Source organism: Oncorhynchus mykiss, chromosome 12 (assembly GCF_013265735.2).
Source record: "Oncorhynchus mykiss isolate Arlee chromosome 12, USDA_OmykA_1.1, whole genome shotgun sequence".
Classification (NCBI taxonomy): Eukaryota; Metazoa; Chordata; class Actinopteri; order Salmoniformes; family Salmonidae; genus Oncorhynchus; species Oncorhynchus mykiss.
The window spans coordinates 97,740,383-97,879,577 of NC_048576.1; the positions used below are offsets into that span (position 1 = coordinate 97,740,383).

Genomic DNA, 139,195 nt, shown 5'->3' on the forward strand with positions numbered 1-139,195 from the left:
GAGTGCAACCCCTCTATTGTTTTGTTGCGAGCCGGTGTAGCTAGCTACCTAGCTAGGCTGTATAACCAACCCAAATAAAATTGAATGAACCAACCACGTGGGTTAGATCACAGACTGAAATCCTAATGAAAGTTACAGCGCCATTAGCTCTTGTCCAAAGCACTAGCGCAGGTCTAGAGCTAAGCGTGGATCAGACTGGATAAAAACATGTCTGGCTGGGCGGGTGTGTGTGACGCACCTGATGCTGTCGTTATCTCGGACTACGTAGACGCTCTCTGTGTGCGGCAGGTAGCAGTCTTCAATGAACAGACTCAAAATGCTCCTGCGACTGAAGTCGAATTTTTCCCTGATCACGCTGGCTATGTCTGCTACCACCCGGCATTTGTTCAGATCCACGAGTACCCAGCACATGCGACAGTCGGATACCGAGGGCGGCGGGTAATCAAAATACAATCGCACCCGTATCACATTGGTATTGGAGGCTGCCATTGTTGCTGTGTGGAAGGAAATCTATCTCACACGCCGTTCAGAAAACTAGTTGCCTGCCTTTTGAAGAGTTGACTCGTTCAGTTACTGCCACCTGTTGGCACGGAAGGGAATTAAGCCAGCTAAATATTTCATTCAACTCTCCCTCATACCGGAAGCGCTAGCCGGTTCCCACTAGATAACACAGCCACAAAGTCAATTATACTCTAAAATCGTTGGTAGGGGTAGTTGAAAACATAAACAAACACAAGTCCGGTAAAGAGGCAGTCTTTATCAAACCGTAAAACCCTTAACAAAAGAACAATTACATGTTTTATTAACAAATAGCCTAACAATTTAATGAGCAGAACCTGGTAGTAGGCAACAGTAGGAGCCATTTTGGTCAACAACAAAACATTCTCATTATGGACAGATCTACATACTTTTAAAACGTCACACATAGCTGATGAGGTAGTGCATGTCAGTGTCGTGTGTAAGTTGACTATAGAATGTGAGACTAATGCTTCGAATAAAAAACTAAATCATGATGTAATGACAGGCAGCCTAGGATAAACATATCGCTTGAAAAACTCAGTAGCAACTCCTCCAACACCTGATTTTATCCCTTCACGTTTTTCCACATTGAGGAACCATCTCCATTCAACTCCAAAATTATATTAAACTTTTCTAGACTCTCTTCAGCGGACAGAGACCGCAAAGAAACCTGTAAATTGTAGTGAAGATACATGTTTCACGAACTGTGGTCCTTCCATAATTGTGCAACGCCATGCTTGTTGTTGTGATACACCAGAGTTTTTTTGGTGCTTTCAAGACAACTGGGAACCCAACACACACACACACACACACACACACACACACAAAATAGGACAAATAATGTCTGTGATCTTCAGGTCGGAAAGTCAGAGCTCTAGCAAGATGCCTGAGTTTCCGACTTTGAATTCGGAGTTGGATGACCTTTCAAAACTATTTTCCCCAGTCGGAGCTCGTTCTCCCCCCCCTTTTCCCCGAGTTGTCTTGAATGCACCGAAGTCTGAGATTTCTGAGTTCCCAGTTGTTTTGAATGCAGCATTTCTACCATCGTTCTTATTGTGCGCTAGCTCCCTACGTCATCACTACAAGCACCATTTGATTCACCAGATACTCTACATGCCCACGTGCTGATACACCAAGCACAGAGAGGGTCTGCTCGAAAAGCCAATGGAAAGCTAAGTGCCCACCCAGCCGAGCTCAGCGAGGAGAACGAGAGAGAGCAGGGTTGTACACCAAAGTTACATAGCCGAATTCAACACGTACATTCCAAAATGCTGACAAATATTGACATATAAATCGATTACAAATTACATGACCCTCCCCTGGACTAAATACAAGAAAATACTACACCCCCCCGCCTGACTGAAACTGAAAAAGCATGACCCTCCCCCATTTTCCTCCAGGTAACAATTGCTTAAATTTCGACCGCTACCTAACTAGTTGCTTAGCTGGCTAGTTGCATTCTTATAGATTTGTTTTTAAAAAATCTGGTTATTCGACCAACTGTAATGTGAAGCTGCTGTTTTCCTTCCTCCTATTGGATTGTTACAAAACTTGACTTCCCCATTTCAAAACAAACGCTCTGACTGGACGCACTGAGGAGTCGAATGTTTCACACGGCTTAAAATATGAGATTCCCTTTCTTGCCAATAGGCGACAGCAGAGTATACTACATCTTTGGTAGTAGTAGTTGTAAACACCAAGTGGCAGTATTTTCAACCAAGCATTTTCATAATGTACATCAGTGGTTCCCAACCTTTTGGTTAATGTACCACCAAGTCCATTTGACTCTGCCCAGAGTACCCCCTCATGCCCATTACTAGTAAGCCTATGGCCTCAGTCTTCTCAGGTACCCCCTGTGGATATGCCCATTACCCCCCGGGGGTTCTGGTACCGCTGGTTAAGATACACGGATATACATAAGACATGGAAACCTTCACAGAAGATGTATCAAACCATGGAAACCTTCACAGAAGATGTATCAAACCATGGAAACCTTCACAGAAGATGTATCAAACCATGGAAACCTCCACAGAAGATGTATCAAACCATGGAAACCTAACAGAGTAGACAACAAAGTAGAAGCAATTTTGGTCAACTAAAAATTCCTCCTTAAAATATACCAACAATTATAAACTGGGTGGTTCCAGCCCTGAATGCTGATTGGCTGACAGCCGTGGTACATGAGACCGTATACCACAGGTATGACAAAACATGTGTTATTACTGCTCTAATTACTTTAGTAACCAGTTTATAATAGCAATAAGGCCCGAGCGCCTGTGGTATATGGTCAATATACCACGGCTAAGGTCTGTGTCCAGGCACTCCGCGCTGCACCGCGTGAAAGAACAGCCCTTAGCCGTGGTATATTAGCCATATACCACAACCCCTCTGGTCTTATTGCTTCAACGTAGTATTGTATATATATATATATATCAGAGCTACATAAAGAAACTACCTAGTATGTAAATATGTAGGATTGCTTCAAGTTATATTTAGTTGATTGCCAACATGAACTGAGCATCAACAACATTCCAAAGTAATCTAATAAGTTTGTGGATAACCTTTGCGCCCCACTCCTGTTGTTCAGACAGGAGTGTATTGATCAGTGTACACTGAGCAAAACATTTTGCAATGAAAACAAGTAAGTCCCACCCGTTTCGTATTCTTCTGTTACGCTACCTGCCGCCCCTCTAACCACTAGGCTACCTGCCGCCCCTCTAACCACTAGGCTACCTGCCGCCCCTCTAACCACTAGGCTACCTGCCGCCCCTCTAACCACTAGGCTACCTGCCGCCCCTCTAACCACTAGACTACCTGCCGCCCCTCTAACCACTAGACTACCTGCCCTAACCACTAGGCTACCTGCCCTAACCACTAGGCTACCTGCCCTAACCACTAGGCTACCTGCCGCCCCTCTAACCACTAGGCTACCTGCCGCCCCTCTAACCACTAGGCTACCTGCCGCCCCTCTAACCACTAGACTACCTGCGGCCCCTCTAACCACTAGACTACCTGCCCTAACCACTAGGCTACCTGCTCTAACCACTAGGCTACCTGCCGCCCCTCTAACCACTAGGCTACCTGCCGCCCCTCTAACCACTAGACTACCTGCCGCCCCTCTAACCACTAGGCTACCTGCCGCCCCTCTAACCACTAGGCTACAGTGCCTTGCGAAAGTATTCGGCCCCCTTGAACTTTGCGACCTTTTGCCACATTTCAGGCTTCAAACATAAAGATATAAAACTGTATTTTTTTGTGAAGAATCAACAACAAGTGGGACACAATCATGAAGTGGAACGACATTTATTGGATATTTCAAACTTTTTTAACAAATCAAAAACTGAAAAATTGGGCGTGCAAAATTATTCAGCCCCTTTACTTTCAGTGCAGCAAACTCTCTCCAGAAGTTCAGTGAGGATCTCTGAATGATCCAATGTTGACCTAAATGACTAATGATGATAAATACAATCCACCTGTGTGTAATCAAGTCTCCGTATAAATGCACCTGCACTGTGATAGTCTCAGAGGTCCGTTAAAAGCGCAGAGAGCATCATGAAGAACAAGGAACACACCAGGCAGGTCCGAGATACTGTTGTGAAGAAGTTTAAAGCCGGATTTGGATACAAAAAGATTTCCCAAGCTTTAAACATCCCAAGGAGCACTGTGCAAGCGATAATATTGAAATGGAAGGAGTATCAGACCACTGCAAATCTACCAAGACCTGGCCGTCCCTCTAAACTTTCAGCTCATACAAGGAGAAGACTGATCAGAGATGCAGCCAAGAGGCCCATGATCACTCTGGATGAACTGCAGAGATCTACAGCTGAGGTGGGAGACTCTGTCCATAGGACAACAATCAGTCGTATATTGCACAAATCTGGCCTTTATGGAAGAGTGGCAAGAAGAAAGCCATTTCTTAAAGATATCCATAAAAAGTGTTGTTTAACGTTTGCCACAAGCCACCTGGGAGACACACCAAACATGTGGAAGAAGGTGCTCTGGTCAGATGAAACCAAAATTTAACTTTTTGGCAACAATGCAAAACGTTATGTTTGGCGTAAAAGCAACACCCTGAACACACCATCCCCACTGTCAAACATGGTGGTGGCAGCATCATGGTTTGGGCCTGCTTTTCTTCAGCAGGGACAGGGAAGATGGTTAAAATGGATGGGAAGATGGATGGAGCCAAATACAGGACCATTCTGGAAGAAAACCTGATGGAGTCTGCAAAAGACCTGAGACTGGGACGGAGATTTGTCTTCCAACAAGACAATGATCCAAAACATAAAGCAAAATCTACAATGGAATGGTTCAAAAATAAACATATCCAGGTGTTAGAATGGCCAAGTCAAAGTCCAGACCTGAATCCAATCGAGAATCTGTGGAAAGAACTGAAAACTGCTGTTCACAAATGCTCTCCATCCAACCTCACTGAGCTCAAGCTGTTTTGCAAGGAGGAATGGGAAAAAATTTCAGTCTCTCGATGTGCAAAACTGATAGAGACATACCCCAAGCGACTTATAGCTGTAATCGCAGCAAAAGGTGGCGCTACAAAGTATTAACTTAAGGGGGCTGAATAATTTTGCAAGCCCAATTTTTCAGTTTTTGATTTGTTAAAAAAGTTTGAAATATCCAATAAATGTCGTTCCACTTCATGATTGTGTCCCACTTGTTGTTGATTCTTCACAAAAAAATACAGTTTTATATCTTTATGTTTGAAGCCTGAAATGTGGCAAAAGGTCGCAAAGTTCAAGGGGGCCGAATACTTTCGCAAGGCACTGTACCTGCCGCCCCTCTAACCACTAGGCTACCTGCCGCCCCAAAGTAACTTACTTAATAATTACGTAGCCTTATTATGTCAACTAAGTCAGTAACAGTTTTCTCCCTGTCTCCAGAGCCAGGCCCAGCACACTGAACAGCAGATAATAGTTGAGTTTGAGAAGCTTTATCAGTTCCTGAGAGAGGATTGAGGCAGTCAGGATCGCTGCCTTGAAGAACGAGGTCGAGTAGAAGATGAAGCGGATTCAAGAGAATATGGGACATTTTTAGGGTAAGACGCTAGAGGCAGGTTGATTTGTTGCTAAATGACGTTGTGATCTCATTGAGTGATAGCGTAAAACTGCGTCTTTACGTAGAATACACAACAACGTTACTCAAATTGACTGGCCATCTCAGCGAAAAATATGATTTGACATCTGTTCAGGTTCAGACTCCCACTCTCTTTTCTGTTCTTCTGGCTGTACAATTTTGATTGATGTTGTAAGTTCTGTTCAAGATCAAACATTCGTGACCAACTATATTCATTGGGTTTGGTTTGTTAAACCCGTGCCGCTGCAGTCGTCCAACAATGATTTGCAATTTGTTGAAATTGCCGCTGCCTGTGCACGAGCTGAGCGCCTGCTGCTGACGTCACTCACAATGCACTTTTGCGGCCAGGCACGTGTGTTGACAGAGAAAAACGTTTTTGTGTCATTTAGTTTTAAAGTAGCTAAATTTGTTGCTAGGTGCTGTTTGAAAAAAAAACTTTCCAGAGTAGTCACATGATTTGGAGGTTTGATTGATTGAGATTGATTGATTCATTTGATTAGCTCCTTTGCCCTCCGGCAGAAGTATAAAACCATGATTGCGTTCTTATGACTTGATAAATAAATGTATTTTTCTTGGTCAATCTCCTGTTTATACATCGCCTGTGTTCCGTGGCTTTTAATATGGAAAATTCACAGGACATTTTCCCCGGGACTTTTATTTTGACACAATTCAAGGCGGAGGGTAGAGGCGTGGCTAGCTTCACAATGCTCATTGATTGGCTCTAAATATCCTGATGGTCTCTCCCCATTTTCCATATTCTGGTCAGCTGAGGATTCGGTCAGTCATGTGACTGACATCTGACATGACACAATAGTGTAATGAAAAGTGTTGTCATTGTGAAGTTCTTGTGAACAAGTCGGGATGATGGGGTTGACGAAAACAAGCGCTTGCAGCGTTGTGTTGCTACTTGTCGTGGCAATTGATACAGGTAAGTAGTTAGCTCTGTCGAGTAATTGTGTCCGATATATCGGTGTTTCAAATGGTTCAATTCCAGTTTGAATACTAACTGCGCCGTTATCCAAACATGCTTGAAATCACGACGGTGACTCCACAGAGTTTAGTCCGCTAAGTACGGTGACTCAGGCTCCAGCGATCAAATCCATTAATGTGCTTTACTTGTTCGGGTTTCATGTCAGCGTTAAATGTGAAAGCAAAAGTTGTCTAGCTACTATGTTAACGTTTTCCTGATCAGAAACCCCCCACTGCGCTGTTCCACGACGTCTGCTGCAGCAATCAGGGCTGGGGATTTTGCCATTAGACTGCATTTTTAAGGCCAACCTTAGCATTTTTAATAACATCACTTCAATGTCTCCAAATCTCCAACTCTTGTATGCAGGGTTCTCGAATCCCCTAAAATCTAAAGAATCCTGGGGATATGTTGACGTACGCGAGGGGGCACATATGTTCTGGTGGCTTTACTATGCTGACAGCCCGTCCGCCAGCTACTCCCAGCTGCCTCTCGTGATGTGGCTGCAGGTGAGTAACTTTACACTACACTAGTCTACACTATACTACTATCTTACCTATCTAGAAGTGAAGTGGGTAACCTTACACTACACGACTCTTACCTAGCTACAAGTGGGTAACCTTACACTACAGGTGGTTGGGAGGGCAGGCTCATGATAATGACTGGTGCGGAACTGTAAGAGATACATCCTCTACCATCCCTCCCTCTGTAAGAGATACATCCTCTACCATCCCTCCCTCTGTATCTCTTACAGGGAGAGGGAGGGAGGGAGGGAGGGTAGAGGATGTATCTCTAATAGTGGTACATGTCTCCATTCCAGGGAGGCCCGGGAGGATCAGGCTGTGGCTTCGGGAACTTTGAAGAGATCGGACCCCTGGACAGAGACCTTGAGCCTAGGAAAAACTCCTGGGTAAACCTCACACACACACACACGGCTCATCAATGGAAAGTGGATGTCAGTGTTTAAGGTGTGTGTGTGTGTTTTGCCACTGCAGGTTCAGTACTCCAGTGTATTGTTCGTAGATAACCCGGTAGGAACAGGCTTCAGCTACACGGACTCAGACGAGGCCTTCGCTACTGACGTGGCTACGGTCGCCTCCGACATGCTGGTGCTGCTCAAACAGTTCTTCAACAAGGAGGAACAGTTCCAGGTGGGTTCAGCTTCACACGGGTCGGCTCACCAGGGGTGAGTTCAGAACGGTGGTCGGCTCACCAGGGGTGAGTTTCAGAACGGTGTTCAGCTTCTCACGGGTCGGATCACCAGGGGTGAGTTTCAGAACGGTGTTCAGCCTCACACGGGTCGGATCACCAGGGGTGAGTTTCAGAACGGTGTTCAGCTTCACACGGGTCGGATCACCAGGGGTGAGTTTCAGAATGGTGTTCAGCTTCACACCGGTCGGATCACCAGGGGTGAGTTTCAGAACGGTGTTCAGCTTCACACCGGTCGGATCACCAGGGGTGAGTTTCAGAACGATGTTCAGCTTCTAATTCAGTGGAAACTGTGCCGGGAGGACCAGTTGGAGAACGGTGTGATTATGGAGGCACAGAGGGAGATTGTGTATGGCAGGGTCACTGTAACTTATTTCCGTCATGTGGATGACGCAGGAGGTTTGAGTAAGAACAAAACAATATCTTTTTTAGGGGGGGGGGGGTTATTATTTGGGGAGAAGAAGAGAACCTCCAGGCCACACTGGAACATCTAAAACAACAGAAAGAATGGAGAAATGATGATGGACTTATATATTTTCAAATAACTGCTATTTTTCTGTCCCGCAAATTTGATTTTGACTAATAAATCGGTCATAAAATAAATAATCTTTGCGGCCCCCTGAATTTCGAAATCCCGATGTGACCCTTGAGCTGAGATCGACTTAAAGAGCAACTGCCCCTAAAAAACGACTTGTCATTTAGAAAACCGGTCTGTGGCATCGATATAAGTCAAACATTTATTCTACTGTCACAATGTACTACGAAGTGTGTATAGGATAACTTGTCGAAGCCGATCTCGTCCAAAATAGTTTTGTGAGACTTGTTGGTCGTGACTGCATCACAACGGAAATTAATGTTGGATTTGTTTCAATCCTGCCCACCGCTGGCAGCACACAAGTCATCATCAATTCAGAGGGCAGCTGCATGCAACCCAATTGTAATGACAGTGGTAAATGTGGGTTTACCTTGGATATTCCTATGGGGCTAGTTGGGCACTATCGGTAAATTACACAATGTACATGGGACAATATGTTTAACATTTCCAATAGCTCCAAATTACAATTATTTAAACCTCAAACTATCTATAAATTGTAGAAATTCATATACAAATATTGAAAGCATTTAATGAGAACTAAAATATGTGAAAATATTGTCTCATTTACATCAGGGAATTTAACGGCCCCTTAACCAGCCCCGGAAATGGGCTATCCAAAGTCAAACCAATTTTGCCACGGTCGCACACCCACCGGTTCAAGCTAATTGGCTAAATAATTTGGGTAACTCTTCCCACCTGCGAACACACACACACACACACACACGACAACCAGGTCAAACCATACCCTGTAACCAACTCGTGTTTGAATTCAGTCATGGGCTGCTAGCATTTCTTAATGAACCAAATCCAAATCAGGAAGTGCAGTCCCCCTTTTAAGTTTCAGTCCTGGGATTTTGTTGTTGCTTAAACTCGTGTGTGTGTGTGTGTGCGCGCTGCACAAGTTTTGCGATTTTCAAATGGTCACACCCATATTGATCAGACCACACCAAACAGGAGAAAACATACATCAAAGGCTCAGTTTCTGAGGAAACGTTTCATTCAGTACAAACAGTCACGCAAATGTTGAACCGAACTGAACGCACCCCAGGAGTCTCCTCTAGGGAGGGAGGGATGTATTTCAAAGTATTGGAACAGGGCTGTAGTATTGGCTCAAACTACTCAATGCATTTACATTATTATTATTTTTAACCTATTGTTATTTTTTTTGTCTTCTCTAGAGCGTGCCCTTCTACATATTCTCAGAGTCCTATGGAGGGAAGATGGCTGCCGCAATCTCACTGGAACTCACTAAGGTAGGCACAAATTATGTCCCCAATGGCATCCTATTCCCTGTACAGTGTATATGGGCTGTGGTCGAAAGCAGTGCACTGCAAAGGGAGAAGGGGAGCCATTTGGGATGAGAACCTACTGTCTGCTGTGGGGGAACCCTTTTCCAGTTCTAACACTTGGTATGTAAGTGAATAGGAACCACGCATGGAGAAACTGGTAGCTCAGTTGTACCTGACTCGATAATGGAACAGGGTTTTCAAACTAAAGACTGATATTCCCTGTCATGTGTTGAGCCATGCATGACACAGAGAGGAACTAATGACTGGTGCTAAGTTGGGGCCTACTTCCTCAAACCTCTACCCACACTGGTCAGCACAGTACCTTGGGTTCCTGTCTGTCTCGGTCTTTCTGGCTGTCTCGGTCTCTCTCTCAATTCAATATACTTTAATGACATGGGAGGAGTTGTGCCTCTTGTCTATAGATATTCAAGATAATAATTGACTGATTTAATTCCTGGAATAATTCATTGATCTGATTTGATTACTGTATTATTGGCTGTATGTTTGTTTTACTCCATGTGTAACTCTGTGTCGTTGTATGTGTCGAACTGCTTTGCTTTATCTTGGCCAGGTCGCAATTGTAAATGAGAACTTGTTCTCAACTTGCCTACCTGGTTAAATAAAGGTGTTCTCAACTAGCCTCCCTGGTTAAATAAAGGTGAAATAAATAAAATGTGGTTATCCTATCCAAATGAATCTGAGGGTCACCATTTAAGGGTTGGGTTGGAGACCTTTTGAATAAACTTTATCAGTAGTTATCACTAGCCGTTATACCATTTAATCCTATATCAACATAGTTATCACTAGCCGTTATACCACTTAATCCTATATCAACATAGTTATCACTAGCCGTTATACCATTTAATCCTATATCAACATAGTTATCACTAGCCGTTATACCATTTAATCCTACATCAACATAGTTATCACTAGCCGTTATACCATTTAATCCTATATCAACATAGTTATCACTAGCCGTTATACCACTTAATCCTATATCAACATAGTTATCACTAGCCGTTATACCATTTAATCCTATATCAACATAGTTATCACTAGCCGTTATACCATTTAATCCTATATCAACATAGTTATCACTAGCCGTTATACCACTTAATCCTATATCAACATAGTTATCACTAGCCGTTATACCACTTAATCCTATATCATCATAGTTATCACTAGCCGTTATACCATTTAATCCTACATCAACATAGTTATCACTAGCCGTTATACCATTTAATCCTATATCAACATAGTTATCACTAGCCGTTATACCACTTAATCCTATATCATCATAGTTATCACTAGCCGTTATACCATTTAATCCTACATCAACATAGTTATCACTAGCCGTTATACCATTTAATCCTACATCAACATAGTTATCACTAGCCGTTATACCATTTAATCCTATATCAACATAGTTATCACTAGCCGTTATACCACTTAATCCTATATCATCATAGTTATCACTAGCCGTTATACCATTTAATCCTACATCAACATAGTTATCACTAGCCGTTATACCACTTAATCCTATATCAACAATAGTCTTAATGAACAGTCAATTACTCCATTATCATTCTGAAGTCGTCAAGCTCTGAAACGTCAAGAACCCCAATCGCTCACAAATTAACTCGACGCCAAAAAGAAATCAGTTTGAAGGTTTTATTTACTAGACTAAATGAGGTAGTTAATGGAATATCATAAACAGGGTAAAACGGAATACAACTCAGTCATTGAGGTGAGAATCTCCACAGGTCAATATCAATGAATTCCGTACTCAATAGTACATTCACCAGACTTGTAATCAGCTGATGCTGCCACACTCTGGTTTCCCTTCTGAGCTGGGTACGATTAATGTCTCAGTCCAGGAAATGTAAAGTCTATTAGAGTTGTCTTGGTTATTTCTCTGATTTCCCCCGACATGTCTGGTGAACTCAGTCTATTGGTCTTGAACGAGCAACAGTGGGAACGAGCAACAGTGGGTTCCATCATTGTCCTCTGGGGGGGGTGATTTGCTTCTCTCTGCGTAGGAAAAATTCTCGTCGATCGGTTTTTGGTTTCCAAGGAGATGGGCTCATTCGTTCAAAGGGTGTGGCCTCGAAGAAACTTGATCTGATGTCTGTTACCAGATCCTGTCATTTTATAGGGATAATCAAGAGGGCGGGCTCTAGTAGCCTTGACAACGTGGCACGGGAACGTCCCCTGTTGATTCGGAGAAACCCCCGCACATTTTCAAAGTTCATATGAGGATAAGTGTCCACGACATCGTTTTCTTGTACAGAAGTTCTGCAGTCTCTGCCCTGAAATGCGTAGCCGGTCGGTACCCAGCACTGGTTGTGTAAATGTGTGTGCATTCATGCAAAATACCCGTTATGTTGCTTTTCTGACGTTGGAGGATCAGAAGGGAAATATCACATTGCTGCGAGTTATATCAACATGTCCTGAGTCTTGTCAGTTTTAAAAAAATAATTTGTTCTTAACTGACTTGCCTAGTTAAATAAAGGTTCAAATAAAATAGTAGTGTTTAAGAAAACGTGTTTACTTTGTCATTTTGCGCTATTGGCTCCATTTTCTCTTTGTCACAAAAAAATGGGACGAAAAAGTCTGACTCTTTCTCTCTTTCAATACACGTCTCTTTCAATACACGTCTCTCTTGGTACACGTCTCTCTTGGTACACGTCTCTCTTGGTACACGTCTCTCTTGGTACACGTCTCTCTTGGTACACGTCTCTCTTGGTACACGTCTCTCTTGGTACACGTCTCTCTTGGTACACGTCTCTCTTGGTACACGTCTCTCTTGGTACACGTCTCTCTCGGTACACGTCTCTCTTGGTACACGTCTCTCTTGGTACACGTCTCTCTTGGTACACGTCTCTCTTGGTACACGTCTCTCTTGGTACACGTCTCTCTTGGTACACGTCTCTCTTGGTACACGTCTCTCTTGGTACACGTCTCTCTCGGTACACGTCTCTCTTGGTACACGTCTCTCTTGGTACACGTCTCTCTTGGTACACGTCTCTCTTGGTACACGTCTCTCTTGGTACACGTCTCTCTTGGTACACGTCTCTCTTGGTACACGTCTCTCTTGGTACACGTCTCTCTTGGTACACGTCTCTCTTGGTACACGTCTCTCTTGGTACACGTCTCTCTCGGTACACGTCTCTCTCGGTACACGTCTCTCTCGGTACACTTCTCTCTTGGCTCTCAAGCCTGGCTGGTGGTAAACCCATGCCGATCACAAGGTGTACTGCTGACAGACTGTCTTCTGACCTCCTCAGGCCATTCAGTCGTAAAGGTAGAGCAGTTTATTCGTCTTGTGATGGCTTGAAATACAGAACTGTAAATCTGGGATGTAGCACTCGGTTCTCCATCAACCCCAACTGAGGGGGACTTCACTTCATCGGCTCTCCGCACCACAAAAGTAAAAACTTTCCATTGTCAAAGTCAACGTGTAACAACGATGGGCAACTAAGACTTGGAATATACTGGGCTGTTAGTGATGACACAATAATAATTATGTTTGTGGTGGTAATAATATTAACAGCAATTACAATACATAATGATAATTTTCTGGTACCCGTTGTAAAATGACTGTTAGTAATGGCATGTTAGACAAGTAATTGTGTGTTTGTCTCTCTCACTCACCAATTTGTCTGTTGTTCTAACACATCTGTCTCTGTCTCTCTGTCTCTCTGTCTCTCTCTGTCTCTCTCTGTCTCTCTCTGTCTCTCTCTGTCTCTCTCTGTCTCTCTCTGTCTCTCTCTGTCTCTCTCTGTCTCTCTCTGTCTCTCTAGGCTGTAGAAAAAGGAACCCTGAAGTGTAACTTTGCCGGAGTGGCTCTGGGAGACTCTTGGATCTCTCCACTGGGTCAGTATTTACCTCCGAGCACGGAACATCTGGACGCCCACTTAGAGCATCCGGACGCCCACTTAGAGCATCCGGACGCCCACTTAGAGCATCCGGACGCCCACTTAGAGCATCCGGACGCCCACTTAGAGCATCCGGACGCCCACTTAGAGCATCCGGACGCCCACTTAGAGCATCCGGACGCCCACTTAGAGCATCCGGACGCCCACTTAGAGCATCCGGACGCCCACTTAGAGCATCCGGACGCCCACTTAGAGCATCAGGACGCCCACTTAGAGCATCAGGACGCCCACTTAGAGCATCCGGACGCCCACTCAGAGAACACCAGAACGCCCACTCAGAGAACACCAGAACACCCACTTAGAGCATCAGAACATGACTTTTCCCTTGTGAATATCAGATAATGTCTGATAGAACCTTCATCAGACAGCTGTTTTAAAAGTCAGACCACTCTGTACAACACTGTATTGGCTAGAAAGGTTTACTCTAACCCTGAAACGCCTGAGATTTACCACTAGTGTCCAGTTCAGGCTCACTAACCACACGTGAATACGCTGTGTACCAAATGCCACATTATTCCCTATATAGTGTACTACTTACGTCAAGAGCCCTGTGGGCCCTGGTCAACCGTAGTGGCCTAACAGGAAATAAGGTGTAATTTGGTACTCCGCTGTTGTTCCCTGTGTGGTCATGTGACTGACTGAACAAACTGTTAATCTACTGCTGCAGGTTTCTCCTCTTGTAAAAACCCTGGTCTGGATGGCTCAGTCTGGATGGCTCAGTACAGCTTCATGCATGAGGGGGTTGTTGTACTGTTCAGGTCAAAGTCACCAGGGGTGTGTTCATAAGTGCACGCCCGTAGCAAACTGTTTTTGCAACGTGAACACGCATTTCTTATTGGAATAGTTCGGGTAGGTCCTCTTTCGGTTTCAGCCCTCGTTCTGCGTTGTTCCACCCCCCCCTGGCTAGCTAACCAGTGTGTTCCCTACTGACGGTATAACCCTGGGTAGTGTTCAGTATGGCACCACTGTATTGGACGAGTCCAGGTAGTCCCCTTCCGTTTCCCATTTTGTTATTGTCCCATTCGGTGCCTAATGAACTGCACAGCAAAGCAAACTTTCTTCTCCTCTTCATTTGCAGACTCTGTTATGACCTGGGGTCCTTATCTGTACACCACAGTGAGTCTCTCTTACACACACACTCACACTCACACACACACACACACTCACACTCACACTCACACACACACACACTCACACACACCCTAGTAAAATGCGTTTTCCATGTTTTGTTTTTTACAGGCACATTTAGCTTTTTGATGTGTTTTACATTCTGTAGTTCTTTCTGCAGACTGGGTTGTTTAAAGTCTGGAGAATACTAAATGCAGCTTGTTTTGGTACCTGGGTATTGTAGTTTTTCTCTTCGACTGTCTCCCCATTGTCCTCCAGTCCCTGCTAGATGACTACGGCCTGCGGGAGGTGAACAGTGATGCATGTTGGGTAATGTAGTTATCTGACCCGTCTCCCCGTTGTCCTCCAGTCCCTGCTAGATGACTACGGCCTGCGGGAGGTGAGCAGTGCAGCAGAGGCGGTGAAGCAGGCGGTGGATCAGGGGCAGTACCTGAAGGCCACAGAGCTCTGGTCTGTCACTGAGAGTGTCGTGGAACAGGTCAGTTATCTGAAGGCCACAGAGCTCTGGTCTGTCACTGAGAGTGTCGTGGAACAGGTCAGTGGTGTGTGTTGGTGTGAATCACTGAGAGTGTCGTGGAACAGGTCAGTGGTGTGTGTTGGTGTGAATCACTGAGAGTGTTGTGGAACAGGTCAGTGGTGTGTGTTGGTGTGAAGATGTCCTCCGTGGCTGGAGAAGGATTCCTCTGTAAGATGCCTTTTCAGTTCCGTCTTAAACAAGAGAATAATAACAAACAAACAAAAACAGGTTTATTTGAACATCCTGGTACATATATGCAGAAACATACATAAAATATACATACAATATTTTAAAACACAAGTAAAAACCGTTTTGTTACAAATGATACAGTCTGTGAAAAGATGGTCCTTTACTAGATTACACCGTCACTTCCTGTTTATTAAGTTGGTCTACTTTCCGTGGTCCCTCCCACAGCCCTGCTGATGAGGCATCACATTAGCCCCCTCCACCGCCAATCACTGAGCCAGTTGATGAACGGGCCAATCAGGAAGAAGCTGGGAATCATCCCTCAGAACGTCACCTGGGGAGGTAAGACACTGCTACTGGGTCAAAAATTGGATTCATTTTAAAAAGTGCTTCTTTTGTTTTAAAGCTGCCATTATTGAACTTTTTTGGCAACCCGACCAAATTCACATAGACGTATGTTTTATAAATCTCTCATTCTACTTGAAAGGAAGTCTAGGGAGCGGTAGATCTATTCTATGTGTGCTATTTCCATGCGTCACATTCTTAAGTTACATTTTTTGCGTCTTGGACACCAGCTTCAAACAGCTCAAATACAATATTTTTGGTTATGGAAAGCTGTTGCACCGCGCTTTAGATGGTACAATGATTCTCTACACAATGACTGTTTTGTCACAAACTGAAATTAGGCGAACTATTTAAAAAAAAAAAAAAAATTGTAACCAGGAAATGGTTGTATATTGTACCTTTCTTTAGAAATAAATGTGCCCTCCTCTCTGATCTCTCTCTCTCATATCTCCCGCTCCACTTCTCAATCTCTCACCCTTCTCTCTCACCACCTCCTCCTCCCCCCCCCCCCCTTTCCCCCTCTAGGTCAGGCTGAGGCAGTGTTCAGCAGCATGTCAGGTGACTTCATGAAGCCAGTGGTGGACGTGGTGGATCAGCTGTTGGATGCCGGGGTCAACGTCACCGTCTACAACGGACAGCTGGACCTCATAGTGGACACCATGGGTCAGTAATTCCCCTAGCTAGAGTTGTTTACAGGCGGAGGGGCACAGAATCATCATGCAACACTTACATTTTGTAGGGAAATTCGTTGAAGCATAAACAGTGGAGACCGGGGAGGTGTCGTCAGGGCCGGGGAGGTGTCGTCAGGGCCGGGGAGGTGTCGTCAGGGCTGGGTAGGTTACTTTCTGAATGGAATCAGTTAGTAGCAGCTTGACAGGGTGATGTGGTGGTGGATCTGGACATATTATTTTTCATCAGCAGGAATCCGATTGTGGTCTTCTTAATTGAAGTGGTATTGACAGGATTGACTGGAGCACATTATTACCGAGGAGGAGGAGTTTAGAACGCAGGAACTCAGGCTGTTATTCCACAGGCTGGGATCCGCCACAGGCTGTTATTCCACAGGCTGGGACCCGCCACAGACTGTTATTCCACAGGCTGGGACCCGCCACAGACTGTTATTCCACAGGCTGGGACCCGCCACAGACTGTTATTCCACAGGCTGGGACCCGCCACAGGCTGTTATTCCACAGGCTGGGACCCGCCACAGGCTGTTATTCCACAGGCTGGGACCCGCCACAGGCTGTTATTCCACAGGCTGGGACCCGCCACAGGCTGTTATTCCACAGGCTGGGACCCGCCACAGGCTGTTATTCCACAGGCTGGGACCCGCCACAGGCTGTTATTCCACAGGCTGGGACCCGCCACAGGCTGTTATTCCACAGGCTGGGACCCGCCACAGGCTGTTATTCCACAGGCTGGGACCCGCCACAGGCTGGGACCCGCCACAGACTGTTATTCCACAGGCTGGGATCCGCCTCAGGCTGTTATTCCACAGGCTGGGATCCGCCTCAGGCTGTTATTCCACAGGCTGCTATCGGCCACAGGCTGTTATTCCACAGGCTGGAATCGGCCACAGGCTGTTATTCCACAGGCTGGGATCCACACTATGCATCTGTTGCAAGATCACATTTTGTTTACTGGCTGTCCACTGGTCTCAAACAATGATTGATGGGCAGTTTAAACATCTTCAATTCAACCATTATTGGGTTACAATACACATTTGTGAACAGCAATCCACAACAACCACTATCCTTATGGCGCAAATAGCTAAATGAGAGAGCAGCCGTGTGATTCACATCAATGCGCTATGAAGATCTCATAAGTGATATCCGTGTTGCCGTAGACAACACCACTGCTGTCCTCCTGACCTCCAAGTGTTTATTCAGGTTGGGTAACCTTTGGATGCCGACAGCAGTCGCACCATTGGAAGACATAGCTTGGACTGTAGTTTACAAAAGCCCATTCCTGCTCTTTTCTCGCAAATCCATCAAACCCATTTGGTTTGTCATCACAGTGGTTTCTGATTGGTGGGCATCATCTGGCGTGTCATAGTGGGTTCTGATTGGGGGTCATCATAGTGGTTTCTGATTAGCGGTCATCATAGTGGTTTCTGATTGGCGGTCATCATAGTGGTTTCTGATTGGCGGTCATCATAGTGGTTTCTGATTGGCGGTCATCATAGCGGTTTCTGATTGGCGGTCATCATAGTGGTTTCTGATTGGCGGTCATCATAGTGGTTTCTGATTGGCGGTCATCATAGTGGTTTCTGATTGGTGGTCATCATAGCGGTTTCTGATTGGCGGTCATCATTAGGTGTGTCATCATAGCGGTCTCTGATTGGTGGTCATCATTAGGTGTGTCATCATAGTGGTCTCTGATTGGTGGTCATCATAGTGGTCTCTGATTGGTGGTCATCATTTGGTGTGTCATCATAGTGGTTTCTGATTGGTGGTCAGACTGTCTCAGGTGGAACAAAGTTAAACTTACACCTTTTTTCAATGTGTCAGATTTTTAAGCAAACATTATTTCTGAATTTAAAAGTAATCTGTGATCTAGTTTTTCAAAAGTATCTGTAGTCATCTGATTATATTTTAGCTGGTAACGGATTAGTTTATATTTTTTATAATCTGTTACTCCCCAACCCTGGCTATAGTGAGGTCAACCATTAATCAATATTACCATTAATACATTGACTATTGGTCCCTGATACAGTGCCTTGCGAAAGTATTCGGCCCCCTTGAACTTTGCGACCTTTTGCCACATTTCAGGCTTCAAACATAAAGATATAAAACTGTATTTTTTTGTGAAGAATCAACAACAAGTGGGACACAATCATGAAGTGGAACGACATTTATTGGATATTTCAAACTTTTTTAACAAATCAAAAACTGAGAAATTGGGCGTGCAAAATTATTCAGCCCCTTTACTTTCAGTGCAGCAAACTCTCTCCAGAAGTTCAGTGAGGATCTCTGAATGATCCAATGTTGACCTAAATGACTAATGATGATAAATACAATCCACCTGTGTGTAATCAAGTCTCCGTATAAATGCACCTGCACTGTGATAGTCTCAGAGGTCCGTTAAAAGCGCAGAGAGCATCATGAAGAACAAGGAACACACCAGGCAGGTCCGAGATACTGTTGTGAAGAAGTTTAAAGCCGGATTTGGATACAAAAAGATTTCCCAAGCTTTAAACATCCCAAGGAGCACTGTGCAAGCGATAATATTGAAATGGAAGGAGTATCAGACCACTGCAAATCTACCAAGACCTGGCCGTCCCTCTAAACTTTCAACTCATACAAGGAGAATACTGATCAGAGATGCAGCCAAGAGGCCCATGATCACTCTGGATGAACTGCAGAGATCTACAGCTGAGGTGGGAGACTCTGTCCATAGGACAACAATCAGTCGTATATTGCACAAATCTGGCCTTTATGGAAGAGTGGCAAGAAGAAAGCCATTTCTTAAAGATATCCATAAAAAGTGTCGTTTAAAGTTTGCCACAAGCCACCTGGGAGACACACCAAACATGTTGAAGAAGGTGCTCTGGTCAGATGAAACCAAAAATTGAACTTTTTGGCAACAATGCAAAATGTAATGTTTGGCGTAAAAGCAACACAGCTGAACACACCATCCCCACTGTCAAACATGGTGGTGGCAGCATCATGGTTTGGGCCTGCTTTTCTTCAGCAGGGACAGGGAAGATGGTTAAAATTGATGGGAAGATGGATGGAGCCAAATACAGGACCATTCTGGAAGAAAACCTGATGGAGTCTGCAAAAGACCTGAGACTGGGACGGAGATTTGTCTTCCAACAAAACAATGATCCAAAATATAAAGCAAAATCTACAATGGAATGGTTCAAAAATAAACATATCCAGGTGTTAGAATGGCCAAGTCAAAGTCCAGACCTGAATCCAATCGAGAATCTGTGGAAAGAACTGAAAACTGCTGTTCACAAATGCTCTCCATCCAACCTCACTGAGCTCGAGCTGTTTTGCAAGGAGGAATGGGAAAAAATGTCAGTCTCTCGATGTGCAAAACTGATAGAGACATACCCCAAGCGACTTACAGCTGTAATCGCAGCAAAAGGTGGCGCTACAAAGTGATTGTGTCCCACTTGTTGTTGATTCTTCACAAAAAAATACAGTTTTATATCTTTATGTTTGAAGCCTGAAATGTGGCAAAAGGTTGCAAAGTTCAAGGGGGCCGAATACTTTCGCAAGGCACTGTACTTTCATGCATGAGGATTGTTGATTGGATACAGATGATCAATTGATCACTGATTTGATTTTTGTCCAATCACAGGTCAGGAGCAATGGGTGAAGCAGCTGAAGTGGGTGGGGCTCCAGAGTTTCAGCCAAATGAAATGGACTGCCCTCGATGACCCCGCCTTCCCGGGTGTGACCGGCGCCTTCTACAAGACCTACAAGAACTTCTCCTTCTACTGGATCCTCAAGGCTGGTCACATGGTGAGGAAACAGAAACATATGTCCTAAAATCTCTTTTCTTTTCAACATTATATTTATTAGCTTTTCAAACGGGGTCAATCATCAGAGTTGGAACAGTAATATTGATCTCTCCTTTTCTCACAAAGTGCAACATTGTTTTACTTCCCTTTTATGGGTTTTGAAACAAAATGACTGGTATATGGAAACATCCTCTATAGCCCATGCCTACATCAATCCATTGTTTTTACAATGGGGGAGAGTAGTGAATGAGTGTACACTTCAGGAGGGAGAGATTATTGGGACGTGAACCCTAGTGTCGGAGTAGGAAGGTGATATGCGGAAGATTGAACCCCAGTATTCAGTCATTATAGCCTTTCATTGGGAATATCTCAATTGCGTCCTCTCTCCTTCTCAAAGCCTGTTGGAGGAGAAGATGAGAGGGGGGGGGCCTCTGGCTTTCTCATCCAATGGGTTTTTTGAGAAGGAGACAAGGAGAAATATTATGTAATTGAGATCTTCCCCTAGTATCCTTTTTGTCTTGCACTCCCATGATTCATTGCTCTCTCTCTCTCAGTTACCATATCCCCTGTAATTGAGATCTTCCCCTAGTATCCCTTTGTCTTGCACTCCCATGATTCATTGCTCTCTCTCTCTCTCTGTTACCAGATCCCCTGTAATTGAGATCTTCCCCTAGTATCCCTTTTTTGTCTTGCACTCCCATGATTCATTGCTCTCTCTGTTACCAGATCCCCTCGGACCAGGGACCCATGGCACTGCAGATGCTGAAGATGATCACACAGCAGGACTGACACACACACACTCTCACTTAATAACACACACGCACACATATCGCACACACTAGAGCTGGACGATATGGAGACAAAACAAATCCATATTGTGATATATTTCCTTTTTTATTTTTATTTGTTGCAATATTGTTAAATCAGTTATTTTGGGGGGAGGTGTGCTAAAGCCAAAAGCTAAAAGTCCTAATGTGATGAATGGAACTATAGTGTTTTTAATGGTTAGTTACTTTACACTAGCGAAGAGCTAATAAGAGCATCTTCTGTAAGATGAGGGAATGAGAGCGTCTGCTAAATGACACTTTTTTAAATGTAAATTAGTGGCAGGGCTCTAGACGGTGTGTTTCCAGGGCCAGGTAAGACAACTGAGATGGTAGACTACGATTCAAAAAGTAAGATATTCCCATGCCACATATCCAGGGAAGGAGTGGTTGATATGCAACCTGTCAAAAGGATCCACAATGGTCACATTTTATTTTGGCCTCTTCAGAGAATTGGCTGACATCTTTGTGCCTATTGGCCTGTAGGCGATATGATTCACCACCTGAGGAAGGGCGACATCAAAACACTAAGATTACTAACCGTAGACGTGATATTGTTGCTAGGTAACCATGTAGGCTGATGTCCTACAGGAACTTCCCAGCTCTAGGCCTAGGCTACTTGATGTAGGTCTTATTCACTGCGAATGGCGCGCTCCATGAGAAGGGTGTAATTGCGGCTCGCAATTCTGGGCGTTACTGCAATATGGTCATTCCTTCATCTGCAGGAACCCCTCTTTTTTATAGTTCTATTGGTCCATTATTAAGTTAGGACTGTGATCGAGAGGCGGGGGTGAGCCAGTTCAGTAGGGGGGGCGGTAAATGAACCATAACGTTGGATGCCAACTGCCGATAAACCCCACCTTCGCCCTGTCGGATATTGCTTTCCTGCAGTTCTGTTAACGACGTCGATGGCAGGTGTTTGGCAGGCTGAAGAGAAGGACACTGTGCTAGCAAGGACTCTGGTACACAAGGCGGGAGGCAGCAGTAACTGGTTGGTTGCTAGCTAGCTAGGACTCCGTTACACAAGGCGGGAGGCAGCGGTAACTGGTTGTTTGCTAGCTAGCTAGGACTCCGTTACACAGAAGGCGGGAAGCAGCGGTAACTGGTTGATAGCTAGCTAGGACTCCGTTACACAGAAGGCGGGAGGCAGCGGTAACTGGTTGGTAGCTAGCTAGGACTCCGTTACACAAGGCGGGAGGCAGCGGTAACTGGTTGGTAGCTAGCTAGGACTCCGTTACACAATGCGGGAGGCAGCGGTAACTGGTTGGTTGGTAGCTAGCTAGGACTCCGTTACACAAGGCGGGAGGCAGCGGTAACTGGTTGGTTGGTAGCTAGCTAGGACTCCGTTACACAAGGCGGGAGGCAGCAGTAACTGGTTGGTTGCTAGCTAGCTAGGACACAGAGTTTAGTTCGCCCCTCATCAATTTTATTTCCCTTTTGACCAACATTTTAAATCTTCTAGAATATCAAGTGACCCTCAAGCATGAAGATTAAGACTAACCTACTTCATGGTGATTTGTTTGACAATCAGATGAAAACCAGTCATGATGTTGTGTTCATGCCACATTAAAAGGTCATACATTTTCACAGTTAAATGACATGTCTTTACACACAGGAAGTCCCGTGAAGAAAACATATGTGTCTCCTTATGGAAATCAAATGCCAGTTTGACTGATTCATCCTGGTGCCAGCCCTGAGGGACAGGCTGAGACTTTTCATAGCAGGAAACAACAACAATGCATAGACTATTACTGTTGACCAGGTAATGGTTCTAGAACAAGCCACAGGAACGTTGTGTAGCAAAATTCCCCCCAAAGAATGATTCTAGAACAATCCACAGGAACGTTGTGTAGCAAAATTCCCCCCAAAGAATGGTTCTAGAACAATCCACAGGAACGTTGTGTAGCAAAATAACCCAAAATGTATGCAAAACAATTTGGTATGAGGAAGATGGTGTCTGTAATTTTTGGTTTATCGTCCCAGCTCTAGTACGTGCACGCACACACACACACACACTCTCTGATGCCAGCTGGAATGGCTCTCCGTCAGATATAAGGCAATCAGGAAGAATCACCAAATATAACCGACTGCTCAGTCCAGCATCATAGATAGATTGATCTCTATCTCGTACCATTACTGACGACCAACTGCTCAGTCCCACATCATCCATACTGTACCATTATCCACCACAAAATCTGCTTCCAGACTGGTGCACTATATAGGGAATAGGGTGCCATTTCAGATTGTGCACTATATAGGGAATAGGGGGCCATGTCAGATTGTGCACTATATAGGGAATAGGGTGCCATTTCAGATTGAACACTGATATAGTGCACAGCTCGTCTCTTGCAGCAGTAGCTCTGGTCCAGGGTGTTTTTTCCCCGGCTTCGCTCTTCACTATTGGAAGACTGGTGAGAGAGCAGCTGAAAGACACCCTGCACCAGAGCTACTACAGGGGATACGGACTGGTACTCAAGATCTGTTGATTTAACTGATTGATTTTCTTTTGTAAATTTGAGCGTGAGAACAATAAATAAAAGCTTTTTTTTTTTCTAAATAGTGTGCCTGTTTGAATGCTTTGGTGGAGATTTGTTGACTAAAATATGAAACTAAGTCTTTAATTCTGTCAGACATTTCTAAACTGTCCTCCATGTTGTTTTGTCAAACATTCAGTAACCAGCATGGAACGCTGTAGTGGAAATGTTATGACTCAAACAAAATTCAGAATGTTTTTTAAATAGTATCTTTATTGATGCTTCAATTCATTTAGCATGTGGTGTATAATATTTTTCTAGATAAAAGGATGCGTAGCGTGTAGTTTAAACGCGTGCTTGCTTTTCTCCTTAGAAAAAATAAAAGGGTGTGTGTCACTTCCTGTCACATCCTCTGGAAATCCGTAATGGGAGGGGCCACAGCCTCCTTCGTTCTCCGATTAACGTATTGACACGCTCCTTGACCATTTGGTTTCTGGGTCGCAGAGGGGAAGGTCTTTTGCCCAATTGGGGAGTCTCTCTCTATGTATCGGGGAATCTCTATGTTCTGCTTGAAGTATCCTTCCCTTGCTCTGCACAGGAAGGGCTGCAGATGTCGGCTCAATCAGGAAGTACCTACAGCGCGCTTCATGTTGAATTCTGGCCTTGAGTTCCCCTAATTGTTCTGGGAAGATAATTATATATATATTTTTTTTTTAATACTTTCTTGACTAGAAAAAAAATGGTTAACTCTATAGGTGACTAGGAGATCACATCACTACAAACTAGCTTACTGACTGGCCAGGAAGTAGAGTAGTAGTACATCCCAAATGGCACCCTATTCCCTATATAGTGCACTACATTGGCCAGAGCCCTATGGGTCCATGTAGTGCACTATATAGGGAATAGGGTTCAATTTGGGACAGCCAGTACATTGCTACCCTTTCAGTGTCTTATGATTGGTCCGTCCTCTCCTCAGTATAACTGAGACTCCTCCTCCCCCATTGGGACTCAGGAACACGGAAGCCCTCCCGGGACACGGGTTCCACCACCAGTTCTAGAAGACCTGGAGGTTCTGGAACCGTCAGCTCGGTCACCCGGAATAAGGGGCAGTAGGCTCGGCCAATCAGGGCCAGCTTGCCAGATGGGATCCGGGGGTCTGGACCCCTCAGCCGGCGCCAGTACACCAGGAAGTGGCGTACGAGTTGGGCAGGGTAACGCCAGCGCAGGGTGGCGTTGAGATTAAGTTTATTGGCGCCCCTCAGCCACACCACGTCATAGAGACACACACTCTGCACTGGGAGGGGAGGAACGGAGAGGGACTCAGCATCCAGGATCTGGGGGGGAGGGAGACAGACATCTTATAATCACTTTTATAAATGATTGAAATGAACAAACAGTTACAACATATACTGAACAAAAATATAAATGTAACAATTAAAGATTTTACTGAGTTGAAATAAATCAATTCATTAGACCCTAATCTATGGATTTCACATGACTGAGAATACAGATATGCATTTGTTGGTCACATATATACACTATATATACAAAAGTATTTTGGACACCCCTTAAAACTAGTGGATTCAGCTATTTCAGCCACACCAGCTGCTGACAGGTGTATAAAATGTAGCACACAGCCAAGCAATCTCCATAGACAAACATTGGCAGTAGAATGGCCCGTACTGAAGAGCTCAGTGACTTTCAACGTGGCACCGTCATAGGATGCCACCTTTCCAACAAGTCAATTTGTCAAATTTCTGCCCTGCTAGAGCTGCCCCGGTCAACTGTGAGTGCTGTTACTGTGAAGTGGAAACCTCTAGGAGCAACAACGGCTCAGCCGCAAAGTGGTAGGCCACACAAGCTCACAGAACGGGACCGCAGAGTGCCGAAACACGTAGCACATAAAAATCTTATCCTCGGTTGCAACACTCACTACCGAGTTCCAAACTGCCTCTGGAAGCAACGTCGTCGGGAGCTTCTTGCAATGGGTTTCCATGGGAAATACGACTGGTTCATTCTGCTGTATGTGGTGGCCAGGTGGGAAATACGACTGGTTCATTCTGCTGTATGTGGTGGCCAGGTGGGAAATACGACTGGTTCATTCTGCTGTATGTGGTGGCCAGGTGGGAAATACGACTGGTTCATTCTGCTGTATGTGGTGGCCAGGTGGGAAATACGACTGGTTCATTCTGCTGTATGTGGTGGCCAGGTGGGAAATACGACTGGTTCATTCTGCTGTATGTGGTGGCCAGGTGGGAAATACGACTGGTTCATTCTGCTGTATGTGGTGGCCAGGTGGGAAATACGACTGGTTCATTCTGCTGTATGTGGTGGCCAGGTGGGAAATACGACTGGTTCATTCTGCTGTATGTGGTGGCCAGGTGGGAAATACGACTGGTTCATTCTGCTGTATGTGGTGGCCAGGTGGGAAGAAGGACTGGTTCATTCTGCAGAACAACAGGTGTCGGCCTACTACGTCTACAGGAGAGAGCTGTTGAGGAGAGTGTCGCCCAGCTACTCATTTGAAGTATATTTGCCATTTGCTAAAGCAACTTGAGTTGTCCTCATGGTCCTGTCTTTGTAGCTATGTTGTCATTTGTACAGGTCAAACCGCAACGGAGCGAGTCCTATCAAACATTGTGGTTGTACTCGACCTCTGACACGAGGCACCGTTGTGTTATTCCCCACAGGCTTTAAAGGGATGATTTTGACCATACGGGTGTTTTGAAATGCAAATAGCCAAGGTCAATGCAAATAGCCAAGGTCATGCACGAGCACTGAGGCAGAGAACAATGGGTATTTATCAACGGTTATATCCTACCGGTGTGCCTATAATGCTCTTAGGATTGTTCTAGAAATCTCACTTTTTTTTTCTCTATGCGTTACGAACATTCTAAATTCCGTATTTTAAAACAGTTTCTAAACAATATTGATAAGTGAGGCCCCAGGCCTAAGAGTCGGGGACAGATATGATTCTGGTGATGGGTAATTCTGTGGTGAGGTCTCTCTCTCTCTCTCACCATAATCTCTCCGACCCGGCATTTGAAAGGTGTGTCCTTATCTCCTCCATCACGCTGCACGCTGACACACACATCCCTCAGAGCACAGCCCTGCAGCTCCAACTGGGAACACCTGGCACACACACACACACACACACGTTATTACAAACAGTATTACTAGCCTATATCACACACACACGTTATTACAAACAGTATTACTAGCCTATATCACACACACACGTTATTACAAACAGTATTACTAGCCTATATCACACACACACACACACACACACACGTTATTACAAACAGTATTACTAGCCTATATCACACACATCTCTCAGAGCACAGCCCTGCAGCTCCAACACACACACACACACACACACACACACACACACACACACACACACACACACACACACACGAGCACAGCCCTGCAGCTCCAACACACACACACACACACACACACACACACATCTCTCAGAGCACAGCCCTGCAGCTCCAACACACACACAGAGGTCTTCTTACCTGACAGTCCATCCGTCTGGGTTCCACTGTCCACAGCTCTGAGAGAACTGTCTCATCAACTGGTGGTCCTCTGTTAAAGCAACAGGCTCAATACTGCTGGCTACACACACACACACACACACACACACACACACACACACATCAATAATAATACAACACTTTACAACTCAGGTATATCCTGGACTGTGTGTGATATGACTCACTAGGTATATCTTGAACTGTGTGTGATATGACTCACTGGGTATATCCTGAACATCTCTGTGTGATATGACTCACTAGGTATATCCTGAATATCTCTGTGTGATATGACTCACTAGGTATATACTGAACTGTGTGAGATATGACTCACTAGGTATATCCTGAAAACCTCTGTGTGATATGACTCACTAGGTATATCCTGAACACCTCTGTGTGATATGACTCACTAGGTATATCCTGAACTGTGTGAGATATGACTCACTAGGTATATCCTGAACTGTGTGAGATATGACTCACTAGGTATATCCTGAACTGTGTGTGATATGACTCACTAGGTATATCCTGAACTGTGTGTGATATGACTCACTAGGTATATCCTGAACACCTCTGTGTGATATGACTCACTAGGTATATCCTGAACTGTGTGAGATATGACTCACTAGGTATATCCTGAACTGTGTGTGTAATGACTCACTAGGTATATCCTGAACTGTGTGTGATATGACTGACTAGGTATATCCTGAACTGTGTGTGATATGACTCACTGGGTATATCCTGAACTGTGTGTGATATGACTCACTAGGTATATCCTGAACTGTGTGAGATATGACTCACTAGGTATATCCTGAACTGTGTGTGATATGACTCACTAGGTATATCCTGAACTGTGTGTGATATGACTGACTCACTAGGTATATCCTGAACTGTGTGTGATATGACTGACTCACTAGGTATATCCTGAACTGTGTGTGATATGACTGACTCACTAGGTATATCCTGAACTGTGTGTGATATGACTGACTCACTAGGTATATCCTGAACTGTGTGTGATATGACTGACTCACTAGGTATATCCTGAACACCTCTGTGTGATATGACTGACTCACTAGGTATATCCTGAACACCTCTGTGTGATATGACTGACTCACTAGGTATATCCTGAACTGTTTGTGAGACATGACTCACTAGGTATATCCTGAACACCTCTGTGATATGACTCACTAGGTATATCCTGAACTGTGTGTGATATGACTCACTAGGTATATCCTGAACTGTGTGAGACATGCCTCACTAGGTATATCCTGAGCACCTCTGTGATATGAATCACTAGGTATATCCTGAATACGTGTGTGATATGACTCTCTAGGTATATCCTGAACTGTGTGTGTAATGACTCACTAGGTATATCCTGAACTGTGTGTGATATGACTCACTAGGTATATCCTGAACTGTGTGTGATATGACTCACTAGGTATATCCTGAACTGTTTGTGAGACATGACTCACTAGGTATATCCTGAACACCTCTGTGATATGACTCACTAGGTATATCCTGAATACGTGGGTGATATGACTCACTAGGTATATCCTGAACTGTGTGCGATATGACTCACTAGGTATATCCTGAACACCTGTGTGTGATATGACTCACTAGGTATATCCTGAACATCTCTGTGTGATATGACTCACTAGGTATATCCTGAACTGTGTGAGATATGACTCACTAAGTATATCCTGAACTGTGTGTGATATGACTCACTAGGTATATCCTAAACTGTGTGTGATATGACTCACTAGGTATATCCTGAACTGTGTGTGATATGACTCACTAGGTATATCCTGAACTGTTTGTGAGACATGACTCACTAGGTATATCCTGAACACCTCTGTGATATGACTCACTAGGTATATCCTGAACATCTCTGTGTGATATGACTCACTAGGTATATCCTGAACTGTGTGTGATATGACTCACTAGGTATATCCTGAACTGTGTGAGACATGACTCACTAGGTATATCCTGAGCACCTCTGTGATATGAATCACTAGGTATATCCTGAATACGTGTGTGATATGACTCTCTAGGTATATCCTGAACTGTGTGTGTAATGACTCACTAGGTATATCCTGAACTGTGTGTGATATGACTCACTAGGTATATCCTGAACTGTGTGTGATATGACTCACTAGGTATATCCTGAACTGTTTGTGAGACATGACTCACTAGGTATATCCTGAACACCTCTGTGATATGACTCACTAGGTATATCCTGAATACGTGGGTGATATGACTCACTAGGTATATCCTGAACTGTGTGCGATATGACTCACTAGGTATATCCTGAACACCTGTGTGTGATATGACTCACTAGGTATATCCTGAACATCTCTGTGTGATATGACTCACTAGGTATATCCTGAACTGTGTGAGATATGACTCACTAAGTATATCCTGAACTGTGTGTGATATGACTCACTAGGTATATCCTAAACTGTGTGTGATATGACTCACTAGGTATATCCTGAACTGTGTGTGATATGACTCACTAGGTATATCCTGAACTGTTTGTGAGACATGACTCACTAGGTATATCCTGAACACCTCTGTGATATGACTCACTAGGTATATCCTGAACATCTCTGTGTGATATGACTCACTAGGTATATCCTGAACTGTGTGAGACATGACTCACTAGGTATATCCTGAACACCTCTGTGATATGACTCACTAGGTATATCCTGAATACGTGTGTGATATGACTCTCTAGGTATATCCTGAACTGTGTGTGTAATGACTCACTGGGTATATCCTGAACTGTGTGAGACATGACTCACTAGGTATATCCTGAACACCTCTGTGATATGACTCACTAGGTATATCCTGAATACATGTGTGATATGACTCTCTAGGTATATCCTGAACTGTGTGTGATATGACTGACTAGGTATATCCTGAACTGTGTGTGATATGACTGACTAGGTATATCCTGAACTGTGTGTGATGTGACTCACTAGGTATATCCTGAACTGTGTGTGATATGACTCACTAGGTATATCCTGAACTGTGTGTGATATGACTCACTGGGTATATCCTGAACACCTCTGTGTGATATGACTCACTAGGTATATCCTGAACACCTCTGTGTGTGCAGAGTGTAGCATCAGCAGTCTTTAACTCCAGAGAGACAGTGACCCCAGGAGACGGCTTATAGATCAGAGACACAAAGACCCTGGAGGATAGAGGCACCTGGAGAGAAAAGATCCTGGGAGGGGAGAGAGGGAGAAGAGAGGGAGAAGAGAGGGAGAAGAGAGGGAGAAGAGAGGGAGAAGAGAGGGAGCGATGGGAAGGGGGAGAGAGGGAGAAGAGAGGGAGCGAGGGGAAGGGGAAGAGAGGGAGAAGAGAGGGAGTGAAGGGAAGGGGAAGAGAGGGAGCGATGAGAAGGGGAAGAGAGGGAGCGATGGGAAGGGGAAGAGAGGGAGCGATGGGAAGGGGAAGAGAGAGGGAGCGATGGGAAGGGGAAGAGAGGGAGAAGAGAGGGAGTGAAGGGAAGGGGAAGAGAGGGAGAAGAGAGGGAGTGAAGGGAAGGGGAAGAGAGGGAGCGAAGAGAAGGGGAAGAGAGGGAGCGATGGGAAGGGGAAGAGGGAGCGATGGGAAGGGGAAGAGAGGGAGCGAAGAGAAGGGGAAGAGAGGGAGCGATGGGAAGGGGAAGAGAGGGAGCGATGGGAAGGGGAAGAGAGGGAGCGAAGAGAAGGGGAGGAGAGGGAGCGATGGGAAGGGGAAGAGAGGGAGCGAAGAGAAGGGGAAGAGAGGGAGCGAAGAGAAGGGGAAGAGAGGGAGCGAAGAGAAGGGGAAGAGAGGGAGCGAAGAGAAGGGGAAGAGAGGGAGCGAAGAGAAGGGGAAGAGAGGGAGCGATGGGAAGGGGAAGAGAGGGAGCGATGGGAAGGGGAAGAGAGGGAGCGATGGGAAGGGGAAGAGAGGGAGCGAAGAGAAGGGGAGGAGAGGGAGCGATGGGAAGGGGAAGAGAGGGAGCGATGGGAAGGGGAGGAGAGGGAGAAGAGAGGGAGCGATGGGAAGGGGAGGAGAGGGAGCGATGGGAAGGGGAAGAGAGGGAGCGAGGGGAAGGGGAAGAGAGGGAGCGATGGGAAGGGGAGGAAAGGGAGCGATGGGAAGGGGAAGAGAGGGAGCGAAGAGAAGGGGAAGAGAGGGAGCGATGGGAAGGGGAAGAGAGGGAGCGAAGAGAAGGGGAAGAGAGGGAGCGAAGAGAAGGGGAAGAGAGGGAGCGAAGAGAAGGGGAAGAGAGGGAGCGATGGGAAGGGGAAGAGAGGGAGCGATGGGAAGGGGAAGAGAGAGAGGCCATAGCATTTGAATCCTTAAAGCTGTAAGAGGAATATACAAGCCCTCATGAACACACACTCCCCCACACACTCCCCCACCTGGCGCAGACTTTAGACAGCATGGAGGGTAGGACACCCTCTACGAGCAGAGAGCTGCCCCCGCTCCAGGCATCTTCAGGGCAGCCCTGGGTCCTCAGCCAGCCCTCCCCCTCGAGGGTCTCTCTGTAGTATAGGGGTTGCAGCTCCTGGGCATCTAGGTTGAACCAGCTACGATCCACCTCACGCTACACAACCCAGCAGACAGACACACACAGGACAGGTCAGAGGGTAACTACAGGACACGAATAGGACAGAATCCCATCCAATGATACATATTGCAGTACAATGCATTCCAAAGAAGACCCAGATCCTTGTTGTTATGAGTCGTGTGACAGTCATGGAATTTTGGACACCGATAATTGGGCAGCCAAACGACCGCAGTCTCCGTAATAACCGCTGAGCACATTTTCTCCGTTCCTCCTCTCCTAACTGCATGTGCTGCCATAGAAATAAAATGAATAGAACAGGCGTCCCCATTCAAGTCAATTATGGCATAATGGGTGGACTGGCAGCCATTGCGAGTGTACCCCATAGGAGCAAAGCAGGAAGTGTACCCATAGGAGCAAAGCAGGAAGTGTACCCCATAAGAGCAAAGCAGGAAGTGTACCCATAGGAGCAAAGCAGGAAGTGTACCCATAGGAGCAAAGCAGGAAGTGTACCCATAGGAGCAAAGCAGGAAGTGTACCCCATAAGAGCAAAGCAGGAAGTGTACCCATCAATATGTGCTGTGATTTGTTGATACAACTCAACTGACAAATACATTGTACTGCATGAGCCACATCAGTTAACATCATTTGAATTGCATCACAATACCCAGGCAGCCATGGTGGGGGCAATTTTATGAATATTCTAGACATAGAACCCGTCCTCTGATTGGTTGACTCACTCACCTGTCCCCTCCAGTAGAGGCTGGTCCCAGCACCCTGGCAGAAGGAGGAGACGAAAGGGAGGGGCGACGAGGGCCGGTGGACATACAGGAAGTCAGACAGAAGAGACCAGAACCTGCACACAGGAAACAGGATGTGACATTGTAGGATACGACATAGGAGGCTCACTTTCGACTGTGGCTATGCTACGTGTGGTATGAGTGAGCGCTTTTATAAGAGAGAAAATATAGTCTATTTTATTAGTTTATTCAACAGGGTCCAGGGACCCTGTTAACAAACATGGCATCAGATGTTAGCGTCAGATGTTAGCGCCAGATGTTAGCGCCAGATGTTAGCGCCAGATGTTAGCGCCAGATGTTAGCGCCAGATGTTAGCGCCAGATGTTAGCGCCAGATGTTAGCGCCAGATGTTAGCCCCACATGTTAGCTACATGCCTTGTACTCATCTACAGTTCTTAGATAGACAGCATCACTTCATATTTCCCAGAGGCATTTAAGGTGTGGGATATAACATCACACTACATCAGACAAAATCCCCAAAACAACCACAGCGCTACATTAGACAGTAAAAGCAGCAGAAGTTCATCTCACTTGTCCTGCTCCTTCCTGAAGTCAGTCTTGTCTGGGATGGACTCGTACACCCAGCCTGGAGCAAAGATGGCCGTGGAGAAGTCATGTTTACGAATCATCTCCAGAGCCTGGGGAGGGAGGGAGGGACTGGTGTTTATATGTTGTTACGAGCACACACCACTTTATGATCACACACACACACACACACACACACAATAAATTCCACTTCTTTAAGAAGACACACGCACGTACCTGTGACTAAGCACTGACACCCCCACCCTTCCCCCACCATCTCCCTCCCCCTCCCCCCTTCCTCCCCTTCCGACCCTCCCCCTCCTACCCTCCTACCCACACACCCCACCCTTCTCCCACCATCCCCCTCCCCCCCCTCCGACCCTCCCCCTCCGACCCTCCCCCTCCTCCCCCTCCCAGTTCTAACCTTATTAGTCTCCAGCTTCCCCCCCACCACCTCTCCCCTGGCGAACACGTCCACCCCAACAAAGATGTCCGCCAGCCGGCCCTGAGCAGCTGAGTAGGCCTTCATTCCCTCCAGGTTCTGCTCTGTCCAGTTATAGTTGGTGAAGATACCATCACACGCTGAGAAAAACACTCTGAGAGAAGGGGGGAGTGGAGAGAGATAGAGAGGTGGGGAGTGGAGAGAGAGAGGTGAAGGGGGGAGTGGAGAGAGAGAGAGAGGTGGGGAGTGGAGAGAGGTGAAGGGGGGAGTGGAGAGAGAGAGAGAGAGGTGGGGAGTGGAGAGAGAGAGGTGAAGGGGGGAGTGGAGAGAGAGAGGTGAAGGGGGGAGTGGAGAGAGAGAAAGAGAGAGAGAGAGGTGGGAAGTGGAGAGAGAAAGGTGAAGAGGGGAGTGGAGAGAGATAGAGAGGTGAAGGGGGAAGTGGAGAGAGAGAGAGGTGGGGAGTGGAGAGAGAGAGAGAGGTAAAGGGGGAAGTGGAGAGAGAGAGGTGAAGGGGGGAGTGGAGAGAGAGAGAGAGGTGAAGTGGGGAGTGGAGAGAGAGAGAGAGGTGAAGGGGGAAGTGGAGAGAGAGAGAGGTGAAGGGGGAAGTGGAGAGAGAGAGAGAGAGAGAGAGAGGTGAAGGGGGGAGTGGAGAGAGAGAGAGAGATGTGAAGGGGGGAGTGGAGAGAGAGAGAGAGGTGTAAAAGATCTCCTTATCTTCCCTATCCACATTTTCCACTCCCTCCCCCCTCCCTCACCTCCTCTCCCCCCTCCCTCACCTCCTCTCCCCCCTCCCTCACCTCCTCTCCCCCGTCCACCTACCTGTTGGATGGGTTGAGTTCATTCTGCCATTTGAGCTGTCCGTTCTCCAGAACAGAGTCATACCACAACACCATACTACCAGGGACTCTCTCGTGCATCTGGTCCGTCAGATAACGTAGAAACAGAGGAGTGTTCTTCACAGCCGTCTCCTAATTACACGAGAGGAGGAGACGGAGGGCAGGGAACATACACGTTATCAATCATCGACGTGTTTCCCAAATGGCCCCCTCTGTCTCCTAGTCCACTACTTTAGACCACGACCCATTAAGGCTGCACTGTTGTCATATTGTACGTGGCAGCGCAGTAATATAGGTCAGTAAGTATACTGTAGGACAGCAGATAGCAGGGAGGCTGTCGACCTAAAGGAGACTTGTCATTGTTGACGTTCTGGGTTCAGCACAGTAATATAGGTCAGTATACTGTAGGACAGCAGATAACAGGGAGGCTGTCGACCTAAAGGAGACTTGTCATTGTTGACGTTCTGGGTTTAGCACAGTAATATAGGTCAGTATACTGTAGGACAGCATATAACAGGGAGGCTGTCGACCCAAAGGAGACTTGTCATTGTTGACGTTCTGGGTTCAGCACAGTAATATAGGTCAGTATACTGTAGGACAGCATATAACAGGGAGGCTGTCGACCCAAAGGAGACTTGTCATTGTTGACGTTCTGGGTTTAGCACAGTAATATAGGTCAGTATACTGTAGGACAGCATATAACAGGGAGGCTGTCGACCCAAAGGAGACTTGTCATTGTTGACGTTCTGGGTTTAGCACAGTGTGCAGACAACTGATGAGGTCATTATTGCTGTTTCTACCATACTGCTTTAGCCAGTACAACCTGTATGTAGTGCACTAGTTATAGGGAATAGAGGGGGAATATAGTGCACTACTTATAGGGAATAGAGGGGGAATGTAGTGCACTAGTTATAGGGAATAGAGGGGGAATATAGTGCACTAGTTATAGGGAATAGAGGGGGAATATAGTGCACTAGTTATAGGGAATAGAGGGGGAATATAGCACAGTACTGTTTCTACCATACTGCTTTAGCCAGTACAACCTGTATGTAGTGCACTAGTTATAGGGAATAGAGGGGGAATATAGTGCACTACTTATAGGGAATAGAGGGGGAATATAGTGCACTAGTTATAGGGAATAGAGGGGGAATATAGTGCACTACTTATAGGGAATAGAGGGGGAATATAGTGCACTAGTTATAGGGAATAGAGGGGGAATATAGTGCCTTTTTTCAACACACCCACAACATAATGAAAACCAACGTCTCTATAGCACAGCAATAGACAAAGAGTTTAGTATAGAATAACAAATTGTTTAAAGTTATAAAACTCACACCGAGAGGGTTCTCGATGTTTATCAGCCAACCATCGAAGCCGTAACAGTGGGCTATCTGAACCAGCCTATCAGCTACGGCCCTGTAAGACTCCTCCTCTTTCAGGAAGACCTCGCACATCTTCCCCCCGTCCGTCCACTCAGTGATGAAGGTGCCTGGAGAACAAGCCAATCACAGCCGTCGATCAGTCACTGTGGAACTCAAACAGACCAATCAGCAGTGTGACTTTGAGGCGGTCAGATCGGCACCTATATTCTCAACGTGAGCCCTATCAGTACTGTAGAAGGCAAACGTTCCAACCGTTTCAGATATGAATCCAACACCTAGAATATAATCTGTTTGATATAGAAGGCTTGTGTTCTCTCTCATGTACACTGTGTAAACTATTAGAATTTCATCTGTTAGGTTCAACCCCTTATTCTGTACATCTCACTGTATATGACCTGAGTGAGACAGTCACTCTGACACACACACACACACACACACACACACACACACACACACACACACAGTGAGACAGTCACTCCGACACACATACACAGTGAGAGTCACTCCGACACACACACACACACACACACACACACACACACACACACACACACAGTGAGACATGTGAAAACCACAGACTAAAGCCTGAAGGTCACAAACAATAGAGGTTTTAAAAGTGAAACAAAACCTCTCGACTGGCTGATAAAGTAGAGCAGCGTCTCTCCAACACAGTAGGAGTGTAGACAACACTTCCTCTGAGTGGTAGACAACACTTCCTCTGAGTGGTAGACAACACTTCCTCTGAGTGTAGACAACACTTCCTATGAGTGGTAGACAACACTTCCTATGAGTGGTAGACAACACTTCCTTTGAGTGTAGACAACACTTCCTCTGAGTGGTAGACAACACTTCCTCTGAGTTGTAGACAACACTTCCTCTGAGTGTAGACAACACTTCCTCTGAGTGGTAGACAACACTTCCTCTGAGTGGTAGACAACACTTCCTCTGAGTGGTAGACAACACTTCCTCTGAGTGAAGACAACACTTCCTCTGAGTGTAGACAACACTTCCTCTGAGTGTAGACAACACTTCCTCTGAGTGGTAGACAACACTTCCTATGAGTGGTAGACAACACTTCCTCTGAGTGGTAGACAACACTTCCTCTGAGTGGTAGACAACACTTCCTCTGAGTGGTAGACAAGACTTCCTCTGAGTGGTAGACAACACTTCCTCTGAGTGTAGACAACACTTCCTCTGAGTGTAGACAACACTTCCTCTGAGTGTAGACAACACTTCCTCTGAGTGGTAGACAACACTTCCTCTGAGTGGTAGACAACACTTCCTCTGAGTGGTAGACAACACTTCCTCTGAGTGGTAGACAACACTTCCTCTGAGTGGTAGACAACACTTCCTCTGAGTGGTAGACAACACTTCCTCTGAGTGGTAGACAACACTTCCTCTGAGTGTAGACAACACTTCCTCTGAGTGTAGACAACACTTCCTCTGAGTGTAGACAACACTTCCTCTGAGTGTAGACACCACTTCCTCTGAGTGAAGACACCACTTCCTCTGAGTGAAGACACCACTTCCTCTGAGTGAAGACACCACTTCCTCTGAGTGGTAGACAACACTTCCTCTGAGTGGTAGACAACACTTCCTCTGAGTGGTAGACAACACTTCCTCTGCGTGGTAGACAACACTTCCTCTGAGTGGTAGACAACACTTCCTCTGAGTGGTAGACAACACTTCCTCTGAGTGGTAGACAACACTTCCTCTGAGTGGTAGACAACACTTCCTCTGAGTGGTAGACAACACTTCCTCTGAGTGAAGGCAGAGAACAGACTGGTGGAAACAGTAGTGTACAATAATGTACTACATACTGTAATACTGTACCACTTTCACACTGCTGGGCCGGCCAGAATGAACCTAACCGTGATGACTTTAATATTTTGACATTTCAGCATGCTTCACGACACATTACCAGGCCCACTTAGACCCTACAGCTGGGGTTTGGCTCGGTTCGGTAGTGTGAAAAGATATATAACTACAAGGGTATTATTGAATCCCAATAATCTCTGCTTTCTCCCAAAGTGTGCACTGGTTCACTTCCCTTCATGGATTTGACAGGAAATGACTGTTATAAAAAAACTTCCTCTCTACCCCCAATCTCTATACCAATCCAATGTTTTCCCATTCGTGAGGAGTAGTGAACAAGCACACACTTGTTCAGGAGGAAAGAGAGGTTATTGGGACGTGGCCCCGTTGAGTCTCACCCAGGACGATGACTCCGTGTCTGTGAGCGGCGTTGGTCCAGACGGACGGGGGGATGGTCACCGTGTTGTGGCTGAAGTAGTTAAACACGTCGATGTACTGCCAGTGGTAGAACACATAGGGAGCATCCGACTCTGCTCCCTGCAGAAACCTGAGGGGGAGAGGTCAGGGGGTCAAAGGTGAGAGGGAATTTAGTCGTACCACTTAGCAAAACACTTTTAATCCAAAAAAGGGACTTCCAACACAATGAGTACGTTGTTATGTGAGAATTTAGTAATAGCCTATTGTAGAAGAGTCATGAGTGTGCAAACAAAGTCTACTTGTGGCAGTTCACAGGTGAGAGTTCAGAGGTGAGGAGGTCAACCTACCTGTCATCCAGGTATCCGCCCATCATGTCGTGACTCACCAGAGTCCGGTGCGGCGTGCTGGTCAGAGAAGGCTCCCGATTGGCCAGGGGCACCGTCGCCACGTTGAAGGGGTTGGCCTCGCTGCGTTTCCACGACAACAGCTCCTCCAGGGACTGAAGGCCGGAGCTGATTGGCTCGGTGGTGTCCGGGTCATAGTGCTTAGCTGTAAAGGGAAAGGCACAGATCGGTTCGTTCTTTGTGCTTGAGGTAACCTTTGCGTTTTCACTGAATACGGTTGGTTACTGTGTCTTCAGGTCGGCCTGGCGACCAAACAACTGGGTGAGCAGAACGAACAGGGACAGCATCACTATAACCTGAGTGTTAGAGCTATTTCATCATTCCACTGTCCTGTCATTTCCTAAGGATGAAAACCCTTCTGAAACTCAGAGGCTCTGTACTGTTAGACAGTCTATATTATGTACTGTTAAACAGTCTATACTCTGTCTGTACTGTTAGACAGTCTATACTCTGTACTGTTATACAGTCTATACTCTGTATACAGTCTATACTCTGTACTGTTATACAGTCTATACTCTGTATACAGTCTATACTCTGTATACAGTCTATATTATGTACTGTTATACAGTCAATACTCTGTACTGTTATTCAGTCTGTACTCTGTATACAGTCTATACTCTGTATAGTCTATACTCTGTACTGTTATACAGTCTATATTCTGTATATAGTCTATACTCTGTACTGTTATACAGTCTATACGCTGTACTGTTATACAGTCTATATTCTGTATACAGTCTATACTCTGTACTGTTATACAGTCTATATTCTGTATATAGTCTATACTCTGTACTGTTATACAGTCTATACTCTGTACTGTTATACAGTCTATACGCTGTACTGTTATACAGTCTATATTCTGTATACAGTCTATACTCTGTACTGTTATACAGTCTATATTCTGTATACAGTCTATACTCTGTACTGTTATACAGTCTATACTCTGTACTGTTATACAGTCTATACTCTGTATAGTCTATACTCTGTACTGTTATACAGTCTATATTATGTACTGTTATACAGTCTATATTCTGTATACAGTCTATACTCTGTACTGTTATACAGTCTATACTCTGTATAGTCTATACTCTGTACTGTTATACAGTCTATATTCTGTATACAGTCTATACTCTGTACTGTTATACAGTCTATACTCTGTACTGTTATACAGTCTATACTCTGTACTGTTATACAGTCTATACTCTGTATACAGTCTATACTCTGTACTGTTATACAGTCTATATTCTGTATACAGTCTATACAGTCTATACTCTGTATACAGTCTATATTATGTACTGTTATACAGTCTATATTATGTACTGTTATACAGTCTATACTCTGTACTGTTAGACAGTCTATATTCTGTATACAGTCTATACTCTGTATACAGTCTATACTCTGTACTGTTATACAGTCTATACTCTGAATACAGTCTATATTCTGTACTAGTATACAGTCTATACTCTGTACTGTTATACAGTCTATACTCTGTACTGTTATACAGTCTATACTCTGAATACAGTCTATATTCTGTACTAGTATACAGTCTATACTCTGTACTGTTATACAGTCTATACAGTCTATACTCTGTACTGTTATACAGTCTATACTCTGAATACAGTCTATATTCTGTACTAGTATACAGTCTATACTCTGTACTGTTATACAGTCTGTACTCTGTATACAGTCTATATTCTGTATACAGTCTATACAGTCTATACTCTGTACTGTTATACAGTCTATACTCTGTATACAGTCTATACTCTGTATACAGTCTATACTCTGTACTGTTATACAGTCTATACTCTGTATACAGTCTATACAGTCTATACTCTGTACTGTTATACAGTCTATACTCTGAATACAGTCTATATTCTGTACTAGTATACAGTCTATACTCTGTACTGTTATACAGTCTGTACCCTGTATAGTCTATATTCTGTATACAGTCTATACAGTCTATATTCTGTATACAGTCTATACAGTCTATACTCTGTACTGTTATACAGTCTATACTCTGTATACAGTCTATACTCTGTATACAGTCTATACTCTGTATACAGTCTATACTCTGTACTGTTATACAGTCTATACTCTGTATACAGTCTATACAGTCTATACTCTGTATACAGTCTATACAGTCTATACTCTGAATACAGTCTATATTCTGTACTAGTATACAGTCTATACTCTGTACTGTTATACAGTCTGTACCCTGTATAGTCTATATTCTGTATACAGTCTATACAGTCTATACTCTGTACTGTTATACAGTCTATACTCTGTATACAGTCTATACTCTGTATACAGTCTATACTCTGTATACAGTCTATACTCTGTACTGTTATACAGTCTATACTCTGTATACAGTCTATACAGTCTATACTCTGTATACAGTCTATACAGTCTATACTCTGAATACAGTCTATATTCTGTACTAGTATACAGTCTATACTCTGTACTGTTATACAGTCTGTACCCTGTATAGTCTATATTCTGTATACAGTCTATACAGTCTATACTCTGTACTGTTATACAGTCTATACTCTGTATACAGTCTATACTCTGTATACAGTCTATACTCTGTATACAGTCTATACTCTGTACTGTTATACAGTCTATACTCTGTATACAGTCTATACTCTGTATACAGTCTATACAGTCTATACTCTGTACTGTTATACAGTCTATACTCTGTATACAGTCTATACAGTCTATACTCTGTATACAGTCTAAACTCTGTATACAGTCTATACAGTCTATACAGTCTATACTCTGTATACAGTCTATACTCTGTACCAACCTGGCAGAGACGAGGCTCCATACTTGATGACTTCATGAACACTTCTCAACTCAACTGGCTCATCCAAGCAAGACTCCAAACTGGTGAAATATGAATGACAATACATTTAGAATGTACAGTACAGTACCATACAGTACCATAGATTACAGTACAGTACAGTACCATACAGTACAGTACCATAGATTACAGTACAGTGCCATACAGTACCATAGATTACAGTACAGTACCATAGAGTACAGTACAGTACCATAGAGTACAGTACAATACCATAGAGTACAGTACAGTACCATAGAGTACAGTACCATAGAGTACAGTACCATAGAGTACAGTCCATAGAGTACAGTACAGTACCATAGAGTACAGTACCATAGAGTACAGTACAGTACCATAGAGTACAGTACCATAGAGTACAGCACCATAGAGTACAGTACAGTACCATAGAGTACAGTACAATACCATAGAGTACAGTACAGTACCATAGAGTACAGTACAGTACCATAGAGTACAGTACAGTACCATAGAGTACAGTACCATAGAGTACAGTACAGTACCATAGAGTACAGTACCATAGAGTACAGTACCATAGAGTACAGCACCATAGAGTACAGTACAGTACCATAGAGTACAGTACAATACCATAGAGTACAGTACAATACCATAGAGTACAGTACAATACCATAGAGTACAGTACAGTACCATAGAGTACAGTACAGTCCATAGAGTACAGTACTATAGAGTACAGTACAGTCCATAGAGTACAGTACAGTACAGTACCATAGAGTACAGTACCATAGAGTACAGTACCATAGAGTACAGTACAGTACAGTACCATAGAGTACAGTACAGTACAGTACCATAGAGTACAGTACAGTACAGTACCATAGAGTACAGTACAGTACAGTACCATAGAGTACAGTACAGTACCATAGAGTACAGTACCATAGAGTACAGTACCAAACAGAGACCATGTGTGACGCCAAGCATGGATTTGAAATTCAGTAGTGTATTCCTTTCAACCATTTTATTTATCATTGCATGTGATTGATTACATCATTATGTTTATTCTAGCTGCTGTAAAATGTGGGCTGTGTGCTCTGTGAACTTAAACAACTCTACTTATCAGCGGCCCAGAGGGAGGCCGACACAAACTACGAAGTGGCAGCTGTCAAAAAAAAAGTTACCCGGTGGTTTCCGTTTTTGACAACTTGCTCCCGATCTGATCCTCTCCTTCGTCTTCGGTCTTTCTCCTCCGCAAAGACCCATCCTCCTGATGCTCAGTAGTCAATGCACCGTCCATGGTGAGAAATACGAGTTAGAAGTCTATGACTGAACGGAAGACATAAACATGCATCAACGGGCAGAATGTTGCATTGCTCATGTTCGGGACAGAGCGCGAAAGAAACATTTCCTTGTTTCCTGCGATTGGCTGCAGTTGTGACGTTGTTCAAAAGCGTGTGCTTCGGCCAACGAATGACAGCTGAGATAAGGTGATCACGTGGAAGGTGTTTTTTTGACAGCGACTGCCGTTAGTCGTGCTGTTGGACAGAAAACCCGGCATGGTCTTTTGGCTCTGGTGGACTTTTGACCTCATACCGGCCACTAGATGGCAATATAAACCCCTTGTCATTCTGACATGCCAGTCATTCAAAAGGTCACGTAAACACAGCGTATAAAACATTAAGAACACCTTCCTAATAATATTTTTTTTATTTAACTTGGGAAGTCAGTTAAGAACAAATTCTTATTTACAATGACAGCCTAGGAACAGTGGGTTAACTGCCTTGTTCAGTGCCAGAACAACAGATTTTTACCTTGTCGGCTCGGGGATTCAATCTAGCAACCTTTCGGTTACTGGCCCAACGCTAACCACTAGGCTACCTGCCGCCCCAGATGCTCCAATCAGATTAGATTAGAGAGTTTATCAGTCACATGTACAGGGTTGACCATGTAATCAGACACATGTACAGGGTTGACCATGTAATCAGTCACATGTACAGGGTTGACCATGTAATTACAGGGTACAGGGTTGACCATGTAATTAGTCACATGTACAGGGTTGACCATGTAATCAGTCACATGTACAGGGTTGACCATGTAATCAGTCACATGTACAGGGTTGACCATGTAATCAGACACATGTACAGGGTTGACCATGTAATCAGACACATGTACAGGGTTGACCATGTAATCAGTCACGTGTACAGGGTTGACCATGTAATCAGTCACATGTACAGGGTTGACCATGTAATCAGACACATGTACAGGGTTGACCATGTAATCAGACACATGTACAGGGTTGACCATGTAATCAGACACATGTACAGGGTTGACCATGTAATCAGACACATGTACAGGGTTGACCATGTAATCAGTCACATGTACAGGGTTGACCATGTAATCAGTCACATGTACAGGGTTGACCATGTAATCAGTCACATGTACAGGGTTGACCATGTAATCAGACACATGTACAGGGTTGACCATGTAATCAGACACATGTACAGGGTTGACCATGTAATTAGTCACATGTACAGGGTTGACCATGTAATCAGTCACATGTACAGGGTTGACCATGTAATTAGTCACATGTACAGGGTTGACCATGTAATCAGACACATGTACAGGGTTGACCATGTAATCAGTCACATGTACAGGGTTGACCATGTAATTAGTCACATGTACAGGGTTGACCATGTAATCAGACACATGTACAGGGTTGACCATGTCATTACAGGGTACAGTGACAACCGTAAGCTCTGAGGTCCAACAATACAGGGCTAAGTGAAATAAAAGTGACATCGAGAGCCACGTACAGTTTGTGTATTCAACGTAAAATAGAGGGCCCTACATGGTCTAAAGGGCCCTACATGGTCTAAAGGGCCCTACATGGTCTAAAGGGCCCTCCCTACATGGTCTAAAGGGCCCTCCCTACATGGTCTAAAGGTCCCTCCCTACATGGTCTAAAGGTCCCTCCCTACATGGTCTAAAGGGCCCTACGTGGTCTAAAGGGCCCTCCCTACATGGTCTAAAGGTCCCTACATGGTCTAAAGGGCCCTCCCTACATGGTCTAAAGGGCCCTACATGGTCTAAAGGGCCCTACATTGTCTAAAGGGCCCTCCCTACATGGTCTAAAGGGCCCTCCCTACATGGTCTGAAGGGCCCTACATGGTCTGAAGGGCCCTACATGGTCTAAAGGGCCCTACATGGTCTAAAGGGCCCTACATGGTCTAAAGGGCCCTACATGGTCTAAAGGGCCCTACATGGTCTAAAGGGCCCTCCCTACATGGTCTAAAGGGCCCTCCCTACATGGTCTAAAGGGCCCTACATGGTCTAAAGGGCCCTCCCTACATGATCTAAAGGGCCCTACATGGTCTAAAGGGCCCTATATGGTCTAAAGGGCCCTACATGGTCTAAAGGGCCCTCCCTACATGGTCTAAAGGGCCCTACATGGTCTAAAGGGCCCTACATGGTCTAAAGGGCCCTACATGGTCTAAAGGGCCCTACATGGTCTAAAGGGCCCTCCCTACATGGTCTAAAGGGCCCTCCCTACATGGTCTAAAGGGCCCTCCCTACATGGTCTAAAGGGCCCTCCCTACATGGTCTAAAGGGCCCTCCCTACATGGTCTAAAGGGCCCTCCCTACATGGTCTAAAGGGCCCTCCCTACATGGTCTAAAGGGCCCTACATGGTCTAAAGGGCCCTCCCTACATGGTCTAAAGGGCCCTCCCTACATGGTCTAAAGGGCCCTACATGGTCTAAAGTGCCCTACATGGTCTAAAGGGCCCTACATGGTCTAAAGGGCCCTACATGGTCTAAAGGGCCCTACATGGTCTAAAGGGCCCTCCATGGTCTAAAGGGCCCTCCCTACATGGTCTAAAGGGCCCTCCCTACATGGTCTAAAGAGCCCTATATGGTCTGAAGGGCCCTACATGGTCCAAACGGCCCAAAAAAAGAGGGCAATCTGTTCGGCTTTAGTTTTAAGTCTGTGGGGAGATGTACATTTGAATAGTCTGTGTCCAAAATGGCACACTATTCCCTACATAGTGCACTACTTTTGAGAGAGAGAGAGAGAGAGAGAGAGAGAGAGAGAGAGAACTGTGTAACCACTGTCTCCTTGTACAGTGTGAGTTGGATATGTTGTTATCTGATCTCCTCTGCAACTACCTGCAGCAACAGGGTTTAAATGTTTGCTTGACTGGTGGTAAAGCTATTAGCTGGCCAAAATGAGGCTACATGAAAAGCACAATACTGTTAATATAACCGGTTTTATAACAGGTTTTCAGTGAATTCATGTCAATCATGAAGCTCATCTGCATGTCCTGCGGTGCAGAAAAATTCTCATCAACAAAAGAGTGATGAAATTAAGATCCTACATTTCTACCTGGCAGTGTGTTTGGTTCTGCCAGTACTTTGAGAGGTTTTACAAGGGAGTGGGTATTGTTTTGGTTTACAAGGGAGTGGGTATTGTTTTGGTTTACAAGGGAGTGGGTATTGTTTTGGTTTACAAGGGAGTGGGTATTGTTTTGGTTTACAAGGGAGTGGGTATTGTTTTGGTTTACAAGGGAGTGGGTATTGTTTTGGTTTACAAGGGAGTGGGTATTGTTTTGGTTTACAAGGGAGTGGGTATTGTTTTGGTTTACAAGGGAGTGCGTATTGTTTTGGTTTACAAGGGAGTGGGTATTGTTTTGGTTTACAAGGGAGTGCGTATTGTTTTGGTACAGTGCGCTAATAGACTTCCAGCACATTGGATTCAACAGTGACTGAGGAGTACTTTCATTATGTAATGTCTCTGTGTCAAGCCAAGCCGAGGAGCCATGTGACAGTCTTGTATTGCGATAGAAGGCTATGTCCGTGAGATACCCGTGGAATTAGAATACTTACAGCAGAGGCCTCAGGCATTGGTTACCTTATAGCCAATCAGCATGTACGATCAGAGAGTATCAGTGCTGTGTGGTGGAACCAAGGTGATCGAATTTCTTGCTGACCCCCTTCTTGAAACACACCATCCAGGGCCAGGAACAATGGCCAATATGCACGCACACACACACACACACACACACACACACACACACACAGTGTCCAAGGCCCATCTGTATATGTAATGTCAACAGTACTGTAGTTGGTGTTGACTTGTCCATTCACCCTGAAGCTCTAAAACAACCTGTAGGTTGACACGACATTTACAAACCTCCACATTTTAGAGTTAGTTTTTGCATGAACAGGGTGTGTGAAGTAAGCACAACTAAGATGATCTAGGTTTTTAGGACAAACAAGTCAATTGAATGGACATTGCTAAGATTGGAGGAAAAAGAAAGGAACAGATAGAGTAGCTTTAAATTCATGCCTTTTGGGCAGGAATGACATATCATCTCGTTCAATGTCGTCATGTCCCATACTGCAACGTGTCTTAGTTCCTCGACAGCTTGTAAAACCTTGCAGAAGGCAGCATGTTTCAATGTGCAAATCAGAACACTTACCTTACAAAACAATGTCTTCTTCTAAATGTGTGGCTCAGAGAGCAGAGGACAAAAGGAGAGGTCTGAATCCACAGAGCAGGAAACTGAGTCGACACACTGGGGGACCAGTTTAGCATATTCATTTAGTTCAGTCATTACTTTATTACTCTTTAGGCCATCCAGTAGAATCCAAATTAATTAGTCCAACGGTAACTATGGTGATTATTTTATTAAGTGTTTCTTCCTTCAGACAAAAAAAACCATACTTCTGGATTAAATCGTTATTACAACGAATCCCAACTAAATTAATCCATATTGCTTTGTTCTCTAAATGCAGTAGACAATACAGTGGGGCAAAAAAAGTATTTAGTCAGCCACCAATTGTGCAAGTTCTCCCACTTAAAAAGATGAGAGAGGCCTGTCATTTTCATCATAGGTACACTTCAACTATGACAGACAAAATGAGAAAAAATCCAGAAAATCACATTGTAGGATTTTTAATGAATTTATTTGCAAATTATGGTGGAAAATAAGTATTTGGTCACCTACAAACAAGAAAGATTTCTAGCTCTCACAGACCTGTAACTTTTTCTTTAAGAGGCTCCTCTGTCCTCCACTCATTCATTACCTGTATTAATGGCACCTGTTTGAACTTGTTATCAGTATAAAAGACACCTGTCCACAACCTCAAACAGTCACACTCCAGCCATGTGGTCTATGTAACCACCTTCTATATCAACTCTGATTGGTCTGTGAATACAGGAAATAATCATGATGTAACCACTTTCTATATCAACTCTGATTGGTCTGTGAATATGAAGTGGGGATAATTTTTGTGACATCACTACTGTGAATGGACTATAAGAAAATCCTCTAAAACAATGTGTCCAGCCTTCTGCTCCGTGTGTGTGAGTGTGTGTGTGTGTGTGTGTGTGTGTGTGTTCACAATTCATGTGCACACTTTCATTTTAATTAGGGCATTTTAATTTAATCATGGTGGTAATATCAAAGCTCTGTACTAAACCCATTGTGTGTGTTGGCAGAGCCAGATTAAACAGACAGCAGCTGTACTCTCTGGGGATTATATCCTACTTTGTCCCAAATTGCATCCTATTCCCTGTATAGTGCACTACTTATGACCAGGGCCCATAGGGGCCTCTGGGCTCAGGGTCAAATTTAGTGCACTATACAGGGAATAGGGTGCCATTTGGGACACAGACATATATCTGCTGGAGCAGAATGGATCCGGATGATCACTGTAAATTCACTTAGAGGGAAGGGAAAGCCGGGCCGGGAAGCACAGAGGAAACACAGTATCACATGCTGCCAGCCGTGGGTAATATAACTGTTATTCCTATTGAAGTCCCCTGGCAGCCGTGGGTAATAGAACTGGAAGTCATTCTTATTGAAGTCATTCCTATTGAAGTCCCCTGACAGCCGTGGGTAATAGAACTGGAAGTCATTCCTATTGAAGTCATTCCTATTGAAGTCCCCTGACAGCCGTGGGTAATAGAACTGGAAGTCATTCCTATTGAAGTCATTCCTATTGAAGTCATTCCTATTGAAGTCCCCTGACAGCCGTGGGTAATAGAACTGGAAGTCATTCCTATTGAAGTCATTCCTATTGAAGTCATTCCTATTGAAGTCATTCCCATTGAAGTCCCTGACTGCCGTGGGTAATAGAACTGGAAGTCATTCCTATTGAAGTCCCCTGACAGCCGTGGGTAATAGAAGTGGAAGTCATTCCTATTGAAGTCATTCCTATTGAAGTTATTCCTATTGAAGTCATTCCTATTGAAGTCATTCCTATTGAAGTCCCCTGACAGCCATGGGTAATAGAACTGGAAGTCATTCCTATTGAAGTCCCCTGACAGCCGTGGGTAATAGAACTGGAAGTCATTCTTATTGAAGTCATTCCTATTGAAGTCCCCTGACAGCCGTGGGTAATAGAACTGGAAGTCATTCCTATTGAAGTCATTCCTATTGAAGTTATTCCTATTGAAGTCATTCCTATTGAAGTCATTCCTATTGAAGTCCCCTGACAGCCATGGGTAATAGAACTGGAAGTCATTCCTATTGAAGTCCCCTGACAGCCGTGGGTAATAGAACTGGAAGTCATTCTTATTGAAGTCATTCCTATTGAAGTCCCCTGACAGCCGTGGGTAATAGAACTGGAAGTCATTCCTATTGAAGTCATTCCTATTGAAGTCCCCTGACAGCCGTGGGTAATAGAACTGGAAGTCATTCCTATTGAAGTCATTCCTATTGAAGTCATTCCTATTGAAGTCCCCTGACAGACGTGGGTAATAGAACTGGAAGTTATTCCTATTGAAGTCATTCCTATTGAAGTCATTCCTATTGAAGTCATTCCTATTGAAGTCCCCTGACAGACGTGGGTAATAGAACTGGAAGTTATTCCTATTGAAGTTATTCCTATTGAAGTCATTCCTATTGAAGTCCCCTGGCAGGCTTCAATCAGACGACAGGCAGGCAACACACACACTTTCACACGTGGTACGTTGATCAGCTAAGGTGTGGTAGGTAGATCAGCTAAGGTGTGGTAGGTAGATCAGCTAAGGTGTGGTACGTTGATCAGCTAAGGTGTGGTAGGTAGATCAGCTAAGGTGTGGTACGTTGATCAGCTAAGGTGTAGTAGGTAGATCAGCTAAGGTGTGGTACGTTGATCAGCTAAGGTGTGGTAGGTAGATCAGCTAAGGTGTGGTAGGTAGATCAGCTAAGGTGTGGTAGGTAGATCAGCTAAGGTGTGGTAAGTAGATCAGCTAAGGTGTGGTAGGTATCTGAAGGGTTTCACAGACAATGTGCCACATATAGATGTCATGTTAACCCAGGTTTTACGTAACAGGCCAAGTCAACCAGTTTGAATACTGATAACACATCCTTTCCTTGAAGCGATCTCTGATCTGACATGGATGGATGGACGCAAGGTACGTATGTTGACAAACCTCTCTCCCAGAACCACAGGAGAGAACCACAGGAGAGAACCACAGGAGAGAACCACTGGAGAGAACCATTGGAGAGAACCACAGGAGAGAACCACTGGAGAGAACCACAGGAGAGAACCACAGGAGATCAACCACAGGAGAGAACCACTGGAGAGAACCACAGGAGAGAACCACAAGAGAGAACCACAGGAGAGAACCACAGGAGAGAACCACTGGAGAGAACCACAGGAGAGAACCACAGGAGATCAACCACAGGAGAGAACCACTGGAGAGAACCACTGGAGATCAACCACAGGAGAGAACCACTGGAGAGAACCACTGGAGAGACCCACAGGAGAGAACCACGGGAGAGAACCACAGGAGAGAACCACAGGAGAGAACCACGGGAGAGAATCACTGGAGAGAACCACAGGAGAGAACCACTGGAGAGACCCACAGGAGAGAATCACTGGAGAGAACCACAGGAGAGAACCACTGGAGAGAACCACAGGAGAGAACCACAGGAGAGAATCACTGGTGAGAACCACCTGTTTTCTCCCCCCTGATTTGCTTTGGGGTCTGTGTTATTAAAGAATAACATCAACTGTCAACACCAGGATGACTCATAACAGCCCAGTCCTCATGCCTGGCTGGTTGTGTGAAGCCTCGCTCGCTCACTGACTGAGGCATTTGAATCTCCTCAGTTACATCTGGCCCAAATGACACCCTAAGCCCCAATCCCTATACACTACCCGTATGGGCTCTGGTCAAAACCAGTGTACTGCATATAGAATTGGGTGCCATTTGGGACTCTGACAGTTTGATTGAGCGGGTTGATTTACCCAGCATGCCCTGGTCTTTTAAAGTGTTGGAGCCTGGAGGGGCGAGCTGAGTCATTGCTCCGGCGACGTCACGGCTACGTCATGACAACATGTCCTGACAGATACTTCCTACACCAGACGGACTGACAGATTCAAGTCTTATCGCAGTACGGATGGATGACTGTGAACTGTTACTTGAATAAAAGAGACGTCATGATAGGACAGTAGTAGGGGAGATAAGTGGGGGTTGTTTTCGGACACTCCCATACCTCCTCCTCCTTTCCTCATTCCTTTTTACACCTCTCGATGGCCATTCCTAGAAGCCATGATTGTAAAAAGTCAATCATTGGACAACTGGAGTGATAAGTGGAGTTTGTGCCTCTTGGTTTCCACCCGGTTATGTCAGAACTAACAGAGAGCATTGATCATGTGTGTAATGAGAGGTCCCATGGGGGGGGGGGGGTTCTCTGGTACTAACTGAGCGGCTGTGAAATGAGACTATTAACTTGTTGGTTGTATTCCTGAGCAGGCAAAGCAGGGTGGAGAAGTATATTGACAGAGAGGGCTGAGTGATGTTACTAAGAACTAGGAGCAGCAGGGAAACTTCTGTGTAAATATTTAGTATAGTTTGTACTTTTCCGTTGGTGGGGTGAGGGCAGATGAGGGCATATAAAATAGAATAAAAATGTTATTTGTCAAATGCTTAATAAACAACAGGTGTAGACTAACAGTGAAATGTTTCCTATCGGGTCCTTCTCAACAACGCAGAGAGACAAATAGAGAATTAACAACACAAGGAATTAATACACAATGAGTAATGATAACTTGGCTATATACACGGGGTAGATATGTACATATAGGTAGGGATAAAGTGACTAGACAACAGGATAGAACCACCAGATAGTCTGGGTAGCTATTAGTTAACCATTTAACAAACTATTTAGCAAGTCTTATGACTTGGGTGTAGAAGCTGTTCAGGGTCCTGTTGGTTCTAGACTTGGTGCATCGGTACCGCTTGCCGTGGGGTAGCAGAGAGAACCGTCTATGACTTGGGGGTAGAAGCTGTTCAGGGTCCTGTTGGTTCTAGACTTGGTGCATCGGTACCGCTTGCCGTGGGGTAGCAGAGAGAACCCTCTTCAACAACAACCGTGTATGTAGACTGGTAGATATGATATCTATGTGTACCAGGGTCGTCACTATCAGACAATTGGAGAATGGTGTTTGGTATTTTATTAGGATCCCCATTAGCTGTTGCGAAAGCAGAAGCTCCTCTTCCTGGTGTCCACACAAAACATGACATAATACAGAACATTAATAGACAAGAACAGCTCAAGGAGAGAACTACATGAAAAAAATAGAAATGCACACGTAGCTTAAATGACAGTGGGTGTTGGTTCACTCTGAGAACAATTTGTGTTTCCTTTGTAATTTTTTTTTGTGTGTGTTTCTTATTTTGTAACACTTCTCTTGAACCAGGAAGTGTTGCTGTGTGGAACAGGCTGACAGGATGTTGTTATTCAAGTGATGCTGTAGTGTTTTTTATGCCTTTCCTGTTTTAACCAGATACACAGGCTGGGTTTTACACACAGGGTGTGCATCCCAAATGGCACCACATTCCATATAGTACATTACTTTTGACCTAAAGTAGTGCACTATTTAGACTACGATAGGGTTCCATTGGGGTTACACAAACAGGGAATCCGGTTTCACCTGGTTTTACAGGCCATCTCTCCGTTTCCTTGTCATCCCATGCCTAAAGACACACCCGGACTCCCCGATTGATCAACATGTCCTTTTTAATGTTTACAAAGAGGTTGAGATTGAGATTTTTATGTTTTAAATTATATATTTGTCTTATTTCTTATGTAGGCCTACTATTACACAATGTTGATTAATTAAATACATACAAAAATAACTGTAGATTGATGTGTGTCTCAATATACTATGCAATAATTTCATCTCAACATAAAAGCTTGTTGTAGAGGTTATTAAAAACGAGAAAAACACACTGTGAACAGGACAGTTAGATAATACTCATGCTAGCTTTTACGTGTCATGCTGGACAAAGGAAATTGATTCAACCCTGGCTTTGTTGTTATTGTGTCAAGGCAAGCCCTTCCCAGCCCCAGCGCCCCTCCCCCATGCCAGATATTTTGCCATGGCCAGCCGTTGCTAAGGGAAGTGACGACACCGACGTACAACAGATTGCTGAACGACGAGAAGTCGCATATTAACTATGTGGAAAAAGCCAGACGCAGAGACAGTGGTAAAAGAACATAGCAAAAAAATACAAGGGCAACGTCTTCAAAATCCATCTTCATCTTCGGGAAAAGCAATTCGGGATGATATTGAAAATAGCAAGAGCATAAACTACACACGTTAACCTTCAAAACAAACCCAGTATTATGATTTTATGACATTAGGATTGTTTTAAAAAGAGAGGTGAAAGATAGTTTGTTGGATTGTAGCTAGGGACAGTGTTACTATATCCGGATAGATAGACTACGGGAAGCAGAAAGAAGAGAGAGAAAAATAAACCGTTTCTGGAAATAATTTTGCCTTTAAAAAATATATTTGGACTAAAACTTTTTGGGACTTTTGCCTCCAACATTTTTTTTGTGGATTTTGAGCTAGCTTGCTAGCTGTAAATTGTCAATCATGGAATTGAGAGTGGGAAACCGATACAGACTGGGCAGAAAAATTGGAAGTGGTTCGTTTGGAGATATTTATTTGGGTAAGTTTCTAATATAAAACAGTTAATAGTATTTATTTTCCTCATCTATTATTTTAGCTTTTTAAAAAAAACAAAAAAAAACATTGTTTATAGCAAGCTTACATGGCATTTGCTAGCTGGCTAATAACTCCCAACGGTAGACTCGATCCAACGTCAGCTGTTCCGTTTTCGCCAGCTGATTCTAGCAAACGTTGGAACAAATTGTCCCGTTTGAATGTAACTTATCAATGCGCAGATATATTTTTTTTATCAGAGTATATCTGTGAGATACTACACACGTCAATTGTTCTTGTTGGTGATATAAACCACCCTCATTTGGGTGATCAGAACCACTAGCTAAGCCAGCTGGAAAGGTTTTGAGTCCAATGCTGTCGACCTTTTGTCAAGCTACAGAGACATAACGTTTGGTTGTGCAGAAGTCAACCAGGAAGCGGTCTGTCTGTAACAATAAGCTAAGGACCAAAGCTGAATATAGTGTCTATAAATGTCCAATTTGACTGATAACTCACGATCTGCCAGAGGCAATGGCTGACTTGACATATATTGTATTGACTGATCTCTCAACATGTTCACCACCGTTATCAGTCCCTCTTGAAAACGTTAACGCGATGGAACTGCGCGGAACACTATTTTCACTGGAGTGTTGTTGTACCAGCTATCTACTCCAATCCCTATTGACTGTCGTCGCTACTAGTTGTCAGATTGGACATGTTCTGACATGTTCTGGTGGTTTGTATGTAGTCTATGGATGAAAGTGCTTGCTGCTCATCCCTTTCGACTCTCAGCTGAGATCAAACTGTCCCTCAGGTCCAGGTGGATAAGGGGCCTAACAAGTTGATAAGACATTATCAAATAAAATGCATGGACATTACAAACTGTCCGTGGCCTAACCTAGATAACATGATGGATGGCATTTTGTCTGTTTTTCATTGATTATTTTCATTCAGCTTCAGCTGATTCATTGGGGGTGAGAGAGAGCAAGGTCATGTTTGTGACACAGAAACTGATGCAGGCCTGTGTGTGTGTGTGTGTGTCCAACTTCCATCAGGGTAGGTTATGATGAGGGCTCATACCCTCACTTACCTCATATTTTTGTTTTACTTGCAAACAACAACTGGGCTAGACCTAGTTGGATCACTTGTTACTCTGGTTTTAACAACACCGCAAACCAAACTAGATTAAAAAGGACAACATTATTGTCAAATAATATACATTTTCTTTTGCAAAGCGTTTTGTTACGGTGTGCACTACTGATTATGCCTCCTAGCCACGTCTTATTGCGCTGAAAGGACTGGATAATTAGCTATATATTAAGGACTCCACCACCTTGCCCACTGGCAGGCTTCAGGGCCTATCCAATTCTTTCTGCCCCAGGCTACGTGAAGCACTAATGTGTAGGAGTCTAGGGGTTGATTTGGAATCAGCCAGCAGTGTAGGAGTCTAGGGGTTGATTTGGAATCAGCCAGCAGTGTAGGAATCTAGGGGTCAGCCGGCAGTGTAGGAGTCTAGGGGTTGATTTGGAATCAGCCAGCAGTGTAGGAATCTAGGGGTCAGCCAGCAGTGTAGGAGTCTAGGGGTTGATTTGGAATCAGCCAGCAGTGTAGGAGTCTAGGGGTCAGCCGGCAGTGTAGGAATCTAGGGGTCAGCCGGCAGTGTAGGAGTCTAGGGGTCAGCCGGCAGTGTAGGAGGCTAGGGGTCAGCCGGCAGTGTAGGAGGCTAGGGGTCAGCCGGCAGTGTAGGAGGCTAGGGGTCAGCCGGCAGTGTAGGAGGCTAGGGGTCAGCCGGCAGTGTAGGAGGCAAGGGGTCGAAATCTGTCTGTAGTTTGTCATGATTGACCGCCGACCTTGCCCCTTATTGTCCTGGAACCAGTGTTGAGGAGCAGGGGCTGTTTTGTCCTGGAACCAGTGTTGAGGAGCAGGGGCTGTATTGTCCTGGAACCAGGGTTGAGGAGCAGGGGCTGTATTGTCCTGGAACCAGGGTTGAGGAGCAGGGGCTGTATTGTCCTGGAACCAGGGTTGGAGGAGCATGGGCTCTATTGTCCTGGAACTAGGGTTGGAGGAGCAGGGGCTCTATTGTCCTGGAACCAGGGTTGGAGGAGCAGGGGCTCTATTGTCCTGGAACTAGGGTTGGAGGAGCAGGGGCTCTATTCTCCTGGAGCCAGGGTTGGAGGAGCATGGGCTCTATTGTCCTGGAACTAGGGTTGGAGGAGCAGGGGCTCTATTGTCCTGGAACCAGGGTTGGAGGAGCAGGGGCTCTATTGTCCTGGAACCAGGGTTGGAGGAGCAGGGGCTCTATTCTCCTGGAACCAGGGTTGGAGGAGCAGGGGCTCTATTGTCCTGGAACCAGGGTTGAGGAGCAGGGGCTTTATTGTCCTGGAACCAGGGTTGGAGGAGCAGGGGCTCTATTGTCCTGGAACCAGGGTTGGAGGAGCAGGGGCTCTATTGTCCTGGGACCAGGGTTGGAGGAGCAGGGGCTCTATTGTCCTGGAACCAGGGTTGGAGGAGCAGGGGCTCTATTGTCCTGGAACCAGGGTTGGAGGAGCAGGAGCTCTATTGTCCTGGAAACAGTGTTGGAGGAGCAGGGGCTGTATTGTCCTGGTGTTGTCCTAGACTAGTGCACTGGTGGTCTTTGTCTGGTGTGGTACTCTCAGTCTCTGGTGGGGTGTTGGGCTGGGTGTGAATATATACAGACCAACACTGTCTTTGAGACAAACTAGACTTGCTGCGGTATGAGTTGTCTACTAATGCTTTCCCTCTGTGTTCAGGTTGGAGTCGGAACAGAACAGTGTCTGGTCTCCCGAGTGGTGCGGTGGTCTAAGGCATTGCATCGCTGTGCTAGCTGTGCCGCTAGAGATTCTGGGTTCGAGTCCAGGGTCTGTCGCAGTCGGCCGCAACCGGGAGACCCATGGGGCGGCGCACAATTGGCCCAGCGTCGTCCGGGTTTGGGGAGGGTTTGGCCGGCAGGGATGTCCTTGTCGCATCGCGCTCTAGCGACTCCTGTGGCGGGCAGGGAGCATGACAGCTGACACGGTCGCCAGGTGTACGGTGTTTCCTCCGACACTTTGGTGCGGCTGGCTTCCGGGTTAAGTGGGCATTCTGTCAAGAAGCAGTGCGGCTTGGTTGGGTTGTGTTTCGGAGGATGCATGGCTCTCGACCTTCACCTCTCCCGAGTCCGTACGGGAGTTGCAGCGAGGGGGCAAGACTGTAACTACCAATTGGATACAAGGAAATTGGTGGAGAAAAAGGGGTAAAAAAGAACAGTGGCTGCCCTCTGTGTTCAGGTTTGGGGTTGTGTTCGTTCGGGCACAAAGCAAGCGTTTGTTATTGGACAGCTACAGATAGAACCTCCTAGTTTCGCCTAATTTTCTAACGCTTCGTCCTTCGTGCCAACTGAACAAGACCCAGGTTGTGTTGTTCTGCTGGAGACTCTGACTGTTGTCTCCAGTGTGTCTGTCAGGACTGCTGATGTCTTGTGTAGGTCACCACCATTACCTAGTTATGTAATATGACCGTAATGTGTCTCTGTTGCAGAGCAACGCAGAACAATGATAACACTGGTGTGTTGGTGTCAGTGACTGTGTCCTGACACAGGGTGCTTCCCAAATCCACATTTCACACTATTCCCTATATTGTCCACTACTTTTGACCACAGCTCTGTTCAAAAGTAGTGCACTATATAGGGAATATAGTTAAATTTGGGACGTGACCTGTCTCACATTGATGAGAGGAAGCCATTCTAGACTATAGAGAAACACCCCTGGTCTTTAATAAGGGCGTAGGCAGCCTGGCAGCTCACACACACAGAAGTGATGTACAACCTGTGGCGACGTGAGCGATCTCTTTATTGCATGTTTGTACAGTACATCCCCGTTGGTAGATTAGCTGCTCTCACAGCAACAGCTGTACCTGTGGAGAAGCCAGCCTACATGCTGCTTACAATGTGTTGCTGTCAGATGTGTTTTCTTGGTGGAGGTCTGAATTTCACTCCCTCTTGTGTAGCGTTGTAAAATTCAGGTAATTTCCCCTAAATTGCCTTATTTCATCATCGGCTTCCAGGAATCTTCCAACTAGATTCAGAACGCTTCACCTGAGTTCTGATGTTCTCAGCCTTCACCCGAGCTCTGGCGTTCTCAGCCTTCACCCGAGCTCTGACGCTCTCAGCCTTCACCCGAGCTCTGGCGTTCTCAGCCTTCACCCGAGCTCTGGCGTTCTCAGCCTTCACCCGAGTTCTGACGTTCTCAGCCTTCACCGAAGCTCCGACGTTTTCAGCCTTCACCCGAGTTCTGACGTTCTCAGCCTTCACCGGAGCTCTGACGTTCTCATCCTTCACCCGAGCTCTGACGTTCTCATCCTTCACCCGAGCTCTGACGTTCTCATCCTTCACCCGAGCTCTGACGTTCTCAGCCTTCACCCGAGCTCTGACGTTCTCATCCTTCACCCGAGCTCTGACGTTCTCATCCTTCACCCGAGCTCTGACGTTCTCATCCTTCACCCGAGCTCTGACGTTCTCATCCTTCACCCGAGCTCTGACGTTCTCATCCTTCACCCGAGCTCTGACGTTCTCAGCCTTCACCCGAGCTCTGACGCTCTCATCCTTCACCCGAGCTCTGACGTTCTCAGCCTTCACCCGAGCTCTGACGCTCTCATCCTTCACCCGAGCTCTGACGCTCTCAATTCTGAAAGAAATAAATCAAATAGTTTACTCTTCCTTAACAAGTTGACCCTTTAGTTGGGGTTAGAATGGAAGACCCACTGGCCCTTACCTCATTCACACACAACATTCCTTTTCCCTGTGAGAACTGTGTGTGTGTGTGTGTGTGCGTGTGAACTGTGTGTGCGTCTCTTTGTGTCTTGCACGTTGTAACAGACCACTCCACCAAAGCCCCTGTTGTGAGATGTATGTGATGTAATGATGTCGCAGGGTGCGTACCAAACGGGCCCCCTATTCCCTATGTAGTGCACTACTATTGACCAGGGCCTACATAGGGAATAGGGTGCCCTTTGCAGACACAGAGAAGGGCAGAACAGAGATGTCCTTGGAGCCAGAGAGTTATTGTTACAGCCAGCTGCTCTTAATGCCCTGTTCAGACACAACTACCTGATCCATCGCCGTTTTTGAGTCCCAAATGGCCCCCTGTATGGTCATAAGCAGTGCACTATTTAGAGGAAAGGGTGCCATTTGGCACTAAGCTAATAAGTATCCTGTTCCATGCTTGTTTTCTCTCCTACAAACCCCTGTAGCTGTTTGCTTTCATGTGTAGATAGAAGATGGTTGGAAGGCCGCTCACTCTGGTTCACTTCATACAATGGTGTAATCATGTTCTATCCCCTGTGTGTGTGTGTGTGTGTGTGTTGAGGTAATCATGGTTTTGAGTACAGCTGGAATCTCTTAAGGGTCTCGGTAGCGTGCTGTGTTCTGTTCTGTGTTCCTGGTCCTGTAAAGACCCGGTGTGTGTGTGTGTTGTCATAGGCAACGAGACGTGAGGATGAGGTCAGTGTTTGGCCTGTGATTGGAGAACTGGGATGTAGTTCAACAGGGTGACACTTTCTCAATGTGCATCCCAAAGGACACCCTATTCCCTACATAGTGCACTACTTTTGACCAGAGTTCGATGGGCCCTGGCACCCTATTTCCTATTTAGTGCACTATTTTTAATGGCCCTGGTCAAAAGTAGTGCACTATATAGGGAATAGGGTGCCATAGGGCCCTGTTCAAAGGAGTGCACTATATAGGGAATAGGGTGCCATAGGGCCCTGTTCAAAGGAGTGCACTATATAGGGAATAGGGTGCCATAGGGCCCTGATCAAAGGAGTGCACTATATAGGGAATAGGGTGCACCCAACATTGCAGCTGTGCAGAAACGTACTATACTAGTCAACCCCCCCCCCCTCCCCCAAAAAATGCATTTGATATTATTTTGAGTCCTCTCTGTATGTGTTGTGGGAAGCTGTCCAGGAAGTGTAGTAAGACAAGCTAGAACGTATGTTCTCCGTGAGGATCCCATTGGCTTACACTAGGTGGAGGCTGTATCACTGAACCAGGTTGTAACTGGATTAGATGAGGGCTGGCTAAAACCAGCCAGTGAATTAGAGCCAACTAGGCTGCTTATTGACAAGCAGTTTGTGTTATTTGGTTTGGGCTGGCTGGCCTTTTGGTATAGCCTCCCGAGTGGCGCAGTGGACTAACACACTGCATCTCAGTACCAAGAGTACCTGGTTCAAATCCAGGCTGCACCACATCCGGCTGTGATTGGGAGTCCCATAGGGTGCAGCACAATTGACCCAGTGTCGTCCGGGTTTGGCCGCCATTGTAAAATAATAATTTGTTCTTAACTGACTTGCCTAGTTAAATAAAGGTTAAATAAAATAAAGGCATTGATCATCTATCTGTTTTAGGTTATGTCAAATGTATTATAAAAAAATTATGTATATCACCTTTCTCCTGAAAAACAAGAATAAGTGTTCTGGGTCATGAATAAGTTGTTGGTTTTGTGACAGGTTTACTTGAAAATAGCTGATGTAATGTTTGTCTATGTCAGGATGTTGTCCCAGCCCTAGTGTTGGCTGTAGAGCCCAGTCTATCTGCATGTGTTTGGCTTTGGCTAGTGGCAACCAATCAACTCAGCTGGGACACCAACCAACCAATAGAAAGCAGAGAACTCAGCTGGAACACCAACCAACCAATAGAGAGCAGAGAACTCGGCTGGAACACCAACCAACCAATAGAGAGCAGAGAACTCGGCTGGAACACCAACCAACCAATAGAGAGCAGAGAACTCAGCTGGAACACCAACCAACCAATAGAGAGCAGAGAACAGCTGGAACACCAGTGTTTACAAACTCCTGACAGAAATTCTAACAGTCATCCATCTCTCTCTCCCCCCAGTCCCTCCACTACTAACATAATGTGTTGTTAAGCGATCTTTAAAACACTGTTGCAACATTACCTGGCATCGCTCCAATTCCTAGTCTGTAAATCAGTGACTAAACTGTGTTACACAAACTCACACGGTGTGTTCATCTACTTAAAGGACTTGTATAAAGTTGTCCGAGCTCTTCACACCCGGGGAAGCTGACCTGTTGTGCCCCTACTTTTGAGAGTTGGGAATGTGTTTGTGTGCAAGCATTGAGGCTGATGGGTGTTTTGCACTCGAGTTCTGGTCTCTGAGGTTTTACACCAGGTCTGGGATCTGTGTTGGTACATAGCTATGGTGTGTTTCAGCAGGTGTACTGTACATGCCAGTGTTATGCTCTGGGGCTTGGGCTGATCAATACCACATGCTTGTCCCCAGCCCCCCACCTCCAAGTTCTGTGCAGTGGAAGAACACGGCCCTGCTCTGTAAAACCTGCCAAGAAAGAGATGAGCTCACAGTCTCTGTTTTCCTGACCAGACCAGAGGTCTATAATCACCACCAGGTGGTTTATCTTCTCCTGACCAGACCAGAGGTCTATAATCACCACCAGGTGGTTTATCTCCTGACCAGACCAGAGGTCTATAATCACCACCAGGTGGTATATCTCCTCCTGACCAGAGGTCTATAATCACCACCAGGTGGTTTATCTTCTCCTGACCAGACCAGAGGTCTATAATCACCACCAGGTGGTTTATCTCCTCCTGACTAGACCAGAGGTCTATAATCACCACCAGGTGGTTTATCTTCTCCTGACCAGACCAGAGGTCTATAATCACCACCAGGTGGTTTATCTCCTCCAGACCAGAGGTCTATAATCACCACCAGGTGGTTTATCTCCTCCTGACCAGACCAGAGGTCTATAATCACCACCAGGTGGTTTATCTCCTCCAGACCAGAGGTCTATAATCACCACCAGGTGGTTTATCTCCTCCAGACCAGACCAGAGGTCTATAATCACCACCAGGTGGTTTATCTCCTCCTGACCAGACCAGAGGTCTATAATCACCACCAGGTGGTATATCTCCTCCAGACCAGAGGTCTATAATCACCACCAGGTGGTTTATCTCCTCCAGACCAGAGGTCTATAATCACCACCAGGTGGTTTATCTCCTCCAGACCAGAGGTCTATAATCACCACCAGGTGGTTTATCTCCTCCTGACCAGAGGTCTATAATCACCACCAGGTGGTTTATCTCCTCCTGACCAGACCAGAGGTCTATAATCACCACCAGGTGGTATATCTCCTCCTGACCAGACCAGAGGTCTATAATCACCACCAGGTGGTATATCTCCTCCAGACCAGAGGTCTATAATCACCACCAGGTGGTTTATCTCCTCCAGACCAGACCAGAGGTCTATAATCACCACCAGATGGTTTATCTCCTCCTGACCAGACCAGAGGTCTATAATCACCACCAGGTGGTTTATCTCCTCCTGACCAGACCAGAGGTCTATAATCACCACCAGGGGGTTGAGACCTCTCCCCCTATAGGTCTGTTCTCCTGACCAGACAGGAACGTGTTTCATCCTCTTTCTGTTGTTGTTGTTGTGCCGTTAGAGGGAGGACAACGTTCTTGTAAACTGAAGGTTTTACTTGTCTTCATGTTGTACATGTTTCAGCTGCATCTGAATATGGACTTCTCTCTCATTGTATTCATATTATCCAATTGAAGAAGTTTAGCAAAGTTAACAATCTATCATGCTAATCTTTGACAATTACCTAGTTATTAAGTAGTTTTTTTTTACTTTGAGAAGTGGCCAACATTTACAAAACATCGATGCAGTTTTAGTGTGTTCAATGTTTGGACACGTGGTGTTTTTACTAGACTGACGTTGGGAGTTCCCCCTCCCTCTCCTCACTCTGATAGCATAACATGACATGCTATGGGCTCTGATTACCACCCAGCCCTGTGGATCTCTGTGTTCCTCTACGCATGGATGACATGATTGCAGATAGTCTATCCAGCCAACAGCCCCCCAGCCCTCACCCCTACTGAGTCCCAGAACAGGGAGAGATAAGCAGGGACAGGGAAGAGACTAGGGGGGGTTGGGGGATAAATAAGGGCCAGCTGCCTCCAGGCTATGAAGAGAGAGGAAAGGAAGGAAGGGAGAGAGGAGTAGAGAGACTGTTGATCTGGCTGGCTGAATAAAGCTCTACTTTCTACCCTTCTTGAAATAAGCAGCTCAGTGTTGAGAAATAAGAGGGGTTTTGTTAGCCAGTCAATTGGTGTAACACTCCTGTCCATTTCACACAGTGAAACAAATGTCAAACTGTCATACCAGCTTCAGTTACCCTCAACACACTCCATCTCCTCCTCTGTCCTTCTCTCCCCTCTCTGTCCTGTCTTTCTAGCTCTCCTCTTCCCTCCTCTCCATTATATTACACCACCACCCCCACAAGCAGGAACCCATTATATTACACCACCACCACCACAGCAGGAACCCATTATATTACACACCACCACCACAGCAGGAACCCATTATATTACACCACCACCCCCACAGCAGGAACCCATTATATTACACCACCACCCCCACAGCAGGAACCCATTATATTACACCACCACCACCACAGCAGGAACCCATTATATTACACACCACCATCACAGCAGGAACCCATTATATTACACACCACCACCACAGCAGGAACCCATTATATTACACCACCACCACAGCAGGAACCCATTATATTACACACCACCACCACAGCAGGAACCCATTATATTACACACCACCACCACAGCAGGAACCCATTATATTACACACCACCACCACAGCAGGAACCCATTATATTACACACCACCACCACAGCAGGAACCCATTATATTACACACCACCACCACCACAGCAGGAACCCATTATATTACACCACCCCCACCACAGCAGGAACCCATTATATTACACACCACCACCACAGCAGGAACCCATTATATTACACACCACCACCACAGCAGGAACCCATTATATTACACACCACCACCACAGCAGGAACCCATTATATTACACCACCACCACCACCACAGCAGGAACCCATTATATTACACCACCACCACCACAGCAGGAACCCATTATATTACACCACCACCACCACAGCAGGAACCCATTATATTACACACCACCATCACAGCAGGAACCCATTATATTACACACCACCACCACAGCAGGAACCCATTTTATTACACCACCACCCCCACAGCAGGAACCCATTATATTACACCACCACCACAGCAGGAACCCATTATATTACACCACCACCACCACAGCAGGAACCCATTATATTACACCACCACCACCACCACAGCAGGAACCCATTATATTACACCACCACCCCCACAGCAGGAACCCATTATATTACACCACCACCACAGCAGGAACCCATTATATTACACCACCACAGCAGGAACCCATTATATTACACCACCACCACCACAGCAGGAACCCATTATATTACACCACCACCACCACAGCGGGAACCCATTATATTTGTACTGTTAATTCTGTTGGTAACCAGTTTATAATAGCAGTAAAGCGCCTCGGGGGGGGGGGGGGGTTGTGGTATATAGCCGTGTCGAGCCTGAGAATAGCCCTTAGCCGTGGTATCTTGGCCACATACCACATCTCCCCGGGCCTTATTGCTTCAATAGGTCAGGTTGTAGCTAGTTCCTAGTTTGATTCCTTAAGGGATGTCTGAGCATGTCTACACACACACTCCTGCAGTATGGGCAGGAGTAGGAGTGGAGCGTTCCCTGCTCAATCTGTCAAGACGTATCACATTCCTGTTAAGATAACCCACACCCTGACCGGCTCCCCTAAAACGTTGTCTCATGTTCACTTCATGCCTACAGAATCCCTAGCCAAGATAACCCACACCCTGACCGGCTCCCCTAAAACGTTGGCTCACGTTCACTTCATGCCTACAGAATCCCTAGCCAAGATAACCCACACCCTGACCGGCTCCCCTAAAACGGAGTCTCACGTTCACTTCATGCCTACAGAATCCCTAGCCAAGATAACCCACCCCCTGACCGGCTCCCCTAAAACGTTGTCTCATGTTCACTTCATGCCTACAGAATCCCTAGCCAAGATAACCCACACCGGCTCCCTTAAAACGGAGTCTCACGTTCACTTCATGCCTACAGAATCCCTAGCCAAGATAATCCACACCGGCTCCCCTAAAACGTTGTCTCATGTTCACTTCATGCCTACGGAATCCCTAGCCAAGATAACCCACACCCTGACCGGCTCCCCTAAAACGGAGTCTCACGTTCACTTCATGCCTACAGAATCCCTAGCCAAGATAACCCACACCCTGACCGGCTCCCCTAAAACGGAGTCTTACGTTCACTTCATGCCTACAGAATCCCTAGCCAAGATAAACCACACCCTGACCGGCTCCCCTAAAACGGTGTCTCACGTTCACTTCATGCCTACAGAATCCCTAGCCAAGATAACCCACACCCTGACCGGCTCCCCTAAAACGTTGTCTCATGTTCACTTCATGCCTACAGAATCCCTAGCCAAGATAACCCACACCCTGACTGTTTTGTGTTTATAGAGCGAGAGCATCTAACCTCCTAGCCGTTCTTCTTTATGAGTTGGAGCTGAAGGAGAGGTGTTCTTGTTCTGTTGTTGCATGTTTCTGTGTTTCACAAGCGTGGTTGGCCACAGGCAAGGCCTGTTTGTGTAGACAGAGTGAAATCTGTGTAGTTTATTTTCAGGCGTTGTGTTTATAGAGAGAGAGAGAGACCTTCTAGTCTTTCCTTGTTGATGAGTTGGAGCCTTGAATCCCAGAAAGATGTCTGCAGAATCCCTAGCCAAGATAACCCACACCGGCTCCCTTAAAACGGAGTCTCACGTTCACTTCATGCCTACAGAATCCCTAGCCAAGATAATCCACACCGGCTCCCCTAAAACGTTGTCTCATGTTCACTTCATGCCTACGGAATCCCTAGCCAAGATAACCCACACCCTGACCGGCTCCCCTAAAACGGAGTCTCACGTTCACTTCATGCCTACAGAATCCCTAGCCAAGATAAACCACACCCTGACCGGCTCCCCTAAAACGGTGTCTCACGTTCACTTCATGCCTACAGAATCCCTAGCCAAGATAACCCACACCCTGACCGGCTCCCCTAAAACGTTGTCTCATGTTCACTTCATGCCTACAGAATCCCTAGCCAAGATAACCCACACCCTGACTGTTTTGTGTTTATAGAGCGAGAGCATCTAACCTCCTAGCCGTTCTTCTTTATGAGTTGGAGCTGAAGGAGAGGTGTTCTTGTTCTGTTGTTGCATGTTTCTGTGTTTCACAAGCGTGGTTGGCCACAGGCAAGGCCTGTTTGTGTAGACAGAGTGAAATCTGTGTAGTTTATTTTCAGGCGTTGTGTTTATAGAGAGAGAGAGAGACCTTCTAGTCTTTCCTTGTTGATGAGTTGGAGCCTTGAAGCAGAACAACACGTTTGTTTGGTTGGTGTTCTGTGCTGTTGCACGTTTCTGTGTTTCCCAAACCTCAACTTGCTAGTTGGCCTGTTCATATGTTCACACTACATAGACTGAATGCTCTGGATCTGAAAAGAGCGGCCCCAGCGGTCATTGAGTTTGTTGTCCAGGCGTGTTTCTGAGGCGAGGGAGAGAGAGGCCTGTTGCTCTGCAGCCAGAGCGTGAACCTCGCTGGCCTCGTCTGACGTGAAGAGGGGAGAGCGGAACGTCTAGACTTGCACCGTCACAACCATTATGCTAATGTGCTGTGAACCGAGAGAGAGTCCTTTCCTTTTCGATAGCGATGCTAAAGGCAGTGTTGTCTGTGTGTGTTTATAGTTTTGTGCGTAGCTTCAGAGCGTGTGTGTGTGTGTGAGCATAGCCTGAGGGCAGCAGAGTGTGACAAGATTTTCTGTGTCCTGTCCCTCCCCTGAACAATAGAGAAGCTCCATTTAGATGGAAATGGGCTGGTGGTATGTCCAATGGAGCATTGAGACAGCATGATGGATACCCACAAACCCCACTGACGTGTGTGTGTGTTATGAAGGGGGTAGTGGTTAATGTAGGGTACATTTTAGTAGGTCTATGTTATGGAGTGGGAATAGTTTGTCATTGTTGAGTTGTACACGTTTCAATCAGTCGATACAGGCCCCTCCTATGCAAACGATTCTAAATATGGCTGCCTGGAATGGGAATCACTGGTTCCTTCAATACAAACGATTCTAAATATGTCTGCATGGAATAGGAATCACTGGTTCCTTCAAAACAAACGATTCTAAATATGGCTGCCTGGAATAGGAATCACTGGTTCCTCCAGTTGGTGAGGTCTACAGAATTAACTGCATTTTGCTTCAATATTTTCCCCTAACTGAATGCGTGCAAAAAGACTGAGGGATCACATTGACAGCTTTACTATCAGGGTTACTAACTAACCCACATTGACAGCTATACTATCAGGGTTACTAACTAACCTATACTATCAGGGTTACTAACTAACCCACATTGACAGCTATACTACCAGGGTTACTAACTAACCCACATTGACAGCTATACTATCAGGGTTACTAACTAACCCACATTGACAGATTTACTCTCAGGGTTACTAACTAACCTATACTATCAGGGTTACTAACTAACCCACATTGACAGCTATACTATCAGGGTTACTAACTAACCCACATTGACAGCTATACTATCAGGGTTACTAACTAACCCACATTGACAGCTATACTATCAGGGTTACTAACTAACCCACATTGACAGCTATACTATCAGGGTTACTAACTAACCCACATTGACAGCTATACTACCAGGGTTACTAACTAACCCACATTGACAGCTATACTACCAGGGTTACTAACTAAGCCACATTGACAGCTATACTATCAGGGTTACTAACTAACCCACATTGACAGCTATACTATCAGGGTTGCTAACTAACCCACATTGACTATTAACCCTTCATGTCCTTACTATCAGGGTTGCTAACTAACCCACATTGACCATTTAACCCTTCATGTCTATACTAGCAGGGTTACTAATCAATCATGTTTATTTACTGGATGAGGAGTGATTTAAGGGTTACACACACACACACACAGGAATCGATGATGGGCAGCGAGCCAGTGACTTTGGCTCTATACAAAGCCATTTAGACACACTACACATCTGTCTGTAGGACACACACGCTACACATCTGTCTGTAGGACACACACGCTACACATCTGTCTGTAGGACACACACACACGCTACACATCTGTCTGTAGGACACACACACACGCTACACATCTGCCTGTAGGACACACACCACACACGCTACACATCTGCCTGTAGGACACACACCACACGCGCTACACATCTGCCTGTAGGACACACACCACACGCGCTACACATCTGCCTGTAGGACACACACCACACGCGCTACACATCTGCCTGTAGGACACACACCACACGCGCTACACATCTGCCTGTAGGACACACACCACACGCGCTACACATCTGCCTGTAGGACACACACCACACGCGCTACACATCTGCCTGTAGGACACACGCGCGCTACACATCTGCCTGTAGGACACACACACACGCGCTACACATCTGCCTGTAGGACACACACACACGCGCTACACATCTGCCTGTAGGACACACACAATCTGTCCATGAACCATAGGTAAATGCATTAGTGAGGTGAAGGGAGGGAAGTGAAAGTTTTGGTTAGTTACATAACATGTATAGAGTCTGTTACACACCTACCAGAGGAACTAGTCCCATTTACACAGGCTGTACCAGGATCCTGATCTGTCTATAACATTACACAGGCCGTACCAGGAGGATCCTGATCTGTCTATAACATTACACAGGCTGTACCAGGATACTGATCTGTCTATAACATTACACAGGCCGTACCAGGAGGATCCTGATCTGTCTATAACATTACACAGGCCGTACCAGGATACTGATCTGTCTATAACATTACACAGGCCGTACCAGGAGAATACTGACCTGTCCCTGAGATAACACAACTTGTTTTGGAGCTGGGCCTCTCTCTGCACTTGTGTTCAGAAAATGACAAAGGATTGATTTCCTTATAATGCCAATGCACTTGTACATCAATATTTGAGTCAATTAGAAGACGCTCTTTTCCAATTCATTCAACTTCTGTTTAGTATGAAGAAACAGTCCCCTAATACTATGATGGGAGAAGTGAAGCCCTCTGTTTATAATTGAATCAGGAAAATCATCTGAATTATTGACACAAGTGAGTCTTGGCCAACCACAGTATTCGTGCATGGCCTCCAGTGGGATTGGACCAGGGGAGGGACCTCCAGTGGGATTGGACCAGGGGAGGGGCCTCCAGTGGGATTGGACCAGGGGAGGGGCCTCCAGTGGGATTGGACCAGGGGAGGGGCCTCCAGTGGGATTGGACCAGGGGAGGGGCCTCCAGTGGGATTGGACCAGGGGAGGGGCCTCCAGTGGGATTGGACCAGGGGAGGGGCCTCCAGTGGGATTGGACCAGGGGAGGGACCTCCAGTGGGATTGGACCAGGGGAGGCGCCTCCAATGGGATTGGACCAGGGGAGGGGCCTCCAGTGGGATTGGATCAGGGGAGGGGCCTCCAGTGGGATTGGACCATGGGGAGGTGGAAGGGACCTCCAGTGGGATTTAAATACCCCCTCCCTCCCCACATCCTTATATTGATCTTGGGGTGGGGGATACACCAGGGTCATGTTCATTAGGACACACCACTGTATAGCTGCTTAGATAGTAACTCTCCATTTCTGACCCTTTATCTTTAGTTTGGTGCTTACTGAACGAGACCCACGGATGTTGTTGATGAATGGGTCGACAACAGAGATTTTTGTTGGATGCTTGAGAGATGGTGGTGTTCACCAATCTGTCCATGAACAGTAGGAAGGATGACAGATGGTGTTGTTACCAATCTGTCCATGAACAGTAGGAAGGATGAGTGCTGAGAAGCAGTGTTTATTATATTGCAACGTTGGTTATTTAGGGAATGCTGTCGTAACAAGTTGGTGACGATGAATACTGGGGGATCCCACTCTCCTACAGCCATGCCAGAAGACGGGGGTGAGGAGGAGGGACAGCGTTTATAGAGAGACTAGGGAAAGGGGGTGGGGGGGGAGACGGTGAACGGGAGGGATGGAGAGACTGTAAAAGAGAGTAGGTGGTAGAGTTGGTGCTCATGACTCAGACAGCCAATCATAGACAGGATGTGTTTTCAGCAGGAACTGAGATGGTTTAATCACGGACAGGATGTGTTTTCAGCAGGAACTGAGATGGTTTAATCAGACAGGATGTGTTTTCAGCAGGAACTGAGATGGTTTAATCAGACAGGATGTGTTTTCAGCAGGAACTGAGATGGTTTAATCAGACAGGATGTGTTTTCAGCAGGAACTGAGATGGTTTAATCAGACAGGATGTGTGTTCAGCAGGAACTGAGATGGTTTAATCAGACAGGATGTGTTTTCAACAGGAACTGAGATGGTTTAATCAGACAGGATGTGTTTTCAGCAGGAACTGAGATGGTTTAATCACGGACAGGATGTGTTTTCAACAGGAACTGAGATGGTTTCATCAGACAGGATGTGTTTTCAACAGGAACTGAGATGGTTTAATCAGACAGGATGTGTTTTCAGCAGGAACTGAGATGGTTTAATCAGACAAGATGTGTTTTCAGCAGGAACTGAGATGGTTTAATCAGACAAGATGTGTTTTCAGCAGGAACTGAGATGGTTTCATCAGACAGGATGTGTTTTCAACAGGAACTGAGATGGTTTAATCAGACAGGATGTGTTTTCAGCAGGAACTGAGATGGTTTAATCACGGACAGGATGTGTTTTCAACAGGAACTGAGATGGTTTAATCAGACAGGATGTGTTTTCAGCAGGAACTGAGATGGTTTAATCACGGACAGGATGTGTTTTCAGCAGGAACTGAGATGGTTTAATCAGACAGGATGTGTTTTCAGCAGGAACTGAGATGGTTTAATCAGACAGGATGTGTTTCTGTAGGGCCGTGTTTGATTGACACTGGGATGACTTGGGCTACTCATACATTTACTGATGAGTAAAGCTGATTGAGGCATTTTGTTTTCTAATGAAGTGGATTAGAATGTGATGATGCAGTCGGGCTGGGTGATTTATCAAATTAATTAAAATTACTATTTTTGCGTGATGTTCACCATACTTGTATCGCAAAATCTTTTTTTTTTTTGTATTTTTGGTTTTTATGAGTGTTTATGTCCACTTGTTCTCATGTCTTCTTGGTCTCGTTCGCTCCTTCTCGGCTGTGAACCTTCCCATTTCCACCAGAGATCTCGATATAATGGCGAGAGGCTCATGTCTTCTTGGTCTCGTTCGCTCCTTCTCGGCTGTGAACCTTCCCATTTCCACCAGAGATCTCGATATAATGGCGAGAGGATCATGTCTTCTTGGTCTCGTTCGCTCCTTCTCGGCTGTGAACCTTCCCATTTCCACCAGAGATCTCGATATAATGGCGAGAGGCTCATGTCTTCTTGGTCTCGTTCGCTCCTTCTCGGCTGTGAACCTTCCCATTTCCACCAGAGATCTCGATATAATGGCGAGAGGATCATGTCTTCTTGGTCTCGTTCGCTCCTTCTCGGCTGTGAACCTTCCCATTTCCACCAGAGATCTCGATATAATGGCGAGAGGCTCATGTCTTCTTGGTCTCGTTCGCTCCTTCTCTGCTGTGAACCTTCCCATTTCCACCAGAGATCTCGATATAATGGCGAGAGGCTCAAGTCTCCGCCCTAACAATGGGAGTCGTTGTCCCAAAGGCGGAAAGGCAGGCGACAAGCTGAGTTCCAAAATAAGCGCGTAGAAACGCATTGGGCTTATTTTTGGACAGATTTTGGCGAGAGTGAAACGTCTTGCTTCTCCTCTTTCTCTATAGTTTACATACACACCCTAAGCCCCTCCCCCTGTCACTCACAAAAACTAAATTAACATTTCAAGCCAATCCCCTGTTTATGTCTCAACTCCTCAGATTGAGAGCAGAGCAGACACTACTGCCACAGGAGTATCAATGAACATTGATTGTGGAAAAGGAATGCCCAATTAGTCTCATGTGCATTACAGTATCGCATATCGCCAGCAGCATTTTAGTCAAATAAAGACCGGTATACTGGCTGTTAAGTCTGTGTTTTATAAAAAAAACACTTATACAAGGAATTGTCAACTCATTCTGATAAATCAGGTAGGACACTTGATTTCAACACCTGAACAAAATGGACAGGATAGCATGCTGCTCAAACAGCTGGAGATGTACAGAAGGGTGTGTTCATCACAATCTGTTCTACCTGGTTAGCTAGCAGATAGATCCAAGTTGGCTAAGTGAGCCTATGATCCTATATGTGTAATTCGGCTACAACATGTGATGTGTGGTGGAGTTGTAGTGCAATACTTGTTTTATAACAAATCCAGTTTCTTAAGGAATCCTGCAAGCTTTCTTTATTAAGATAGTCAATGAAGAAGTTGACCAATTCTGAGTGTTAACATGTCATCTGTTTGTATTTCTCTCTAGGTACTGATATCTCCGTAGGAGAGGAGGTGGCCATCAAGCTTTCTTAAAGATAGTCAATAAAGAAGTTGACCAATTCTGAGTGTTAATATGTCATCTGTTTGTATTTCTCTCTAGGTACTGATATCTCGGTAGGAGAGGAGGTGGCCATCAAGCTAGAGTGTGTGAAGACCAAGCACCCGCAGCTCCACATCGAGAGCAAGATCTACAAGATGATGCAGGGAGGAGGTACGACGCTACACCATTTATCTGTCCCACTGGCCTAGTGGTCATCCTACCAGCTCTCATCTAGATCACTGTAACTGGCCTAGTGGTCATCCTACCAGCTCTCATCTAGATCACTGTAACTGGCCTAGTGGTCATCCTACCAGCTCTCATCTAGATCACTGTAACTGGCCTAGTGGTCATCCTACCAGCTCTCATCTAGATCACTGTAACTGGCCTAGTGGTCATCCTACCAGCTCTCATCAAGATCACTGTTACTGGCCTAGTGGTCATCCTACCAGCTCTCATCTAGATCACTGTAACTGGCCTAGTGGTCATCCTACCAGCTCTTATCTAGATCACTAACTGGCCTAGTGGTCATCCTACCAGCTCTTATCTAGATCACTCATGTAACTGGCCTAGTGGTCATCCTACCAGCTCCTATCTAGATCACTCATGTAACTGGCCTAGTGGTCATCCTACCAGCTCTTATCTAGATCACTGTAACTGGCCTCACTAACTGTCCTAGTGGTCATCCTACCAGCTCTTATCTACATCACTGTAACTGGCCTAGTGGTCATCCTACCAGCTCTCATCAAGATCACTGTAACTGGCCTAGTGGTCATCCTACCAGCACTCATCTAGATCACTGTAACTGGCCTAGTGGTCATCCTACCAGCACTCATCTAGATCACTGTAACTGGCCTCACTAACTGTCCTAGTGGTCATCCTACCAGCTCTTATCTAGATCACTGTAACTGGCCTAGTGGTCATCCTACCAGCTCTCATCTAGATCACTGTAACTGGCCTAGTGGTCATCCTACCAGCTCTCATCTAGATCACTGTAACTGGCCTAGTGGTCATCCTACCAGCTCTCATCTAGATCACTGTAACTGGCCTAGTGGTCATCCTACCAGCACTCATCTAGATCACTGTAACTGGCCTCACTAACTGTCCTAGTGGTCATCCTACCAGCTCTTATCTATATCACTGTAACCGGCCTGGTGGTCACCTACCAGCTCTCATCGAGATCACTGTAACTGGCCTAGTGGTCATCCTACCAGCTCTCATCTAGATCACTGTAACTGGCCTAGTGGTCATCCTACCAGCTCTCATCTAGATCACTGTAACTGTCCTAGTGGTCATCCTACCAGCTCTCATCTACATCACTGTAACTGGCCTAGTGGTCATCCTACCAGCTCTCATCAAGATCACTGTAACTGGCCTAGTGGTCATCCTACCAGCACTCATCTAGATCACTGTAACTGGCCTAGTGGTCATCCTACCAGCACTCATCTAGATCACTGTAACTGGCCTCACTAACTGTCCTAGTGGTCATCCTACCAGCTCTTATCTAGATCACTGTAACTGGCCTAGTGGTCATCCTACCAGCTCTCATCTAGATCACTGTAACTGGCCTAGTGGTCATCCTACCAGCTCTCATCTAGATCACTGTAACTGGCCTAGTGGTCATCCTACCAGCTCTCATCTAGATCACTGTAACTGGCCTAGTGGTCATCCTACCAGCTCTCATCTAGATCACTGTAACTGGCCTAGTGGTCATCCTACCAGCTCTCATCTAGATCACTGTAACTGGCCTAGTGGTCATCCTACCAGCTCTCATCTAGATCACTGTAACTGGTCTAGTGGTCATCCTACCAGCTCTTATCTAGATCACTCATGTAACTGGCCTAGTGGTCATCCTACCAGCTCTCATCTAGATCACTGTAACTGGCCTAGTGGTCATCCTACCAGCTCTCATCTAGATCACTGTAACTGGCCTAGTGGTCATCCTACCAGCACTCATCTAGATCACTGTAACTGGCCTCACTAACTGTCCTAGTGGTCATCCTACCAGCTCTTATCTATATCACTGTAACCGGCCTGGTGGTCACCTACCAGCTCTCATCGAGATCACTGTAACTGGCCTAGTGGTCATCCTACCAGCTCTCATCTAGATCACTGTAACTGGCCTAGTGGTCATCCTACCAGCTCTCATCTAGATCACTGTAACTGTCCTAGTGGTCATCCTACCAGCTCTCATCTACATCACTGTAACTGGCCTAGTGGTCATCCTACCAGCTCTCATCAAGATCACTGTAACTGGCCTAGTGGTCATCCTACCAGCACTCATCTAGATCACTGTAACTGGCCTAGTGGTCATCCTACCAGCACTCATCTAGATCACTGTAACTGGCCTCACTAACTGTCCTAGTGGTCATCCTACCAGCTCTTATCTAGATCACTGTAACTGGCCTAGTGGTCATCCTACCAGCTCTCATCTAGATCACTGTAACTGGCCTAGTGGTCATCCTACCAGCTCTCATCTAGATCACTGTAACTGGCCTAGTGGTCATCCTACCAGCTCTCATCTAGATCACTGTAACTGGCCTAGTGGTCATCCTACCAGCTCTCATCTAGATCACTGTAACTGGCCTAGTGGTCATCCTACCAGCTCTCATCTAGATCACTGTAACTGGCCTAGTGGTCATCCTACCAGCTCTCATCTAGATCACTGTAACTGGTCTAGTGGTCATCCTACCAGCTCTTATCTAGATCACTCATGTAACTGGCCTAGTGGTCATCCTACCAGCTCTTATCTAGATCACTCATGTAACTGGCCTAGTGGTCATCCTACCAGCTCTTATCTAGATCACTCATGTAACTGGCCTAGTGGTCATCCTACCAGCTCTCATCTACATCACTGTAACTGGCCTAGTGGTCATCCTACCAGCTCTCATCTACATCACTGTAACTGGCCTAGTGGTCATCCTACCAGCTCTCATCTAGATCACTGTAACTGGCCTAGTGGTCATCCTACCAGCTCTCATCTAGATCACTGTAACTGGCCTAGTGGTCATCCTACCAGCTCTCATCTAGATCACTGTAACTGGCCTAGTGGTCATCCTACCAGCTCTCATCTAGATCACTGTAACTGGCCTAGTGGTCATCCTACCAGCTCTCATCTAGATCACTGTAACTGGCCTAGTGGTCATCCTACCAGCTCTCATCTAGATCACTGTAACTGGCCTAGTGGTCATCCTACCAGCTCTTATCTAGATCACTCATGTAACTGGCCTAGTGGTCATCCTACCAGCTCTTATCTAGATCACTCATGTAACTGGCCTAGTGGTCATCCTACCAGCTCTTATCTAGATCACTCATGTAACTGGCCTAGTGGTCATCCTACCAGCTCTCATCTACATCACTGTAACTGGCCTAGTGGTCATCCTACCAGCTCTCATCTACATCACTGTAACTGGCCTAGTGGTCATCCTACCAGCTCTCATCTAGATCACTGTAACTGGCCTAGTGGTCATCCTACCAGCTCTCATCTAGATCACTGTAACTGGCCTAGTGGTCATCCTACCAGCTCTCATCTAGATCACTGTAACTGGCCTAGTGGTCATCCTACCAGCTCTCATCTAGATCACTGTAACTGGCCTAGTGGTCATCCTACCAGCTCTTATCTAGATCACTAACTGGCCTAGTGTTCATCCTACCAGCTCTTATCTAGATCACTCATGTAACTGGCCTAGTGGTCATCCTACCAGCTCTTATCTAGATCACTCATGTAACTGGCCTAGTGGTCATCCTACCAGCTCTCATCTACATCACTGTAACTGGCCTAGTGGTCATCCTACCAGCTCTCATCTAGATCACTGTAACTGGCCTAGTGGTCATCCTACCAGCTCTCATCTAGATCACTGTACCTGGCCCAGTGGTCATCCTACCAGCTCTCATCTAGATCACTGTAACTGGCCTAGTGGTCATCCTACCAGCTCTCATCTAGATCACTGTACCTGGCCCAGTGGTCATCCTACCAGCTCTCATCTAGATCACTTTAACTGGCCTAGTGGTCATCCTACCAGCTCTGATCTAGATCACTGTAACTGGCCTAGTGGTCATCCTACCAGCTCTCATCTAGATCACTGTAACTGGCCTAGTGGTCATCCTACCAGCTCTCATCTAGATCACTGTACCTGGCCTAGTGGTCATCCTACCAGCTCTCATCTAGATCACTGTACCTGGCCCAGTGGTCATCCTACCAGCTCTCATCTAGATCACTTTAACTGGCCTAGTGGTCATCCTACCAGCTCTGATCTAGATCACTGTAACTGGCCTAGTGGTCATCCTACCAGCTCTCATCTAGATCACTGTAACTGGCCTAGTGGTCATCCTACCAGCTCTCATCTAGATCACTGTACCTGGCCTAGTGGTCATCCTACCAGCTCTCATCTAGATCACTGTAACTGGCCTAGTGGTCATCCTACCAGCTCTGATCTACTCAAAGTAGGTGGACACCCCTTCAAATGAGTGGATTTGGCTATTTCAGGCACACATGTTGACAGGTATAGAAAATCGAGCACACAATGGCCCGTACTGAACAGCTCAGTGACTTTCAACGTGGCACCGCCATACGATGCCACCTTTCCAACAAGTCAGTTTGTCAAATTTCTGCCCTGCTAGAGCTGCCCCGGTCAACTGTTAGTGCTGTTATTGTGAAGTGGAAATGTCTAGGAGCATCAACGGCTCAGCCGCAAAGTGGTAGGCCACACAAGCTCACAGAACAGGACCGCAGAGTGCTGAAGCGCGTAGCTCTTAAGAATCGTCAGTCCTCGGTTGCAACACTCACTACCGAGTTCCAAACTGCCTTCTGGAAGCAACATCAGCACAATAACTGTTCGTCGGGGAGCTTCATGAAATGGGTTTCCATGGCCGAGCAGCCGCACACAAGCCTAAGATCACCATGTGCAATGTTAAGCGTCGGCCTGGAGTGGTTGGAAGCTCGCCACCATTGGACTCTGCGGCAGTGAATGCTTTCCTTGGAGTGATGAATCACGCTGCACCATCTGGCAGTCCGGCGGACGAATCTGGGTTTGGAGGATGCCAGGAGAAAGCTACCCGACATTGGACTGGGGGCTGTTTTTCATCGTTCGGACTCGGTCCCTTAGTTCCAGTGAAGGCACATCTTAACGATACAGCATACAATGACATTCTAGATGATTCTGTGCTTGCAACTTTGTGGCAACCGTCTGGGGAAAGCCCTTTCCTGTTCCGGTATGACAATGCCTCCGGGCACAAAGCCAGGTCCATACAGAAATGGTTTGCCGAGATCGATGTGGAAGAACTTGACAGAGCCCTGACCTCAACCCAATCAAACACCTTTTGGAATGAATTGAAACGCCGACTTCGAGCCAAGCCTAATCGCCCAACATCAGTGCCCGACCTCACTAATGCTCTTGTGGCTGAATGGAAACAAGCCCCTGCAGCAATGTTCCAACATCTAGTGGAAAGCCTTCCCAGAAGAGTGGAGGCTGTTATAGCAGCAATGTTCCGACATCTAGTGGAAAGCCTTCCCAGAAGAGTGGAGGCTGTTATAGCAGCAATGTTCCAACATCTAGTGGAAAGCCTTCCCAGAAGAGTGGAGGCTGTTATAGCAGCAATGTTCCAACATCTAGTGGAAAGCCTTCCCAGAAGACTGGAGGCTGTTATAGCAGCAATGTTCCAACATCTAGTGGAAAGCCTTCCCAGAAGAGTGGAGGCTGTTCTAGCAGCAAAAGAGGGGGACCAACTCCATATTAAGGCCTGTGATTTTGGAATGAGATGTTTGACACTTTTGGTCATGTAGTGTATATCCCTGTAGCTGGTGACTCTTATCCTGTATCAGACTTGTAGCTGCCCTGCATTGTGTTGCACTGTGCTGGGTCCATACCAGAACACACCAACCTTTTAATGTACTGCTGCTAATCTAACTACATTCACTCATCTCAACACATCCCTCTTATATACAGTCCTCTCACCCCTCCTTACCCCAAAACACTCCCCTAACTTAAATAATAACCCACCTCCCCTCCATTCACTCCAGTTCTCTGACCCCGTCTGCCAGATGGCTCTAGTCCAGGCCTGACCTATTGATCCTGGTGTAGATGGAGAGTGTGCTGTAATTAGCTGAGGTGAAAAAGTCGACGGCTCGCTCCCATCAAACAGCCTGTAGTGGGCTATCAGAAATACTTCAAAATAGAAAGGAAACCCTGTACTCACTGGAATACTGTAGTAGTTTGAATGTATTGTTGACCTCTCACTGGAATACTGTAGTAGTTTGAATGTATTGTTGACCTCTCACTGGAATACTGTAGTAGTTTGGATGTATTGTTGACCTCTCACTGGAATACTGTAGTAGTTTGAATGTATTGTTGACCTCTCACTGGAATACTGTAGTAGTTTGAATGTATTGTTGACCTCTCACTGGAATACTGTAGTAGTTTGGATGTATTGTTGACCTCTCACTGGAATACTGTAGTAGTTTGAATGTATTGTTGACCTCTCACTGGAATACTGTAGTAGTTTGAATGTATTGTTGACCTCTCACTGGAATACTGTAGTAGTTTGAATGTATTGTTGACCTCTCACTGGAATACTGTAGTAGTTTGAATGTATTGTTGACCTCTCACTGGAATACTGTAGTAGTTTGGATGTATTGTTGACCTCTCACTGGAATACTGTAGTAGTTTGGATGTATTGTTGACCTCTCACTGGAATACTGTAGTAGTTTGGATGTATTGTTGACCTCTCACTGGAATACTGTAGTAGTTTGAATGTATTGTTGACCTCTGCTGCTGCTAAAATACATTAACTGCTGAACTATTCCAGTGAGTGTTGGTTTTCCTTATTCTCATTGTAATTAGCTGAGTAACAGGACAGAGCCAGTTAGCCCTGGGGTTAACCCTGTCTACATTTACATTCAGCCTCACCACTGTCAGTCCGGATCCTCTGTGACCTTTACCCTGGCCGTTCAGTCAGTCCGGATCCTCCGTGACCTTTACCCTGGCCGTTCAGTCAGTCCGGATCCTCCGTGACCTTTACCCTGGCCGTTCAGTCAGTCCGGATCCTCCGTGACCTTTACCCTGGCCGTTCAGTCAGTCCGGATCCTCCGTGACCTTTACCCTGGCCGTTCAGTCAGTCCGGATCCTCCGTGACCTTTACCCTGGCCGTTCAGTCAGTCCGGATCCTCTGTGACCTTTACCCTGGCCGTTTAGTCAGTCCGGATCCTCCGTGACCTTTACCCTGGCCGTTCAGTCAGTCCGGATCCTCTGTGCATGTGTCCTAGTCCCACTGACCATTGTGCTGTTTAATGGTGTCTTCCCCCCTCCAGGGTGTGTGCTGTTTAATGGTGTCTTCCCCCCTCCAGGGTGTGTGCTGTTTAATGGTGTCTTCCCCCCTCCAGGGTGTGTGCTGTTTAATGGTGTCTTCCCCCCTCCAGGGTGTGTGCTGTTTAATGGTGTCTTCCCCCCCCTCCAGGGTGTGTGCTGTTTAATGGTGTCTTCCCCCCTCCAGGGTGTGTGCTGTTTAATGGTGTCTTCCCCCCTCCAGGGTGTGTGCTGTTTAATGGTGTCTTCCCCCCTCCAGGGTGTGTGCTGTTTAATGGTGTCTTCCCCCCCCTCCAGGGTGTGTGCTGTTTAATGGTGTCTTCCCCCCCTCCAGGGTGTGTGTTGTTTAATGGTGTCTTCCCCCCTCCAGGGTGTGTGTTGTTTAAAGGTGTTTCCCCCATGCGGTGTGCGCGTACCTATGTAAGTGCAAGCTTTTGTGTGTGTAACAGCCTGCACTCCCAGTAACAGGCTTATCTCCACCACAACCCTCCAGCCCCTCTCCCCTGGAGTGTTGCCCCAGCAGGGTGCTCTGACATTGGGACAGGATGGAGCGATAACCTGGGTTCCTGGAGCCCTGTGGGTCTCATTCGTTTGTGCCCTATATCCTTCCTTTTTCACTGCTCCCCTCTCCTCTACCAATCCCCTCACCTCTCGATCTCTCCATCATTGGTTCTATCCTTTCTCTCTGTCATCTCTCCTCTATCCTCTTTCATCTCCCCTCTATCCTCTGTCATCTCCCCTCTATCCTTTCTGTCATCTCGCCTCTATCCTCAATCATCTCCCCTCTATCCTTCTCTGTCATCTCGCCTCTATCCTCTCTCCTCTATCCTCTGTCATCTCTCCTCTATCCTCTGTCATCTCCCCTCTATCCTTTCTCTCTGTCATCTCCCCTCTATCCTCTCTCTCTGTCATCTCCCCTCTATCCTCTGTCATCTCCCCTCTATCCTCTATCCTCTCTCCTCTATCCTCTGTCATCTCCCCTCTATCCTCTGTCATCTCCCCTCTATCCCCTGTCATCTCTCCTCTATCCTTTCCCTCTGTCATCTCCCCTCTATCCTTTCCCTCTGTCATCTCCCCTCTATCCTTTCTCTCTGTCATCTCCCCTCTATCCTTCCTCTCTGTCATCTCCCCTCTATCATTTCTCTCTGTCATCTCCCCTCTATCCTCTGTCATCTTCCCTCTATCATTTCTCTCTGTCATCTCCCCTCTATCCTCTGTCATCTTCCCTCTATCATTTCTCTCTGTCATCTCCCCTCTATCCTTCCTCTGTCATCTCCCCTCTATCCTTTCTCTCTGTCCTCTCCCCTCTGTCATCTACCCTCTGGCATCTCTCATCTCTCATTTTATCTGCTCTCTCTCATTCTCCCTCTCTCTCTCTCCCACCCTCTCTCTCTCTCCCACCCTCTCTCTCATTCTCCCTCTCGCTCTCTCCCACCCTCTCTCTGGCCAGATGGTGTGTGCGCCTGGGGAGGAGAGGGTGGAATAGACGGAAGGGTGTGGGGGAGGGGCAGAGCGATGCATTCCTCTTCTCTGGGGCGCCATCCCTCCATCCTCCAGCTCATGAATATTCATACAGTGTGTGTGCGTGGTAAAATGAGCCTCCGGTGTAGCAGCAAGAACAAAGCACAACCATGTTGTATTATATGATCAAACAGAGATGACGCATTGCTGCACGACCATCATTATTATCCTCATAGTCCCCATTATCCTACTGACCTCTGGGTCAATACACACCATAGTCCCCATTATCCTACTGACCTCTGGGTCAATACACACCATAGTCCCCATTATCCTGCTGCACAACCATCATTATTATCCTCATAGTCCCCATTATCCTACTGACCTCTGGGTCAATACACACCATAGTCCCCATTATCCTACTGACCTCTGGGTCAATACACACCATAGTCCCCATTATCCTACTGACCACTGGGTCAATGCTGCACGACCATCATTATTATCCTCATAGTCCCCATTATCCTACTGACCTCTGGGTCAATACACACCATAGTCCCCATTATCCTACTGACCACTGGGTCAATACACACCATAGTCCCCATTATCCTACTGACCACTGGGTCAATACACACCATAGTCCCCATTATCCTACTGACCTCTGGGTCAATGCTGCACGACCATCATTATTATCCTTATATACCCCATTATCCTACTGACCTCGGGGTCAATGCTGCACGACCATCATTATTATCCTCATAGTCCCCATTATCCTACTGACCTCGGGGTCAATGCTGCACGACCATCATTATTATCCTCATAGTCCCCATTATCCTACTGACCTCTGGGTCAATGCTGCACGACCATCATTATTATCCTCATATTCCCCATTATCCTACTGACCACTGGGTCAATACACACCATAGTCCCCATTATCCTACTGACCACTGGGTCAATACACACCATGGTCCCCATTATCCTACTGACCACTGGGTCAATGCTGCACAACCATCATTATTATCCTCATAGTCTCCATTATCCCACTGACCACTGGGTCAATACACACCATAGTCCCCATTATCCTACTGACCACTGGGTCAATACACACCATAGTCCCCATTATCCTACTGACCTCTGGATCAATACACACCGTTGTCCTCATTACCCTACTGACCACTGGTTCAATACACACCATAGTCCTCATTACCCTACTGACCACTGGGTCAATACACACCATAGTCCCCATTATCCTACTGACCTCTGGGTCAATACACACCATAGTCCCCATTATCCTACTGACCTCTGGGTCAATACACACCATAGTCCCCATTATCCTACTGACCACTGGGTCAATACACACCATAGTCCCCATTATCCTACTGACCACTGGGTCAATACACACCATAGTCCTCATTACCCTACTGACCACTGGGTCAATACACACCATAGTCCCCATTATCCTACTGACCTCTGGGTCAATACACACCATAGTCCTCATTACCCTACTGACCACTGGGTCAATACACACCATAGTCCCCATTATCCTACTGACCACTGGGTCAATACACACCATAGTCCCCATTATCCTACTGACCACTGGGTCAATACACACCATAGTCCCCATTATCCTACTGACCACTGGGTCAATACACACCATAGTCCTCATTACCCTACTGACCACTGGGTCAATACACACCATGTTTATCAATATTGGCTAATCAGTATGATATATATTGCTTTATCATTTTTCTCTACGGTAGGAAACGGACTGAAACAGGGAGGGACTACCCAAACTTGTCCAATAAGAAACACAACATTGTTGTTGCAATATGTTTTGGTAGGTTTTACCCTAATGAATACATCCCAGGTTCTGGAACAGAACCAGATGGGAGGAAGATATTTTAGACTCCAGTTCTGTCCCATATGGCACCCTATTCCCTTTATAGTGCACTACTTTTGACCAGAGCCCTATGGCACCCTATTTCCTTTATAGTGCACTACTTTTGACCAGGGCCCTATAGTGGTCTGATCAAAATGAGTGCACTATATAGGGACTAGGGTGTCATATGGGATACAGACAGGCTATTTAGTGCTGAGTGACCCTACAGGTCCTTAGATGGACACTGTACATTCTGCTGCTTAATATATCCAGTGGTCTGGTCTATGTAGTCTAAGGTTGAGCTGCTTCTAAATATATGTTGCTGTGTCAGTATGGGGGCTCCCGAGTGGCGCAGCGGTCTGAGACACTAGAGGTGTCACTACAGACCCTGGTTCGATCCCGGGCTGTATCACAACCGGCCGTGATCTGGAGTCCCACAGGGCGTCCCACAATTTGGCCCAGCGTCGTCCGGGCTGTTCTTAACCCTGGGCAACATGGGCCTGGGAGACTCACAGAGATATTAGTATCCACAGTATTCTGTTCTTAACCCTGGGCAACATGGGCCTGGGAGGCTCACAGAGATATTAGTATCCACAGTATTCTGTTCTTAACCCTGGGCAACATGGGCCTGGGAGGCTCACAGAGATATTAGTATCCACAGTATTCTGTTCTTAACCCTGGGCAACATGGGCCTGGGAGGCTCACAGAGATATTAGTATCCACAGTATTCTGTTCTTAACCCTGGGCAACATGGGCCTGGGAGGCTCACAGAGATATTAGTATCCACAGTATTCTGTTCTTAACCCTGGGCAACATGGGCCTGGGAGGCTCACAGAGATATTAGTATCCACAGTATTCTGTTCTTAACCCTGGGCAACATGGGCCTGGGAGGCTCACAGAGATATTAGTATCCACAGTATTCTGTTCTTAACCCTGGGCAACATGGGCCTGAGTACTCCACCAATTATCAATTTTTCGACTCAATATTTATTTTATTCCACAATTATTCATATATATTTTTTATTTTATTTACGTAAAAGCACTGTAATTTGAAGCTAGAATCCTTAGTTGCTACATCAATTTTTTGGTATGGCAAACCCTGATGTACCCACTTGATTCTTGAAGAATATAACTTAGAAGTGCTTCATGAGTTCAACTTACTTACTTCAATTTACTCCAATGTTTGGAAACAAAGTAAACTAACACTGTGTAGCCTCAAAACATGGTTAAAACTATAATGTTGATATCATGGATGGTCAGTCCTTACATCCATAGCTCTGTCTAATTTAATGGCTATATTTCTCCAGGCCCATCCCTCAGCTTTTTACCAAAACCGAGACTTAGAATTACAGGAAATTAGCTTGAAAACGGACAATTTTTCTCTCCGATGCAAAGAGGTGGACCTTTTAAAAAAAAGAAGTTCCTTCTCTGGGCGTGAAACTTGGTTCGTCCAGCCCTGCGCTGCCAAAGTCCTAGTTAAACTCCTCGTATGCTATTTCTGTCTCACTGGAGTTATGAGGGGGTCCCTGGCCCCAACAAGTTGGAGAACCCCTTATCTAGCGTTTTCAACTGTAGCCTATATACAGGCTGCTTGCTGCTAAAAACAGCCTCCTGGTGTGGTGTACTGCTCGTTGGAGATGGTCTATGTGCTGCTGTTAGCCTGGCTAGCCCATATACGTCTCCTCCAGCTTTCAGAACACACTCTGCCTGGCTAGCCCATATACGTCTCCTCCAGCTTCCAGAACACACTCTGCCTGGCTAGCCCATATATGTCTCCTCCAGCTTCCAGAACACACTCTGCCTGGCTAGCCCATATACGTCTCCTCCAGCTTCCAGAACACACTCTGCCTGGCTAGCCCATATACGTCTCCTCCAGCTTTCAGGACACACTCTGCCTGGCTAGCCCATATACGTCTCCTCCAGCTTCCAGGACACACTCTGCCTGGCTAGCCCATATACGTCTCCTCCAGCTTTCAGGACACACTCTGCGTGGCTAGCCCATATACGTCTCCTCCAGCTTTCAGGACACAATCTGCCTGGCTAGCCCATATACGTCTCCTCCAGCTTTCAGAACACACTCTGCCTGGCTAGCCCATATACGTCTCCTCCAGCTTCCAGAACACACTCTGCCTGGCTAGCCCATATATGTCTCCTCCAGCTTCCAGAACACACTCTGCCTGGCTAGCCCATATACGTCTCCTCCAGCTTCCAGAACACACTCTGCCTGGCTAGCCCATATACGTCTCCTCCAGCTTTCAGGACACACTCTGCCTGGCTAGCCCATATACGTCTCCTCCAGCTTCCAGGACACACTCTGCCTGGCTAGCCCATATACGTCTCCTCCAGCTTTCAGAACACACTCTGCCTGGCTAGCCCATATACGTCTCCTCCAGCTTCCAGGACACACTCTGCCTGGCTAGCCCATATACGTCTCCTCCAGCTTTCAGGACACACTCTGCGTGGCTAGCCCATATACGTCTCCTCCAGCTTTCAGGACACAATCTGCCTGGCTAGCCCATATACGTCTCCTCCAGCTTTCAGAACACACTCTGCCTGGCTAGCCCATATACGTCTCCTCCAGCTTCCAGGACACACTCTGCCTGGCTAGCCCATATACGTCTCCTCCAGCTTCCAGAACACACTCTGCCTGGCTAGCCCATATACGTCTCCTCCAGCTTCCAGGACACACTCTGCCTGGCTAGCCCATATACGTCTCCTCCAGCTTCCAGAACACACTCTGCCTGGCTAGCCCATATATGTCTCCTCCAGCTTCCAGAACACACTCTGCCTGGCTAGCCCATATACGTCTCCTCCAGCTTCCAGAACACACTCTGCCTGGCTAGCCCATATACGTCTCCTCCAGCTTTCAGGACACACTCTGCCTGGCTAGCCCATATACGTCTCCTCCAGCTTTCAGGACACACTCTGCCTGGCTAGCCCATATACGTCTCCTCCAGCTTTCAGAACACACTCTGCCTGGCTAGCCCATATACGTCTCCTCCAGCTTCCAGGACACACTCTGCCTGGCTAGCCCATATACGTCTCCTCCAGCTTCCAGAACACACTCTGCCTGGCTAGCCCATATACGTCTCCTCCAGCTTCCAGGACACACTCTGCCTGGCTAGCCCATATACGTCTCCTCCAGCTTCCAGAACACACTCTGCCTGGCTAGCCCATATATGTCTCCTCCAGCTTCCAGAACACACTCTGCCTGGCTAGCCCATATACGTCTCCTCCAGCTTCCAGAACACACTCTGCCTGGCTAGCCCATATACATCTCCTTCAGCGTTCAGGACACACTCTGCCTGGCTAGCCCATATACGTCTCATCCAGCTTTCAGGACACACTCTGCCTGGCTAGCCCATATACATCTCCTTCAGCGTTCAGGACACACTCTGCCTGGCTAGCCCATATACGTCTCCTCCAGCTTTCAGGACACACTCTTCATGGCTAGCCCATATACGTCTCCTCCAGCTTTCAGGACACACTCTGCCTGGCTAGCCCATATACGTCTCCTCCAGCTTTCAGAACACACTCTGCATGGCTAGCCCATATACGCCTCCTCCAGCATTCAGAACACACTCTGCTTGGCTAGCCCATATACGTCTCCTCCAGCTTTCAGGACACACTCTGCCTGGCTAGCCCATATACGTCTCCTCCAGCTTTCAGGACACACTCTGCCTGGCTAGCCCATATACGTCTCCTCCAGCTTTCAGGACACACTCTGCCTGGCTAGCCCATATACGTCTCCTCCAGCTTTCAGGACACACTCTGCCTGGCTAGCCCATATACGTCTCCTCCAGCGTTCAGAACACACTCTGCCTGGCTAGCCTATATACGTCTCCTCCAGCTTTCAGAACACACTCTGCCTGGCTAGCCCATATATGTCTCCTCCAGCTTCCAGAACACACTCTGCCTGGCTAGCCCATATACGTCTCCTCCAGCTTTCAGAACACACTCTGCATGGCTAGCCCATATACATCTCCTTCAGCGTTCAGGACACACTCTGCCTGGCTAGCCCATATACGTCTCATCCAGCTTTCAGGACACACTCTGCCTGGCTAGCCCATATACATCTCCTTCAGCGTTCAGGACACACTCTGCCTGGCTAGCCCATATACGTCTCCTCCAGCTTTCAGGACACACTCTTCATGGCTAGCCCATATACGTCTCCTCCAGCTTTCAGGACACACTCTGCCTGGCTAGCCCATATACGTCTCCTCCAGCTTTCAGAACACACTCTGCATGGCTAGCCCATATACGCCTCCTCCAGCATTCAGAACACACTCTGCTTGGCTAGCCCATATACGTCTCCTCCAGCTTTCAGGACACACTCTGCCTGGCTAGCCCATATACGTCTCCTCCAGCTTTCAGGACACACTCTGCCTGGCTAGCCCATATACGTCTCCTCCAGCTTTCAGGACACACTCTGCCTGGCTAGCCCATATACGTCTCCTCCAGCTTTCAGGACACACTCTGCCTGGCTAGCCCATATACGTCTCCTCCAGCGTTCAGAACACACTCTGCCTGGCTAGCCTATATACGTCTCCTCCAGCTTTCAGAACACACTCTGCCTGGCTAGCCCATATATGTCTCCTCCAGCTTCCAGAACACACTCTGCCTGGCTAGCCCATATACGTCTCCTCCAGCTTTCAGAACACACTCTGCATGGCTAGCCCATATACGCCTCCTCCAGCATTCAGAACACACTCTGCCTGGCTAGCCCATATACGTCTCCTCCAGCTTTCAGAACACACTCTGCCTGGCTAGCCCATATACGTCTCCTCCAGCTTCCAGAACACACTCTGCCTGGCTAGCCCATATACGTCTCCTCCAGCTTTCAGAACACACTCTGCCTGGCTAGCCCATATACGTCTCCTCCAGCTTTCAGAACACACTCTGCCTGGCTAGCCCATATACGTCTCCTCCAGCTTCCAGGACACACTCTGCCTGGCTAGCCCATATACGTCTCCTCCAGCTTTCAGGACACACTCTGCCTGGCTAGCCCATATACGTCTCCTCCAGCTTCCAGAACACACTCTGCATGGCTAGCCCATATATGTCTCCTCCAGCTTCCAGAACACACTCTGCCTGGCTAGCCCATATACGTCTCCTCCAGCTTTCAGAACACACTCTGCCTGGCTAGCCCATATATGTCTCCTCCAGCTTCCAGAACACACTCTGCCTGGCTAGCCCATATACGTCTCCTCCAGCTTCCAGAACACACTCTGCCTGGCTAGCCCATATACGTCTCCTCCAGCTTTCAGGACACACTCTGCCTGGCTAGTCCATATACGTCTCCTCCAGCTTTCAGGACACACTCTGCCTGGCTAGCCCATATACATCTCCTTCAGCGTTCAGGACACACTCTGCCTGGCTAGCCCATATACGTCTCCTCCAACTTTCAGGACACACTCTGCCTGGCTAGCCCATATACATCTCCTTCAGCGTTCAGGACACACTCTGCCTGGCTAGCCCATATACGTCTCCTCCAGCTTTCAGGACACACTCTGCATGGCTAGCCCATATACGTCTCCTCCAGCTTTCAGGACACACTCTGCCTGGCTAGCCCATATACGTCTCCTCCAGCTTTCAGAACACACTCTGCCTGGCTAGCCCATATACGTCTCCTCCAGCGTTCAGAACACACTCTGCCTGGCTAGCCCATATACGTCTCCTCCAGCTTTCAGACCACACTCTGCCTGGCTAGCCCATATATGTCTCCTCCAGCTTCCAGAACACACTCTGCCTGGCTAGCCCATATACGTCTCCTCCAGCTTTCAGAACACACTCTGCATGGCTAGCCCATATACGCCTCCTCCAGCATTCAGAACACACTCTGCCTGGCTAGCCCATATACGTCTCCTCCAGCTTTCAGAACACACTCTGCCTGGCTAGCCCATCTACGTCTCCTCCAGCTTCCAGAACACACTCTGCCTGGCTAGCCCATATACGTCTCCTCCAGCTTTCAGAACACACTCTGCCTGGCTAGCCCATATACGTCTCCTCCAGCTTTCAGAACACACTCTGCCTGGCTAGCCCATATACGTCTCCTCCAGCTTCCAGGACACACTCTGCCTGGCTAGCCCATATACGTCTCCTCCAGCTTTCAGGACACACTCTGCCTGGCTAGCCCATATATGTCTCCTCCAGCTTCCAGAACACACTCTGCCTGGCTAGCCCATATACGTCTCCTCCAGCTTTCAGGACACACTCTGCCTGGCTAGCCCATATACGTCTCCTCCAGCTTTCAGAACACACTCTGCCTGGCTAGCCCATATACGTCTCCTCCAGCTTTCAGGACACACTCTGCCTGGCTAGCCCATATACGTCTCCTCCAGCTTTCAGAACACACTCTGCCTGGCTAGCCCATATACGTCTCCTCCAGCTTTCAGAACACACTCTGCCTGGCTAGCCCATATACGTCTCCTCCAGCTTTCAGGACACATTCTGCCTGGCTAGCCCATATACGTCTCCTCCAGCTTTCAGGACACACTCTGCCTGGCTAGCCCATATACGTCTCCTCCAGCTTTCAGGACACACTCTGCCTGGCTAGCCCATATACGTCTCCTCCAGCTTCCAGAACACACTCTGCATGGCTAGCCCATATACGTCTCCTCCAGCTTTCAGAACACACTCTGCCTGGCTAGCCCATATACGTCTCCTCCAGCTTTCAGAACACACTCTGCCTGGCTAGCCCATATACGTCTCCTCCAGCTTTCAGAACACACTCTGCCTGGCTAGCCCATATACGTCTCCTCCAGCTTTCAGAACACACTCTGCATGGCTAGCCCATATATGTCTCCTCCAGCTTCCAGAACACACTCTGCATGGCTAGCCCATATATGTCTCCTCCAGCTTCCAGAACACACTCTGCCTGGCTAGCCCATATACGTCTCCTCCAGCTTTCAGGACACACTCTGCCTGGCTAGCCCATATACGTCTCCTCCAGCTTTCAGAACACACTCTGCCTGGCTAGCCCATATACGTCTCCTCCAGCTTTCAGGACACACTCTGCATGGCTAGCCCATATACGTCTCCTCCAGCTTTCAGAACACACTCTGCCTGGCTAGCCCATATACGTCTCCTCCAGCTTTCAGAACACACTCTGCCTGGCTAGCCCATATACGTCTCCTCCAGCTTTCAGAACACACTCTGCCTGGCTAGCCCATATACGTCTCCTCCAGCTTTCAGGACACACTCTGCCTGGCTAGCCCATATACGTCTCCTCCAGCTTTCAGGACACACTCTGCCTGGCTAGCCCATATACGTCTCCTCCAGCTTCCAGAACACACTCTGCATGGCTAGCCCATATACGTCTCCTCCAGCTTTCAGAACACACTCTGCCTGGCTAGCCCATATACGTCTCCTCCAGCTTTCAGAACACACTCTGCCTGGCTAGCCCATATACGTCTCCTCCAGCTTTCAGGACACACTCTGCCTTGCTAGCCCATATACGTCTCCTCCAGCTTTCAGAACACACTCTGCCTGGCTAGCCCATATACGTCTCCTCCAGCGTTCAGAACACACTCTGCCTGGCTAGCCCATATACGTCTCCTCCAGCTTTCAGACCACACTCTGCCTGGCTAGCCCATATATGTCTCCTCCAGCTTCCAGAACACACTCTGCCTGGCTAGCCCATATACGTCTCCTCCAGCTTTCAGAACACACTCTGCATGGCTAGCCCATATACGCCTCCTCCAGCATTCAGAACACACTCTGCCTGGCTAGCCCATATACGTCTCCTCCAGCTTTCAGAACACACTCTGCCTGGCTAGCCCATATACGTCTCCTCCAGCTTCCAGAACACACTCTGCCTGGCTAGCCCATATACGTCTCCTCCAGCTTTCAGAACACACTCTGCCTGGCTAGCCCATATACGTCTCCTCCAGCTTTCAGAACACACTCTGCCTGGCTAGCCCATATACGTCTCCTCCAGCTTCCAGGACACACTCTGCCTGGCTAGCCCATATACGTCTCCTCCAGCTTTCAGGACACACTCTGCCTGGCTAGCCCATATACGTCTCCTCCAGCTTCCAGAACACACTCTGCCTGGCTAGCCCATATACGTCTCCTCCAGCTTTCAGGACACACTCTGCCTGGCTAGCCCATATACGTCTCCTCCAGCTTTCAGAACACACTCTGCCTGGCTAGCCCATATACGTCTCCTCCAGCTTTCAGGACACACTCTGCCTGGCTAGCCCATATACGTCTCCTCCAGCTTTCATTACACACTCTGCCTGGCTAGCCCATATACGTCTCCTCCAGCTTTCAGAACACACTCTGCATGGCTAGCCCATATACGTCTCCTCCAGCTTTCAGAACACACTCTGCCTGGCTAGCCCATATACGTCTCCTCCAGCTTTCAGAACACACTCTGCCTGGCTAGCCCATATACGTCTCCTCCAGCTTTCAGAACACACTCTGCCTGGCTAGCCCATATACGTCTCCTCCAGCTTTCAGGACACACTCTGCCTGGCTAGCCCATATACGTCTCCTCCAGCTTTCAGGACACACTCTGCCTGGCTAGCCCATATACGTCTCCTCCAGCTTCCAGAACACACTCTGCATGGCTAGCCCATATACGTCTCCTCCAGCTTTCAGAACACACTCTGCCTGGCTAGCCCATATACGTCTCCTCCAGCTTTCAGAACACACTCTGCCTGGCTAGCCCATATACGTCTCCTCCAGCTTTCAGGACACACTCTGCCTGGCTAGCCCATCTACGTCTCCTCCAGCTTTCAGAACACACTCTGCCTGGCTAGCCCATATACGTCTCCTCCAGCTTTCAGAACACACTCTGCATGGCTAGCCCATATACGTCTCCTCCAGCTCCACTCTGGAAGACATGTATTCACTATGACAGATGCTAAAAGCACGTCTCCCCACACTTTAGCTTTAAGACTAAGAGACAAACGCACCAGACTGTGTGTGTGTGTGTGTGTGTGTTGCGACACAGGGAGATTGCTGGAGCATGGAGAATATACTTGGCATCTCGTGTGTCTGTGTGTGTGCTTCGCCTATGTCTGTCTCTGTGAACTAGTGTCTGTCTGTAGCTGAGCTGGGTAAAGTGTAAAATGCTGATCACCAGTCTACTACTCTATTCTCTCTACTGTATTAGGGCAGGCAGGCAGGCAGGGCAGGCAGGCCAGTCTAAAGGCAGGCAGGCAAGGCAGGGCAGGCACGCCAGTCTAAAGGCAGGCAGGCGGGCCAGTCTAAAGGCAGGCAGGCGGGCCAGTCTAAAGGCAGGTAGGCAGGGCAGGCGGGCCAGTCTAAAGGCAGGCAGGCGGGCCAGTCTAAAGGCAGGCAGGTAGATAGACACTAGGTTAATTTGAGCTGACCTCTCTCTGATGACAGTCAGGTAGATAGACACTAGGTTAATATGAGCTGACCTCCCTCTGATGACAGTCAGGTAGATAGACACTAGGTTAATATGAGCTGACCTCTCTCTGATGACAGTCAGGTAGATAGACACTAGGTTAATATGAGCTGACCTCCCTCTGATGACAGTCAGGTAGATAGACACTAGGTTAATATGAGCTGACTTCTCTCTGATGACAGTCAGGTAGATAGACACTAGGTTAATATGAGCTGACCTCCCTCTGATGACAGTCAGGTAGATAGACACTAGGTTAATATGAGCTGACCTCCCTCTGATGACAGTCAGGTAGATAGACACTAGGTTAATATGAGCTGACCTCTCTCTGATGACAGTCAGGTAGATAGACACTAGGTTAATATGAGCTGACCTCCCTCTGATGACAGTCAGGTAGATAGACACTAGGTTAATATGAGCTGACCTCCCTCTGATGACAGTCAGGTAGATAGACACTAGGTTAATATGAGCTGACCTCTCTCTGATGACAGTCAGGTAGATAGACACTAGGTTAATATGAGCTGACCTCTCTCTGATGACAGTCAGGTAGATAGACACTAGGTTAATATGAGCTGACCTCCCTCTGATGACAGTCAGGTAGATAGACACTAGGTTAATATGAGCTGACCTCTCTCTGATGACAGTCAGGTAGATGGACACTAGGTTAATATGAGCTGACCTCTCTCTGATGACAGTCAGGTAGATAGACACTAGGTTAATATGAGCTGACCTCTCTCTGATGACAGTCAGGTAGATAGACACTAGGTTAATATGAGCTGACCTCCCTCTGATGACAGTCAGGTAGATAGACACTAGGTTAATATGAGCTGACCTCCCTCTCTGATGACAGTCAGGTAGATAGACACTAGGTTAATATGAGCTGACCTCCCTCTCTGATGACAGTCAGGTAGATAGACACTAGGTTAATATGAGCTGACCTCCCTCTCTGATGACAGTCAGGTAGATAGACACTAGGTTAATATGAGCTGACCTCTCTCTCTGATGACAGTCAGGTAGATAGACACTAGGTTAATATGAGCTGACCTCCCTCTGATGATAGTCAGGTAGATAGACACTAGGTTAATATGAGCTGACCTCCCTCTGATGACAGTCATGTAGATAGACACTAGGTTAATATGAGCTGACCTCTCTGATGACAGTCAGGTAGATAGACACTAGGTTAATATGAGCTGACCTCCCTCTGATGACAGTCAGGTAGATAGACACTAGGTTAATATGAGCTGACCTCCCTCTGATGACAGTCAGGTAGATAGACACTAGGTTAATATGAGCTGACCTCCCTCTGATGACAGTCAGGTAGATAGACACTAGGTTAATATGAGCTGACCTCTCTCTGATGACAGTCAGGTAGATAGACACTAGGTAAATATGAGCTCACCTCCCTCTGATGACAGTCAGGTAGATAGACACTAGGTTAATATGAGCTGACCTCCCTCTGATGACAGTCAGGTAGATAGACACTAGGTTAATATGAGCTGACCTCCCTCTGATGACAGTCAGGTAGATAGACACTAGGTTAATATGAGCTGACCTCCCTCTCTGATGACAGTCAGTTAGATAGACACTAGGTTAATATGAGCTGACCTCTCTCTGATGACAGTCAGGTAGATAGACACTAGGTTAATATGAGCTGACCTCTCTCTGATGACAGTCAGGTAGATAGACACTAGGTTAATATGAGCTGACCTCTCTCTGATGACAGTCAGGTAGATAGACACTAGGTTAATATGAGCTGACCTCCCTCTGATGACAGTCAGGTAGATAGACACTAGGTTAATATGAGCTGACCTCCCTCTGATGACAGTCAGGTAGATAGACACTAGGTTAATATGAGCTGACCTCTCTCTGATGACAGTCAGGTAGATAGACACTAGGTTAATATGAGCTGACCTCCCTCTGATGACAGTCAGGTAGATAGACACTAGGTTAATATGAGCTGACCTCCCTCTGACAGTCAGGTAGATATTAACCTAGTGTCTATCTACCTGACTGTCAGAGGGAGGTCAGCTCATATTAACCTAGTGTCTATGAGCTGACCTCTCTCTGATGACAGTCAGGTAGATAGACACTAGGTTAATATGAGCTGACCTCTCTCTGATGACAGTCAGGTAGATAGACACTAGGTTAATATGAGCTGACCTCTCTCTGATGACAGTCAGGTAGATAGACACTAGGTAAATATGAGCTGACCTCCCTCTGATGACAGTCAGGTAGATAGACACTAGGTTAATATGAGCTGACCTCCCTCTCTGATGACAGTCAGGTAGATAGACACTAGGTTAATATGAGCTGACCTCCCTCTGATGACAGTCAGGTAGATAGACACTAGGTTAATATGAGCTGACCTCCCTCTCTGATGACAGTCAGGTAGATAGACACTAGGTTAATATGAGCTGACCTCCCTCTCTGATGACAGTCAGGTAGATAGACACTAGGTTAATATGAGCTGACCTCCCTCTGATGACAGTCAGGTAGATAGACACTAGGTTAATATGAGCTGACCTCTCTCTGATGACAGTCAGGTAGATAGACACTAGGTTAATATGAGCTGACCTCTCTCTGATGACAGTCAGGTAGATAGACACTAGGTTAATATGAGCTGACCTCTCTCTGATGACAGTCAGGTAGATGGACACTAGGTTAATATGAGCTGACCTCCCTCTGATGACAGTCAGGTAGATAGACACTAGGTTAATATGAGCTGACCTCCCTCTGATGACAGTCAGGTAGATAGACACTAGGTTAATATGAGCTCACCTCCCTCTGATGACAGTCAGGTAGATAGACACTAGGTTAATATGAGCTGACCTCCCTCTGATGACAGTCAGGTAGATAGACACTAGGTTAATATGAGCTGACCTCTCTCTCTGATGACAGTCAGGTAGATAGACACTAGGTTAATATGAGCTGACCTCCCTCTCTGATGACAGTCAGGTAGATAGACACTAGGTTAATATGAGCTGACCTCTCTCTGATGACAGTCAGGTAGATAGACACTAGGTTAATATGAGCTGACCTCCCTCTGATGAGTCAGGTAGATAGACACTAGGTTAATATGAGCTGACCTCCCTCTGATGACAGTCAGGTAGATAGACACTAGGTTAATATGAGCTGAACTCTCTCTGATGACAGTCAGGTAGATAGACACTAGGTTAATATGAGCTGACCTCCCTCTGATGACAGTCAGGTAGATAGACACTAGGTTAATATGAGCTGACCTCTCTCTGATGACAGTCAGTTAATATGAGCTGACCTCCCTCTGATGACAGTCAGGTAGATAGACACTAGGTTAATATGAGCTGACCTCTCTCTGATGACAGTCAGGTAGATAGACACTAGGTTAATATGAGCTGACCTCCCTCTGATGACAGTCAGGTAAATAGACACTAGGTTAATATGAGCTGACCTCCCTCTGATGACAGTCAGGTAGATAGACACTAGGTTAATATGAGCTGACCTCCCTCTGATGACAGTCAGGTAGATAGACACTAGGTTAATATGAGCTGACCTCCCTCTGATGACAGTCAGGTAGATAGACACTAGGTTAATATGAGCTGACCTCCCTCTGATGACAGTCAGGTAGATAGACACTAGGTTAATATGAGCTGACCTCTCTCTGATGACAGTCAGGTAGATAGACACTAGGTTAATATGAGCTGACCTCCCTCTGATGACAGTCAGGTAGATAGACACTAGGTTAATATGAGCTGACCTCCCTCTGATGACAGTCAGGTAGATAGACACTAGGTTAATATGAGCTGACCTCCCTCTGATGACAGTCAGGTAGATAGACACTAGGTTAATATGAGCTGACCTCCCTCTGATGACAGTCAGGTAGATAGACACTAGGTTAATATGAGCTGACCTCTCTCTGATGACAGTCAGGTAGATAGACACTAGGTTAATATGAGCTGACCTCCCTCTGATGACAGTCAGGTAGATAGACACTAGGTTAATATGAGCTGACCTCCCTCTTATGACAGTCAGGTAGATAGACACTAGGTTAATATGAGCTGACCTCCCTCTCTGATGACAGTCAGGTAGATAGACACTAGGTTAATATGAGCTGACCTCCCTCTGATGACAGTCAGGTAGATAGACACTAGGTTAATATGAGCTGACCTCCCTCTGATGACAGTCAGGTAGATAGACACTAGGTTAATATGAGCTGACCTCCCTCTCTGATGACAGTCAGGTAGATAGACACTAGGTTAATATGAGCTGACCTCTCTCTGATGACAGTCAGGTAGATAGACACTAGGTTAATATGAGCTGACCTCCCTCTGATGACAGTCAGGTAGATAGACACTAGGTTAATATGAGCTGACCTCTCTCTGATGACAGTCAGGTAGATAGACACTAGGTTAATATGAGCTGACCTCCCTCTGATGACAGTCAGGTAGATAGACACTAGGTTAATATGAGCTGACCTCCCTCTGATGACAGTCAGGTAGATAGACACTAGGTTAATATGAGCTGACCTCCCTCTGATGACAGTCAGGTAGATAGACACTAGGTTAATATGAGCTGACCTCCCTCTGATGACAGTCAGGTAGATAGACACTAGGTTAATATGAGCTGACCTCTTGTGATTTGTGTTTTTTATTGCATCTAATCTCAGCCTGAACTGAATCAAATGTCCTCCCCTCCTCCTCCTCCCTCTGTCGTCCTCCTCTCCTCAGATCTGTGTAGAGGTCACCTTGAGCTTCTGTATGTGTGTTACATTCTTCACCAGCTATAGTATGTTGTCAACCATCTCCACGCTGCGATAGGCTGTAGCGATGTACTATTGCCATCGTGGTATCATCCTGGCCCCAATACCAGGGCTATGATAGGATATAATTTGGGGCTAGTTCCTGGTTTCAGCTCCTAACTCCTCCCTCTCGGTGCTAAATGCTACTCAACGTCATTTGCTGTAATGTCAAACTTTCTAGAGACATTATAATACATGAATAATAATATTTTTTTCTCTCCTAAATATGAATTTAACTCTTTCCCCCTACAGTGGGTATCAATGGGTGTATGATTAAACACATGGTTACTTTAACATGACTAACGTCTCTCTCTCTCCCTCTCTGTCTCTCTCTCTCTCTCTGTTTATCTCTGTCTGTCTGTCTCTGTTTGTCTCTCTCTCTCTCTCTCTCTCTCTCTCTCTCTCTACCTCTCTCTCTCTCTCTCTACCTCTCTCTCTACAGTGGGTATCCCAACGATAAAGTGGTGTGGGGCGGAGGGCGACTACAACGTGATGGTGATGGAGCTGTTAGGACCCAGTCTGGAGGACCTGTTCAACTTCTGCTCCCGCAAGTTCTCCCTCAAGACTGTCCTGCTGCTGGCTGACCAGATGGTGAGAGACTGGCGTGTGTGTGTGTGTGTGTGTGTGTACCGAGGCAGGGCGCGTGCCAACCTGGGGGTATGGGACCACCTTCAGGAGGCCACTATAACGGGGGCTACCCCCATCCTGAATGACACTGGCCAACACCCCCATTCTGAATGACACTGGCCAACACCCCCATCCTGAATGACACTGGCCAACACCCCCATCCTGAATGACACTGGCCAACACCCCCATCCTGAATGACACTGGCCAACAACCCCATCCTGAATGACACCGGCCAACACCCCCATCCTGAATGACACTGGCCAACACCCCCATCCTGAATGACACTGGCCAACACCCCCATCCTGAATGACACTGGCCAACACCCCCATCCTGAATGACACTGGCCAACACCCCCATCCTGAATGACACTGGCCAACACCCCCATCCTGAATGACACTGGCCAACACCCCCATCCTGAATGACACTGGCCAACACCCCCATCCTGAATGACACTGGCCAACACCCCCATCCTGAATGACACTGGCCAACACCCCCATCCTGAATGACACTGGCCAACACCCCCATCCTGAATGACACTGGCCAACACCCCCACCCTGAATGACACTGGCCAACACCCCCACCCGGAATGACACTGGCCAACACCCCCATCCTGAATGCTACCAGGTGTCCTCCAGGTGTTTATACCACCAGGTGTCCTCCAGGTGTTTATACTACCAGGTGTCCTCCAGGTGTTTATACTACCAGGTGTCCTCCAGGTGTTTATACTACCAGGTGTCCTCCAGGTGTTTATACTACCAGGTGTTTAGACTACCAGGTGTCCTCCAGGTGTTTAGACTACCAGGTGTCATCCAGGTGTTTAGACTACCTGGTGTCCTCCAGGTGTTTATACTACCATGTGTTTATACTACCAGGTGTCCTCCAGGTGTTTATACTACCAGGTATCCTTCAGGTGTTTAGACTACCAGGTGTTTAGACTACCAGGTGTTTAAACTACCAGGTGTTTAGACTACCAGGTGTTTATACTACCAGGTGTCCTCCAGGTGTTTATACTACCAGGTGTCCTCCAGGTGTTTATACTACCAGGTGTCCTCCAGGTGTTTAGGCTACCAGGTGTCCTCCAGGTGTTTAGACTACCAGGTGTCCTCCAGGTGTTTAGACTACCAGGTGTCCTCCAGCTGTTTAGACTACCAGGTGTTTAGACTACCAGGTGTCCTCCAGCTGTTTAGACTACCAGGTGTTTATACTACCAGGTGTCCTCCAGGTGTTGAGACTACCAGGTGTTTAGACTACCAGGTGTCCTCCAGGTGTTTAGACTACCAGGTGTTTAGACTACCAGGTGTTTAGACTACCAGGTGTTTAGACTACCAGGTGTTTAGACTACCAGGTGTCATCCAGGTGTTTAGACTACCAGGTGTCCTCCAGGTGTTTATACTACCAGGTGTCCTCCAGGTGTTTAGACTACCAGGTGTCCTCCAGGTGTTTAGACTACCAGGTGTCCTCCAGGTGTTTATACTACCAGGTGTCCTCCAGGTGTTTATACTACCAGGTGTCCTCCAGGTGTTTAGACTACCAGGGGTCCTCCAGGTGTTTAGACTACCAGGGGTCCTCCAGGTGTTTAGACTACCAGGGGTCCTCCAGGTGTTTAGACTACCAGGGGTCCTCCAGGTGTTTAGACTACCAGGTGTTTAGACTACCAGGTGTCCTCCAGGTGTTTAGACTACCAGGTGTCCTCCAGGTGTTTAGACTACCAGGTGTTTAGACTACCAGGTGTCCTCCAGGTGTTTAGACTACCAGGTGTCCTCCAGGTGTTTATACTATCAGGTGTTTATACTACCAGGTGTCCTCCAGGTGTTTAGACTACCAGGTGTTTAGACTACCAGGTGTTTAGATTACCAGGTGTCCTCCAGGTATTTATACTACCAGGTGTTTAGACTACCAGGTGTCCTCCAGGTGTTTAGACTACCAGGTGTTTAGACTACCAGGTGTTTAGACTACCAGGTGTTTAGACTACCAGGTGTTTAGACTACCAGGTGTTTATACTACCAGGTGTTTAGACTACCAGGTGTCCTCCAGGTGTTTATACTACCAGGTGTTTATACTACCAGGTGTTTATACTACCAGGTGTTTAGACTACCAGGTGTTTATACTACCAGATGTTTATACTACCAGGTGTTTATACTACCAGGTGTTTAGACTACCAGGTGTCCTCCAGGTGTTTATACTACCAGGTGTTTAGACTACCAGGTGTCCTCCAGGTGTTTAGACTACCAGGTGTTTATACTACCAGGTGTTTAGACTACCAGGTGTCCTCCAGGTGTTTAGACTACCAAGTGTTTATACTACCAGGTGTCCTCCAGGTGTTTACATTTTTTACCATTGACACCCATCATGTATCATGTATGTACCCATCACGTTCTATGTGCATTATTGATTATGCTAACGCCAGCTCTCTCCTCTCCAGATCAGACTAGCTGTTATTGATCAACCTCTCTCCTCTCCAGATCAGACTAGCTGTTATTGATCAACCTCTCTCCTCTCCAGATCAGACAAAGCTGTTATTGGTCAACCTCTCTCCTCTCCAGATCAGACTAGCTGTTATTGATAAACCTCTCTCCTCTCCAGATCAGACTAGCTGTTATTGATCAACCTCTCTCCTCTCCAGATCAGACTAGCTGTTATTGATCAACCTCTCTCCTCTCCAGATCAGACTAGCTGTTATTGATCAACCTCTCTCCTCTCCAGATCAGACTAGCTGTTATTGATCAACCTCTCTCCTCTCCAGATCAGACTAGCTGTTATTGATCAACCTCTCTCCTCTCCAGATCAGACTAGCTGTTATTGATCAACCTCTCTCCTCTCCAGATCAGACTAGCTGTTATTGATCAACCTCTCTCCTCTCCAGATCAGACTAGCTGTTATTGATCAACCTCTCTCCTCTCCAGATCAGACTAGCTGTTATTGATCAAGCTCACTGCTGTCCTCTCCAGATCAGACTAGCTGTTATTGATCAACCTCTCTCCTCTCCAGATCAGACTAGCTGTTATTGATCAAGCTCACTGCTGTCCTCTCCAGATCAGACTAGCTGTTATTGATCAACCTCTCTCCTCTCCAGATCAGCCGTATAGAGTACATCCACTCTAAGAACTTCATCCACAGAGACGTGAAGCCAGACAACTTCCTGATGGGCCTGGGCAAGAAGGGCAACCTGGTGTACATCATCGACTTTGGCCTGGCCAAGAAGTACCGCGACGCCCGCACACACCAGCACATCCCCTACCGCGAGAACAAGAACCTGACCGGCACCGCGCGCTACGCATCCATCAACACACACCTGGGAATCGGTAGGATATATACACTATATGTACAAAAGTATGTGGACACCCCTTCAAATTAGTGGATTTGGCTATTTCAGCCACACCCTTTGCTGACAGTTGTATAAAATCGAGCACACAGCCATGCAATCTCCATAGACAAACATTGGCAGTAGAATAGCTCAGTGACTTTCAAAGTGGCACCGTCATAGGATGCCACCTTGCCAACAAGTCAGTTCGTCAAATATCTGACCTGCTACAGCTGCCCCGGTCAACTGTAAGTGCTGTTATTGTGAAGTGGAAACGTCTAGGAGCCACAATGGCTCAGCCGTGAAGGTAGGCCACACAAGCTCACAGAACAGAACACTTCCGAGTTCCAAACTACCTTCTGGAAGCAACGTCGGCACAAGAACTGTTCGTCGGGGAGCTTCGTGAAATTAGTTTCCATGGCCGAGCAGCCGCACACAAACCTAAGATCACCGTGCGCAGTGCCATGCGTCAGCTGAAGATGTTGTACTCTGGAGCATTCTCTGGCGTGATGAATCACGCTGCACCATCTGGCAATCCGACGGATGAATCTAGATTTTTCGGATGCCAGGAGAATGCTATCTGCCCCAATGCATAGTGCCAACTGTAACGTTTGGTGGAGGAGGAATAATGGTCTTGGGCTGTTTTTCATGGTTCGGGCTCGGCCCCTTAGTTACAGTGTAGGGAAATCTTAACTCTACAGCATACAGTTACATTCTAGATGATTCTGTGCTTCCAGCTTTGTGGGAACAGTTTGGGGAAGGCCCTTTCCTGTTTCAGCATGACAATGCACTCCTACACAAAGCCAGGTCCATACAGAAATGGTTTGTAGATTGGTGTGGAAGAACTTGACTGGCCTGCACAGAGCCCTGACCTCAACCCCATCGAACACCTCTGGGATGAATTGGAACGCCGACTGTGAGCCAGGCCTAATCGCCTAACATCAGTGCCCGACCTCACTAATGCACTTGTGGCTGAATGGAAGCAAGTCCCTGCAGCAATGTTCCAACATCTAGTGGGAAGCCTTCCCAAAAGAGTGGAGGCTGTTATAGCAGGAAAGGGGGGGACCAACTCCATATGAATAGCCATGATTTTGGAATGAGATGTAAACAAACACATACACTACTTACACACACCAGTTAACAGGTACACAACAGAAACACCCTGACCCTCTCTCTCTCTCTCCCTCTCTTTTCTCTCTTCTCTCTCTCTCTTCTCTCTCGCTCCCTCTTCTCTCTTTCTCTCTTTCTCTCTTTCTCTCTCCCTCTCTTCTCGCTCTCTCGCTCTCGCTCCTCTTCTCTCTCTCTCCTCTTCTCTCTCTCTTTTCTCTCCTCTACAGAGCAGTCTCGTCGTGATGACCTGGAGTCTCTTGGCTATGTCCTGATGTACTTCAACCTGGGCAGTCTGCCCTGGCAGGGCCTGAAGGCTGCCACCAAGAGACAGAAGTACGAACGCATCAGTGAGAAAAAGATGTCTACCCCCATCGAGGTCCTCTGTAAAGGATATCCATGTGAGTAGTTGAAAGACCTGTCTGTGGCTGGAAGTTGATGGGGTTTTCTGAAGTCAAAAACAGGTTGTTTTTTACATAGTAGATCCTTGTACATATAGAATTTCCACTCCCGGTCTTTGAAAGTGGATAGCTCTTCTGTGGTCCAAAGTGTGATGTTTAGGAGTTTATCCTGAGCATGTGACCTAACCAGGAAGAAAGCTGATCAGATTCAGATCTGTTTGTAGTGTATGTCTTGTTGTCTTGGAGACTAGAGGATTCACATTCAGGCATTTTATTCCACATATATATATAAAAAATACAACTGGATGTATAAAAAGACCTGTATCTTGACCCATCCTCTCCTTTCTCCTCTCAGCGGAGTTTACCACGTCCAGTTGTATAATAATTAAAGAGCTGTATCTTGACCCATCCTCTCCTCTCAGCGGAGTTTACCACGTCCAGTTGTATAATAATTACAGAGCTGTATCTTGACCCATCCTCTCCTTTCTCCTCTCAGCGGAGTTTACCACGTCCAGTTGTATAATAATTACAGAGCTGTATCTTGACCCATCCTCTCCTTTCTCCTCTCAGCGGAGTTTACCACGTCCAGTTGTATAATAATTAAAGAGCTGTATCTTGACCCATCCTCTCCTCTCAGCGGAGTTTACCACGTCCAGTTGTATAATAATTACAGAGCTGTATCTTGACCCATCCTCTCCTCCCAGGGGAGTTTACCACGTCCAGTTGTATAATAATTACAGAGCTGTATCTTGACCCATCCTCTCCTTTCTCCTCTCAGCGGAGTTTACCACGTCCAGTTGTATAATAATTAAAGAGCTGTATCTTGACCCATCCTCTCCTCCCAGGGGAGTTTACCACGTCCAGTTGTATAATAATTAAAGAGCTGTATCTTGACCCATCCTCTCCTTTCTCCTCTCAGCGGAGTTTACCACGTCCAGTTGTATAATAATTAAAGAGCTGTATCTTGACCCATCCTCTCCTCCCAGGGGAGTTTACCACGTCCAGTTGTATAATAATTACAGAGCTGTATCTTGACCCATCCTCTCCTTTCTCCTCTCAGCGGAGTTTACCACGTCCAGTTGTATAATAATTAAAGAGCTGTATCTTGACCCATCCTCTCCTCTCAGCGGAGTTTACCACGTCCAGTTGTATAATAATTAAAGAGCTGTATCTTGACCCATCCTCTCCTTTCTCCTCTCAGCGGAGTTTACCACGTCCAGTTGTATAATAATTACAGAGCTGTATCTTGACCCATCCTCTCCTCTCAGCGGAGTTTACCACGTCCAGTTGTATAATAATTACAGAGCTGTATCTTGACCCATCCTCTCCTTCCTCCTCTCAGCGGAGTTTACCACGTCCAGTTGTATAATAATTACAGAGCTGTATCTTGACCCATCCTCTCCTCTCAGCGGAGTTTACCACGTCCAGTTGTATAATAATTACAGAGCTGTATCTTGACCCATCCTCTCCTCCCAGGGGAGTTTACCACGTCCAGTTGTATAATAATTACAGAGCTGTATCTTGACCCATCCTCTCCTTTCTCCTCTCAGCGGAGTTTACCACGTCCAGTTGTATAATAATTAAAGAGCTGTATCTTGACCCATCCTCTCCTCCCAGCGGAGTTTACCACGTCCAGTTGTATAATAATTACAGAGCTGTATCTTGACCCATCCTCTCCTTCCTCCTCCCAGCGGAGTTTACCACGTCCAGTTGTATAATAATTACAGAGCTGTATCTTGACCCATCCTCTCCTCTCTCCTCTCAGCGGAGTTTACCACGTCCAGTTGTATAATAATTAAAGAGCTGTATCCTGACCCATCCTCTCCTCCCAGGGGAGTTTACCACGTCCAGTTGTATAATAATTAAAGAGCTGTATCTTGACCCATCCTCTCCTCCCAGGGGAGTTTACCATGTCCAGTTGTATAATAATTACAGAGCTGTATCTTGACCCATCCTCTCCTCTCTCCTCTCAGCGGAGTTTACCACGTCCAGTTGTATAATAATTACAGAGCTGTATCTTGACCCATCCTCTCCTTTCTCCTCTCAGCGGAGTTTACCATGTCCAGTTGTATAATAATTAAAGAGCTGTATCTTGACCCATCCTCTCCTCCCAGGGGAGTTTACCACGTCCAGTTGTATAATAATTAAAGAGCTGTATCTTGACCCATCCTCTCCTCCCAGGGGAGTTTACCACGTCCAGTTGTATAATAATTAAAGAGCTGTATCTTGACCCATCCTCTCCTCCCAGGGGAGTTTACCATGTCCAGTTGTATAATAATTACAGAGCTGTATCTTGACCCATCCTCTCCTTTCTCCTCTCAGCGGAGTTTACCACGTCCAGTTGTATAATAATTAAAGAGCTGTATCTTGACCCATCCTCTCCTCCCAGGGGAGTTTACCACGTCCAGTTGTATAATAATTACAGAGCTGTATCTTGACCCATCCTCTCCTTTCTCCTCTCAGCGGAGTTTGCCACGTACCTGAACTTCTGCCGTTCTCTGCGGTTCGATGACAAGCCCGACTACTCGTACCTCAGACAGCTGTTCAGGAACCTGTTCCACAGACAGGGCTTCTCCTACGACTACGTCTTCGACTGGAACATGCTCAAGTTTGTGAGTAACGTCTCTCTGCTAACGTCTGAGTCATCCCCTTCGTTACATTGACCCCGGGACTGGAGTCTTTTCATCACAATATCTCCTTTCTCCTGAAGTGTACACTCGTTCACTACTTCCCACAGTATCTCCTTTCTCCTGAAGTGTACACTCGTTCACTACTTCCCACAGTATCTCCTTTCTCCTGAAGTGTACACTCGTTCACTACTTCCCACAAATCTGTAAAGCGTTGGGATTGGTGGAGACATGGGCTAGTGGGAGGTTCCACTGTATTTCTTCAAGTCAGTGATGTGAACCAGTGCACACTTTGGGAGGAAGGAGAGGTAATTGAGACATAGTAATGGAATGTCCACGGTGGCCATTTTGTTGGTCTACAAATAGCAGTGGTGTCCCTGGCAACGGCAGCCATTTTGAATGCTGATTGAGCAAATTCCTGGTCAATAAGATCCCATGGTGTTGTTGTGATAGTGAAGGGTTGGGAGGTGGGACAGTGTGACTGTTGTCTCCATGGTGTTGTTGTGATAGTGAAGGGTTGGGAGGTGGGACAGTGTGACTGTTGTCTCCATGGTGGTGTTGTGATAGTGAAGGGTTGGGAGGTGGGACAGTGTGACTGTTGTCTCCATGGTGTTGTTGTGATAGTGAAGGGTTGGGAGGTGGGACAGTGTGACTGTTGTCTCCATGGTGTTGTGATAGTGAAGAGGTGGGACAGTGTGACTGTTGTCTCCATGGTGTTGTTGTGATAGTGAAGGGTTGGGAGGTGGGACAGTGTGACTGTTGTCTCCATGGTGTTGTTGTGATAGTGAAGGGTTGGGAGGTGGGACAGTGTGACTGTTGTCTCCATGGTGTTGTTGTGATAGTGAAGAGGTGGGACAGTGTGACTGTTGTCTCCATGGTGTTGTTGTGATAGTGAAGGGTTGGGAGGTGGGACAGTGTGACTGTTGTCTCCATGGTGTTGTTGTGATAGTGAAGAGGTGGGACAGTGTGACTGTTGTCTCCATGGTGTTGTTGTGATAGTGAAGAGGTGGGACAGTGTGACTGTTGTCTCCATGGTGTTGTTGTGATAGTGAAGGGTTGGGAGGTGGGACAGTGTGACTGTTGTCTCCATGGTGTTGTTGTGATAGTGAAGAGGTGGGACAGTGTGACTGTTGTCTCCATGGTGTTGTGATAGTGAAGAGGTGGGACAGTGTGACTGTTGTCTCCATGGTGTTGTGATAGTGAAGGGTTGGGAGGTGGGACAGTGTGACTGTTGTCTCCATGGTGTTGTTGTGATAGTGAAGGGTTGGGAGGTGGGACAGTGTGACTGTTGTCTCCATGGTGTTGTTGTGATAGTGAAGGGTTGGGAGGTGGGACAGTGTGACTGTTGTCTCCATGGTGTTGTTGTGATAGGGAAGGGTTGGGAGGTGGGACAGTGTGACTGTTGTCTCCATGGTGTTGTTGTGATAGGGAAGGGTTGGGAGGTGGGACAGTGTGACTGTTGTCTCCATGGTGTTGTTGTGATAGTGATGGGTTGGGAGGTGGGACAGTGTGACTGTTGTCTCCATGGTGTTGTTGTGATAGTGAAGAGGTGGGACAGTGTGACTGTTGTCTCCATGGTGTTGTTGTGATAGTGAAGGGTTGGGAGGTGGGACAGTGTGACTGTTGTCTCCATGGTGTTGTTGTGATAGTGATGGGTTGGGAGGTGGGACAGTGTGACTGTTGTCTCCATGGTGTTGTTGTGATAGTGAAGAGGTGGGACAGTGTGACTGTTGTCTCCATGGTGTTGTGATAGTGAAGGGTTGGGAGGTGGGACAGTGTGACTGTTGTCTCCATGGTGTTGTGATAGTGAAGGGTTGGGAGGTGGGACAGTGTGACTGTTGTCTCCATGGTGTTGTTGTGATAGTGAAGGGTTGGGAGGTGGGACAGTGTGACTGTTGTCTCCATGGTGTTGTTGTGATAGTGAAGGGTTGGGAGGTGGGACAATGTGACTGTTGTCTCCATGGTGTTGTTGTGATAGGGAAGGGTTGGGAGGTGGGACAGTGTGACTGTTGTCTCCATGGTGTTGTTGTGATAGTGAAGAGGTGGGACAGTGTGACTGTTGTCTCCATGGTGTTGTGATAGTGAAGAGGTGGGACAGTGTGACTGTTGTCTCCATGGTGTTGTTGTGATAGTGAAGGGTTGGGAGGTGGGACAGTGTGACCGTTGTCTCCATGGTGATGTTGTGATAGTGAAGAGGTGGGACCGTTGTCTCCATGGTGATGTGTGTATCTGTGTGTCCAGGGCGCCAACAGGGCAGCGGAGGATGCAGAGAGGGAGAGGAGAGCTGGTGAGGACAGACTGAGACAGGGACAGGCCAGGGCCCCTGCAGGGGCCAGGGGGATCCCCTCCGCCTCCGGACGACCCAGAGGAGCACAGGACGCAGCCGCACCCGCACCCCTTACCCCCACCTCACACACAGGTTAGTGAAATCCCACACACCCCTCACACACAGGTTAGTGAAAACACACACACACACACCTCACACACAGGTTAGTGAAAACACTGAATTGGTTAAATAAAGGTTGATCACCAGGTATCTGTCCTCTATCCCAGGTATGGAGGTCTCTCTCTCTCTAACCCCAGGTATCTGTCCTCTATCCCAGGTATGGAGGTCTCTCTCTCTAACCCCAGGTATCTGTCCTCTATCCCAGGTATGGAGCGAGAGAGGAAGGTCAGCATGCGTCTTCACCGTGGAGCTCCTGTCAACATCTCCTCCTCAGACCTGACTGGACGACAGGACTCACGCATGTCCACCTCACAGGTTAGACACACACAACACCCTGTATGTCCACCTCACAGGTTAGACACACACAACACCCTGTATGTCCACCTCACAGGTTAGACACACACAACACCCTGCATGTCCACCTCACAGGTTAGACACACCACACACACAACACCCTGTATGTCCACACCTCACAGGTTAGACACACACAACACCCTGTATGTCCACCTCACAGGTTAGACACACACAACACCCTGCATGTCCACCTCACAGGTTAGACACACCACACACACAACACCCTGTATGTCCACCTCAGGCTAGACACACACACACTTCTCACAGGTCTGAAAACGTCACCATGTTTCTAGCCTTGTTTTAATTGTTCTTCATTCCTTTTCATTCCTTTTCTCTCGCTGATGACACTTTAACGATGAACGCCGCAGGGCGTCCACAAACAGTCACACAGGAATGTGAAACCTTTTCACTGGCGTCATAAAAACATGGCTGTAATGTTGCAGGGTGTCAGTGTTTCCCCTATATTCATTTTTAGCAGTGGCGGGCCACCACTGAAGAAGACAATAAATTCAACTTAAAGGACTAAAACCAGATGTGAAGTGTGTCGAAAAGATAACAGATTCGATATATATTTAACATGAGATCGTCTTTGAGAACTAACAATCACCAATATAAAAACTAGACATTCAGGGAGAATCAGAAATGAAAACACTTTAGTTCCGTATGTTTCAGTCACTCAGATGGCATAAGAACATGGCAAAATGTGTAGAATTGCAATAAACTAAAGTTCTGGGTGAGGCTCAGAGATCGGCTCTGAGATCGGCTCTGAGATCGGCTCTGAGATCGGCTCTGAGATCGGCTCTGAGATCGGCTCTGAGATCGGCTCTGAGATCGGCTCTGAGATCGGCTCTGAGATCGGCTCTGAGATCGGCTCTGAGATCGGCTCAGAGATCGGCTCAGAGATCGGCTCTGAAACTCTGTGAATAAGCAGTGGAATGGCTGCAGGAGAGAGAAAAAAAGGGGGGGATTTTGACTCTATATTCTGTGTTTTTGGGGTCTAAACAAGGCACCTCTCCAATCAAAGAATCTGTGAACATCTAGCTAGTTTAGTTTATACAGACCCTCATGACCAACAGTCGCTGGCATGGTAGGTGTGTGACTGGTAACACCATATGGCTAAGGTGGCCGTCTGTTGGCATGAACAGGGTGTGAGAGGGGTCATGCTGTGTCGTGTTAATATTATGGGGTTTATGAAGGTCTAGGACAGGTAACCACGGTAACTAATAAATCATTGTTTTTTATTTTTCAACAAAATGGGTGTCCAAGATTCATAATCGTACACTACATGATCGAAAGTATGTGGACACCTGCTCGTCAAACATCTCATTCCAAAATCATGGTCATTAATATGGAGTTGGTCCCCCCTCTTTGCTGCTATAACAGCCTCTACTCTTCTGGGAAGACTTTCCACTAGATGTTGGAACATTGCTGCTATAACAGCCTCCACTCTTCACAACACCCCGTAATGACATCACGATACCCCGTAATGACATCACAATACCCCGTAATGACATCACAATACCCCGTAATGACATCACAATACCCCGTAATGACATCACAATACCCTGTAATGACAAAGTAATTTTCATAAGTATTCAGACCCTTTACTCAGTACTTTGTTGAAGTGACTTTGGCAGTGATTACAGCTTTGAGTCTTCTTGGGTATGACGCTACAGGCTTGGCACACCTGTATTTGGGGAGTTTCTCCCATTCTTCTCTGGAGATCCTCTCAAGCTCTGTCAGGTTGGATGAGAAGTGTTGCTGCACAGCTATCTTCAGGTCTCTCCAGAGATGTTAAATCATGTTCAAGTCCGGGCTCTGGCTGGGCCACTCAAGGACATCAGTGACTTGTCCCGAAGCCACTCCTGCATTTTCTTGGCTGTGTGCTTAGGGTCATTGTCCTGTTGGAAGGTGAACCTTCGCCCCAGTCTGAGGTCCTGATTTCTCTGGAGCAGGTTTTCATCAAGGATCTCTGTACTTTGCTCTGTTCATATTTCCCTCAACCCTGACTAGACTCCTAGTCCATGCCACTGAAAAACATCCCCACGGCATGATGCTGCCACCACTATGCTTCACCGTAGGGATGGTGACAGGTTTCCTCCAGATGTGAAGCTTGGCATTCAGGCCAAAGAGTTCAATCTTGGTTTCATCAGATCAGAGAATCTTGTTTTTTTGTGGTCTGAGAGTCCTTTAGGTGCCTTTTGGCAAACTCTAAGCGGGCTGTCATGTGCCTTTTACTGAGGAGTGGCTTCCGTCTGGCCACTCTACCATAATAGCCTGATTGGTGGAGTGCTACAGAGATGGTTGTCCTTCTAGAAGGTTCTCCCATCTCCACAGAGGACCTCTGGAGCTCTGTCAGAGTGATCATTGGGTTCTTGGTCATCTCCCTGACCAAGGCCCTTCTTCCCCAACTGTTCAGTTTGGCCGGGCGGCCAGCTCTAGGAAGAGTCTTAGTGGTTCCAAACTTCTTTCATTTAAGAATGATGGAGGCCACTGTGTTCTTGGGGACCTTCAATGCTGCAGAAATGTTTTGGTACCCTTCCCCAGAACTGTGCCTCGACACAATCCTGTCTCGGCCCTCCACGGACAATTCCTTCGACCTCATGGCTTGGTTTTTGCTCTGACATGCACTGTCAACTGTGGGACCTTTTTATATAGACAGGTGTGTGCCTTTCCAAATCATGTTCAATCAATTGAAGTTGTAGAAACATCTCAAGGATGATCAATGGAAACAGGATGCACCTGAGCTCAATTTCGAATCTGAATACTTATGTAAATAAGGTATTTCTGTTTTTTTTGTATTTGTGTCTTCGTCATTAATGGGTAGATTGATGAAGAAAACATTTAATCCATTTTAGAATAAGAGTAACAAAATGTGTATAAAGGGGGGAAGGTGTCTGAATACTTCCTGAACGTACCGTATGTGGAATAGGATCCCATTTGGAAAACACCTGTAGGTGATGTGCTATTAGCCAAGTTGTAGTGTTGTTTTACCTCACACTCGGTTGTCTCCCCTTCCTCCTCCTCCTCCTCTCACCAACTCAGAATAGCATTTCCTTCCATCGTCATCTGAGAAAGTAGCAGCTCGTCACATCCTGGTGTGAACGGCTGGTGAGTCACCGCTGGTATCCCAAATGGCACCCTGTTCACTATGTCGTGCACTACTTTTGACCAGGCCCTATAGAGGTAGTGGTCGGGAAGTAGTGCACTATAATATAGGGGGGGGGGGAGGGTGCCATTTTGGACACAGTAATGTTAGGTAAGAGTGTAGGTGTCCCTTCAACACTAATCCCCTCCCTGGAGAGATATCTATAGGCTGAAGGCGTCCGCGGGCTTCTGGTCCACACTAGGGATTCTTCAATTAAGTGTTTGTTGAGAGAGAGAGAGAGAGAGAGAGGGGACTCGTGTTCTTTTCATGCACATTTCTTTCATTGAGAAATACTCCACCGATCTTAGATGTGAAGGTACGCGACTAAGAACTCCTTGGCAAAAAAAAAAAAAACTTCAATTTATGACAGAAATCTGGCTACGGCGTCTCGAGATGGACAAACAGTACTATTGACGCTTTCTTTCTCTTCTTCTTCTTTTTTTTCTTTTTTAATTCAAGCGAAGGATTTTTTTTAGGGGAGTATGTGAGCACACTCGTTGGGTTCAGCTGAGTTCAACTAGGCTCCAGATGGATGGAAGCATGCTGACGCCTTTAGGCTACGTCTCCCTCCCCCCTATATAAATATCTATGGGTTAGGCTACGTCTTGATAGTCTAAAAACTATTGAACCCCCCCCCCCCCCCCCTATAGTAATATCTATGGGTTAGGCTACGTCTTGATAGCCACACTGGTACCATACCTTCTTTAGACTGTCAGCTCCCAACCTCACCCTAACCCCCCTATAGAAACAGGTCACATCTCAATAGTCTCTAGCCGAGTCTATATATAGTATGACTCAGGTCTAAAGTGACTTGATCCCCATGTCTCCTCTCCTTCATCTGAACTGAACCTGAAAGAATCAGACAGGTGAAAAGGTAATTTACACTGAGAGATCCAGAGTAGGCCATAGTAGATACGTAAGACTCCACTCTGGAATCTCTGCTTCTGGAGGACCAGAAACATTCCGTTCTGGAACTCTTGGTGATGTAATAAAGAAGAGATGGGAGTTCTATCCACAGATTCAGTTCCACATTCTTTCCATGTTCCGCATTCCCCAATTAATAGGAATTAAAGTTCTCTAGAACAAGGATTCTAACCATCTCTGAACTCTCATGCCCTTGTAAAATAGTTCCTAACCCCTGTACTTGACCTCAGCCCTCCGTAACTAGGTCTGGTTCACCTTATGACCTTACAAGACTGTATGATATGGGCTGTATAACATAAGTTTTAAGGTAGACCTTCACTGACCCAGACAATACCCTCTGTTAGGTAGTGTTTGGTTTAAGCTCTTCCATTCACCCTCTGTAGTGGACAGATTGAGACACATCTCATATACTAGATGGACAATATTCTTCCCATGGTCCATACTCAGTGCCTTCAGAAGATATTCACAGCCCTTGACTTGATCCATATGTTATCACATCCTGAATTTAAAATGGATTACCTGTAGATATTGTCACTGATTTATACAACAATACATTTTCTATCCTGAATACAAAAACCTTATGTTTGGGGAAAATCCAGTCCAACACATCTCTGAGTACCGCTCTTCGTATTTTCAAGCGTAGTGGTGTCTGCGTCATGCTATGGGTATGCTCGTCATCGGCCTAAGACTAGGAAGTTAAGGATTCAAATAAACAGAATGGAGGTAAGCACAGGCGAAATGCTAGAGGAAAACCTGGTTCAGTCTGCGTTCCAACAGACACTGAGAGATGAATTCACCTTTCAGCAGGACAATAACCTAAAACACAAGGCCAAATATACACTGGATAAGAAGACGTTGAATGTTCCCGAGTGGCCGAGTTACAGTTTTGACTTCAATCAGCTTGAACATCTAATGGCAAGACTTGAAAATAGCTGTCGAGCAATGATCAACAACCAACTTGACAGAGCTTGAAGAATTTTAGAAAGAATAATATACAATATTTGTACAATCCAGGTGTGCGAAACTCTGAGAGACTCACCCAGAAATACTCCCAACAGTCTCTATCGCCTGCTCCCAGGTCGCTGCCAGAGGTGATTCCAACATGTATTGACTCAGGAGGTTGAATACTTATCTAATCAGAATATATTAGTGTGTTGTTTTCTATTTAATAAAAAATACAAAATACAAGTTAGAATTTTTCTTCCACTTTGATGTTTTCTGTAAGTTCTCTGAGATGGCTTGGGTTTCTGTAAGTTCTCTGAGATGGCTTGGGTGTCTGTAAGTTCTCTGAGATGGCTTGGGTTTCTGTAAGTTCTCTGAGATGGCTTGGGTTTCTGTAAGTTCTCTGAGATGGCTGGGGTTTCTGTAAGTTCTCTGAGATGGCTGGGGTTTCTGTAAGTTCTCTGAGATGGCTGGGGTTTCTGTAAGTTCTCTGAGATGGCTGGGGTTTCTGTAAGTTCTCTGAGATGGCTGGGGTTTCTGTAAGTTCTCTGAGATGGCTGGGGTTTCTGTAAGTTCTCTGAGATGGCTTGGGTTTCTGTAAGTTCTCTGTTTGGGTTTCTGTAAGTTCTCTGCTTGGGTTTCTGTAAGTTCTCTGAGATGGCTGGGGTTTCTGTAAGTTCTCTGAAATGGCTGGGGTTTCTGTAAGTTCTCTGCTTGGGTTTCTGTAAGTTCTCTGAGATGGCTGGGGTTTCTGTAAGTTCTCTGAAATGGCTGGGGTTTCTGTAAGTTCTCTGAAATGGCTGGGGTTTCTGTAAGTTCTCTGAGATGGCTGGGGTTTCTGTAAGTTCTCTGAGATGGCTGGGGTTTCTGTAAGTTCTCTGAGATGGCTGGGGTTTCTGTAAGTTCTCTGAGATGGCTGGGGTTTCTGTAAGTTCTCTGCTTGGGTTTCTGTATGTAACAGCTACTGCCAAATGTCTGACTGCGTTTATACAGAAATAATGCATTAACTATAATCCACCTGCTGCATCCAAACACCCTCATCCAAACACCCTCATCCAAACTCTCATTTCAGTTTGATGTTCTCAAACTAAAGAGAGAGTGTGTGTGTAACCTGCCCTCCTGGAATGGACTGCATACAGCAAACGCCCTAAGCATTTAAACATATATATGGGTTAACTGGCCTAGGAACAGTGGGTTAACTGGCCTAGGAACAGTGGGTTAACTGGTCTAGGAACAGTGGGTTAACTGGTCTAGGAACAGTGGGTTAACTGGCCTAGGAACAGTGGGTTAACTGGTCTAGGAACAGTGGGTTAACTGGTCTAGGAACAGTGGGTTAACTGGCCTAGGAACAGTGGGTTAACTGGTCTAGGAACAGTGGGTTAACTGGTCTAGGAACAGTGGGTTAACTGGTCTAGGAACAGTGGGTTAACTGGCCTAGGAACAGTGGGTTAACTGGCCTAGGAACAGTGGGTTAACTGGCCTAGGAACAGTGGGTTAACTGGCCTAGGAACAGTGGGTTAACTGGCCTAGGAACAGTGGGTTAACTGGCCTAGGAACAGTGGGTTAACTGGCCTAGGAACAGTGGGTTAACTGGTCTAGGAACAGTGGGTTAACTGGTCTAGGAACAATGGGTTAACTGGTCTAGGAACAGTGGGTTAACTGGTCTAGGAACAGTGGGTTAACTGGTCTAGGAACAGTGGGTTAACTGGTCTAGGAACAGTGGGTTAACTGGTCTAGGAACAGTGGGTTAACTGGCCTAGGAACAGTGGCTTAACTGGCCTAGGAACAGTGGGTTAACTGGTCTAGGAACAGTGGGTTAACTGGTCTAGGAACAGTGGGTTAACTGGTCTAGGAACAGTGGGTTAACTGGTCTAGGAACAGTGGGTTAACTGGTCTAGGAACAGTGGGTTAACTGGTCTAGGAACAGTGGGTTAACTGGTCTAGGAACAGTGGGTTAACTGGTCTAGGAACAGTGGGTTAACTGGTCTAGGAACAGTGGGTTAACTGGTCTAGGAACAGTGGGTTAACTGGCCTAGGAACAGTGGGTTAACTGGCCTAGGAACAGTGGGTTAACTGCCTGTTCAGGGGCAGAAGGACAGATATTTACCTTGTCAGCTCGGGGGATTCAATCTAGCAACCTTTCAGTTTCTGGCCCAACGCTCTAACCACTAGGCTACCCTGCCTCTAACCACTAGGCTACCCTGCCTCTAACCACTAGGCTACCCTGCCTCTAACCACTAGGCTACCCTGCCACTAACCACTAGGCTACCCTGCCTCTAACCACTAGGCTACCCTGCCTCTAACCACTAGGCTACCCTGTCTCTAACCTCTAGGCTACCCTGCCTCTAACCACTAGGCTGCCCTGCCTCTAACCACTAGGCTACCCTGCCTCTAACCACTAGGCTACCCTGCCTCTAACCACTAGGCTACCCTGCCTCTAACCACTAGGCTACCCTGCCACTAACCTCTAGGCTACCCTGCCTCTAACCACTAGGCTACCCAGCCTCTAACCACTAGGCTACCCAGCCTCTAACCACTAGGCTACCCTGCCTCTAACCACTAGGCTACCCTGCCTCTAACCACTAGGCTACCCTGCCTCTAACCACTAGGCTACCCTGCCTCTAACCACTAGGCTACCCTGCCTCTAACCACTAGGCTACCCTGCCACTAACCTCTAGGCTACCCTGCCTCTAACCACTAGGCTACCCAGCCTCTAACCACTAGGCTACCCAGCCTCTAACCACTAGGCTACCCTGCCTCTAACCACTAGGCTACCCTGCCTCTAACCACTAGGCTACCCTGCCACTAACCACTAGGCTACCCTGCCTCTAACCACTAGGCTACCCTGCCTCTAACCACTAGGCTACCCTGCCTCTAACCACTAGGCTACCCTGCCTCTAACCACCCTGCCTCTAACCACTAGGCTACCCTGCCTCTAACCACTAGGCTACCCTGCCTCTAACCACTAGGCTACCCTCCCACTCCACTGGATGTTCAGTTCGACTCTCTTCCTGTCTAGAGGCATAATCACTGTCCTCTAGTCACGTTAATACATCCTTCAGTCAGCTTATAGAAAGACCATGATGTACGTGACAACAGTGTCTGTTTTGGTTCTTTTGTTCTCTCTGTCACTCGTGGCCCCTTCTCGCCCTCTAGTGGAGGGAGGCCACATTACAGCCCAGCCTCAGTCCTCTCCACAATCCTGTTGATTATCAAATCACATGTTATTGGTAACATACACATATTTAACAGATGTTATTGGTCACATATTTAACAGATGTTATTGGTCACATATTTAACAGATGTTATTGGTCACATATTTAACAGATGTTATTGGTCACATACACCTATTTAGTAGATGTTATTGGTCACATATTTAACAGATGTTATTGGTCACATATTTAACAGATGTTATTGGTCACATACACCTATTTAGTAGATGTTATTGGTCACATATTTAACAGATGTTATTGGTCACATACACCTATTTAGTAGATGTTATTGGTCACATATTTAACAGATGTTATTGGTCACGTACACCTATTTAGTAGATGTTATTGGTCACATATTTAACAGATGTTATTGGTCACATATTTAACAGATGTTATTGGTCACATACACCTATTTAGTAGATGTTATTGGTCACATATTTAACAGATGTTATTGGTCACATATTTAACAGATGTTATTGGTCACATACACCTATTTAGTAGATGTTATTGGTCACATGTTTAGCAGATGTTATTGGTCACATACACATATTTAACAGATGTTATTGGTCACATACACCTATTTAACAGATGTTATTGGTCACATACACATATTTAACAGATGTTATTGGTCACATACACATATTTAACAGATGTTATTGGTCACATACACCTATTTAACAGATGCTATTGGTCACATACACATATTTAACAGATGTTATTGGTCACATACACCTATTTAGTAGATGTTATTGGTCACATGTTTAGTAGATGTTATTGCTGCTTAGGAGCTAGAAGCACATCTGCCCTAGTGGTCTCCCGAGTGGCGCAGCGGTCTAAGGCACTGCTTCTCAGTGCTTGAGGCCTCACTACAGGCACTCTGGTTTGATTCCAGGTTGTATCGTAACCGGCTGTGATTGGGAGTCCCATAGGGCGGCGCACAATTGTCCCAGCATCGTCCGGGTTTGGCCGGGGTAGGCCGTCGTTGGTTAAAATATTAGTAAAAATGCCCGACAGCAGCTTCTATCTCAAGGTCATCAGACTGTTAAAGGTCATCAGACTGTTAAATAGCCATCACTAGCCGGCTTCCACCCTGTTATGTAACCCTGCACATTAGAGGCTGCTGTCCCATATACAGTGGGGAGAACAAGTATTTGATACACTGACGATTTTGCAGGTTTTCCTACTAACAAAGAATGTAGAGGTCTGTAATTTTTATCATAGGTACACTTCAACTGTGAGAGACGGAATCTAAAACAAAAATTCAGAAAATCACATTATGATTTTTAAGTAATTAATTTGCATTTTATTGCATGACATAAGTATTTGATACATCAGAAAAGCAGAACTTAATATTTGGTTCAGAAACCTTTGTTTGCAATTACAGAGATCATACGTTTCCTGTAGTTCTTGACCAGGTTTGCACACACTGCAGCAGGGATTTTGGCCCACTCCTCCATACAGACCTTCTCCAGATCCTTCAGGTTTCGGGGCTGTCGCTGGGCAATACGGACTTTCAGCTCCCTCCAAAGATTTTCTATTGGGTTCAGGTCTGGAGACTGGCTAGGCCACTCCAGGACCTTGAGATGCTTCTTACGGAGCCTGGCTGGCTGGCTTGCTGGCTCGCTGGCTCTATAACCTGGATGTTTGTAGACTATAGACTGTAATATTTGAGGGCTGTTCCTCCCTCCCTCCCTCCGTGTGTTGTGTTCAACCTCTTAAATCCCTCCAAGTCCCCTTTTCTAACGTGTAATGTCACTATCTATGGCTACTGTACTAACTTCTCTGTCTCTCTGCCCTCTCTGTCGTCTCCAGGCTCTCTCTCGTGTCACCCCCAGTGGCCTCCAGTCAGCAGCCCCTCGATGAGTCCCTCTGCCCCCATCACCACCCTGGAGGGTTAAACCATGCACGGCCCTAACCATACCACACACCAACACACACACCATACCACACACCAACACACACACCATACCACACACCAACACACACTTCAATACCTGGAGGACGCTTACTGAAACAACCAGTCAACCCATCAGATGCCTGGACTCTTACACAATCAACCAATCAAAAGGCAGGACAAGGACCTCGTCATCCGCTAGCAACTCCATCCATCCAACCAGCCAATCAAAACACACAGACTGATGCTCTGCCTCTTTGACATCAGCTGATCTCTGCTAAGTAACAAGCTCATGCTGTTGTAACAGGGTGGATGACACACACACTCTCTCACACACACACACACACACACACACTCTCTCTCTCTCTCACACACACACACACACACACGACTCAGAGAGCGTTCAGCCGTGCTCATCGGGGATGGAAGAGGAGGAGATGAGACGGGGATGGAGGAGGAGGAGGAGAAACAAGAGAGGGGGGAAGGAGGGATTTTGTTGCCCCTGGCACACCCAGAACAGTCACTGCCCCCCCACCCCTCTGCTTTTGTGAACCCCAGCGAGGACACTGACATGGGGCACACAGACCTGCTTAACGCCCCTTACACACCTCATCCTCCATCACTTCTCTCCTTCTCTCTCCTACTCCATCACTTCTCTCCCTCTCCTCCATCACTTCTCTCCCTCTCTCCTCCTCCATCACTTCTCTCCTTCTCTCTCCTCCTCCATCACTTCTCTCTCCTCCTCCATCACTTCTCTCTCCTACTCCATCACTTCTGATGGACCAGATGCCCCTCCCAGCCAGACAGTTCTCCTCCAGAGTTGCTGTCCTGATAAAAACCATCAGCTTGTTTCTCTTTCCTGTTGTTTTTTTTTACTTTATTTACTTGACTTTTCCTCTGTTTGTATTTTAGGTGAAGTTGATTAAAAGTTGTTTGTACTGGCAGTGTTCTGTTCTGACTACACTGGCTGTGTGTGTTGCTGTTTTTACACGGTTGCCGAATATCAACGGACTCATGCCAATCATAAATCGTGTCTTAAGTGAAAAGTCAAGTGTGTTTTCTGTTTTTAAAGAGAGACGATGGAAGTCATATTGAATGAATAACCCCTAATTGAAACTCTGAAGGTCATGTGAGAGAGGTCTTGTTTGTGCAGCGGGAGATGGTCTGGGTTCCATTTTCGTGTCCTCAAAAGACTCTCTTAATCCCCACAATGCAATGCCGAGAAAGAGAGTACTATTCTCCAACTGGACAGCGGGTTTGTTTAGAGGGTCCCAAACACCACCCTACTCCCTACTGGGCTCTGGTCCATTCTATTGGTCACATACACGTGTTCAGCCGATGTGGGTGGAGCTACATGCTTGTGGACTGAATAGGGGATAGGGTGCTGTTGGAGACGTGTCCCTCTCTGTTGTTTTTAAAGGGGACTGGGAGAAAGCAAATCCTCTACTGTTCTGAAGCTTATAGTGACTGTGTGTGTGTGTGACAGTTTTAAATAAGGACTGGTTGTTTGTCCATAGTGATGGGATGGGGTGGGGTGGGGGGGGGGTTGCTGATGTCTTCTCTGCTAGTCAGTCTGTTTCTCCATCACCTCGTCTCTCTTCAGCCTCCTCTTCCTCTTCTGCTGTTGGTGTCCTGGGGCTGAAAGCTGTGAATCACCCGTCTCCACACTCATGTAGCAGTTATTTTTGTTGGTGAACTTGTTGGTCAGTTAAATGTGTGTTGGGGGGGGGGGGGGGGGTCTGCTTTAAAATGCCTATTTCAACCTATGCTTTCAATCCACCACAATCTCAAACTTTTTATTTTTTATTTTGTTATCAATCAATATTTTAAAATGTTTTTACCGTAATGAAACTACGTTTCTGAGAAAAAAAGTGATCTGATAATTGCCAGAGGGCAAAGTTCGGTTTGGTGGATGTACAGGAGACTATCGACCAATGCTACGTTTCTCTCTCTTCTGGTTGTCCTATTGGTTAGTTCAGGACGAGGGCCAACCCACTGGTCACATCATTCAGTGTAGTACTGCCTCAGGGTGTTGTAGGCCTTTTCTGTAGTCTGGGATAAAGGGGGTTTAGTGGTAGCCTGTTCCTGGATCAGTTTGTGCTGACTTGTCAACTTTATCACTCAGTGCATTATAATGAGTGACAAGGAGTTGGCAAGAGAGTCCAACCAGATCTGAGACCAGACTAGTTTAGTGCGTCTGTCTTCTGTTGTCATGTATATAGGATGTACCTAGTACTCAACGGTGAAATATCATGTCTGCATTAGGAGCTGGTAGCAGTTCCAGGATCAGATGTATTTGTTTTCCTCCTAATGGTTAAGGTTAGGAGTTAGTTGGATAACCTGATCCTAGATCTGTGGTTAGGGTTAAGTTCTACCTCCAGCTCTGTATTAGCCACTGTGTGTAGTATGATGATGATGATGATGAAGGTAGTGTATGGGGGGGGGGGGGGGGGGGTTGAATGCTTCACTCCATTGTAGTTTTGGGTAAGTTAGTTTTAAACCCTCGAACCGACCGGCTGATGGTCTCAAAAAAAAAGAACCTCCCACCTCATTCTCTTCAGTGTGGGATTGTGGGTAATGACGATCAAGGTACACTTGTGTTAAGTACAGTTCTTTACGTGGGATCTCTCGTTTCTCTCTGGGTATGTCATGTCTTTCCCTTCTCTCTCTTTTTATTTCCTTCTTGTTTTGTGTTTGCATATCTACGTGGGGACGGACTACGGAAACCTTGCGTTGGTTCCCACAATGCATCACTCACTGAGTCATGGGAAGTCTTGTCGTCAGTTTTGCTCATCATTTGTAATGCCACTGTATTTGTGTATTTTAAAATTGTGTAAATAAATGAATAAGTCCTTGTACACTTGTGTCACTACAGTTTTCATTGATGAGCATGTGGCTTCAGCAGTCAAACTCTGTTTTATGTTGTTAGACTGTTTTATAACGTTAGACTCTGTTTTATAGTGTTAGACTGTTTTATAATGTTAGACTGTTTTATAGTGTTAGACTCTGTTTTATAACGTTAGACTCTGTTTTATAGTGTTAGACTGTTTTATAATGTTAGACTGTTTTATAGTGTTAGACTCTGTTTTATAGCGTTGTTAGACTCTGTTTTATAACGTTGTTAGACTGTTTTATAACGTTAGACTCTGTTTTATAACGTTACTCTGTTTTATAACGTTGTTAGACTCTGTTTTATAACGTTGTTAGACTGTTTTATAACGTTAGACTCTGTTTTATAACGTTAGACTCTGTTTTATAATGTTAGACTCTGTTTTATAACGTTGTTAGACTCTGTTTTATAACGTTGTTAGACTGTTTTATAACGTTAGACTCTGTTTTATAACGTTACTCTGTTTTATAACGTTGTTAGACTCTGTTTTATAACGTTGTTAGACTGTTTTATAACGTTAGACTCTGTTTTATAACGTTACTCTGTTTTATAATGTTACTCTGTTTTATAACGTTGTTAGACTGTTTTATAGCGTTGTTAGACTCTGTTTTATAACATTACTCTGTTTTATAACGTTACTCTGTTTTATAACGTTAGACTGTTTTATAGCGTTGTTAGACTCTGTTTTATAACATTACTCTGTTTTATAACGTTACTCTGTTTTATAACGTTACTCTGTTTTATAACGTTAGACTGTTTTATAGCGTTGTTAGACTGTTTTATAACGTTGTTAGACTCTGTTTTATAGCATTGTTAGACTGTTTTATAACGTTGTTAGACTCTGTTTTATAACGTTGTTAGACTCTGTTTTATAACGTTGTTAGACTCTGTTTTATAGCGTTGTTAGACTGTTTTATAACGTTGTTAGACTCTGTTTTATAACGTTACTCTGTTTTATAACGTTAGACTGTTTTATAACGTTGTTAGACTCTGTTTTATAACGTTAGACTCTGTTTTATAGAAATAATTATCCCTGATGCTTATGAACAATTTGCTTCCACAGCTCAACCGCTTACAGATCAGTGCATAATGAAAGCTCGTCTTTATTGGACGAGTTCACGAAGGTCCCGCCCTGTTTCGATCCGATTGGTTCCTGATGAGTACGCCCCCAGGTTCACCCAGATGTTCACATATAACACAGGCCCATAGAGCATTTAATACAGGAAGTGTATTATTAGCACATCGAAGACATTGACAAACGGTACACACACACTTTGAACACAACACACACGTAGATCATAGAGTGGTTCGGACTGTATAGACCTTCGTGATACATGTCGTAGTACCACAGCATAGAAACACTAATACACCCCTAGAGACGTCTGTTATTGGGGGTCGTGAGAGCGGTTTGAAACTAGGAGAATAACAATATTTTACGAAGGACATATTTGTGTAGTGTGTTTATCAGTAGTTGTGCTATTAATAAAAATGACCACTCCTGTTTGCATTCTTTAGGAAGTTTTAAACAGAAATGAAATTGCTCAACTGACACATGAACCCCAACATAATGTCAACAAGCAACATACACAGGAAATGACCTCAGCGTGGAACATTGTGATTGTGTCAGTGTGTGAGTGTCTGTGTACGTGCATGTGGTTTGTGTAACGATTTTACCAAAGAACCGGAGGAAAGAGGTGACACGCGTTCAATGGAAGCAGCAGATGCTAAAAAGAGGACACACACACACACACACACACACACACACACAGGGGAAGGAAGGCAGGGTAGTGAGAGCAGCTCTCTCCTTATTTAACATCAACCGGAGTGACGTCAACAAAACCCCAGAACTAGAACATGGCAGTTTATTCAGTCATTATTCATCACTCAGAACAAGTATGACTGAAACACATGGTTCCACAGAGTCAAGGTGTATACTCAGAACAAGTATGACTAAAACACACATGGTTCCACAGAGTCAAGGTGGATACTCAGAACAAGTATGACTAAAACACACATGGTTCCACAGAGTCAAGGTGGATACTCAGAACAAGTATGACTAAAACACACATGGTTCCACAGAGTCAAGGTGGATACTCAGAACAAGTATGACTAAAACACACATGGTTCCACAGAGTCAAGGTGTATACTCAGAACAAGTATGACTAAAACACACATGGTTCCACAGAGTCAAGGTGGATACTCAGAACAAGTATGACTAAAACACACATGGTTCCACAGAGTCAAGGTGTATACTCAGAACAAGTATGACTAAAACACACATGGTTCCACAGAGTCAAGGTGGATACTCAGAACAAGTATGACTAAAACACATGGTTCCACAGAGTCAAGGTGGATACTCAGAACAAGTATGACTAAAACACACATGGTTCCACAGAGTCAAGGTGGATACTCAGAACAAGTATGACTAAAACACACATGGTTCCACAGAGTCAAGGTGGATACTCAGAACAAGTATGACTAAAACACACATGGTTCCACAGAGTCAAGGTGGATACTCAGAACAAGTATGACTAAAACACACATGGTTCCACAGAGTCAAGGTGTATACTCAGAACAAGTATGAATAAAACACACATGGTTCCACAGAGTCAAGGTGGATACTCAGAACAAGTATGACTAAAACACACATGGTTCCACAGAGTCAAGGTGGATACTCAGAACAAGTATGACTAAAACACACATGGTTCCACAGAGTCAAGGTGGATACTCAGAACAAGTATGACTAAAACACACATGGTTCCACAGAGTCAAGGTGGATACTCAGAACAAGTATGACTAAAACACACATGGTTCCACAGAGTCAAGGTGGATACTCAGAACAAGTATGACTAAAACACACATGGTTCCACAGAGTCAAGGTGTATACTCAGAACAAGTATGACTAAAACACACATGGTTCCACAGAGTCAAGGTGGATACTCAGAACAAGTATGACTAAAACACACATGGTTCCACAGAGTCAAGGTGGATACTCAGAACAAGTATGACTGAAACACATGGTTCCACAGAGTCAAGGTGGATACTCAGAACAAGTATGACTAAAACACACATGGTTCCACAGAGTCAAGGTGTATACTCAGAACAAGTATGACTGAAAACACACATGGTTCCACAGAGTCAAGGTGTATACTCAGAACAAGTATGACTAAAACACACATGGTTCTACACAGTCGTGCTTGGAAGTGCTCTGATAACCAAAATGAGTTTGGGAAATATTCTAAGGTACTGTTAGTCTTCATGTCTCATCTACTATCTGATGTAACCGAAGTGACAAACAACAAAAATAATCAGAACTGACTCCAATTAGATATTTAAGGATCTAAACTTGAATAAGATTATAAACATATCGTCTATACTGAGCCACTGACAAGAACAATAAACCTTGACTTTAAATTGTGGCTTGTTGTTTATGTGGTGTTTTCAGTTCCAACTCTTCGAGGTGTTTAGTTTCATTGTGTAGCTCCCAACAGATTAACTGATTAACAGATTAACATACTTCGAATACAACAGGTGTAGTAGACCTCACAGTGAAATGCTGACTTACAAGCCCTTAACCAATAATACAGTTTTAAGAGAAATAAGTGTGAAGAAAGTATTTACTAAAATAAAGTGAAGTAAGAAATTAATAAATAAAAAAGGAAGAAAATAGAAAAATAACAAATAATTAAAGAGCAACAATAAAATAACAGTAGTGAGGCTATATACAGGGTATTACGGTACAGAGTCAATGTGGAGGCTATATACAGGGTATTACGGTACAGAGTCAATGTGGAGGCTATATACAGGGTATTACGGTACAGAGTCAATGTGGAGGCTATATACAGGGTATTACGGTACAGAGTCAATGTGGAGGCTATATACAGGGTATTACGGTACAGAGTCAATGTGGAGGCTATATACAGGGTATTACGGTACAGAGTCAATGTGGAGGCTATATACAGGGTATTACGGTACAGAGTCAATGTGGAGGCTATATACAGGGTATTACGGTACAGAGTCAATGTGGAGGCTATATACAGGGTATTACGGTACAGAGTCAATGTGGAGGCTATATACAGGGTATTACGGTACAGAGTCAATGTGGAGGCTATATACAGGGTATTACGGTACAGAGTCAATGTGGAGGCTATATACAGGGTATTACGGTACAGAGTCAATGTGGAGGCTATATACAGGGTGTTACGGTACAGAGTCAATGTGGAGGCTATATACAGGGTATTACGGTACAGAGTCAATGTTGAGGCTATATACAGGGTATTACGGTACAGAGTCAATGTGGAGGCTATATACAGGGTATTACGGTACAGAGTCAATGTGGAGGCTATATACAGGGTGTTACGGTACAGAGTCAATGTGGAGGCTATATACAGGGGGTTCCGGTACAGAGTCAATGTGGAGGCAATATACAGGGGGTTCCGGTACAGAGTCAATGTGGAGGGCATAGGTTAGTTGAGGTAATTGAGGTAATATGTACATGTAGGTAGAGTTAAAGTAACTATGCACCCTAGTGGGACCCTAGTCCCTAGTGGGACCCTAGTCCCTTTCCCTAGTGGGACCCTAGTCCATTTCCCTAGTCCCTCCTGAGTGGCGCAACGGTCTAAGGCACTGTGTCACAGTGCTAGAGGTGTCACTACAGACCCTGGTTCGATTCCAGGCTGTATCACAACGGTCTAAGGCACTGTGTCACAGTGCTAGAGGCGTCACTACAGACACTGGTTCGATTCCAGGCTGTATCTCAACGGTCTGAGGCACTGTGTCACAGTGCTAGAGGCATCACTACAGACACCTGGTTCGATTCCAGGCTGTATCACAACGGTCTAAGGCACTGGTTCACAGTGCTAGAGGCGTCACTACAGACCCTGGTTCGATTCCAGGCTGTATCACAACGGTCTAAGGCACTGTGTCACAGTGCTAGAGGCGTCACTACAGACCCTGGTTCGATTCCAGGCTGTATCACAACGGTCTAAGGCACTGTGTCACAGTGCTAGAGGCGTCACTACAGACACCTGGTTCGATTCCAGGCTGTATCACAACCGGCTGTGATTGGGAGTCCCATAGGGCGGTGCACAATCCGGGTTTGGCCGGTGTAGGCAGTCATTGTAAATAAGAATTTGTTCTTAACTGACTAGTGCACTATAGTGCACTATATAGGGAACATGGTGCCATTTGGGATGCATCCAAGGTAGGCTAATAGCCACACCTCTACGTCAACATCGTCTTTATCAGTTAACATGTAGCACTGAGAAAACAGCAGTGAACAAGGAAGTACATTAATAAAATATAACTTATCATGAAACGGAGAGGCTATTAGCCTTCCTTTAACAAATACTGACATAAAGTATCAATGCATCTATTTATACATTTATCAATACATTTATCATTACATGTATCAATACATTTATCATTACATGTATCAATACATTTATCATTACATGTATCAATACATTTATCAATACATGTATCAATACATTTATCAATACATGTATCAATACATTTATCAATACATTTTTTTAAAGTTCTGTATTTTAGATCTGCATGGGAGGTGGTTTCTCCGGACTGACTGGTTTCTGTCAGCTAGTTCTGCCAGACCTAATAACGTCTGGTTCCAAATGGAACCCTATTCCCTATATAGTGCACTAGTTTTGAACGGAGCCCTATGGGAGCCCTATGGGCCCTGGTAAAAACATTTTTTTAAAAGTAGTGCACTATATAGGGAGTAGAGTTCCATTTGGGACTCACACTGCATCTACAGATTAAACTGTGAAGTCTAGAAACTGTGTGACCTATTTCTGCCATCGTAGTTAATGTTATGACACTGAAACAAACAGAAACAGGGTACCTCTGTCTGGGTGCCATTAGGGAGGTAACCAGGGATACTAGTCTGGTGTTCTCATTGGCATCTCTCTGTCTGGGTGCCATTAGGGAGGTAACCAGGGATACTAGTCTGGTGTTCTCATTGGCATCTCTCTCTCTCTGTGTGTCCTAGTCTAATAAAGTCTACAATCTCTACAAGGTTACAGAGTGAAATTCAACCGTTCAACATCACTATACCTTTAAACGTCTGTGCCAAAGCTCCGAGTGAAATGATATGCATGACAGTAGCCAGATATCTGTCCATTCATTCCTCATTCTGCCACTCAACGGAATGTTGACTGACAGCGGAATGTTCCACGCTGGGTTTGGTTAAAGTTCCGGAACACTTCTAATGTTGTGCTCCAGAGTAACAGTGGTAGGAAGTGACGGTATTTATTCCACATTATTACAGACAACAACATGGTGTCTACCAAATCGCCCTGCAGCACTACACACTGGTAGCTGCACAATTCACACGGCAGGGCACAACACTATTAACACAGCTATTCACTTGACATTTATCAGTTTCACTTCACGATTGTGTGTGTGTGTGTGTGTGTGTGTGTGTGTGTGTGTGTGTGTGTGTGTGTGTGTGTGTGTGTGTGTGTGTGTGTGTGTGTGTGTGTGCGCCTGTGTGTGTTATTGTTGTTGATATGGCACACAGCCCCACAGAGAACAGCTACACAACATAACAACACAACAACACAACTACATACAGGAGGATACTGCTAGGACCAGCTGTGTCTTCCCCAGTATGCTTCTCTAAGCACTTTCTTGGTCCACTTCTAAGTACACTTTTTAGTGCCCTTCAAAGTACACTGCGGAGTACAATTCTTAGTGCCCTTTAAAGTGCCCTTGGCAGTGTTTAAGTTTAAAGTCTGTAGTTTGTTCTGTGCCAGGTTCTCTTCCATTTTGTTATTCTGGTTCTTTAAGGAAGCTCTCCACTTCTTCTGAGACCACCATTACGCTCTCAGGCCTGATCTCCTCCTTCTTTTTCTCACTGTCTTCCTCGTCCTCCTTTGCTTTCTCAACCGCTTCCTCCTCCATCTCCTTCACCTCCTCTTTCTCCTTCATCGCCTTCACCTCCTCTTTCTCCTTCACCTCCTCTTTCTCCTTCTCCTCTTTCTCCTTCATCTCCTTCACCTCCTCTTTCTTCTTCTCCTCTTTCTCCTTCATCTCCTTCACCTCTTGTTCCCCCTTCTCTACTTCCTCCTCCTCCTCTTCCTCAGCGGCAACAGGCTTGTTGAGAAGCTCCATTTCCGCGGAAACCGTTCCGTTCTCCAGTTCCGCAGCGGGTTCCGAGGGCTTCTTCCTGATGAACAGGAAGTTACACGTGGCCAGGACCACGGCGGCGAGGACCACCTCAATTCCTGCCAGCAGGAACACGTACATGTAGTTCTTAGTGGCGTCCAGCAGCCGACCTGAGGAGGGAGAGAGGGAGGGAGGAGGAGGGAGAGAGAGAGAGAGAGGAGGGAGAGAGAGAGAGAGAGGAGAGAGAGAGAGAGAGGAGGGAGAGAGAGAGAGAGGAGGGAGAGAGAGAGAGAGAGAGAGGAGGAGGAGGGAGAGAGAGGGAGGAGGAGGGAGAGGGAGAGAGGGAGAGAGAGAGAGTAGGAGGGAGAGGGAGAGAGAGAGGGAGGAGGAGGGAGAGAGAGAGAGGGAGAGAGAGAGGGAGGGAGGGAGGAGGAGAGAGAGAGAGAGGGAGGAGGAGGGAGAGAGGGAGAGAGAGAGAGAGGAGGAGGAGGGAGAGAGGGAGAGGGAGGAGGGAGAGGAGAGAGATCAGAAGGGAGAGGAAACTGGATAAATTCTCCATTATATTTATCTAACCTTAACCTTAACCCTAACCTAGCCCTAACCCAACCTCCACCTGTTAATCCTGTGTGTACTAACCTGCTCCAGGTGGTCCCACCAGCACAGCAATAGCTTCCATGAGCAACACCAGTCCTATAGCGCTGGAGAATTTCTCCGTGCCAACGATCGCCATGAGAACCTCAAACTGTAGCGCCCCGACCATGCCGTAGGAGATCCCGAAGAACACACAGAACACCACCAGAGACGGGTAGTCCTTCGCCTACAGGTGACATGGAAACCAGATAGTATTTACAGTAACATTTTACAGTATTTACAGTAACATTTTACAGTATTTACAGTATTTACAGTAACATTTTACAGTATTTACAGTAACATTTTACAGTATTTACAGTAACATTTTACAGTATTTACAGGATACCAACAGTAACAGTATTGATACAGTAACACCAGGGATGTTAACAACACATATGTGTAGTTTAGATGCTGTATGTATCATCAGTCAATACAACAAACAGAAATGTACACATGACAACCAAATCAACCTCAACAAGCCAACACATTACTGTAATTACACGCCCAGCCCTACCTGAGATCCCACCAGGTCAGTGCATCCATTAAAGATCATGGCAAAGCTGAACAGGTAAACAACTCTGGGCCTGACCCACTTCAGCCCAGCGATGATGCCACAGGTGGGCCGGGCGAAGATGTCTATGAAGCCGAGGATGGATAGGAGGAGGGCCGACTTGGTGTCTTCGTTGCCCAGCTCTTTGGCATAGCTCACCACGAACACCGGCGGCACAAACAGACCCAGAACCTAGGACAGGATCAGATGAACTCTTAACCATGTCAATTTGAAACGAAGGACGACTATTTAATTGCAGTCAAGTGACATGAATACAAAAAACTAATTAAAAACCTAGAAGAACTAATTAATTAAAACATGGAAGAACTAATTAATTAAAACATAGAAGAACTAATTAATTAAAACATAGAAGAACTAATTAATTAAAACATAGAAGAACTAATTAATTAAAACACAGAAGAACTAATTAATTAAAACATAGAATAACTAATTAATTAAAACATAGAAGAACTAATTAATTAAAACACAGAATAACTAATTAATTAAAACATAGAATAACTAATTAATTAAAACATAGAAGAACTAATTAATTAAAACATAGAATAACTAATTAATTAAAACACAGAAGAACTAATTAATTAAAACACAGAATAACAAATTAATTAAAACATAGAAGAACTAATTAATTAAAACATAGAAGAACTAATTAATTAAAACATAGAAGAACTAATTAATTAAAACACAGAAGAACTAATTAATTAAAACACAGAATAACAAATTAATTAAAACATAGAATAACTAATTAATTAAAACATAGAAGAACTAATTAATTAAAACATAGAAGAACTAATTAATTAAAACATAGAAGAACTAATTAATTCAAACATAGAAGAACTAATTAATTAAAACATAGAACTATAGAAGAATAGAAGAACTATAGCTTCTACTTTGTAGTTTATCTTCAAGTCATTTAAAATGAAGACACTTTTTTTTCAATTATTGAATTGTAATTTCACTTTTCTTAGGACTCTGGTCAAAAGTAGTGCACTATATAGGGAATAGGGTGCCATAGAGCTCTGGTCAGGAGTAGTGCACTACATAGGGAATAGGGTGCCATAGAGCTCTGGTCAAAAGTAGTGCACTATATAGGGAATAGGGTGCCATAGAGCTCTGGTCAGGAGTAGTGCACTATATAGGGAATAGGGTGCCATAGAGCTCTGGTCAGGAGTAGTGCACTATATAGGGAATAGGGTGCCATAGAGCTCTGGTCAGGAGTAGTGCACTATATAGGGAATAGGGTGCCATAGAGCTCTGGTCAGGAGTAGTGCACTATATAGGGAATAGGGTGCCATAGAGCTCTGGTCAGGAGTAGTGCACTATATAGGGAATAGGGTGCCATAGAGCTCTGGTCAGGAGTAGTGCACTATATAGGGAATAGGGTGCCATAGAGCTCTGGTCAGGAGTAGTGCACTATATAGGGAATAGGGTGCCATAGAGCTCTGGTCAGGAGTAGTGCACTATATAGGGAATAGGGTGCCATAGAGCTCTGGTCAGGAGTAGTGCACTATATAGGGAATAGGGTGCCATAGAGCTCTGGTCAGGAGTAGTGCACTACATAGGGAATAGGGTGCCATAGAGCTCTGGTCAGGAGTAGTGCACTATATAGGGAATAGGGTGCCATAGAGCTCTGGTCAGGAGTAGTGCACTATATAGGGAATAGGGTGCCATAGAGCTCTGGTCAGGAGTAGTGCACTACATAGGGAATAGGGTGCCATAGAGCTCTGGTCAGGAGTAGTGCACTATATAGGGAATAGGGTGCCATAGAGCTCTGGTCAGGAGTAGTGCACTATATAGGGAATAGGGTGCCATAGAGCTCTGGTCAGGAGTAGTGCACTACATAGGGAATAGGGTGCCATAGAGCTCTGGTCAGGAGTAGTGCACTATATATAGGGAATAGGGTGCCATTTGGGACAGTATTGTTCCTGTTCTGACTCACCATAATAGATGCAGCTATGGTGTAGATCAGGAAACCCCTGTCCTTAAACACACTGAAGTCCAGGAGAGGTTTGGGTCTGGACTGGGTCTTCTCTACCTCCAACTCTTTTCCCTCCTTCTCAACGTCTTCCCGCTGGGGGGGTTTAGGAGGGGCCACTAGGGGCCTCATGAGGGCCGCGCAGGCGCAGCAGTTGAGCAGGAGCCCTCCGAGGATGAGGAAGCCTCCTCTCCAACCGTACTGGTACTGCAACAGCTGGAAGAGACAGCAGGGTTAAGGTCGGGGTTAGGGTCAAAGGTTAGAGGTGTAATGTAGAAGGGAGAGGCAGCAAAGGGTGATGGGGCTCCCAGCAGCAGGGTTATGGTTAGGGGTCAGGGGTCAGACGTTAGAGGTGTAATGTAGAGGGGAGAGGAAGCAAAGGGTGATGGGGCTCCCAGCAGCAGGGTTATGGTTAGGGGTTAGGGGTGTAGTGTCGTACCTGTCCCAGAGGTGATAAACAGCAGAGGGCCACAGGGCTCCCAGCAGCAGGGTTATGGTTAGGGGTTAGGGGTCAGGGGTTAGGGGTCAGATGTTAGTGGTGTAGTGTCGTACCTGTCCCAGAGGTGATAAACAGCAGAGGGCCACAGGGATCCCAGCAGCAGAGTTATGGTTAGGGGTTAGGGGTCAGGGGTTAGGGGTCAGATGTTAGTGGTGTAGTGTCGCACCTGTCCCAGAGGTGATAAACAGCAGAGGGCCACAGGGATCCCAGCAGCAGAGTTATGGTTAGGGGTTAGGGGTCAGTGGTTAGGGGTGTTGTGTTGTACCTGTCCCAGAGGTGATAAGCAGCAGAGGGCCACAGGACTCCCAGCAGCAGCCAGGCCGTTAGCCAGGGGCCTCTTCTCACTGAAGTAGCGATTCAGCATGATCAGAGACGGCTGAAAGTTCAACGCCAGGCCCAGACCTGGAGGACAGGGGGACAGGAGAGGACTGTCAAAGAATTAGGAGACATACAGTATCACATTGATGTCGCTGATGGTCACACACGTTGGTGTATGTGACCAACCTGTAATGACTCCAGTAGAGAGGTAGATGTGGACCAACCTGTAATGACTCCAGTAGAGAGGTAGATGTGGACCAACCTGTAATGACTCCAGTAGACAGGTAGATGTGGACCAACCTGTAATGACTCCAGTAGAGAGGTAGATGTGGACCAACCTGTAATGACTCCAGTAGAGAGGTAGATGTGGACCAACCTGTAGTGACTCCAGTAGACAGGTAGATGTGGACCAACCTGTAATGACTCCAGTAGAGAGGTAGATGTGGACCAACCTGTAATGACTCCAGTGGAGAGGTAGATGTGGACCAACCTGTAATGACTCCAGTAGAGAGGTAGATGTGGACCAACCTGTAATGACTCCAGTAGAGAGGTAGATGTGGACCAACCTGTAATGACTCCAGTAGACAGGTAGATGTGGACCAACCTGTAATGACTCCAGTAGAGAGGTAGATGTGGACCAACCTGTAATGACTCCAGTGGAGAGGTAGATGTGGATGATGCTGGTGGAGAAGGAAGACAGAATCATCCCCAGAGAGGCAAAAAGTCCCCCCACCATCATCACCGGACGACACCCGTAACGATTCACCAACACACTGCACAGAGGACCTGCAGGGAGAGGAACACACACATATCGAATCTGTGTGTGTGTGTGTGTGTGTGTGTGTGTGTGTGTGTGTGTGTGTGTGTGTGTGTGTGTGTGTGTGTGTGTGTGTGTGTGTGTGTGTGTGTGTGTGTGTACATCCTCTACCTGTGCCGTACAGCATAGCCAGCAGAATAGATGAGATCCATGCTGTGTCGCTGTACCCCACGTCGAACTCTCTGATCAGTTCCTTGAAGAACACGCTGACAGCCTTGGGGAAGGCGTAGGAGAACCCAGTGATGACGAAACAGCCGGACAGCACAGCCCAGCCCCAACCCCCGTCTGGTGCCTTCACCCCCCCAGGTCCCTCGTCCACCACCACACCTCCCATGGTCCTCTAACTTTGGATCTGAGAGGAGAAAGAGGAAGGGGGTGGGTTATGGTATAGCTAACTCTGGGGGGGGGGGGGGGGGGGGGGTAGTCCTGATTGGGACTCGAACCCAGGTCCAGCGTCTGTCAACCCAACACCTTAGCTGTTACACCAAGAGATCCAAAGCTCTTGACGAGGTTGCTAGGTGTTGGGATTAGTCCTGCCCGGGACTCGAACCCAGGTCCAGCGTCTGTCAACCCAACACCTTAGCTGTTACACCAAGAGATCCAAAGCTCTTGACGAGGTTGCTAGGTGTTGGGATTAAAGGTCGCTACAATATAAATAGAATTCATAGAACATGCATAATCAGCGTAGATCTAACATTGTATACCGGTAGTAACACAACTTCCTATCTGTATCCTAAGCCTCGTAACCATGTTGTCATTGCCTTAAATTATTACTGTGTTGAATTTTATTTTAACCTTTATTGAACTGCGCAAGTCAGTTAACAAACGAATTCTTATTTACAACGACGGCCTACACCAGGCCAAACCCAGACGATGATGGGCCAAATGTACACCGCCCTATGGGACTCCCAATCACAGCCGGTTGTGATACAGCCTGGATTCTAACCAGGCTGTCTGTAGTGACGCCTCTAGTACTGAGATGCAGTGCCTTGGACCGCTGTGATACAGCCTGGGATCGAACCCAGGTCTGTAGTGACGCCTCAAGCACTGAGATGCAGTGCCTTGGACCGCTGTGATACAGCCTGGAATCGAACCAGGGTGTCTGTAGTGACGCCTCTAGCACTGAGATGCAGTGCCTTGGACCGCTGTGATACAGCCTGGGATCGAACCCAGGTCTGTAGTGACGCCTCAAGCACTGAGATGCAGTGCCTTAGACCGCTGTGCCACTCGGGAGCCCCTAGATGAATAAATGTTGTTGAATAAATGATATATTGATTAAATGACATATTGATTAAATGATATATTGATTAAATTATATATTGATTAAATGATATATTGATTAAATTATATATTGATTAAATGACATATTGATTAAATGACATTGATTAAATGATATATTGATTAAATGATATATTGATTAAATGACATATTGATTAAATGACATATTGATTAAATGATATATTGATTAAATGACATATTGATTAAATGACATATTGATTAAATGACATATTGATTAAATTATATATTGATTAAATGATATATTGATTAAATGACATATTGATTAAATGACATATTGATTAAATGATATATTGATTAAATGACATATTGATTAAATGACATATTGATTAAATGACATATTGATTAAATGACATATTGATTAAATGACATATTGATTAAATTATATATTGATTAAATGATATATTGATTAAATGACATATTGATTAAATGACATATTGATTAAATGACATATTGATTAACAGATTGCATGAAGTGGCTGGGCCTTGGTCTGTATTCATTGTGCAACAGCAGGTTGGAAATCAGACAGAAAAGTTCAATATAAATACAATCCATTATTTACTCTCCATATCCCGGCCAGGTGACCTTGCACACCTGGAGGACACTACAGTGTTGCAATCATCTTTGCTGTGTGTGTACTTTCAGAAATATATTCTGCTTACCCCCCCATATATACACACAGTCTGTAATAATCACACTCACCACCACCATCACAATATATATGACTTACAAACATAGCTACAGGAGGCTGACTGATTACACCGAGAGTAATGGCTAGCCATGGCTCCATGGAGAGCCGTAATGGACTCTGGAGATTTACAGTTTCACTTCAGCAATGGAGAAAGCAATGGGTTTTAGTGCCACCGCCACACATCAGCAACCATGGCAGCCCCCCCAGGCCAAGCATTCTCTGAGGGATATTTATGACCAAGACACCATCGATACAGAGAGCTAGCCACGCACGCACACACACACACACACACACACACACACACACACACACACACACACACACACACACACACACACACAGGAAGGAGTTATCTGTGCTGTGCTGCAGTTTCTCAGAAACAATGGATTTAACTTCCATAAACACAATGGGGCTATTCTGATATGCTTGAGGCTGACTTTAATCAAATATTCTCAATGCCAAAATCCTTTACAACATTTGACAGGATTTTTTCCTATAATAGGTTGTTAGTGGGACTGTTAATATACTAATGAGCTTTATGAGATCTATGTCTGGTGTGTCTAGTCTATAGAGGTTGGTAGTAGATCTATGTCTGGTGTGTCTAGTCTATAGAGGTTGGTAGTAGATCTATGTCTGGTGTGTCTAGTCTGCAGCCTGGTCTAGTCTAGCAGTGGGCCTATAGCCTAACTGACACCTGTTGTAGCCCAATTAGAGCTTATAACCTAATGCAGATCCTGCGCGAGAACGAATCAGTTAGAGAAGAGGAAAGAGTGCCTCCCACTGGCCCTTCAAACACCCCTTTCAGAAGCATCTGGTCTCCCATCCAGGGACGAACACTGCTTAGCTCCGTGATTGAGAGCCCCATAGGACGGCACACAACGGGCCCAGCGGTTGGGCCAGGGGTAGGCCGTAATTGGAAATAAGAATGTGTAAAAACATCTGGGGTCGCTCTCCTTTCTCGCGCATCCTTGGAATGTCTTCACGTGGACAAGTTTAAAGCCAACACTCAATTAATTCTCTGGAGCGCAGCTTTAAAGGGACGGATTGACCGTGACACAGTTCTGTTTCCATCTTGAAGAAAGACTGATACTGAGAACCCAAACAAAGTCATTCCCCTTTAAGACCCGACATATAGGCCTATCTCATAAATATACCTGCTACCATAGCCCACTATGTTGTGCGGGCATAACGGTCCTTTGAATGCCTAACCTACAGCAAATATAGTATTATAAAAACAGCACTATTAACAAATGTTTTTATTTGAATGTCCAAAAACCTATGAGCTGTGTAAGACAAGACGTCGACTGCGCTCCGAATGTGTTATAGAGATACGGTGCGCGCATCACTAGCGGTTATGGAAAGCCAAAAACTATAAGGGGTTGTCACTAGTTATCACAGCCACAAAGTCAAATTTGGCTGACTTCGGTTGACAGTTGGACGATGTTTCCTCCGACACATTGGTGCGGCTGGCTTCCGAGTTAAGCGGGTAGTGTGTCGAGAAGCAGTGCGGCTTGGCAGGGCTGTGTTTCGGACGCATGGCTCTCGACCTTCGCTTCTCCGGAGTCGGTAGGGTAGTTGCAGAGATGAGACAAGAGCGTAACTACCAATTGGATTTCACGAAATTGGGGCGAAAAAAAGGGTAAAGAAAATTATAAATAATAATGGAAAAAATATATATATATATTGAACCACATCAACCTTCCCATCATTAGTATCATCACTTCACAGAACTCTCCTTTAACAGAAAACTCTGAGGTGAACGCAGCCCGCCGCCGTCAATGAGTGAACCCTCCGATGTCACAGTTTGACGTGTATGTTCTTGTTAGGGTCTCTGCTTTATAAAGTGTGATCATGTGCATAAGCTAACAGGGTCTGTGGGTCATTCACCTGACAGGACAGAGATGGATTCGCTGACCATAAGGTAGAGCACAATTTCCTAGAAACGCGGTACAGCAAGTCAGCCTGTGTTGGTGTCCTTGTCAAGCCACGTCTGGAACGTGACCAGCGTGCTGAATTGATCAATTTATGATTTATAACAACGTGTTATGGGGATCATGGATGATATTCTCTCTCGCTCTCTCTCTCTCTCTCGCGCTCTCTCTCTCGATCTCTCGCGCTCTCTCTCTCTCTCTCTCTCTCTCTCTCTCTCTCTCTCACACACACGCACACACAGTATTGCGCAGTTAACCTTGTGGGGACATTCAAAATCCAATTTTCCTTAACCCCTAACCTTAACCCTAACCCAAAAACATAACCTTAACCCTAATCCTAAACCTAACCCTAGCTCCTAACCCGAACCAAACAACTAACCCTAGCTCCTAACCCTAAACCTAATTCTAAAACTAATTCTAACCTTAACCCTAAACCCCCCAGAAATAGCATTTGACCACGTGGGGACCAACAAAATGTACCCAGTTGGTCAAATGTTTGTTTGTCTATTATTCTTGTGGGGACTTCTGGTATATTTAAACACTTCCACACACACACACACACACACACACACACACACACACACACACACACACACACACACACACACACACACACACACACACACACACACACACACACACACACACACACACACACACACACACACACACACACACACACACACACACACCCCCCACACACACACACACACACACACACACACACCTGGTCCCTGAGAGATGTGAAGTGAGAATACATGGTTTCAGCTTCGCAAGGTATTGTTACATCAGCTGAGCAACTCTGCGCAGATGCTAATGTGGGCACCAGGCAGAAGAACCACATAGATAGACTCTTCAAATAGTGAGAGAGCCAACGAGATGACGATTGACGTGAAAGTAAAAAGCACATTACAGGTGTGCGCGTTCATCGTGAAATATGATGGTGCGCTCAAAATAGAGTTTGGCATCTCCAAACTCACAGACACATAACACGGACCTGGTATGATGTCGATGGACTACTTCATGTTCTATTCATCCCACATAGCTTGTTGGGGGACAGGGGACCCTAGAACTGGGCTAGAGATAGGCCTACAGTATAGAGATTTCCCGGAGCTATGTCATCTGGGCTACGTCACTACAGTCGCCCCACTCTGCGATGATGCGCAAAGTTCCATCTGAGCGTTCGTTTTGGCGCATAGCCTGCATGTTTATCCCGTTGTTAACTTGACCGTTGTAAAATGTAAAATATATTAAGCCTACGTGTAACCAAAAACAAGACTTACCGAAGCTACAGGTTGATATTTGAGCCTCTCAGCGGTTGTGATAGACATCGCCTATTTCATGATGTTGATGGCGACACGCTGTTCGGAGAAGAGAGGAACCTGTTGTTACACCCCCCCCACAACCGGTCCCCAGTATGCCGTGGCCGGTGTCACGACTATAGCGCACACCCAGCTGAATGAATGGCCTGTCACTTATTATAAGGGTTATTAATAACGGATTTATAATATACTATTTTTGGTCAATAATAAAATGACATGCCCTGATGCCTACTTATAAAATAATAGAAATAGACACATTCTTAAAAGGTAATATACTAAAAAATAATAATTTCATAATCTCTCATCCATCCATCCCATTCTCTCTGTCATAATGACATATTTTTGATAGTCTCCATCATTACATAGCCTCAGTTACTCAACCGACCTTCCAGACAGTCAGCAACAACAGCATGGTTGGTTCCCAATTCCATACAAAATAACTATATCCCATTGTGGCAGCTGAGGAGGATTTCTCACTTCCAACATCATCATCATCATCATCATAACAGATAATAACAAAATCATCGTGTCATCGTTATCTGTGTTGCCCCTCTGCCCCTCTTCCAACAATGATTTCCTTTACAGCCTATAATGACAGTGATAGTGGTACGTACCTTAGGGATGCTCTGCTCGCTGAGCTCAGAACAGTCTGTATGCTATCCTGGGCGCTCTCTGCCCCTCTTCCAACAATGATTTCCTTTACAGCCTATAATGACAGTGATAGTGGTACGTACCTTAGGGATGCTCTGCTCGCGGATCTCAGAACGGTCTGTATGCTATCCTGGGCGCTCTCTCTGCCACCTTGTACTGTTCTATCACGTTCAGTCCGGCACGTATGAGAACTGCGACGTCAGCGAAGTGGAAAAAAGGAAACTCCCCCACTTACTCACAACTACAGAGATAGAGATAGTCCTAGTGTCGGCAGCGTTTAGAGTGACAGCCCGTTTCCGGTTTGGTGGTTGGTGACGCAACAGTGACTGTAACTGATGTATTCATTTCCTTTTCTATTTCCTGCATTTTTTAAGTATTTTTTTTCCACTTATGGTCTCATAATAAGTCAATTAACAGATATTTTTAGAGCTGGGATGCTTGGAGGGAACATATACAGTGGCGTCTCTCTCTCTCTCTCTCTCTGTGTGTGTGTGTGTGTGTGTGTGTGCTTGTGTGTGTGTGTGTGTGTGTGCGTGCGTGCGTGTGTGTGTGTGTGTGTGTGTGTGTGTGTGTGTGTGTGTGTGTGTGTGTGTGTGTGTGTGTGCGTGTGTGTGTGTGTGTGTGTGTGTGTGTGCTTGTGTGTGTGTGTGTGTGTGTGTGTGTGTGTGTGTGTGTGTGTGCTTGTGTGTGTGTGTGTGTGTGTGCTTGTGTGTGTGTGTGTGTGTGTGTGTGTGCGTGCGTGCGTGTGTGTGTGTGTGTGTGTGTGTGTGTGTGTGCGTGCGTGCGCGCGCGTGCGTGCGTGCGTGCGTGTGTGTGTGTGTGTGTGTGTGTGTGTGTGTGCTTGTGTGTGTGTGTGTGTGTGTGTGTGTGCGTGCGTGCGTGCGGAGTCATGACACCATCATGGGCAGCATGTCACAAGATTGTGAATAGCTGGATGCTGTGTGGAAACGTAAAGGATAGGACATAATGAGTGAAACACCTATAGATGCCAATCAGACTGTACCTCTCAACCTAGCCTGGGTGCCAGTCAGTCTGTACCTCTCAACCTAGCCCGGGTGCCAGTCGGTCTGTACCTCTCAACCTAGCCTGGGTGCCAGTCAGTCTGTACCTCTCAACATAGCCTGGGTGCCAGTCAATCTGTACCTCTCAACCTAGCCTGGGTGCCAGTCAATCTGTACCTCTCAACCTAGCCTGGGTGCCAG

General features: G+C 46.1%; 5 protein-coding genes across 7 annotated transcripts in view; 2 read left to right on the top strand and 3 right to left on the bottom strand.

Annotated features, from left to right (window-relative positions):
• LOC110538885 (coilin) overlaps positions 1-589 on the bottom strand; it is a 25,234-nt gene extending 24,645 nt beyond the window's left edge. The window contains exon 1 of the mRNA XM_036939415.1: positions 239-589. Within this exon, the coding sequence (XP_036795310.1) occupies positions 239-489 (251 nt within the window). The 5' untranslated portion in view covers positions 490-589. The remainder of the gene's footprint in view (positions 1-238) is intronic.
• Positions 590-6,353: 5,764 nt separating this feature from the next.
• LOC118936512 (retinoid-inducible serine carboxypeptidase-like) lies at positions 6,354-23,636 on the top strand. The gene is made up of 13 exons (XM_036939416.1): positions 6,354-6,535; positions 6,944-7,083; positions 7,395-7,484; positions 7,570-7,725; positions 9,557-9,631; positions 13,471-13,543; positions 14,684-14,721; positions 15,083-15,277; positions 15,388-15,418; positions 15,665-15,778; positions 16,307-16,444; positions 20,093-20,256; positions 20,982-23,636. The coding sequence occupies exons 1-13, from the start codon at positions 6,469-6,471 to the stop codon at positions 21,042-21,044; spliced, it is 1,344 nt and encodes a 447-aa protein (XP_036795311.1). The 5' UTR covers positions 6,354-6,468; the 3' UTR covers positions 21,045-23,636.
• A 170-nt stretch (positions 23,637-23,806) lies between these two features.
• Positions 23,807-46,842, bottom strand: LOC110538882 (cytosolic endo-beta-N-acetylglucosaminidase). 2 transcript variants are annotated; one of them, XM_036939414.1, is made up of 15 exons: positions 46,533-46,842; positions 42,238-42,382; positions 41,057-41,136; positions 38,200-38,401; positions 37,834-37,982; positions 35,573-35,727; positions 34,222-34,370; positions 33,385-33,556; positions 32,967-33,073; positions 32,380-32,491; positions 31,490-31,674; positions 30,176-30,318; positions 27,078-27,177; positions 26,574-26,685; positions 23,807-24,887 (listed from the first exon to the last, which is right to left on the bottom strand). In XM_036939414.1, the coding sequence occupies exons 2-15, from the start codon at positions 42,351-42,353 to the stop codon at positions 24,504-24,506; spliced, it is 2,166 nt and encodes a 721-aa protein (XP_036795309.1). In that variant the 5' UTR covers positions 42,354-42,382; positions 46,533-46,842; the 3' UTR covers positions 23,807-24,503. The 2 variants fall into 2 exon arrangements, with proteins under 2 accessions (XP_036795309.1, XP_036795308.1); XM_036939413.1 differs by lacking the exon at positions 46,533-46,842 and having other exon boundaries at positions 42,238-42,477.
• A 5,603-nt stretch (positions 46,843-52,445) lies between these two features.
• Positions 52,446-120,138, top strand: LOC118937809 (casein kinase I). 2 transcript variants are annotated; one of them, XR_005035253.1, is made up of 10 exons: positions 52,446-53,008; positions 71,576-71,686; positions 96,740-96,888; positions 99,998-100,226; positions 101,563-101,733; positions 104,197-104,345; positions 106,602-106,779; positions 107,012-107,121; positions 117,199-117,319; positions 117,356-120,138. XR_005035253.1 is itself a non-coding variant. In XM_036939417.1 (9 exons), exons 1-9 carry the CDS (start codon positions 52,933-52,935, stop codon positions 117,247-117,249), a joined length of 1,224 nt encoding a protein of 407 aa, XP_036795312.1. In that variant the 5' UTR covers positions 52,446-52,932; the 3' UTR covers positions 117,250-120,138. The 2 variants fall into 2 exon arrangements, 1 of the variants encoding a protein (XP_036795312.1); XM_036939417.1 differs by having other exon boundaries at positions 117,199-120,138.
• A 5,133-nt stretch (positions 120,139-125,271) lies between these two features.
• LOC110487093 (monocarboxylate transporter 4-like) lies at positions 125,272-138,194 on the bottom strand. Its single transcript, XM_036939419.1, has 8 exons — positions 138,077-138,194; positions 132,214-132,454; positions 131,928-132,071; positions 131,233-131,369; positions 130,433-130,684; positions 128,440-128,667; positions 127,932-128,112; positions 125,272-127,465 (listed from the first exon to the last, which is right to left on the bottom strand). The coding sequence occupies exons 2-8, from the start codon at positions 132,434-132,436 to the stop codon at positions 126,960-126,962; spliced, it is 1,671 nt and encodes a 556-aa protein (XP_036795314.1). The 5' UTR covers positions 132,437-132,454; positions 138,077-138,194; the 3' UTR covers positions 125,272-126,959.
• Positions 138,195-139,195: the final 1,001 nt, after the last annotated feature.

Coding starts and splice junctions, on each gene's coding strand:
- LOC118936512 (XM_036939416.1), top strand. CDS start 6,469: ATGATGGGGTTGACGAAAACAAGCGCTTGCAGCGTTGTGTTGCTACTT. Junction 15,278..15,387: donor TCGTGGAACAGGTCAGTGGT/GTGTGTTGGTGT, acceptor GTTGGTGTGAAG/ATGTCCTCCGTGGCTGGAGA. Junction 15,419..15,664: donor GGCTGGAGAAGGATTCCTCT/GTAAGATGCCTT, acceptor TCCCTCCCACAG/CCCTGCTGATGAGGCATCAC.
- LOC110538882 (XM_036939414.1), bottom strand. CDS start 42,353: ATGGACGGTGCATTGACTACTGAGCATCAGGAGGATGGGTCTTTGCGG. Junction 33,557..34,221: donor GAACTCAACCCATCCAACAG/GTAGGTGGACGG, acceptor CCCTTCTCTCAG/AGTGTTTTTCTCAGCGTGTG. Junction 27,178..30,175: donor AGGTGTTCAGGATATACCTA/GTGAGTCATATC, acceptor GTGTGTGTGTAG/CCAGCAGTATTGAGCCTGTT.
- LOC118937809 (XM_036939417.1), top strand. CDS start 52,933: ATGGAATTGAGAGTGGGAAACCGATACAGACTGGGCAGAAAAATTGGA. Junction 71,687..96,739: donor CAAGATGATGCAGGGAGGAG/GTACGACGCTAC, acceptor CTCTCTCTACAG/TGGGTATCCCAACGATAAAG. Junction 107,122..117,198: donor CACGCATGTCCACCTCACAG/GTTAGACACACA, acceptor TGTCGTCTCCAG/GCTCTCTCTCGTGTCACCCC.
- LOC110487093 (XM_036939419.1), bottom strand. CDS start 132,436: ATGGGAGGTGTGGTGGTGGACGAGGGACCTGGGGGGGTGAAGGCACCA. Junction 131,370..131,927: donor CTCCACTGGAGTCATTACAG/GTTGGTCCACAT, acceptor CCTGTCCTCCAG/GTCTGGGCCTGGCGTTGAAC. Junction 130,685..131,232: donor GCTTATCACCTCTGGGACAG/GTACAACACAAC, acceptor TGTCTCTTCCAG/CTGTTGCAGTACCAGTACGG.